This window comes from Budorcas taxicolor, chromosome 5 (genome assembly GCF_023091745.1).
Source record: "Budorcas taxicolor isolate Tak-1 chromosome 5, Takin1.1, whole genome shotgun sequence".
Taxonomy (NCBI): Eukaryota; Metazoa; Chordata; class Mammalia; order Artiodactyla; family Bovidae; genus Budorcas; species Budorcas taxicolor.
The window spans coordinates 120,704,484-120,836,597 of NC_068914.1; the positions used below are offsets into that span (position 1 = coordinate 120,704,484).

General features: G+C 38.4%; 3 protein-coding genes, 1 non-coding gene and 1 pseudogene across 7 annotated transcripts; 3 read left to right on the plus strand and 2 right to left on the minus strand.

Moving 5' to 3' along the window:
- The first annotated feature begins 9,225 nt into the window (after positions 1 to 9,225).
- LOC128048207 (protein SET-like) lies at positions 9,226 to 10,239 on the plus strand (annotated as a pseudogene).
- Positions 10,240 to 31,987: 21,748 nt separating this feature from the next.
- On the plus strand, positions 31,988 to 42,449 carry YARS2 (tyrosyl-tRNA synthetase 2). Its single transcript, XM_052640970.1, has 5 exons — positions 31,988 to 32,769; positions 33,762 to 33,929; positions 40,899 to 41,054; positions 41,368 to 41,538; positions 42,135 to 42,449. The coding sequence occupies exons 1-5, from the start codon at positions 31,988 to 31,990 to the stop codon at positions 42,292 to 42,294; spliced, it is 1,437 nt and encodes a 478-aa protein (XP_052496930.1). The 3' UTR covers positions 42,295 to 42,449.
- Positions 42,450 to 44,132: 1,683 nt separating this feature from the next.
- DNM1L (dynamin 1 like) lies at positions 44,133 to 106,923 on the minus strand. 4 transcript variants are annotated; one of them, XM_052641187.1, is made up of 20 exons: positions 106,660 to 106,761; positions 79,236 to 79,383; positions 73,897 to 73,943; positions 73,408 to 73,479; positions 72,085 to 72,171; positions 63,670 to 63,832; positions 63,157 to 63,277; positions 60,501 to 60,632; positions 59,099 to 59,305; positions 55,659 to 55,779; positions 55,281 to 55,436; positions 54,961 to 55,050; positions 51,732 to 51,824; positions 49,311 to 49,367; positions 48,589 to 48,666; positions 48,240 to 48,272; positions 46,104 to 46,280; positions 45,840 to 45,949; positions 45,551 to 45,710; positions 44,133 to 45,282 (listed from the first exon to the last, which is right to left on the minus strand). In XM_052641187.1, exons 1-20 carry the CDS (start codon positions 106,759 to 106,761, stop codon positions 45,226 to 45,228), a joined length of 2,211 nt encoding a protein of 736 aa, XP_052497147.1. In that variant the 3' UTR covers positions 44,133 to 45,225. The 4 variants fall into 4 exon arrangements, with proteins under 4 accessions (XP_052497147.1, XP_052497146.1, XP_052497148.1 ...); XM_052641186.1 differs by lacking the exon at positions 48,589 to 48,666 and having other exon boundaries at positions 106,660 to 106,923; XM_052641188.1 differs by lacking the exon at positions 48,240 to 48,272.
- On the plus strand, positions 87,211 to 87,543 carry LOC128048764 (ADP-ribosylation factor 3-like). Its single transcript, XM_052641191.1, has one exon. It carries the CDS (start codon positions 87,211 to 87,213, stop codon positions 87,541 to 87,543), a length of 333 nt encoding a protein of 110 aa, XP_052497151.1.
- Positions 106,924 to 115,393: 8,470 nt separating the features above from the next.
- On the minus strand, positions 115,394 to 115,499 carry LOC128049089 (U6 spliceosomal RNA). Its single transcript, XR_008199461.1, has one exon. It is a non-coding gene; the product is annotated as a U6 spliceosomal RNA (small nuclear RNA).
- Between the last annotated feature and the right edge of the window lie 16,615 nt (positions 115,500 to 132,114).

The following is a 132,114-nucleotide window of genomic DNA, read 5'->3' on the forward strand; positions in this document are numbered from 1 at the left end:
TTATACAAAGACTGAAAAGATCTAAATTATAAGATTTCTCAGTCCCTAATATGCAGCATGCACTGTGAAATCTCTAAGAAGGAATAGAATATGCTGCATGTCACCAATCTTTTTGAATCAATAAACCCCTTTTTTCCTAGATGATTCTTGAAGCTGTGCCTCTGTTGTAAACACTGTGACATCAGTGATCTGAGCTATAGTCAAGAGGGGAAAAGGCATTTATCTTATTCACAGTCTAGCCCAGGCTTCCCTGGTGGCTCAGTGGTAAAGAATCTGCCTGCAATGCAGGAGACACAGGTTCAATCCTTGGGCAGGGAAAATCCCCTGGAGAAGGGCATGGCAACCCACTCCAGTATTCTTGCCTGGAGAATCCCATGGACAGAGGAGCCTGGCGGACTATAGTCCATAGGGTCACAAAAGAGTCAGACACAACTTAGTCACTAAACAACACAACAGTCTAGCCCAGTTCATCCAGCTAAAGCCTGGACTACTGGTAAATCAGACCTGGGCCTAATCATGATTTAGTAAAACCTGAAAATCAGTGATTTCAATAGATTTAGGATTAGTTCCTAAACATTTTGTCTTACTCCCACCTGGAATGCTGCATCTGTGGATGGAAAGACAACTCAGAAGGTATAGATTAGTCCAGAGAAGCAGGTTGAGGCAGCCACAGACATTCCTTCATCTTGACTGATCAGACCTTCAAAGATCCCACTTCAAGAGGCAATTAATTCTCTCAGAAGCCTGAATTTTGCTTGTAAGCTGCTAACATACATCTGGCATTTTTATTTTGAAGAAAAAGGAAGTCCAAACTGTTGCAGATTTTCTTTGTATCACTGAAGGGTATTTTCTTATGTCTAAAAGAAGTTAGGGATTTCCATTTTCATTTAGAGTACTTTTCAACATACATACACTGGACACTTATTCCTAGAGCTGTGGACCAGTGAGATGTACCTTTCTAAGGAAGCACTCACAGCTCTTGATGGAACTGACTTCACTGTGACACTGTCACAGTTTATAGTGCCCTTTGTTCCACCTGGGACATGAGGAGTCATCAACTGTGTGGTGAGAGTAAAGGCACTCTAGACCTATACAAGTCTTCTGGAAAAGATCTCTCTCATAAAACAAGAAATGATTAGAGTGAGAAGCAGAGAATTATTGAGAAAATACTTTTGTTTTCAGCTAAAATGGGTGAAGTCAGAATTGACAGCCTCTATAATAAGAGTGCGTGAAAACTAGTATTTTGAAAATTGACACTATTTTCCTCAGGAACTTGTTTCTTTTATTCCTTGCTCAAATTGGAGATTTTTGCAGTCATAAATTTAAAAGAGAGAAGTAATCTGCTTTAGTGGTATTGTCAAAACAGATTTTTAAAAGAATTAGGTGTGAACGTATTAATAGCATAGTAACATATTCCCACTCTTGGTGGCTCATATCTAAAGTGACCCAACTCTACCTCTCAGGTTGTGTTTCTCCTGTTTGAGTTTATCATTTAAAATGCTTCATTTTGCAGTTGAGTAACAAGAAAGTTCAACTCAAAATGGTTTACGCAGTAAATGTTTTTTGCTTAAGAAACAGAAATGTCAGGTTTAGGCTCAGATTTGGTTATTTAGCGATTCATTGCAGTCATCAAGAACTCCGATTCCTTCCATCTGCCTGCTGAGTCATGTCACTGTATTAGATTTTGTCTCTAGGTTGATTTCTTCATTTTGACAAAATGGTTACAGCAATTCCAAACACCTCATCTTCACAGAGCGATGTTTAAAGGCCAGAAAAGTAAACATTCCTTTCTTGCATTCTTTTTTTTAAATAAAAAATTTCCCTGAAGTTTCCATCAGACATCACTCATACTGTCCAGTGTTAGATCACACATCCATTCCTAACTCAATTCATGGTAAGAAAAATGAAACTACAATTCGTTTACTAAACCAATCATACTTCACCAAAGGCAGGGGCTACCTTCCCTAGGACTCATGAATGGTGACTACTTGAACAAAATCAGTGTTTTATTGAGCAAAGAAAAAGGGGGCTGCAGAATAGTCAACCAATATTGCCTGCCTTATATAGAGACACTCAAAAAGAATTCAACAATTTTAGCAAACTGATTTCTTCTAACTTTCAAGATAACTTTTTTCAAATGCTACAGATTATCAACTATGGCTGTTTCATTGTATTCAGGACAAAGTTGATGAAAATTTATGGTTAAAGAATGATAGGTGAGCTAAGAACTGAAGTTAAACCAGTAATCATGATTTCAAGGAGAACAAGAAAAGATGATGCGCAATTAAACTACAGGGATGGAATAAAGTCATTTCAGAAACTACTGTGCCTCTTTTTTCATTCCTTACTTTTCTTGACAGTTGCCATTCCTCACCTTTAACTGCTAATTATGGAACACAAGTTGTACCTTCATTGAGCAGATTACCTTGGAAGAAAGTTGGCTTGAGCATCAGCTGTTTGGGTAATCTCCAGTTACTTCAATGAGACATTAGTTAAGCTGAGTAGAGAATTGGGTTTTGATTCTGACTTTACTTCTTGATGACTGTGTGACTCTGGAGAGTTACTTTAACTTTCTGAATGTCAATTTTACCTCATTGATAAAATGGAGTTGAAACTTCCTGATTATAAGATTGTTGAGGAAATAAACTAACATGATGTTTCCAAATGTCTGGCTCCTACTTAATAAAACATAGTGATTGTTGTTGTTCAGTTACTAAGTTATGTCTAACTCTTTGCAACCCCATGGACTGTAGCACACCAGGCTCCTCTGTCCTCCATGATCTCCCAGAGTTTGCTTAAATTCATGTCCATTGAATCAGTGATACTGTCTAAACATCCCATCCTCTGTCACCCTCTTCTCCTGCCTTTAGTCTTTCGCAGCATAAAGGTCTTTTCCAGTGAGTTGGCTCTTTGCATCTGGTGGCCAAAGTATTGGAGCTTCAGCTTCAGCATCAGTCCTTGCAATGAATATTCAGGGTTGATTTCCTTTAGGATTGACTGGTTTGATCTCCTTGGAGTCCAAGCAACTCTCAAGAGTCTTCTCCAGCACCACAATTCCAAAGCATCAGTTCTTCAGCACACAACCTTCTTTATGGTCCAGCTCTCACTTTCTTACAGGACTACTGGAAAAAAACATAGTTTTGACTATATGGATCTTTGATGGCAAAGTGATGTCTCTGCTTTTTAATATGCTGTCTAGGTTTGTCATAGCTTTCCTTCCAAGGAGCAAGCGACTTTTAATTTCATGGCTGCATTCACTATCCAAAGTGATTTTGGAGTGCAAGAAATAAAATCTGTCACTGCTTCTACTTTTTCCCCTTTCTATCCATGCCACGAAGTGATGGGACCAGATGCCATGATCTTAGTTTTTTGAATGTTGAGTTTTAAGCCAGCTTTTTCACTCTCTTTCATCCTCATCAAGAGGCTCTTTAGTTCCTCTTCACTTTCTGCCATTAGAATGGTATCATCTGCATGTCTGAGGTTGTTAATGTTTCTCTCAGCAGTCCTTTGATTCCAGCTTGTGATTCATCCAGCCCAGCATTCCGCATGATGTACTCTGCATAGAACTTAAATAAGCAGGGTGACTGTATACAGCCTTGTTGTTCTCCTATCCCAATTTGGAACCAGTTTGTTGTTCCATGTCCTTCTAACTGTTGCTTCTTGATTCGCATACAAGTTTCTCAGGAGACGTATAAGATGGTCTAGTATTCCTATCTCTTTAAGAATTTTCCAGTTTGTTGTGATCCACACAGTCAAATACTTTAGCAAAATCAATAAGCAGAAGTAGATGTTTTTCTGAAATTCCCTTGCTTTCTCCATGTATGATTCAACAAATGTTGGCAGTTTGATCTATGGTTCCTCTGCCTTTTGTAAACCCATCTTGTACACACGGAAGTTTTCAGTGCACGTACTGTTGAAGCCTAAGTTGAAGGATTTTGAGCATTACCTTACTAGCATGTGAAATGAGCACAACTGTGCAGTAGTTTGAATATTTTTTCTCATTGCCCTTCTTTGAGATTGGAGTGAAAACTGACCTTTTCTAGTTCTGTACAGTATTTATTTTTTTGGGAATACCAGACCACCTTACATGTCTCCTGAGAAACTTGTATTTATATTTATATGTCTGCTTAGTGGCTCAGTTGTGTCGGACTCTTTACAACCCCATGGACTGTAGCCCACCAGGCTCCTTTGACCATGGGATTCTCCAGGCAAGAATACGGCAGTGGGTTGCCATGCCCTCCTCCAGGGGATCTTCCCAACCCAGGGATTGAACCTAGGTCTCCAGCATTGCAGGCAGATTCTTTACCCTCTGAGCCACTAGGGAAGCCCATATTTAAATATATTTATCTATAAATAATTTATAATAATAATATAAATTTTATATTATAAAATATATAAATATTACTGTAAATAATTATTATAAAATTTTTGTAATAAATTTTATTATTTAAATAATGAATAATTTTTAAAATAAGAGGTACAAACTTCCAGTTTTAAAGGAAATAAGGCATGGGCATAAAATGCAGTGTGGAAAATATTGGCAATAACTAATATCTTTAGTGACACTGTAACTAGACTTATTTTGGTGATCACTTTGAAATGTACAGAAATACTGAATCATTATATTTTATATTAAGAACTAACATAATGTTGTAAGTCAATTATACTTCAAAAACAAACATAGAAAAAGAAATAAGATTTGTGGTTAACCAGAGGCAGGGGTGGGAGAAAGGGGAATTGAATGAAGGCAGTCAAAGGTACAAACTTCCAGATACAAGATAAGTAAGTACTAAGGTTATAATTTATAACATGATAAATAGAGTTAACATTGCCAAATGTCATATATGAAAATTGCTAAGAGAATAAATCCTAGTTATCACAATAAAATTTTTTTCTATTTTTCTATTTTATTCTATTTTGTACCTCTATGGGATGATGGGTGTTCACTAAACTTATTATAATATCACTTCATGATATACATAAATCAAATTAGTATTTTGTACACCTTAACTTATCCTGTATGTCAGTTATATTTCAATAAAACTGGAAAAATAAGAAACCACTATGCAATGTCACCTCATGGCTGTTAGAATGGCTGTGAGTGCTAAGTCACTTCAGTCGTCTCTGACTCTGTGCAACCTCTGGACTGTAGCCCACCAGGCTTCTCTGTCCATGGGATTCTCCAGGCAAGAATACTGGAGTGGGTTGCCATGCCCTTCTCCAGTTAAAATGGCCATCATCAAAAGAAAGAGATAACAATTTCTTGTGTGAATGTGGAGAAAAGGGAACCCTGTACACGGTCGATGAGAATGTAAATTGATACAGCTCATATATTAAAGAGTATTGAGGATCCTCAAGACATTAAAAATAGAACTACTATATGCCAGCAATTCTACTTATGAGAATATATCCAAAGAAAATGAAAATACTAGCTCAAAGAGTTATCTGCTGCCCCATATTCATGGCAGCATTATTTCCAATAACCAAGACAGATAAACAACCTAATTCATCATTGGATGAACTGATAAAGAAGCCATGATACACATAGATACTATACACGTATACTATGAAATATTATTCATCCATGAAAATGAGGAAATCCTATCATTTGCAACAACATGGATAGATGGTAAAGGTATTATGCTGAGTGAAATAAGTCAGACAAAGAAAAATAGTGCATGAACTCATTTGTGGGTGGAATCTTTTTTAAAAAGAACAAGCAAACTCATAGAAAAAGAAACCAGAACTATGGTTACCTTAGGTAGAGGTTCAAGGGAGAGAAAGTGCAGGAAGGTGGTAGAACGGTATAAACTTCCAGTTATAAATAAATATTGTGGATATAATAGACAACATGATGACTATAGTTAACACTTCTGTGTGATATATAGAAAAGTTAATAGTATATCTTATGAGTTTGCATCAAAAAAATAAATTTTTTCCTCTTTTTTCTTTTCTTTGTATGTTTACGAGAAAATGGATATTTGCTGAATATATTTCACAATATATGTAAATCAAACCATGATTCTGTATGTCTAAAACTTAAACAGTGATCAATTATTTCTCAATAAAACTGGAAAAAAGTAGAATCATTATAAGAAATGGCAGCAGGTAGCCTTAATAATGGTCCTCAGACTTGAAAGGTTTTTGCCAAAAACAGTAACAAACAATCTAGTATTTTTCTTGGGTTCAGAAAAAGAAAACTCCCTTTTGAATGCTCAGTGTTAGCAAATAAACCTGTTACATTTCCTTATGACCCTTTGTACAACATATTCTGATGCCATCGGTAGTTTTCTTGGTCTGTACATTAACTGATGTTTATTGGCCTTCTCAATGTAAGAATTTCACAATGAAAGATGATTTATAATTTGCTTGCCTCTTCATACTGTATTATGAAATACAAAGATAATGATAAGGAACATGCATATGTGAGCTCCATGCTGAAAGTTTGCATTTTCTTAGCCAGGAAGACCCCTGTTAAAGTCCATTTCTAGGACTAAAAAGAGAATTCAGGCTGAGACCTCCCCTAGGATATCTCTGTCTAGTTCTAACAGAGCTAATGTAACCATAACAGAGATGAAATTTATAATAATCTTCACCATTTGGGTAAAGGTACAAATAGTGCAAACCCCATTGTAAGAGCACCAACTTTCTTGCCCCATAATTGAAACTACAATCTATTCCTTCAGTTCAGTTCAGTTCAGTTCAGTCGCTCAGTCATGTCCAACTCTTTGCGACCCCATGAATCGTAGCACGCCAGGCCTCCCTGTCCATCACCAACTCCCGGAGTTTACTCAGACTCACATCCGTCGAGTCAGTGATGCCATCCAGCCATCTCATTCTCTGTCATCCCCTTCTCCTCCTGCCCCCAATCCCTCCCAGCATCAGAGTCTTTTCCAATGAGTCAACTGTTTGCATGAGGTGGCCAAAGTACTGGAGTTTCAGCTTTAGCATCACTCCTTCCAAAGAAATCCCAGGACTGATCTTCTTCAGAATGGACTGGATGGATCTCCTTGCAGTCCAAGGGACTATTTCTTAGTCTTCCTATATTTTCAGTTTAGAGCTCTGGACATATTGTTGCCATCTTCTCTGCCCATAGGACTTCATTTACACCCTAAATGTTTTCAACTTGAGAGAATGCTGAACTGTATCTTTGCTAAGTACATTGACTTCATTTGAGGCATTAACAAGTATATGTTTTTATCCAAAGATGCACACCTGGAAGAACAAAAGTTTGTTTCTCATCTGAACAAACAAGTCCAGTGAAAATGATTTATTTTCGCTGTTTGGGTTGTAAAACCTAACGTTACCCTTCTATCTTAAAGTGAATGTTACTTTGAAGCCAGAGCCATTGCAGTTTAGGGTGGAGTTTAGATGGATAGCTTACCTCTGTTATCTCACTGTGCCCACATCAGAACTAGGAAGCAATAAACCCAGAAACTTATTTGTCAAACATGAGCTGATTGAATTTATTATTGAAAATAATCATAATGCTTTAGTCTTAAAGATTGTATATTTCACATTTCCATCACATATACTGCTTTATGTGATTTTACAAAGGTAAACTGGATCAACAAATGAATATATGAGTTCTCAAACAACTATAAAGCACCGTACCCAGTATTGTAAAAGACACATTATTCACTCTCACATTCCTGGGAAAAATTGCCAATACCTATAAAACTTAAAATTACATATCCCCTGATCAGCAATTGAATTTCTAGGAATTCATACTACAGATGCATTTGTGCATATGTAAAATAGCATGTGTAAGATGATTCATGCAGCAGAATTTGTACTGGCTAAAGATTAATGCTATTGATCATCAGCAAGTATTGGTTAAACAAATTAAACAACAGACAAGCCATGGAAGCAACCTAATTATCCATCAATAGATGAATGGACAAAGAAAACATGGTGTATATATATATATATATATATATATATATATATATATATATATATACACGATAGGATATTATTCAGCCATTTTAAAAAAAGGGACTTCCCTAATGGTCCAGTAGTTAAGACTCTGAGCTTCCACTTCAAGGGGCACAGGTTTGATCCCTGGTTGGGAAACTAAGATCCTACATGCTGTGTGGCATGGTCAAATAAATTAATAAAATTATGCTAAAAAAATGAATGAAATCTTGACATTTGTGGCAACAGCAACATGGGTGAACCTAGAGGGCGTTACACTAAGTAAAGTAAGTCAGAGAAAGATGAATTCCATATCATCTCACTTATATGTTGAATTAAAAACAAAACCAAGCTCATAGATACAGAGAGCAGGTTGGTAGTTGCCAGAGGCACAGTTGAGGGTGGGCAAAATGGATGAAGTGGGTTAAAAAGTACAAACTTCCAGTTATAAAATAAATGTCAGGACTTCCCTGGATGTCAAGTGGTTAAGACCCCATGCTTTCACTGAAGGGGCCGCAGGTTCAGTCCCTGGTCAGGGAGCTAAGATCCGGCATGACACACAGCACAGCAAAATAAAAAATAATAATAAAATAAATAAGTCATGAGAATGTAATGTTCCTCATGTGGCTACAGTTAGTAATACTGTAATGGATGTGTTACAGTTGCTAAGATAGATCATAAGAGCTCTCATCACAAAAAAAACCTTTGTAACTATGGTGTGTGCTTAGTCACTCAGTCATGTCCAACTCTTTGCGACTCCATGGGCTGTAGCCTGCAAGGCTCCTCTGTCCATGGGGATTCTCCAGGCAAGAATACCAGCATGGGTTGCCATGGCCTCCTCCAGGGTTCTTCCCAACTCAGGGATTAAACCCAGGCCTCCCGCATTGCAGGATTCTTTACCATCTGAACCACCAGGGAAGCCCTGTAACTATGATGATGGATGCTAACTTATTGTGGTTATCATTTCACAAATTATACAAATATCAAAACATGTTGTACACCTGAAACTAATATAAAGTTATATATCAATTATATTTCAACTAAAAAAGAAAACTAATTAGGTTACAGCTTTTCCTTAGACTATAAAAGAATAAGGATGTTGCTCTTTCTGTACTGACTAGCAACTTTGCCAAGATACAATGTTAAATGAAAAAAGAAAGATGAAGAACAGTCATTATCAGTGTTATATATGGTATATTTAAAAAGATGTGAAAGAAACTGATAGCAATAGTTGTCTTTTGGAAGAAAACTGGACCTATCTAAATGCCTCAAATTTGACTATTTAGGTTTTTACATTGATCCTAAGATATGGTGGCCATGTGGCTGAGATCACAGGCGTCATTATGCAGTGAAGAGTTACCCTTCTACTTCTTAGAGCTCCTCATATGTGTCTCTTCCCTTGGGTGGATTCTTGGCTTTTCTTGTAGCACAGACCCCAAACATCATTCTTCACTTCCACCCCAAGTGAAAAAACTGAAGAAACTGAGACTGACTCCTGCCTCCAAGCCAAAGGAAAGATCTGCTTTTCTGAACTTGCCTAAGGAAGGAAAAGAACAGCAAGGAGCAATTGAACATACTGATGAAGAAAATAAAACAGACCTGATGAACAAGCCAGTGCGGAGATTTTGAAAGCAGAACAGCAATACAACAAATTCTGCCAAACATTTTTTAAGAAGAAGTCAAAATTGATTGCCAAAATACAAAATTTTACGGTGACAACATTTGTTAACCATCCACAAGTGTCTGCACTGCTTGGGGAGGAGGACAAAGAGACAGTGCATTATTTGACAAGAGCTGAAGTGACAGAATTTGAAGATATTAAATCAGGTTATGGAATAGATTTTTATTTTGATGAAAACCCTTTCCTTGAAAATAAAGTTCTATTCAAAGAATTTCATCTGAATGAGAGTGGTGATCCATCTTCAAAGTCCACTGAAATCAAACAGCAATCCAGAAAGAATCTGATGAAATGTTCAAGTCAAATGCAGAATAAAGCCAGCAGGAAGAGACAGCATGAGAAACCAGAGAGTTTCTTCACCTGGTTTACTGTTCATTCTGATGTAGGTGCAGGTGAGTTACGAGAGGTCACCAAAGATGATATTTGGCTAATCTCCATTACAGTAATACTTGATTCCTGACAAGGATGATGAACAGGGGAAAGGAGAAGAAGGAGAAGAAAAAGGAGATGATAACGAAGAGGAAGAATTGGAAGATATTGTTGAAGTGGATGAGGATAAACATGAAGATGAAGATGATGGTGAGTGGGAGTAATGAAAGGAAGATTAAGGAGAAGACAAATGGAACACTAATGGATTCCAGTAGTAGTAGTCACTCAGTCGTGTCCAACTTCTTGTGACCCCACAGATTGTAGCCCACCAGGTTCCTCTGTCCATGGAATTCTCCAGGCAAGAATACTAGAGTGGGTTGCCATTCCCTTCTTCAGGGGATCTTCCTGACCCAGATATCAAACCCAGGTCTCCTACACTGCAAGCAGATTCTTTAATGTCTGAGCTGCAGGGAAGCCCTTCTTTTTTTAATTTTCTTCAGTCTGTGGAAGCAAGTTGCAGCCCTTTTTTTTCCTCCTCTTGTGCTTGGTTGCTCTGTTTTTGAGGTCTCTTTCCTTCTTTATACCATAGTTTGCAACTTATTTTGGGGAATAGATACCTTGAGCAGAACTCAGTTGAAAAAAACTTTTTACCCTCTTTCTGTTCCAAATTCGTTTTAATCCCTTCCAGCCTCAATAAAAACTTTATGTGATCAACACCACCATGTTCTGTGAGAAAACAGAAAAATCTTCTGCTCCCTCAGTTCTGTTGGAAGCTGGAGGGTGCTAGCTCCTATGTAGTAGTGTACAGAATTCTAGCTTTTTCACTCCTTTCTCTGAATATTGGACTCAGAGATTACACTGTGTATCTGTGTGAATATGGACAGTTAGCATTTACCAACACGTATCTGTATATTTTTCTCTAGTTTAAAACAAAAGACATTTTTTAAATGGGGTCATATACATCAGCAAAGTATGGTTTTGAAATGATTGGGTGAGTTAAGCGGACATTTTAATTACATGGCTTCTTCTCTGGCATATTTAGTTATACCGTTTAATGGACATCTTTGCAGATTAAGATAACACTTTTAAATAAAATTTTATCTTAATGAAAAAAATATAAAAATAGCTACCTTTCTAGGGAAAAGTAATAAATATCTTATTTCTATTCATCTCTCTTTTATATAAATATTTTACATGTGGGAAATGCCAAGTTATTTTCCAATATTCCAGCCAATTAGCAATTATCCAAGGCTTTGAGTGGCTGCCAGGTCCTTTCCATCTTGGGCTGAATCCAGGTGATATCTAAAAGAAATCATTCTTTCTTGCTTGCATGTATATCTTGTCAATTTTTCCAGGAAAAATATTTTGTAAAATCAATGTAAGTGTGGGAATTCCCTGACTGTCCAGTGGTTAAGACTCTGTGCTTTTACTGCTGAGAGTCCAGGTTCAATCCCTGGTTGGGGAACAAAGATCCTGTAAGCCATGTAGCATAGCCAAAAAAAAAAAAAAGAAAAAATCAATGTAAATGCATGTCTTTAAATATTAAAATGTGATGGAAAATAGATTCCCTGAGAGAAAACAAGACAGAATAAGAAGAATGAGCAAAAGAACAAAAGTCAAAGAAAAAAAAAAGAAAGAGAAATCAAGGTTTAAGTTAGTTAAGGCTTGAAGTAAGAAGGGTTACATGTATGCAGTGAGAAACTAAAAAGTCATTATTTTTTTAATCTTAAGAAACTTAGTGTCATTCTGAGGGTGATTTGAGATCCAGCAGCTGCAGAGAAAAGATCAAAAGGAAAAGAATCTCTTAACATTTTATCCCCAAAGGAAGAGCCATCTTCAATACCTGAGAGACCACAAAAGACATTAGGTAGAAAATCAGAGATTATATTCTAATAGTTCCTCTCAAATTACATGATTCGTTCAATCAAGAATATTTATGGCAGCATTTCTAATCCTACCAAGATGAAATAACTGTTAGCAGACTTGTCCTTTCACTGTAAACAACTGGAAAATTAAACAAAAATATGTGAAACACCTGGTTTTAGACCTGAGACAATAGACATTCCAGAACTTTGGTCACTGAGAGAAAGAATAGAATGAGTGATCCCTATGATCGCTTCAACTTTCTGCCTGGAGGCATTTTCCAACCCATAGCATGGGGAGGAAGGATCCAACAAGAGAAGAGCAGTTGCCAACAAGTAAAGGGAGAAAATTATTCAGGAAAGTTTGAAAATTTCATCATCAGTCAAGCAGTGAGACTAAGGTCCGTCTAGTCAAGGCTATGGTTTTCCCAGTGGTCATGTATGGATGTGAGGGTTGGACTGTGAAGAAGGCTGAGCGCTGAAGAATTGATGCTTTTGAACTGTGGTGTTGGAGAAGACTCTTGAGAGTCCCTTGGACTGCAAGGAGATCCAACCAGTCCATTCTGAAGGAGATCAGCCCTGGGATTTCTTTGGAAAGAATGATGCTAAAGCTGAAACTCCAGTACTTTGGCCACCTCATGTGAAGAGTTGACTCATTGGAAAAGACTCTGATGCTGGGAGGGATTGAGGGCAGGAGGAGAAGGGGATGACAGAGGATGAGATGGCTGGATGGCATCACTGCCTCGATGGATGTGAGTCTGAGTGAACTCCGGGAGTTGGTGATGGACAGGGAGGCCTGGCGTGCTGCAATTCATGGGGTCGCAAAGAGTCGGACACAATTGAGCGACTGAACTGAACTGAACTGAGAAAATAGAAATATATAAAATTTTGTGAATCATTTTGCTCTTATTTAACAAATTATAGCATAAACAAATACATATATACATAGATGTATTGCAATAACAATATCATTTTCGCTCATGTGAATTCTAATATGCTTTCTGGAATGCGAGGTAAAAGCATAGATTATACCCTCAGGTCATGTGGTTTTCATGCATGCAAATGTCAATCATTATGCATGTTGTGAAAAATTGTTCTAAAAGATTATTTTAATGAATACAGAATATATCATCTTATGATATATAGTAACAGTGATGTCCAAGAACAGGGCTTTGATTAGGTCATGAGGACCTGTCTTCTGCTTTGAGAATCCAAAGAATGAGTGTGAAAGTCAGACACACAGTAGTAATAGCAACAATGATAACAATAGGAATAACATAACTGTTGTTTATCAACTTTCATTATGTATACAGAACTTACACAAGGTGGCATTTAATCTCCATGACAGTCCTATGAGGTATATTATCATCACTATTAATATTTTACAGTAAGGAAACTGAGACTCCTAAAAGTTAAATGAATTTCCTATGGTAATTGAAGAAAATTTGATGCCAAACCTGATTCCAGAGATTATATTCTTATCCATTACACAAACTGTCTATCAAATCATAATAGGATGGCTGCCTAGGGAGCATGAAACTAGAACCAGGAGAGTGAAATAAATCAAATGAGAATTGAGTTGTCAGTCAAGATTCAGTACAGGAAACAAATAACTCCAGAAAATTTATGGGCAAGGGATTCAATAAGGAATCATTACTGTTGGAAGGAACAAAGGAGTAGGAGTGAAGGGGCTGCCACTGGAATTTCTGTGGTCTAGTAATAAGGAAGATCAGAAAGCTAGAACCAGAAAACCATAGCTGCTTCTACTACTTCTATAATTGCCTCACAACACCCATGAAGCTGGACACTAGATGCCAGAACACAGTCTGGCTCCTTATAGTCACCCTTTCAAACTCTTGATACATTTCTATGACTTGCTGGCCAGGAGAAACAGCATCAGAAAGACAGTTTCAAAGACTATGCAGTAGGGGAAGGACAATCTCTTTAAAAAATGGTATTGGGAAAACCAGACAGCCACATGTAAGAGCTAAAATGGAGGGGGTGAAGTCAAAATGGTGGAGTGGTAAGATGTGAAGTTCATGTCTCCTCACAACTAGGGCACCTACTTGACGTTGGTGGGGGATAGATAGGGACACCTAAGAGAGTGAGAGGAATGCCCAAGCTACTATGTAGGATGTGGGGGTGGGGGTGAGCAGGGAGTGGGGAGAGATGGAGGCAGGAAGGGACAGGTACCCTTGAGGGGCAACTAGGAGAGAGAAGGGGGATCCCACTACTGGAGGGGTCCACTCACGACGAGGAGAGAAACAGGGACAGGAAGGAACCCTCAGGGGATTGTGGGATGGGAGGGGAATGTGGCCAACATTTCTCCTGTCCACTTGAGCCCCAGAGAGCCTACTCGGTCCCAAGCCTGGTCCTCCACCCTCTGATGCTCCCTCCAATGCCCCCTTCAGGTCCTGGGAGCATGGGAGGGAAGAGGAGGAGAGGAAGAGTAGAGGTAAATGGGGTGACAGGGAGGGACCCTTAGGGACAGGAGGATCAAAGGGGAACACAGCCAGTGTTTGCCCAATCCACTTGGGCCCCAACAAGCCTGCAGCGGTCCTGGTCCTGATCCTCCACACTTGGAGATGCAAGGCTGCACCCTGCCCCCGACCCTTAGGGCCCTTTCCAGACCCCTGGGTCCTGAACCTAGGCCCCGCCCCCACCAAACATGAGCCCCACCTAATCCATACCCACACCTAAGCTCCAGCCCTACCACCACCAAGGCTTTTTCCAGAGTTTTGGGGGGTTTTATTTTTTGCCATTGTGCTTCTGTTTTATCTTGTTGATGTTATTTTGTTTCATTTCTATTTTTATTTTTTCTAATATATCTGTTATTTTTCTAATTCTATTTTTTATTCTTTGTTATTATTCTCCTTTTTTTTTTCCTTTGTGGTGTCATGCAGTTTGCAGGATCTTGGTTCAAAGGCCAAGGGTCAGGCCTGAGCTCCTGTGGTGGGAGCATCAACCTGAAACCACTAGACTAACAGAGAACCTCAGAACCCCAAAAATGTTTATCAGAGTGAGGTCTCCCAGAGATCCTCATCTCTGCACCAAGACCTGGCTCTACCCAACTGTCTGCAAAGTCCAGTGCTGAAAGCCTCAGGCCATACAACCAGTAAGACAGGAACATGGTCCCACCCATCAAAAGAATGAAACAACAACAACAAAAATATGTTACAGATGAAGAAGGAAGGTAAAAATGTACAAGACTAAATAAATGAAAAGGAAATACACAATCTACCTGAAAATGAATTCAGGATAATTATAGTAAAGATGATCTAAAATCTCAGAAATAGAATGGAGGAATAGATAAAAAAAAAAAATGAAATATTTAACAAAGACTTAGAAGAACTAAAGAACAAACAGATGAACAACACAAAAATTGAAATAAAAATGAAAAATAAACTAGAAGGAATCAATAACAGAACAGCTGAGGCAAAAGAATGAATAAATGAGCTGGAAGATAGAATGATGGAAATAACTGCCAAGGAGCAGAATAAGGGGGAAAAAGTCAAAAAGAATTGAGGACAGTCTCAGATACTCTGGGACAACATTAAATGCACCAATATTTGAATTATAGGGGTCCCAGAAGAAGAAGAGAAAGAAAAAGGGTGTAATAAAATATTTAAGAGATTATAGGTGAAAACTTCCCTAACATGGGAAAGGAATATCCACGCAAGTTCAGGAAGGACAGAGAGTTCCATACAAGATAAACCCTAGGAGAAAAACATACATATTAATCAAACAAACAAAACTTAAATTCAAAGAAAAAATATTAAGAGCAGCAAGGGAAAGCAATAAATAGCATACAAGGGAATCCCCATCAAGTTATCAATTGATTTTTCAGCAGAAACTCTGCAGGCCAGAAGGCAGTGGCATGATATATTTAAAGTGATGAAAGGGGGAAAAAAAAAAACCTACAACCAAGATTATTCTATAAAGCAAGGATCTCTTCCATATTTGACAGAGAAATCAAAAGTTTTACAGAATAAGTGAGCTGGAAACTAAGAGAATTCAGCACCACCAAAACAGCTTAGCAACAATGCTAGGGACACTTACAGACTGAAAGTGAGGATAGGGAAAAAGAAACTACAACAGTCTCCTGAAATCTCACCTCAGGAAACAAGAAAAATCTCAAATAAACTGTCTAGCCTTACACATAAAGCAACTAGAGAAACAAGACTAAAGACAACTTAAAATCAGTAGAACTAAAGAAGTCATAAAGATCTGAAGAGAAAGAAATGAAGAAAACAATAGCAAAGACCAATAAAATTAAAAGTTGGTTCTTTGAGAAGATAAAATTGATAAGTCTCATCAATTTTGATGAACCAGACTCATCAAGAAAAAAAAGGGAGAACTCAAATAAATAAAATTGATTTGGAGAAATTACAACTGATGCTGCAGAAATACAAAGGGTCATAAAAAACTACTACAAACAACTATGAGTATTACCCTGGTGGCTCAGATGGTAAAGAAGCTGCCTGCAATGCAGGAGACCCAGGTTCGATCCCTGGGTCAGGAAGATCTCCTGGAGAAGGAAATGGCAACCCACTCCAGTATTCTTGCCTGGAAAATTCCATGGACAGAGGAGCCTGGTGGGCTACAGTCCACAGGGTTGCAAAGAGAAGGACACGACTGAACAACTGTCACTTTCATTTTCACAAGCAACTATATGCTAACAAAATGGACAACTTGGAGGGAATGGAAAAATTCTCGGAAACGTACAACTTTCCAAGACTGAATGAAGAAGATTTAGAAAATATAAACAGGCCAGTCACAAGTAATGAAGTTGAAATTGCAATTAAAAATTGAATTGTAATTAAAAATCTTTCAACAAGCAAAAGTCCAGGACTATACAGATTCACAGGCAAATTCTATCAAGTATTTAGAAAACAGCTAACATCCATCCTTCTCAAACTCTTATAAAAAATTGCAGAGGGAAAAACACTCCCAAATTCATTCTACAAGGCTACCTGATACGAAAACCAGACAAAGATCACACACACACACACACACACACACAAAAGACAACTACAGGCCAATATCACTCAAACACAGATGCAACAATTCTTAACAAAGTACAAAGAAACAGAATCCAACAACACATTAGAAGGATCATATACCACGATCAAGTGGGATTTATCTCAAGGATGCAAGGATTCTTCAAAACATGAAAATCAACCAATGTGATACACCATATTAACAAACTGAAGAATAAAAACCATATGATCATCTCCATAGATGCTGAAAAAACTTTTGACAAAATTCAACACCGATTTACGATTAAAAACTCACAAGAAATTGGGCATAGAGGGAACCTATCTCAACATAATAAAGGACAAATATGACAAACCCACAACATCATTATCAATAGTGAAAAACTATAAGCTTTTCCTCTAAGATCAGGAATAAGACAAGGGTGTCCACTCTTGCCACTGTTACTCAACATAGTTTTGGAAGTCCTAGCATGGCAATCAGGAAAGAAAAAGCAGTAAAAAGAATGCAAATTGGCAAAGAAGTAAAACTGTCTGTGTGCATTTATGATACTATACATAGAAAATCCTAAAGATGACATGAGAAAACTACTAGAGTTAATCAAAGAATTTGGTAAAGTTGCAGGATACAATATTAATGCATAGAAGGCTCTTGCATTCCTATACACTAACAATGAAAAATCAGAAAGAGAAATTAAGAAAACAACCCCATATACCATCACAACTAAAAGAATGAAATATCTAGGAATAAACCTACCTAAGAAGGCGAAAGACCTGTACTCAGAAAATTACAAAACATTGATGAAAGAAATCAATGATGACACAAATAGATGGAGAAATATACCATATTCTTGGATTGGAAGAACCAATACTGTGAAAATGACTATGCCACCCAAAACAATCCACAAATTCAGTGCAATCTTTATCAAATTGCCAATGGCATGCTTCACAGAATTAAAACAAAAAATTTTACAACTTGTATGGAAACAAAAGACCCTGAATAGCCAAAGCAATCTCGAGAAAGAAAAATTGAGCTGGAGGAATCACGCTCCCCAGTTTCAGCCTATACTACAATGCTACAGTAATCATGACAGAATGGCATTGCCACAAAAAACAGAAATATCGATCAATGGTACAGGATAGAAAGCCTGAAGGTAGACCCACGCACCTATGGTCACCTAATCTATAACAAAGGAGGCAAGAATATACCATGGAGAAAAGACAGTTTCTTCAGTAAGTGGTGCTGGGAAAACTACACAACTACATGTAAAATAATGAAATTAGAACACATCCTAACACCATACAGAAAAATAAATTCAAAATGGATTAAAGATCTAAATGTAAGATTGAACACTATAGTACTCTTAGAGAAAACACACAGAACACTCTTTGACATAAATCATAGCAAGATTCTTTTTAGATCCACCTCCTAAAGAAAATAAAAATAAACAAGTGGGGCCTAATTAAAAGAATTTACACAGCAAAGGAAACCATAAAGAAGATGAAAAAACAATCCTCAGAATGGAAGAAAATATTTGCAAACAAAGCAACTGACAAAAGAATAAAATATACAAACAGCACAAGAGGCTCAATGTCAAAAAACCAAAAAACCCAATCAAAAAATGGGTGAAAGCCCTAAATAGACACCTCTCCAAAGAAGATATACAGATGGCCAAAAGACACATGAAGAGATATTGATCATTAGTTATTAGAGAAATGCAAATCTAAACTACAATGAGTTATCACCCCACATCAATTAGAATGGCCATAAGTGAAAAATCTATGAACAATGAATGCTGGAGAGGATGTGGAGAAAAAGGAACATTCTTGCACTGCTGCTGGGAATGTAAATTGATACAGCCACTGGAGAGAACAGTATGGAAGTTCCTTAAAAAACTAAAAATTATCATATAACCTAGCAATCCCATTTCTAGCCAAATCCCCTGAGAAAACCATAATTCAAAATGACACATGTACCCCAATGTTCATTGCAGTACTGTTGACAGTAGTCAGGACATGGAAACAATCTAAACATCCAACGATAGATGTATGGATAAAGAAAATGTGGTACGTATATACAACGGAGTATTACTCAGCCACATAAAGGAATGAACTTGAGTCACTTGTAGAGATGTGGCAGGACCTAGAGCCTGTCATACAAAGTGAAGTAAGTCAGACAGAGAAAAACAAATGTTAACGCACATGAGGAATTTAGAAAAACAGTACAGATGAACCTATTTCCAGGACACAAATAAAGATTCAGATGTCAAAAATGGACATGTGGACACAGGGCAGAAGAGGAGGGTGGGACAAACTGGGAGATTAGGATTGATCTATATACACTACCATGTGTAAAGGAGATGGCTAATGGGAGCCTGCTCTAAAGCATAGGGAGCTCAGCTTGGTGCTGTGGTGACCTAGAGGAGTCTGATGAGGGGGTGGGGTGAGAGGGAGGTCCAAGAGGAAGATATATACATACAGCTGATTCACTTCGTTGTACAGCAGAAACACAACATTATAAAGCTATTATGTCCCATTTTTTCTAAAAAAGAACTAAAGTAGACCACTCTCTTATACCATACAGAAAATCAACTTTAAATGGATTAAAACGCTATAAGAGTCATGTGTCCTCCTATCTGTTAAATTCTCAGAACCTATTACAGGGTTTAATACATATTTCTTGAAGGAAAAACTACTTAAAAATTTTTTGTTGTTGTCAGAAAAATCTGCATTCAAGTACTGGTGTCTCATCGTCGCTCAGCTAAAAACAAAAATGAAATTTCTCTCAAAAATGTTGGTGAGAATTAAATAATATATGTAAGGCACTTACCACAAGACCTAACACACAGCATTCAATAATGTTTGAATGGAATTCTCCAGGCCAGAATACTGAAGGAGAGTGGGTAGCCACTCCCTTTTCCAGAAGATCTTCCTGACCCTGTGGCTAAGTGAGAATTACTAAAGTTCTCTGCTTTTTTTGTTTTTGTTTTTAGATGCTAAGTCATGTCTGACTCTTTGCAACCCCATGGACTGTAGCCCACCAGTCTCCTCTGTCCATGGGATTTTCCAGGCAAGAATACTGGAGTGGGTTGCCATTTCCTCCTCCAGGGGAGGAGCTATCTCCTTTTTGTTGGAAAGGAGTGTTTTCTATGACCAGGGTATTCTCTCGACAAAACTCTGTTAGCTTCATTTTGTATTGCAGGGCCAAACTTGCCTGTTATCCTGGGTATCTATTGACTTCCTACTTTTGCATCCCAATCCCCTACAAATGAAAAGGACATCTCTTTTTTTTTCTTTCTTCTTTTTTTTGGTGTTAGTTCTAGAACTTGTTTTAAGTCTTCATAGAACGGGTCAATTTCAGCTTCTTCAACATCAGTAGTTGGACAATAGACTTGAACTACTGTGATGCTGAATCGTTGTTTGGAAACAAACTGAGACCACTCTGTCATTTTTGAGATTGCACCCAAGTACTGCATTGTGGACTCTTTTGCTGACTATGAGGGATTCTTGCCCACAGTAGTAGATATGACAGATTCCATAAATATACACACATTTATACACTCACACACAGACACACTCTTAGAAGAATGATGTTTCCCACACAATACTAATTCATTTTTTGGAAGAGTAGCATCTGATTCCTCTATCTTGTTTTTAGTTGCAGGGTGTTAACAGGGTGTTAATGTCTGTTAAACACATTATATAAAGAGCAATCTAGCACCAATCATTGGAAAGCTGTCTGATTTTCATTTTTGAATGATTTAACTGAGACATGAAGGAAGCCCTTAACATTTAGTTAGAATTTCTTAATATATATTGTGGAGGATTCTTAGATATTACTTTATTCTCTTTATCCTTTTCATGGATCACAGCCTTGTTGTAGTGAAAGGGCTTCCATAACTCAATGAAGCTATGAGCCATGTTCTGCAAAATCACTCAAGACAAATGGGTCATAGTGAAGAGTTCTGACAAAACATGGTACACTGCAGGGGGAAATTGCAACCCAATCCAGTATTCTTGCCTGGAGAACCTCATGAATAGCAGGAAAAAACAAAAAGATATGACATTAGAAGATGGGCTCCCTGGGTCAGAAGGTATCCAATACGCTACAGGAAAGAGCAGAGGGCAATTACTAACAGCTCCATAAGAATGAGCACTAGGCCAAAGTGGGAACAAACGCTCAGCTGTGGGTGTGCCTGGGGATGAAAGTAAAGTCCAACACTGTAAAGAAAACTATTGTATCAGTTCAGTTCACTTCAGTTGCTCAGTCGTGTTCGACTCTTTGCGACCCCATGAATCGCAGCACGCCAGGCCTCCCTGTCCATCACCAACTCCTGGAGTTCACTCAGACTCGCGTTCATCGAGTCAGTGATGCCATCCAGCCATCTCATCCTCTGTCGTCCCCTACTCCTCCTGCCCCCAATCCCTCCCAGCATCAGAGTCTTTTCCAATGAGTCAACTCTTCGCATGAGGTGGCCAAAGTACTGGAGTTTCAGCTTTAGCATCATTCCTTCCAAAGAAATCCCAGGGCTGATCTCCTTCAGAATGGACTGGTTGGATCTCCTTGCAGTCCAAGGGACTCTCAAGAGTCTTCTCCAATACCACAGTTCAAAAGCATCAATTCTTTGGTGCTCAGCCTTCTTCACAGTCCAACTCTCACATCCATACATGACTACTGGAAAAACCATAGCCTTGACTAGACGGACCTTAGTCAGCAAAGTATAGGAACCTGGAATATTAGGTCCATGAATAAAGGTACATTGAACATGGTCAAGCAGAAGATAGCAAAAGTGAACATCGACATCTTATGAATGAGTGAACTCAAATGGACGGGAATTGGAGATTTTAAAAATCACAGACATTACTTTGCCAACAAAGGTCCATCTAATCAAAGCTATGGTTTTTCCAGTAGCCATGTATGGATGTGAAATTTGGACTATAAAGAAAGCTGAGAGCCAAAGAATTGATGCTTTTGTGGTGTTGAAGAAGACTCTTGAGAATCCCTCGGACTGCAAGGAGATCCAACCAGTCCATCCTAAAGGAAATTAGTCCTGAATATTCATTGGAAGGACTGATGCTGAAGCTGAAACTCCAATACTTAGGCCACTGATGAGAAGAACTAACTCATTGGAAATGACCCTGATGCTGGGAAAGATTGAAGGCGGGAGGAGAAGGGGACAACAGAGGATGAGATGATTGGATGGCATCACTGACTCAATGGACATGAGTTTGAGCAAGCTCGGGGAGTTGGTGATGGACAGGGAAGCCTGGCATGCTGCAGACCATGGGGTCACAAAGAGCCGGACACAACTGAGTGACTGAACTGAACTGCAAATTACACATTGAAAAATGAGTGGATAAAGAAACTGTGGTGTATATATATATATGTATGGAATTTTTCTCAATCATAAAAAAGAATAAAATCTTGCTATTTACAACAACATAGATGGACCTAGAAGTTATTATGCTTAGTGCAATAAATAAGACAGAGAAAGATTTCACCTTATGTGGAATCTAAAAAGAAGAGAACAAATATAACAAACAGAAACAGACTCATAAATACAGAGAACAAACAGGTAGTTAGCAGAGGAGAGGGGAGTGGAGGATGAGTGAAATAAGGTGGGGAGGATTAAGAGGAGCAAAATTCCAGTTACAAAATAAATGAGTCACAGGGATGAAATGTACAGTTTGGGAATTATACTCAATAATGTTGTAATAACTTTGTTGGTGATCATTTTGAATGTATAGACATATTGAATAACTATGCTGTGCACCAGGAACTAACATAATGTTGTAGGTCAGTTCAGTTCAGTCACTCAGTCATGTCTGATTCTTTGCGACCTCATGAACTGCAGAACACCAGGACTCTATGTCCATCACCAACTCCCGGAGTTTACCCAAACTCATGTCCATTGAGTCAGTGATGCCATCCAACCATCTCATCCTCTGTTGTCCCATTCTCCTCCTGCCTTCAATCCTTCCCAGCATCAGGGTCATTTCCAATGAGTTAGTTCTTCCCATCAGGTGGCCGAAGTTTGGAGTTTCAGCTTCAGCATCAGTCCTTCCAATAAACACCCAGGACTGATCTCCTTTAGAATGGACTGGTTGGATCTCCTTGCAGTCCAAGGGACTCTCAAGAGTCTTCTCCAACACCACAGTTCAAAAGCATCAGTTCTTCGGTGCTCAGCTTTCTTTATAGTCCAACTTTCACATCCATACATGACTACTGGAAAAACCATAGCCTTGACTAGATGGTCCTTTGTTGGCAAAGTAACATCTCTGCTTTTTAATATGCTGTCTAGGTTGGTCATAACTTTCCTCCCAAGGAGCAAGCATCTTTTAATTTCATGGCTACAGTCACCACCTGCAATGATTTTGGAGCCCAGAAAAATAAAGTCAGCCACTGTTTCCCCATCTATTTGCCATGAAGTGACAGGACCAGATGCCATGATCTTTGTTTTATGAATGTTGAGCTTTAAGCCAACTTTTTCACTCTCCTCTTTCACTTTCATCAAGAGGCTCTTTAGCTCTTCTTCACTTTCTGCCATAAGGGTGGTGTCGTCTGCATATCTGAGGTTACTCCTTTTCCTATTTGGAACCAGTCTGTTGTTCCATGTCCAGTTCTAACTGTTGTTTCCTGACCTGCATACAGGTTTCTCAAGAGGCAGTTCAGGTGGTCTGGTATTCCCATCTCTTTCAGAATTTTCCACAGTTTATTGTGATCCACACAGTCAAAGGCTTTGGCATAGTCAAGAAAGCAGAAATAGATGTTTTTCTGGAACTCTCTTGCTTTTTCGATGATCCAGCAGATGTTCGCAATTTGATTTCTGGTTCCTCTGCCTTTTCTAAAACCAGCTTGAACACCTGGAATTTCACAGTTCACATATTGCTGAAGCCTGGCTTGAAGAATTTTGAGCATCACTTTACTAGCATGTGAGATGAGTGCAACTGTGTGGTAGTTTGAGCATTCTTTGGCATTGCCTTTCTTTGGGATTGAATGAGAGCAACCGTGCAGTAGTTTGAGCATTCTTTGGCATTGCCTTTCTTTGGGATTGGAATGAAAATTGACCTTTTCCGGTTCTGTGGCCACTGCTGAGTTTTCCAAATTTGCTGGCATATTGAGTGCAGCACTTTCACAGCATCATCTTTCAGGATTTGAAATAGCTCAGCTGAAATTCCATCACCTCCACTAGCTTTGTTCATAGTGATGCTTCCTAAGGCCCACTTGACTTCACATTCCAGGATGTCTGGCTCTAGGTGAATGATCACACCATCGTGATTATCTGGGTTGTGAAGATCTTTTTTTCACAGTTCTTCTGTGTATTCTTGCCACCTCTTCATAATATCTTCTGCTTCTGTTAGGTCCATACCATTTCTGTCCTTTATTGAGCCCATCTTTGCATGAAGTGTTCCCTTGGTATCTCTAATTTTCTTGAAGAGATCTCTAGTCTTTCCCATTCTATTGTTTTCCTCTATTTCTTTTCACTGATCTCTGAGGAAGGCTTTCTTATCTCTCCTTGCTATTCTTTGGAACTCTGCATTCAAATGGGTATATCTTTCATTTTCTCTTTTGTTTTTCGCTTCTCTTTTCACAGCTATTTGTAAGACCTCCTCAATTGTTTGTCAAAAAAAAAAAAATGTTGGAAGGAAAGAGAGAAAGAATTAAGCTGAGACAAAACATCTCTAAACTGAGGCTTATGGTCACCTACTTATAAGATGCATCCTCAAGTACATAGTATAAAATAACTATAGAGTTCACAGTGTAGGTGTCTTAATGTATATGTATTTGGTCACAATCTGATACCAACAAAAGTGTCCCTGATTCCCACTACCTTAAATCTTCCTTAAACTCCATGCTTGGAGTAAAGTTTCATAAAATGCATAATGGGAAGAGAGGCCTGGGTACCTAACATTTCCTCTACTTTCAGGGAAAACAGCTCTGACCATATAGAGGAGTCATTCTCATTTGCTCATTGTCTGTTAGTAAGACCCTTCCAGTTTGGTCTGTCAGTCATGGACAGCTCTGAATGAGATCACTGGATACTAAAACTAAACATTTCTGCAAATGTGATTCATGTTTCATTGGTTAACTGTCCCTTCATAAATGTTCATTTTTCAAATGTTATCATAAAACAGCTAGACTCTGATTACAGCCATGTAGGGGGTTTCCCAGGTGGCTCATTGCTAAAGAATCCACCTGCAATGCAGGAGATACGAATTTGATCCTCTAGGTCAGAAGATCCCCTGGAGAAAGAAATGGCCATGCACTCCAGTATTCTTGCCTGGGAAAACCCATGGACAGAGGAGACTGGTGGGCTATAGTCCATGCCATCATAAAGAGTCAGACATGATTTAGCAACTAAGCATGCATGCACTCACACTGACTTCTATCAGAAGTGATAGAAGTCAGTGATTGGCTTCTATCACTGAAGTAAACCAGTAAAGAAGAAGACAGATGAATCTCCTTTTTAGTGAAACAGCTTAAATAATGAAGATAAAATTTAGAAATAGTAAATGAGAACTTTGACTAATCTAATAAAAAAAAAGCCCTCTCAGAATTTTAGAGCTGAATGGGATTTTAGTGATAACCTAACCCAGTCCCTTTATCTGTAAAATGATGACACTATGGCATATAGTGCTAAGTGGTTTACCTAAGGAATACAACTAGCGGAGACTGGGTAGTGAGACTACTACCCAAGTCTATGACTCCTAGTCCCTGTGCCGCAAATCAGAACCACATTTAGTTGTAGCTGTGAGCATGAGAGAAATGATGTTTATCTTTTCTGTTTGAGGCAAGTAAATGTAAAGTATTTGCCCTCATTATAGAGTAGTTAGAAAATGTTTCCAGTCTTGCTTCTCATTAGGTAATTGACCATAATGCTTACAATAGAAGCAATAAAGCCTATACCATACTGAAGACTCTGAAAAGAAAACAAACAAACAAACAAACAATAGATTGAATCACAATGCAAATGCTCTACAAAATGTAGACTGATTGCTTATTGTTTTACTTCTCCAATGGAGACAAAAAATCAGTTGACCATGATGGAAAGACAATGATGAGTTGATTTGCTCATTTGTACTCTAGTCAGAGAGACCAGAAAATTACTAAGGTAAACTGAGAAATAGAAAAATTCTAAAATTATCTTGCCTGAATACTTTCTTTTTTGCATAAGCTCATCAAAATGCAATCATAACTGGTATCTCCAACATTCCGTTTCTAGGAGCCAAACTCTTTGCTCACCACATTGTCAAACAAATAAGCAGCTCTTATGGCTTGCTACTCAAGCCTGAAGAAGCAAAATGTTGATGTGAACATTTGGTGATAGCACCAGCTACCACCAAACTCACAGCAGAAAAGAAGGGTGGTGGGGAAAGAGTTTCCTGGGGGAAAAAATTTAGTGCAGTAATTGTGAAGGAAGACATCATTGCAGATCGAAAGCGGAAGAAAAGTTTGAATTCATCAGCCCCAAGTCCCTTTAACTCTATACCTTTTATCACCAATCTTCCACTAGGGATGTCCTTCTCTTGTCATATTATCCATAATGCTTTTCTCTTGCAGCCCCATCCTAACCCAAATGCTCCTGAAACAACCTGGAAGTCATTCCCTCTCCTTAGTGGAGGACAAAGGAGCCTGGCATGCTCTCGTCCATGGGGTCGCAAAGAGTTGGACACAATGAACAACAATGACAACATTTTCTATCTCTCTCTGCTCAAAGATTCATGGCTGGAAAAGGATTCTGGGTCAGATAAAGGGTGTTGTTGAAGAACAGCACTGGTCAGAGAAACCTAACTCCATAAGCAATTGTATCTCCATTAGAGATACGAATGGAGGTTTATGAATGTGTCTTAGCCATTAGAACAGAGAATACTTTCAATAAAAATTTAAGTGAATGAACTAACTTCTTAGTCCTTAACCCACTAAAATAGTGGGACATTGCTTCTCCATCATCACTGGGCTCCTTTCTTCCTCCTTACAGGTTTTCATCAAAATTTGATCATCCTTCATGATTTCCAGGAGATAATAATTTATTACCTATTCTGATCACACTAGCCAACCTTGTTGGCCAAGCCCACAGTGGCTCTCTGAGGCTTCCAGTCAGTGCTGAGGCACTACCCTGCCAGGAACCTCAGGCCTAAAGGTACATCAAGACCATCTCTTTGAGGTCAAGAAGAAATGCACAGTTCCTCTTGCAAACAGGACCAACCAGCTGGGCTCTCCCACCCAGGATGGAGGCCCTCCTTAATATGGAGATTCCTATCTGTTTCTCTAAGCTTAGCCTGCCTTTAGATTTCTGACTTTTCCAAATAAAAGCCACAAAAATTCCAGATTTATTTTGCATCCCTCCCTGCCTTCCCCAGGTACTGATACACACAAACTTCTATCAGGTTAAATGGATAAAATGGAAAGTGGAAAATGAAGGATTAAAAAACAACAACATAAATATCTCAAAATATTATCCAGACACATCGGTATGGGACCGGGTGCATATACTTAGAGCAACTGTAAGTCCTACAGGTTAATCCACTGACTACAAAAGTAGCATAAAACAAAGAATGAACGGTTGTTTGTGTCCTTCTTTAAACTCCAGCACAGAAAGAATTCACATTCAGTAACAGGTTCTTCAGTTTTGTTTTTTGGTCTAATATCCTTCTGCAATGAAAAACTTAAAGAAACTAATCTCTTCCAGAAAATGTTTGGATGTTAAGACAACCACCAACTCAAAAAGCATCAGAGCTACTTCAATAAAAGGATAGAGACTAGCTTTCAAGACACTTGGCCTACATAAATTTGTACTTTTAATTAAATTTAATGGCCTTTTTGTGAGGACAATGAGCATTATTAATTTCACATTTTAATATATTTTAAGAGACATGAAAACTTGGATAGTAAAAACATCTTTTTCTTATCCCACTAATGCAAAGGAAACTTTCTGGAAGGAATTTGTTTGGAATGAAAGGGGAAGGATTGGTGTGTAGGTAAGGCTGGGCAGAGTGGGAAGGTTCTTTAGGATTTATGGTGTTTCAAGATTAGCCACAGTGAAGCCATGAGAAAGGATGAAATTATGAGGCAGATTGATTAATTAGAAATACCATGGAAATAATTTATTTGGAAGGAAGGCCATCACCAAATACCTTACAATTTCTATTCCTTATTCTTAATCACTGCTTTACATCCTATGTTACCATGTATGTGCCAGAACAAACCTATACTTCTAGTCTCCAGGAGAAAAAAGGAAACACAAATAAGAACAACATTTTATAGCCATTTTAATGACCAGAACTCTCAGACTCCTTTCTGCCATCGTTTTCCTGTCACCTCTGGATTAGTTCCTATTGCAGCCCTAAGCAGGTCTCTGCTGTAGCTTGCACCGTGCTGCAGATAGACGCTTCAGAATTATGTGGGAGCGCCTAACTCTAAGGGCCTCCCCAGTGCACTGGTGGTAGTGCACCTGCCAATGCAGGAGATCCAAGAGACATGGGTTCAACCCCTAAGTCAGAAAGAGCCTCAGGAGGAGGGCATGGCAGCCCATTCCAGTATTCTTGCCTGGAGAATCCCTTGGACAGAGGTGCCTGGTGGGCTATAGTCCACAGGGTAGCAAAGAGTCGAACACAACTGAAGTGACTTAGCACGCATGCATGACTAACTTTAAACTGTGGGCATAACTTGTGAGAGACTAGTTAAAACACTATTAATCTGTATTACTGTTGTGTTTTTTAAATGCTCTTATATTTATAATTGTTCACATTTTAAAAATCAAATCATATAAAACAAAGATTCTTTCAAAATGAATATTTATGTGGCATTTTGTTTCAGGAAAGAGTAATTGTGAAATAGATGTCCCACTAATCCAAAGTCAGCTAACCTAAAGTTACAACAGTTGAGATAAACCATATTTTCTAAAATATTTTTTAACACCGTTTGTTCACTTTCAAAACTAATAAAAACAGCAAAAAATAACTTGTGCACCTTTACTTACCCCAAGCTCAAGTTCCAGTTTCATAGAACTTTAGTCATGTATATAATTCCAAAGACTAAAATGTCCCACCTTCTTCAAATGCTTCATCTTTGGACAAAGTTACACTTTTCCTATTAAACCAAGACAAATTATAAAAGGAAATAACTTGCTGTCATTGAGCCACTGTCAAGTCTCACATAGGACCTGTTCTGATACTACCTTCTGTACCAGATTTCACTACATGTTCATAAAATACAACTAAATTTAAAAAGACAGAACTCAAATCTATAAAGGCCCAATAATAAATTAGATAATAAATTCTAACCTCCAATAAGATTTTTCTGTTTCTCACCATCTACCTTTAAGCATGTCATCAAGTAAGGTGAAACAGGAACACAGTTCTCTAAGAAGTATGATTTCTTGAAGTGACTAATTACACCACAACATGAAGGCATAATTCCTCATATAAAATTACTAACATACCTGTAAAAGTCACCTGTCATATTAACCAGAAACCTCAAGAATGAAAGATACTCCTTTGAAAATGCTCAAATCTTCCTGTGTGTTAGGTACTAAAAATACTAAAAATATACCATGACATGTGCTCAGGAAAATTTCTTGCTACACATACTGAAATATATATCCCTGATCAAAGTGGTATGAAATAAGAATGCAGCTAAATTGGTTATGATGGCAAATATTAAGATATGTTGAATAACAACATGAAAGCTAGAACACACCCTGATTATTTTCTTCAGCACCAAATGGAACTGCAAATATTTTTTGAACCTGGTATCTTTTAAACTGAGGCAGAAAGATAATGATAGACATTCAATGATTCAATGCACTTTAAAATATCACTGTAATTGACAGAATGAATGTATACATACAAAACCTTATTCAAGAGGCTGTCTTTTCCAAATAAACTTTTTTTAAAGAAATGTTTCTCTCTTCAAATGTTCATTTTCTTGAGGAAAATATTGCTGTGTCTTCATTTTAATTATCAAGATTCAATCTGGCCCTTGCTAATATTAAATAGAAACATTCAGTTTATGTGCTTTGGGGAAGAAAATTATGGGATTTGGGGTTATGTTACATAGCCTGATGAAACCCTATCAAAATTACTCTTTAAAATTTCTCATGAAACTCACTTCACTGATAATTACATACATAAATAAACAAATTTTTAAAAATAAGATATCATTTTGTTAAATGACTTTATAATGTTAAGAACTGGAAAAGTTCCTCTAAGAACGGTTTGGAGCATGGCCACATGCCTGCATCAGGAGCAAGGCACTTCATCTCCCAGCTGCTGAGAGTATTGGTTGCTGATGGCTCATATCTGAGTCCTCTTCTGCATCTCACTCTCTGCCAAAGCTTTGCCCAGGGGCATCTCACCTTTAAGGAATGGTCAAAAACAGGGTACAAAAACACGCCCCCTTGCCTATATTCAGGTTGACATTGAATGGAAACTCCAGATCCAGAGCCCCTATGCGGGTTGCCTGTGGCCTCCACTGCAATGTGTTCACAAATCAACTTCTTCCTCTGCTTCCATCTTTCCAGTACAGATGTTGTTCCCAGTAATTATGCACATAAATCTCCCATTGGAGTCTCTTTCCCAGGTAACTCGATTTAAGACAGTTGACATTGAAAGTCGTCCCAGAAATAAGATGCTAAAATGGGGTTTTGGAATTTCCCGTTGGCCCAGTGTTTAAGAGTCCACCTGACAGAGCAGGGGACACAGGTTCAAAACCACATGCCACAGAGCAGCTAACGCCACACGCCACAGACACTTTAGAGACCAAGTACTGCAACTACCGCACCCCCCTCCTGCAACTAATGAAGCCTGGCACGCTCTAGAGCTCTGCAACAAGAGAAGCTGCCAAAATGAGAAACTCACACCACAACGAAGTGTAGTGCCTACTTGCAGCAACTAGAGAAAGCCCCTGTGCTCTGTGTTCAGTTGCTTAGTCATGTCCCACTCTACAACCCCATGGACTTCAGCCCATCAGGCTCCTCTGTCCGTGGGGTTTTCCAGGCAAGAAAGCTGGAGTGGGATGCCATTTCTTCTTCCAGGGAATCTTCCTGACCCAGGAGTCGAACTGGCATTTCCTGCATCAGCAGGCAGACTCTTTACCACTAAGCCACCTGGGAACCCCCAGAGAAACACCATACACAGCAACAAAGACTCAATGCAGCCAAAAATAATAAATAAATAAAAATTTTAAAAAAATAAGTGGCAGTTTTGGACTTGGATCCCTGCCAGCCAGCTGCCAGTGAGAGGCCCATTCCTAGCCCAGAGAGGACTGATAGCACCTGGTTATTACTGTGGCAATGTGATTACTAATTTGAATTTCATATGGCTCAGTGGTAAAGAATCTGCCTGCAATGCAGCATAAGTGGGTTCCATCCCTGGGTCTGGAGGATCCCCTGGAGGAGAAAATGGCAACCCATTCCAATCCCACGGACAGAGGACATTGGCGGGCTACAGTTCATGGGGGTTGTAACGAGTCTGACACGACTGAGCACTCAGATGCCAAAGCTGTGCCCCACTTGGTTACCTGAAATTGAAGTAAATGAATTAAACAAGAGCCTTTTGCATTTAATTCATTAGATTCTATCTGGTTATAGTTTAGGCAAGACTGCCACCTCCTGGAGAAGCTAATAAATACTGGTGACTGAGGCGTTCCCATCTATTTGGGAATCAGCATTAGGAAACTGATTGCATCTCCAAGCCACCTCAGTATTTCTCCATGAGGTTAAACCAATTCCTAACTTCTCACAACCTCTGTGAAAAAATTTTTCCATAGGACCAAGAATTCAAAGAATTTGTGCATCACGACTTTTCTTAGGTGACAAGAAAACGGTAATTTAAGTTTAAACAAAAAATAATATTTTAGAACTCCCAGGTCTTAATTCTTAATCCTCACATCAGCTCTGTGAAGTAGGAACTATTATAAACACATCCACGTTACCAAGGAGGAAAATAAGGTCTACGGAATTTACGGTTCCCCGACTTTTAGCCGAAACCCCACCCAGGAAGTCAGAACTCCAAGGCTGAGGACATCAGTAACTAAGTAACAGCCTCGCCTCAGTTGGGCATGCGCAGAAACACACTAACCAATTCTGTAGGAATTTCAAGAGGCGGGAACTGAGGGGCGTGGTGGGCCTCTAAGGTCCCAGCATTCCCTTCGTGCCGCCGCCAAGATGGCGGCGCCCATGTTGCGGTGCATTTCCCGGAGTCCGTGGCTTGGTACCCAAGGCCTGTCAGGAGTCTTGCCCTTGGGGCTGCGTGAGGCCCACTCGGCCGCTCAGGGGTTGCTGGCGGTGCAGAAGGCTCGGGGTCTGTTCAAGGAATTCTTCCCCGACAGGGGTACAAAGACAGAGCTCCCAGAGCTCTTCGACCGCGGCACGGGAGGGAAATTTCCCCAGACCATCTACTGCGGCTTCGACCCCACGGCCGACTCGCTTCATGTCGGGCATCTGCTGGCGCTTTTGGGCCTTTTTCATTTCCAGCGAGCGGGCCACAACGTGATCGCGCTGGTGGGAGGCGCCACGGCGCGCCTGGGAGACCCAAGCGGTCGTACCAAGGAGCGCGAGGCGCTGGATGCGGAGCGCGTGCAAAGCAACGCCCGTGCCCTGGGTCAAGGGCTAAAGGCCCTGGCGGCTAATCACCAGCAGCTCTTTGCAAATGGGCGGACCTGGGGCAGTTTCACCGTGCTGGACAATTCGGCGTGGTACCAGAAGCAGGACCTGGTGGACTTCCTAGCGGCAGTGGGTGGCCACTTCCGCATGGGAACGCTGCTGAGCAGGCTGAGTGTGCAGGCTCGGCTCAAGAGCTCCGAAGGCATGAGTTTGGCCGAGTTTTTATACCAGGTGCTCCAGGCCTATGATTTCTACTACCTGTTCCAGCATTATGGATGCCGGGTCCAGCTGGGTGGATCAGATCAGCTGGGCAATATCATGTCTGGATACGAGTTCATCCACAAGTAAGCGCCTGTAGGCCGGGAGAAATCTCAGGTCAAATAAGTTACACACAAATAGCCTGTAATGCACTGTTAATATTGTGGAGTGACGCCCTTTGTTTCAGCCCTTTTATTTCCCCTGAGAGTCTAATGGGGTCAATTTTATATCACTGGCTAATGAGAACTAAAGTGCTGAATTAATGATATTAGGTATGAGATATATTCTAGAGCTCTGAAGGAAATAGACACCACTAGTCAGACACGACTGAGCAACTTCACTTTCACTTTCATGCATTGGAGAAGCAAATGGCAACCCACTCCAGTGTTCTTGCCTGGAGAATCCCAGGGACTGGTGGGCTGCCGTCTATGGGGTCACACAGAGTCGGACACGACTGAAGCGACTTAGCAGCAGCAGCCAGGATTCAGATTGTATCTGTTTGCTACTTCTAAGAAGCTTTTTCTGTGTTTCTAATTTGAAAGACTGTTTATAACCTGACCGTGACTGGGACACCTTGAGTAGTTTCTGCTTTTGCTCTGCACCTTCCTTGAAGCTAAGTGTTAGTCATTGGTTGGCATTTCGAAAAAAATGTTTTCAACACCAAATATTTGTGAATAATGTATCTTTAATGGCATTTTCTAGAGGGAGATGAAATACAGGGCTAGCTCATATGCTACTCATTTTAAAAATCCTCTAAAATACCTCTTTTAGTGTCTCTACCTGACCACACCTTTACCTAGTTTTCTCTCCTCTTCCCACCCAACCTTTAAAAATTTCTAGGCCCCAATTATGTGGCATTTCCCTTTGGCTTGCCCAGAGTCACTGGTTCAGTTGCAGTTCAGAATGACAAATGTCAAAATAGGGTGCTGTGAAAGCAGAAAGATGGACAAGAATCCTGGTTTAGAAGGTTAAGGAAGGTTTCTTGGAGCAAAAAACCACACTGAAATCTGAGAATGATTAGCAGAACCTGCCACCACTTGAGCTTGAAGCACATAATAAAGTTCTTCTTTATGCATAGGTTGACTGGAGAAGATGTGTTTGGAATCTCTGTTCCTCTAATTACAAGTACAACTGGAGCGAAACTGGGCAAGTCTGCTGGCAATGCTGTTTGGCTAAACAGAGATAAGACATCTCCATTTGAATTGTATCAGTTTTTTCTCAGGCAACCAGATGATTTGGTAGAAAGGTGAGTTCTTAATGTGTGCTGAGAAAAATTAAGTTCATTAAGCTCATGATACAATTTTAGTCATTGACTCTCTTTGCACCCTTCATCCCTTCATAGTTTCTTGGGGGTTTTTTTTTGTTTATTTTAACATAGATTCTATTTAAGGCAGTACATCACTGTAACATTGTAGTTAAACACTGTTGGTTAAAGCAGAAAACTACTGTGGCTGCTAAAAAAGTTAGAGCCAAGTTTGTGATCTACATCTAGCAGGTACTCAGGACATTATTCCTTGCATATTCTAGTTTTTTACTCCTTTCATCATAAACTTGACTTTTATTATACCATTGTCTCTAAAGCTCCTTTTCTTTAACATAAAAGAAGATCCTTTTTTTTTAAGTGATTTTTCTCATTGTTTCATAATATGTCAAACTCTTGGAGGAATATAAATTAATGAGAAATACACCTGCAACAAAAAAAAAGTGAATTTTTCCCAAAAAATGCCATCTGACATAATGATCATCAAAAATAATTTAGGAATAATTCTTAAAGTTTTTAAATATCTAAGACTTTACTACAGAACATGAAAAACCACTATTGAGTAGGAAAACAAAGTTCTCTCAGAGCATATCTTAAGGATTGCCAGAGGGGACCAACAGTGGGATTTGGGTGAGTGTATAATAGTTGGTATATAGGATATGAAGGCCCAAGAGGTGAGAATTAAGCAAGATGAGGGTCTGGAGCAAGAGTTCGGTCCATTTTGGGGACCAATTGCCTGAGAGTAATTTCAGGAGTGTCTCTTTAAGGAAGTTGATGATGCTCAGTGAGGCCAGGTGCCTGGGGCTATAACCTAGATGGAAATTCCAACAAATACTATGTTGGAAAGCCCATTGTTTAGTCTCTGGAGAGAGAAAGTGGGTCAGAGTCAGTAATGCCTGGCAATCCAAAGGGCACAAAAATAAATTTACTGAGGCAAGAGATTTCCATCATCCAGACAAGTCCTGTGACTGTGAAGGCGTATCTGGAGGCCCCAGGAGAAAAGGGAAGTGGCCAGTGAAATTGAATGCCAATGGGAACATGGTTGGTCTCCCCAGGGAATATGTCCCCATCTGAATATCCTCCATTGGTTTGGGAACAGAGACTACAGTCATCTGTTACAACTTTGGCTGTTGCTAAGATGATGGTGAGTCTGCTCACTAAAGCCCAAGCTGTCAAGGCCTGAATTCCTTAGTGACCCAAGGAATTGTGAGCCCATTTTTTTGAGCTGGTAGGGTGTGTGCTGGGTAGAGTGTGGTGGGCTTAGTACTGCAACAGTCTGCAGTACTGTTGAAATGGCTTCCAGCATAGCGCAGGTGGTGCTAGTATTCTTGCCAAGAGAATCCCTTAGACAGAGGAGTGGTGGGCTACAGTCCATAGGGTCGCAAAGAGTCAGACATGACTGAAACGACTTAGCACGCACACACAGAGCAGGTATTCTGAACAGAAACATGAGTAGCAATGATAGGAACTAGGGACTCCTTCCAGGTTTGGGCCAAATGGGCTTGTCTTATATGAGAAAATTGTCCCTTAGCCATTGGCCAGACCAAACCACGAGGTCATTAGCAGTAGCCCAGGAGTCTATGAAAATGTAGATCTGCCAACATTCTCTTTTTTTGGCTTACTAAGGGCTTCCCTGGCGGCTCAGCTGGTAAAGAATCCGCCTGCAGTGCAGGAGACCTGGGTTCGATCACTGGGTTGGGAAGATCCCCTGGAGAAGGGAACAGCTTCAGTCTTCAGGCTTGGAGAATTCCATGGACTGCATAGTCCATGGGGTTTGCAAAGAGCTGGACATGACTGAGTGACTTACACTTTCAAGGGCTAAGTGAACAGCTACAAGTTCTGCCAGTTGGGCTGAGTCAGGACTGCCTTCTTCAGCTAGAGAGGCTCCTGAGACCAGGGGGAATGCTGCAGTCCTCCAGCTAGCTGCAGTGCATACATACAGTGGTGGTGCTGCCATTGGTTAAGAATATGGACTCCCTGTCCATCTCAGACAGTTGGTCCCATGGGGCTCTCCAAGCAGCAGGAGCACCACTACCAACTCCAGAAGGCTCTTAGGTAAGGAGCTGATCATGAGGGAAGCTCCATTCTCCTGTCATTTTTAAAGGCTTTGATATCCAGGTTAGCCCTCTCCTGAAGGTACCATTTTCATTTTACCAAGGAGGCATCTCTAACCCAGGGCATTAGGTGGTTGTATTGGTTGGGGGCTGTTTAGGGCCTCAGTTTCTAAAAGATCCTGGTAGAATCCTTTGGGGTTAGCCATCTAATCCAAAATCCATAGGAAATCAAGTAGACTTATATTTGGTCCAGAGAATCCAAGGAGACATAATCAGATATGGTCAAGTACTGACTTTGGAATGTGGAGCCAGATGGAACTAAAGGTAGGGCTCATTGGCCTGCCTGCTGGGCAGCTTCCCAAATGTATTGTTGGGCTTGCCCCAGTGAAAGGCGGCGCCTTGCATGTGATTGTGGCAAAGAATTGGTAAGAGGTGAGGGATGTGTTGCCTCCAGAACATGAAAAGGCCTAGTACACGTTGTACCTGAGTGCACTGGTGGTTTAATGATGAGTGATTTCCTCCATGTCTAGGAACCCTGTCATTGCTCTCCAGTGCCCTTTGAATGGTTTTGACAGACCCAGTACAATGCACAAGCATTACCCCATGACTAGACAGAACACCTTGTAAGAAGAATTCTCTGGACTTAGGGTCAAAGAGACTCAAGGTTAGAATGAAGAGGGGGTCATTTAAGTCACTCTGGTCATAGACATGATAAACCAATTGGACCATGCCAGTTTTGCAGAGCAGGAGACAGGCCTCTAACAGTAATCACTGTGGTGGAAGGATGGGCCCAGAGTCAGGCAGTAAATGTCCAAATGAGGCAAGGGAGGGCCCTGGTACGAATACTGGTGGGTCTAGGATCATCTGCCTTCCTTTCTTCTCCCTCTTCATCCTCACTGGAGGCCTATAACCCTGTCAGCCTTTCCAGTGGTGGCAGGGGTATCTTATGAGGCATGTTGCTTTATTCTGTCCCATTCAGGGGAAATCTGAGGGGACTCAAAATCTTCGTTTTCTTAGAGGAAGGAAACATATATCCTGGACAGATAGATCTCTGAGAAGGTTGTAGATTCTAGGATCTTTAGATACCAGCCAGCTGATGCATTTCAGCAGCCATGAGTAACAATTTAGGTTCTAAAAACCTGCAATTGCCAATCAACTTCTTCCTTTTCTTCCTTATGCACAGAATTTCAGTTAAGGTGTAATGTTTGATCTGTTTTTACTTCCTGTTTCTCATAATCTTACATGTCGTCACCAGAAAGTTTGTGGAAGACATCCCCATGAGCCTTCTTCATAGGTGGCTGCCTCCCTTTTCAGGGTGTTGCAGTCATCCTCCCCAGTACTGGGCTCTCCCTCCAATGGCAGGTTACCATAGGGTCTTTGGGAAAGCCCTCGGCCTCTAGAGCATAACACTAGCGCCTTGGCATATTGGTACCCAGCAGCAGTAAGCAACACCCAGGAAGCCTCCATAGGGGTTCTGATTTATCAAGGAGCTGCTGTACCTCCTCAGGGGTCTTACAAGGCATTGGCACAAGACGTTCTGAGCGTTTGTATTTATCCGTTGTTCAACAACATCACACCTGATACTGAACCCATGGTATCCCATTGGGTTTGGGGGACAGAGGAACAGCACACCTCAGCTGTATTTCTCTTTCTTTGCTCTGCTATTATCCTGTTGCAAGGTTGTTCCATTCGTCCAGGTTAGGAAGTATAGTCCCAGTATGACTCACTCACAGGGCAGGTCTCTTTCCTCCGTACGTATGTGAGTATCCTTTCCTTTGCCTTGCACTCAGAGCCTCAGTTTGGGCAGTGATAATAGCCTTGGGATCCCTTCCACCCTCCTGAGCTCTCCTTACCCTGAGATGTAAAGGATCTTCATGTACATTAGTAGTCAATCAAGGCTTTTCTAATTAGTGATCTGATCATCTCATTAGAGGATACGACTTTGACTGTTGATCCCAATACTGCAGATATTGTTGAATTGTGGCAGCAGTGACATTTTGGGATGAATACTGAGGTAACATGAGGTAATATGCAAACGACATAGCATTATGGACCTCCAGCATACATTGCTACCCTTGCAAACGTTTTATCCATCTGGGTTAGCCACTTAGTAAACTAGTCAAAGCTAAATGGCAGTCATGCAGTCCTGCCAACTATTCTTTTGCCAGTTATGTGGGCCTCAACCTGTTGGTAGTGTTACCATCAGCTAGAAATGCCTGGTTGGGGCAGGGGGCGGCCCTCACCTGGGCCCATACTACTTGTGGGACATTTCCTTGGCCAGAGCCAAACTTGTGACTAGACTAGACTTGTGGTCCTTATTAAAATGACTATAAGAAATGCCTCAGCAACAATCATCAGGGAACCTTAAAAAATAAAATGTATTACTTAGTTTCTGAAGGGCACAGGCACACAGTGAGTCAACGATAGAAAGGGAGGGAGGACTGACCCAGGGGTCTGCCTTTATTGGGGTGCCTAGGAGAAGGCAATGGCAACCCACTCCAGTACTCTTGCCTCAAAAATCCCATGGATGGAGAAGCCTGGTAGGCTGTAGTCCATGGGGTCACGAAGAGTCGGACACTTACTGAGCGACTTCACTTTCACTTTTCACTTTTCATGCATTGGAGAAGGAAATGGCAACCCACTCCAGTGTTCTTGCCTAGAGAATCCCAGGGACTGCAGAGCCTGGTGGGCTGCCATCTGTGGGGTCTCACAGAGTCGGACACGACTGAAGAGACTTAGCAGCAGCAGCAGCAGGATTCTGCAGGTTCACTCTTCACTGGCTAATTTAAAACAGGGAAAACTAGGGAGTGGGAAGGCTGGAGAGGGGTCATTCAGGCAGTCAGTTATCTCAGTTCCCCAGGGTTTTCTAAAAGGGGATTTTCATCAGTGGGGGTAGCCTGGCTCCTTACCTAGTTGGTGGGTGAACTCTGGGAGTTGGTGATGGACAGGGAGGCCTGGCGTGCTGTGGTTCATGGGGTCGCAGAGTCGGACACGACTGAGCGACTGAACTGAACTGTTGTTTATTTGAGAACAGTGTCTTTGAAATGGATACTTTAGCAGGAAGCAGTCAGAAGCTTAATGTCAAGCACTTACATTATACATATAGAACCACTTGGGAAAATGTGTGGCTGTACCTACTCAGTAGAATATATTTATGACTTGTGTTAATACCAGCAGTCCCTCCCCTGGGCACATCCCTGACAGATTTATGCACCAAGAGAAATACATGGGAATAGTCGTAGCAGTACTATTAACTACTGTCCAGGAGTAGGAACAACACAAAATATCCACACCAAAATAAATATATTGTGAACTATTTTTAATGTGGAATGCTGTATTCAGCAGCTGTACACACAGCAACATGGGTGCATTGCCAACATCACGATGTGCCAGTGAGTAAAGTCACTCAGTTGTGTCCAACTTTTTGCAACCCCATGAATTGTAGCCTACCAGGCTCCTCCGTCCATGGGATTTTCCAAAGTACTGGAGTGAGTTGCCATTTCTTTCTCCAGAGGATCTTTCTGACCCAGGGATCAATCCCAAGTCTCCTGCATTGTAGGCAAACACTTTACCATCTGAGCCACCAAGGAAATCTGATGTGCCAGAGTAGTCAAAAAAAAATATGTTCTGTATGATTCTGTTTATATAAAGTCTAAAAAGAGGCAAAACTAAGTGACGCTGCTTAGGGAGGCATACTGAGATGGTAAAAATATAAACAAGGTCGTGACTACCATCAAAGTCGGGGGAGTGGTCACCTTGAAGTGTGAGGGGACGTGATGCAATTGTGCTTCCTTGGGTAGGAGCACTGTTGTATATGTGTTATTGTTGTTCAGTTGCAAAGTCGTGTCTGACTCTTTGCAGCCCTGTGAATGTAGCACGCCAGGCTTTCCTGCCCTTCACCATCTCCTGGAGTTTGCTCAGACTTACGTCCATTGAGTCAGTGATGCCATCTAACCACCTCATCCTGTGTTGCCTCCTTCTCCTCCTTCCCTCAATCTTTCCCAACATCAGGGTCTTTTGCAAAGAGTTTGCTCTTTGCATCAGGTATTGGAGCTTCAGCATCAGTCCTTCCAATGAATATTCAGGGTTTTCCTTTAGGATTGACTGGTTTGATCTCCTTTCTGTCCAAGGGACTCTCAAGAGTCTTCTCCAGCACAATTTCAAAGTATCTATTCTTCTGTGCTTAGCCTTTATGGTCCAACTCTCAACAGCCTACATGACTACTGGGAAAACCACAGCTTTGACTATACAGATTTTTGTAGGCAAGTGATGTCTTTGCTTTTAATATGCTATCTAGGTTTAATACGCTGTCATAGCTTTTCTTCCAAGGAGCAAGTGTCTTTTAAACTTCATGACTGCAGTCACCATCTGCAGTGATTTTGGAGCCCAAGAAAATAGTTTGTCACTGTTTCCATTGTTTCCACATCTATCTGCCATGAAGATGGGACCGGTTGCCATGATCTTCGTTTTTTGAAAGCTGAGTTTTAAGCCAGCTTTTTCACTCTTTTTTCACCCTCGTCAAGAAGCTCTTCAGTTCCTCTTCACTTTCTGCCATTAGGGTGGTATCATCTGCATATCTGAGGTTGTTATTTCTCCCAGCAATCTTGATTCCGGCTGGTGAGTCATCCAGCTGAGCATTTTTAATGATGTCTCTGAAGCAAGAAGAATATATATATGATGGGGATGGGGTCATCTGTATCTGGACTGTTACTTTTAAAAAGAAAGTATCTGAAACAAAGATGGCAAAATTAAATCTTCAGTTGGGGTGATGTTGTATTATTGTCATATTTTTGGTACATTTCTGCATGTTATATTCCGTAATCTAAAACAGAGGGGGGAGATAAAAACTAGGTATGTTATATAACTCTAACAGGCTTTTTTTTTTTTTTTCACCCCAAAGATACCTGAAGCTCTTCACTTTTCTGCCTCTTCCAGAGATTGACCACATCATGCAGCTGCATGTCACAGAGCCAGAAAAGCGGGGTCCTCAGAAGCGACTTGCTGCGGAAGTAACAAAGCTTGTTCATGGACAAGAAGGGCTGGCCTCTGCTAAAAGGTGACCTTGTAGAATAAAGATCACTTGATTAATTAGTTAAGAGACTGCAGAACATTTGGAGCCACTGTTTTAAGAGCTACCTTTTACCACTAACGAGGACTGTCAGTGTTAACCAGTTTAAAATACTAGCCTTCGTTTACTAGGAAAAAAGATTGTCCTGAATTAAGCTTATAAATTATATAAGATAAATGTTGCTATTTGAAAAACTTCCCATCTGGAATATAATGGGTACTTCATAACTGGTTATCAGGTAGTAGAACACGTATCTGTATAAGCTGTCAATGTGATGTGGTTCTCAAAACGTGTTTTCCAGGTGTACACAAGCCCTTTATCACAGCAGCATAGATGTGCTGGAAGTCATGTCTGATCAAGAGTTAAAAGAATTGTTTAAAGAAGCTTCATTTTCTGAATTAGTTCTTGACCCTGGAACAAGCGTCCTAGATACGTGCCGCAAAGCAAATGCCATTCCAGATGGTCCCCGAGGGTAAGGTTATTTAACTTTTAGGTTCCCAGTTATATCTCATAGCATGTGTTTCCAGAGATGGTGTTTCCCTGATAATGGCAATCTCATTCCTTATAGATGTTAGGTTAGTCTGAGAATAAAGTGAAAACTGAGAGTACTTACTGCTGAAAATAACTTAAATTTTCTGTACAGTATTACTGCACTCTTATTAAGTCTAACCTGGTAAGTTTTCTCCCCAGCATTAGAGAATTGGTTTAAGGAACCACAATTGCTGGGATCACTTGGCTCAGGGAGAGTCAGTTGAGAAGATCACAAGATCAGAGGCCCTAAGTACACAGATTCACACAGGCCCTCTCATACTCAGTCTGTGTCATCTTTACTTGAGGGGCGTAGTGGGGTTGCTCAGCTTGTTGTAAAATTTTAGTTGAATTTCTTCCATCTGTTCCTTTAAAAGAACTAAAGGGGAGGCAGAATCTAGCAAATATGAAGATAACAATTCAGTGCTAAATGGTTTCAATTAGCCTTTGAAATTTAGGTGAAATAATGATATATGTGTATTGTTGAGAGTGGTCAACAATAATCAGATTTATCTAGTTACTAAACATTTCTATTTTTAGGTATCGGATGATTACAGAAGGTGGAGTCAGTATAAATCACAGACAAGTAACAAATCCTGAGAGTGTTCTAGTTGTTGGACAACATATTCTTAAGAATGGACTTTCATTACTTAAAATAGGAAAAAGGAACTTCTACATTATAAAATGGCTTCGGCTATGATGAAAACTCCTTCTGGTGTTGAAACATCCATCATTCATTATCAAGATATACAAATTTATATCTTCACTTACGCAACTCAAAACAAATACTCGAGTATATTCTAGGCCTCAGTGTGAGTAATTTCATTGTTCATACAGGTTGGTTAAGTTTGTGGAATATTTTATTTCCTGATCCTTAAATATTAAAGACTAACACAGAAAAGCATGATTTCTAGGTTTAATCTCTTTTAATAATTATGCTTCATGAAAAACTAAATACTAAGTTTCCTATCCTGTCCTTGCTCTTGTATCAGGTAAATATATCATTGGATTTTTCTGATTGTTGTTCAAGAAGCAAATTCTATAAAAAAAGAGAAATGTTAGAGGAAGCCATAAACAGCATTAGAAATTACAGTAGAAATCGTTTCTTTTTGAAGAAAAATCAGCACATGACTTTTCAGAAAGTTTATAATTCAGTGTTCCAGTCGCCTGTGTTTCCATGAAATTACATTTACTCATTAGCCTTGTTTTAACTCAGTAAAAAAGGTGAGAATGTCTTATAAATTTGTCAACTTCTAAATTAGTCTTTAAGTTTCAACTTCTGTCCCCAAGCAGATTGCAGCTTGAGATGAACCAAAAAGTTAAGTAAACAACATGATAAAATAGAGGCAACAAGATAAAACAGTGGATACACTATTATCATACACTATTATATGAGTGGAATCACTCATATCCAAACATATGAGAATATCAAGATATTCCACGAAGGGAAGTTTTCAGGTCAAATTTAAAGGATCTGGAATCAAGATTTAGTCAAATTAAGCTCTACATTCTTTAGGCAAGTTGATTCTTTAGAACTGTTTGCAATATCTAAAAAATCAGATCATTGATTTTTCTTGATTTCCTTAATTTCACTTGATCACTTGAGGATCAAGTAAAACACACACATACACACAAAATGGTTAACAATCAGGTTTGTTCTAAAAAATCTTACAAGCAGCAAAGCATGGCTTTAGAATTCAAATTCTAACTATTTACTACCTGGATTATTTGGAGCAAGTCATCTTCATATGCAAAAAAATGGAGATGTATTATAATTAAACCTCAGTCAATTATAAAAAGAAAAAAGTCATTAAACTTTTATATAGAATAAGCTATATTGCTATGTTCCAGAGTAGATTTGCATGTACTCTTCTGGGAGTAGTTAGGAAGAATTCACTTATTGACAAGCTTTTAATGTCACTTCATACTAGCAACTTTATTTACAAAGTAAGAACATACAGGTATCCATTGTAAGTCAGAGATCATCTCTACATTTCAGAACTTCACTCGGTTTAAGGGCCAACAAAAGGAGGTTTCCTCTTTCTGTACCTATCTTGCCTGTTTTTCTTTGCACATGGTGTGTAGTACTAACAAGTGCATTACCATAGCAGGTAATGTTTTCAATTTGAAGTTTGCTGGAAAAAGGTGCATTATAAGGTTCAGTCCCCCTTTACAAATTAAAAGTTAGACTAGAATGGTAATCATCTGATCTATCTCAAATACATGAATCGTGGATGGCTATAATTTCAAACTAATATTTAATAATGGCACAGTGATTTTAAAGTATGCTAATAAACATTTTGGAAGCATGTATTCTATGAAGATGGTACTGCAAACAGATTCATAGTCCTGTATCATCAGACTGAATCTGTTATGTTTGAGATCAGTTGCTGATCTTGTTTCTCAGTACAGTGAGTATCATTCATATGTTCCTGCCAGTATTTCTTCATAAATGTCATAACATAAAAATAATATCTGAAATATATAATTCATCTTAAAATTTATTATGTAATTCATATCAAGAATAATCTGGGGAATTCTGGTAAAATGTGTTCTAAACCTCACTCCCAACCCTCTGAGAGCATTTAGGAGTATGTGTGTGTCAGGATGTTTTTCTGTGAATAATAAAGCCCCATCATTATTTTCGTACCTTTATTCTAATCTACTTTGTTGGTGTGAAGCAAAAGTAATAACTATTACCAACTAATCCTTAGAGAAACTTAGAGAAAGAAGATACACTTAAAATCAGTACAGTATTTGGTTCTAAGACCCTCCTCCAGGTGAATCTTGAAGTGTGGTCTGTGGGATCCAATTTATAGATGGATTACTGGATTACTACTACTATATTTGAAAGCCAAGGAGAATTTACTAGTTCTAAAAACTAAGAGGAAATGGTCATGACCAAGTCTTACTAGATAATCAAGGCTAGATGGCTGTTCTTAATGCAGTAAAACATAATTCATGCTTCCAAGTTGAAGTAAGATCAAAGGAATTTTAATTTTTAATGCACCAGGGGAAAGTGGACCCAGAAGTGGAAGGACAGTAGCTACACATTATGCACATCACATCACTGTCAGTGTTACAGATCCTCTCATGTGTTCAGCTTTCTTACAGACACATCAAAGGTTGCAGAGAAGCTCAATAAAACTAAATCAAAAGATAATTGGAACTGTGACTACGTGAGTAACTTGTCAACTCATCTCTTTCCAAAGCCAGGTCGGTTTATATAGTGCATGCATCATAGTCGTATGAAATGGTGTCTTGGTGCATTCTTCTCGAAGGGCTGTGGCAGCAGCTTTAGGACTACTAGCAGATCACACAGGTCATCTTATTCACAGACAAACTGCTTGTACAACTAGAACTATTAATGGTTCCTTTTAAGTTCAAATGAAACTGTCACAAGACAGACTTGATGTATTTTATATATACTAGGAAATTTTAGAAATAGCCATTTATTATTTGGATTAAATGTGTGATTTGTTCTGGAATACAGAGTACAATTTTCAGTTTATAGCCAGTCTTCACATGAGCAGATTCCTATCACTGCAAGACACAGGAGTTCATAAATAAAATTCTACTCAAGTAGGCAGGACTAACAAGTCAACAAAATTTCAGGATTACATAGTTCTCTTCACCAAAGATGAGTCTCTCGGATTTCAGCAATAATTTGACTGGCTCCTTGTAATGCCTGCATTAAAGAAGATGATAAAAATTGTAAATGTTTAAATTATACTACCAAAGAATCTGAATTAATATAGGATAATCTCTCCACCTTATATGTGGTTGATTCATATCTTCTCTGAAATTTGAATCGAATAAAGTGCCAACAGAGTAATATTTAGGCATCATACAAAGACTATATATATATATATATATATATATCTGCAAGCATTTTAAATAATAAATGTTTATACCTACAACCCAAATAAGAAAATTTTTTTTAATTCCCAGTTTACCTTTAGCATATCAGCTGCTTCTTTCCTACGCTGTGCCATGTCCTCGGATTCAGTCAGAAGATCATCCAGTAAGGATGATTTATACAGCTGTCCTACTAACTCACTCTGAAGAGTATCTTTCACATGATTAACCAAAAAATGCATTACTGCCTTTGGCACACTGCAAAACAATCAAATAATCCATTTCTTTGAGAATAAAAACCTAAATTTTTAAAAATACATATATTTTCAAAATGATTAAGAAATTATCCAGCAGTATTCTAGTCTGATTTATATACATAATACTAACCTGTCTTGAATATTCTTTCTGACAATAAGAAAATATGATTTGATGAGTCGCTCAATAACTTCACAGTCTCGCTGTTCACGGGCAGATAGTTTTCGTGCAACAGGAACTGGCTAAATTGGGTGAGGGGGAGAACAAATTCACTGCTGTGCCATTTTGAAATGACAACACGTAACAGTACGTCTTTGAGATACCAGTTCCTTCTGTCTTTTAAAATGCTTTCTTGGTAATTTGGTTCTTTGTCCTCAACCAAACTCTACAGCTTACCACATCCAGCAAATTCACAGCGTGGCCTTTTTGTGGACTGGCTGGCATAATTGGAATTGGTTTTGATTTTTCCTCAGCTAGTAACTCCTCAGCTTTTGAAGTTTTCAGCATCCCTCTCCAGTTGCCTGTTGTTGGTTCTTGAACAGCATCTCCAACCCCACCACCTCCAGATGCAACCTGAAAAAAACGTTCCAAGACCTGTACCAACCATATCAAACTGGCATTATCTAAACAAAGTTAATTTTTTTTTTATAAGAGTCAAGGAGAATACCCATCTAGTACCCATCTGGAGTTTAATCTATTCAGAGATAGCAGGGTCTGAAAGAGATGGTGACTGGCATGGGCGACTGGAACCCTGAGCTGTCTAAGTAACAGGTTCTGTTCTAAACTGCTGGCAAGGCCTCAGCCAGGATATCTTAAATTCCTTTTTTATTACTTGTTAACTTTTCGAAGTTTTTCCTCCTCTCCAACCTCTAACACTAGAGATTGTGGAGAAAATATGAGCTAGCCTTTACAACAAGACTGCCATTAAAAGCACAAGGAAAGCCAAAACTGCTATTCACATTATTTCTTCAAAGTAACTTTAAACACTGTTGAACTGTGATCTGTCTGAAAGTTCAATGAACTCATGTCTCCAAAAGTTAAGACTTTATATATTTCTCAAGTCAGTTTATGTTCCTTATGGTCACAGGATAAAAGTAGGAATCCTTTAATTAATAGAAACAAGAACACACTCATGATTTTATGAGCTTGCATGCATGCTTGTGTGTGTGTGTGTGTGAAGTTGTGTCCAGCTCTTTGTGACGCCATGGACGATTGCCCACCAGGCTCCTCTGTCCATGGGATTCTCTAGGCAAGAAGACTGGAGTGGGTTGCCATTTCCTCCGCCAGGGGATCTTACCGACCCAGGGATCAAACCCGCGTATCCTACATTGGCAGGTGGATTCTTTACCACGGAGCCACCTGGAAGGCCCAATAATGACATTAAGCTGCCTAAAATGTGCAATATGACAAACCCATGAGAAAGGATCTGCTAAAAGAAATCTAGTGTTGTCATTAATCACAAGTGCTTTCGCACCTTCTTTTTTAGGATATCTGTTAGTCTTGATTTATAAAAGAGAAATGACTGTTTAAGGTAACAGGGAGCACTAATTTACCAATATTTAAGACATGTTTTTAGATATTCTTTAAGATTTTATAATCTAAAATGAAGATAAAATGGCATTCAGAATTATAGAAATAAAAATGACTATATAAATTTAACAATGTTATAGCAATTGTTAAATGTTTTTTGTATCATACTAATTCAAAACACTACCCAAAATTTGTCTCTAAAATATGTATTAAAGATGATGTTTATCAATATATAGGTGGAATATTTATATACTACTTTTTAAATGAGTAATTGTATTTCTAAATGCCCGTTAACTACACATTAGTGATAGATCTACATATGAAATCTTAAGGAGAGAGTGAGCAAATTCAAGGTGAAGCCATGAGTAAAATAAAAAGCAGTGATTTAAATGGTTCTCTTAAAATCTTAGTATAGTGGGCTGAGAGAAGATAAGACATTTAATTATAAGGTTTTATCTGAGGTTCAGAATCTTAAACCTGGACAATAAATAAGGAAAGGAGCTGAATGGCAAAAATAAAAATAAGAATGGGTCTGAATAACTTAAAGATTATTTTATCAAGAACTGGCAACAGTCTCAAACTCTCACAGTCCCCCTGTATGCTCTGAATTTGCTTAAGCTGTTGAGGCACATGTGAAGCTACATATTTAGGGTGACAAGTGCATAAGAAAGAAGTGACAAGTGCATAAGAAAGCATAAGAAGCCTAAGAGGACTATCAGCACTGGACAGATCTCAGAACCTTTAAAGAGGAAAAGTCCAAAAGTACAATTTTCATCTCCAGAATTTTAATTTCCTACCAAAATATTAAATTCAACACTATTCTTGAAGGTAATAGAAAATGGTGGGAAAGGCTGTTATTATTTAAAACAATGTTAAAACTAGAATTAATACCATCTTAGAAGTTAGTTGAATAAGAGAAACAATAAACATAACAAAGACAATGAAGACAAGTGTTTCTGAAAACCAGGGGTACCAACATTTTCATTGTGAAGCAAGACTCACATTTTTAGTTTCTCTTCTGCTGTCCTGAATTAACTGTTAAAAGATATGTTAAAACATGCAGTTTAACAACCAAAATTTAAATACCAATGGCTTGAAATTCAAAAAGTGCAGGATAATTTCCTCTTTAAATTCTTTTCTGTGTGCATCTTCTGTATTGCAAGCAAAAGCATAGTAACAAATTTATGTTGTGAAGTGTACACTGTTAAACGACTTAAAAATCTCTATCAGACTAAAATTTGATCTTAGCATAATATCCCATATTAATATTCTGCTAGTCAGTGTATTGTTTCCAGATGATTATGTTGCACCAAATTAGGCATGCAGGCTTAGATTAAGAATCAGAACAGACCTTGCCATCAGCCTCAGCAGAAGCAGCAGGGGAGGGCTCCTGGGAGGCAGGTGCCAAAGCACTTGGAACTTTAGAAGACTAAAGGCAAAAAATTCAGGGAAAAAAAAAAAAATCAAGGATGCCAAAAATGCATTTAGAAACAGTCTATAAATACGAATTTTCCCCATGAAAAACAAAAATGGGACATATTGTTTATTTTGCCTTCTTTCCTGTACTATTGTCACTGTTGTCACCTTTGTTTAAGGCTTTCTTCAGATGAATTCCTAAGAAAAGTTCAAATCCAAAAGCTTCATTTTGATTTTTACAAGCTGATCTTTTCTGGTAAAGAATTCAAGGTAACAGATTTTTACACAAAAACTGTAATATATGCAACTATTACAGGCAGCTAAAACCTGGTATGCACATATTGTCATCTTCCCTCTCCAAAAAAACCTCTTTGTTATAATAAAGTCATTAGTCATTTCAACTAATTTTACAAAGTTGACAGTCACTGAATTCTTCAAAAAGTCTTGATACTTAAAATCCATCTTTAAGCATTTATTCCAATGTATTAAAAATATTTTATCTTTAAATTACTCAAAGCCTGTTCTGAAACTTGCATACCTTTACTCAAAAATGCCAATGGAATATTAAAGTGAGAAGAAAAAATTACTCCTAGAGCTGAGGCTCACCAGTCCATCTCTGCATATTGGTTGGGAATATGCTTTAAAAACGTTTTTTACCTTGTCTCGTGATACAGCTGAAGGCAATTCTCTTGCTAGCCTGTTTCTCCTTTGTTCCTATGAAACACAAGCAAGCATAAGATTCATAATTATCAGAACATAAGAGATGTAAACTACTAAAAAAAATGTTCAGCTTAGTTGAAAAGTATAGAATAACTAACAGTATATCCTCCCACTGTTGAGACTCATGCCATAATTATATTTTAAAACAAACAAGAAATCATTTAACCCAATGCTTCTTAATTTTTTTTCTGCCCCAACATACCTGAAGGATAAATACAACATCAGTAATAGTGGCTTCCTGTACCAAGAATTCTCAAGGGAGGGGCAGTGGACCAGCATCATCTCTGACTTTCCCACTAAGTTAAGAATCACTGATTTAAACTATTCCCACATAAAAGTGTACATAAGCCTTCAACATACCATATAGAATCTGAAGTACACAGATCACAGAAAACTTAAGCAAAGCCTTTAAAAATCTCTCTAACCTGCTGACATTTCTGTTACTTTCACACAATTCTCACAAAACAATAAGAAATATCTATAAGAATGTTCTGCTTTCTTAGTGTTAGAAACTGACAGTCTGTTCTACAACCTGGGTAACTTAACAGACTGATCACCTGCCACTCTTCTAATTTGTTGCCATCATCAATGTATTTCTGGTACCAAACTAAAGAAACTGTAAATTCAAACCAATAGTACCTACTGTATGTCAAGCACCATAATAGGTGCAAGACTATGAAAATATAGAAGGACGAAGGTGTTAATACTGGCTCACAAGCAGCATCAAATACAGCAGAAAAACATTTAAGTTAAATGCGGTCAAAACGCTCCTGAGTAGAAAGCATTTAGTGAACACTCAGACTTGCAAAAAAGGTGTAAGTTAACAAAGTTTCACAATGATGTTTTTGGGTAAGAAAATTTTGTAACAAATTATACTAACTGTTCACTATAAAAAACAGCAAATGATAAAAATACATGGATTTTTAGCAATTTTCAGAATTACAAGTTAGCTTTAAATGTACATTTTGAAGAAGGACACAAAGCAAAAGGCAGAGGAATCAAGAGACCAGAAATTTTCATGCTAGTCTATTACCAACCATTACCAACCAATTATGACCTTAGCCGGCCCCTCAGCCCCGGTTTCCTAGTCTATTAACATTACCTTTATAAGGTTGCTCTAAAGATTAAATGAGAGTATCTATGTGTTCGTTCTGACACATAGTCATTAAAATCAGAGACATTCACTTGTAAGAAAAATACTGATCTGAAATCATATCATAAATGACCTTGTCAGTATTAGAAAAACTGTTTCAGACACAAATTTTCCTTGAAGGTTTCCATGTTACAAGAACTTAACTATCTTAAGTAACTCCTATCTTAAAGAGAGTGCCTACATGCCAATTTTTAACATGATAACTGTTATATAATCCACTTAAGTGTTTTAAAGTGCCTTACTTATATATGTTTTGGAATTTTTTCTGGCCATGCTACCCAGCTTGCAAGATCTTAGTTCTTCAATCAGAGATTGAAGCTGGGCCACAGCAATTCTCTGGAATTTTTTCTGACAATAGAAGTTACCTCAACTATGCAGCTAAAAAACAGTTCCCTGTACCTGTTAAAGAGAAGGTGCTTTTCCCCTCTAACAGTGTCCAGCAAAATAAGCAGTAAAGTAATAGCTGTTATCAGCTGTGGGTCTTGGGTTCTTCATCTTTTTAACTAAAAGATCCCTTGCAGTTCCCAAATTCCATGTTTACGATTTTCTCTCCACCCATGTGCATAAGAGAAAATTTGATACAGAAGAGAGACAGGTCTTCCTGGACTACGAAACAACAGAAAATTTTACTGTTTTGTATAAAAATGGCAGAGAAAAAAATGCATCCAGATAAATCATTCTATCCATCAGCCTTGGCTCCTTCTGAGTTCTTATGCAACCTACAACATTAACCTCAAACGGAAAAAAGAAAGGATCCATGAAACGCAGCAACCACAGGAGTGGCGAAACAGTACTGTTTTTCCAAATACACTATAATTTAGGTAATTCTTGGATTGTTTCCTTCAAAGCTTTCAGAATCAAGTAAAAACAAGTTTAAACATCCACTGTTTACATACTTCAGTCTAATAAACTGCAACAACAGTTAACTGAAATGGAACCAGGCAGTCCTTCAAATACAAATACCAGATCAATGAGCCCCAGATCCTCTCTGAGTTAGTTTCATAGGCAGAAAATAAGAACGATGCCTCCAGGTGGTTTTGAGGATTAAATTTAAGAAAGCAATGTAATGCCCTCAGCATAATTCTTGGAATGTGACAATAATAAATTACATAAATGTCTTATAGTTATTCCTTGCTCAGTAAATTTGATATAATTGATCTAAAACAGATTTTCTCTCTCAAAAAACAAATTCAAATTGTATTTACCTCTATATTGTTGTTCATTAACCCACAAGCATCAGCAAAGTCTGGATGTTTTGTGTTGATATAAGCCAATTCAATTGCCACTAAGTTATGGACCTAGAAAAAAATAAAATTAGGTTATATACAATATTATGCCAACCTAATTTTAATTCAGGAAGCATATAAACTTATTTAACAGATAAATTCTGAAAGACCGTACAGGAAACATGCCTAAATAAATATTTGATAATTATACTCCAACTGATAAATCTTATACCAAATAATAATTTGCTCTCTCTTTTAAATTATTTATATTTCAGCATCTAAGACTGCATTTCTGACATTGAAGTAGATGGAATTATACTGTTAGGGGGAAAAAAGTTATCTACTTGATGCATGTGTAACTTCAAGCAACTTTCCTATATAAAAACCTTAGATCATCCACTATTCCATGTCAAAAGTTCAGGTTCAATAATAAAACATTACAGAATCAGATATAAGGTAAAGATGTTAACTTTACTTGGGTAAAGGATACATTTAAAGCCCTGAGCTAACCTAATTGATTAGCCCTAATTATGAAGCACCTAGTTTAAATATATGTAGTTCAAAATCCTAATTGGGACAATAATCAAAAAGGAAAGTTGAAATTAATTACTCTAGCATTATAGAGAGATTAAACTAACTCCTTCATTTCACTGTCCTGACAAATCTCAGGTATCAGAACAGCACTAAAAGATCAAAACCAGTGAAAATGATTTATTTCACTGAAATTCTGATGACTCTGGTATCAGTGGGTAGAGTCCAAGATCAGGCTAATCATGTTCTCACTCATCTCAATTCGTGCTTATGCTTGCCAGGGAAACAACTAAGCAGCAGCACTTACATCCTATACTCCAAGGGTGGTTTTGTACTTGTAACGTAAATGTAAGTAAATATCCATTGGGGCTCACCACCCTGAGCCAAGGACCCAAATGCACTTTTAGAGACCAGAAAGGAAAAAAAGGAACAGTCAACAATTAGAGGCAATATGGACAATTTCAAATGCTTATCTCATATTTACGCCAATTTCAGGATTTTAATTTTAAGGATAGCAGCCATGATATTATGACATTAGGTCATCAAACAAGCAAGCTGTACAAACAGCCACATTATCCTGACATATATCAAAGTTGAAAAATAACTTGCTATAAAAAGGCTCAGTTTACCAGGGCTGAAGATAAAACCAACTTTCCATTAGACCAGTGCTGCTATATGTATCTGTGCTCAGTCGTATCTGACTCTGCCAATGTGCAGTAAGTCGAGCTACAAAATGGAAAAAATTAAATGGCTAGGCTTAAAAAAAATCCTTATCTATTATGTTATGTATGATGAGCGCACTGTATTAGAAAAAAAGTATTATTTAGTTTAAATCCAGTCAAGAAAGAGTTTTTTAAGGAGGCAGTATTTTAATAGATCGATGGAACCCCTAGCATTAGTGATTCTATGCAATTGCCAGGATGTGACTTGAAGACATTTTATCAAAGGTATCCTAATAATACCTAAAGGTAGCTGAAATTAAAAATTATGGACAGGAAACTAATTACTATTGAGTGTCTACTTATGTTTTGGACACTCTCCTGTGAGAAATTTGCAAATGGTATCTCTTTGAACCTTCCCAACATACCTGAGAGCTATTATATTAGTCTCTTTTACAATCAGGAAACTTACTAAGTGATACATTTACCAAAGTCACATGGCTGGTGAAAGCAGAGCCAGATTCAAATGAAGATCTTAGTCCAAAACCTTTATAAAATAGGAAGCACTGAAACTGCCATGACGTCTGGGTTCTCTACTCCCAGTTCATCCACAAACCAGGTGTAATGTGGGTTTAAATGATTCCTAACAACTTTGGTCTCAAACCTTTTAAAATGAAAATGTTACTAATTGATGTCTTTATACTTGTCTGCTTCTAATCACACGTCTTTCTCCCTCACCCCTACTGTTGTGTTTTGTTTTTTAAATTCCCATTATCTCTTTTCAAGGCAAGCAAGTGTTATAAAAGTGTTGTATTTGTAGATGGCTACTCTCCAATTTAGTTTCTTGTCCATGGATAGAATACACAGTTGATTAAGACATATGTATTTTGACCTGTTAACTTAAGAGTACTGCTTTTGAGTGTGGTTAATGGTAATAACGTGGCCTACGTTATTCAAACATTGCTTACTTAAAGGTCACACAGTTTGAATCTTGGCTGAATTACTTAATATGTGACCTTGGGTAAATTAATCTCTCTGGGCCTTCCTTACTGTGTTATAAAATGAGACAATACCTATTACATGGAATTGTTTTGAGAATTAAATAAAACAAATCACATCAAGCATTACAGACAGTTCCTGGTGCCATCATCATCAATTTTAGGCTATCATTGTCATCCTCCTCACCATCCAAAGTACTTAGTACCACAGATTACTTTAGTTGAAACAGTTTTGTTAATTTTTTCAACCTTAGGAGCCAGCTAGATATTAACAATAAGAAGAATGTATCTGATTCATTCAGTGATGAATATGCTTTCCTTCAAAAGAAACACCCCTCTCTGGCTAATAGAAATGGAACAAAATATCTTGTCCAGACTTTAAACAGGTAACATTTTTTACCTTTTGGAAAATGAGATGTTTTTGGTTTGCCAATAGCTATCTGAGACCTTTGATTACATTTTTAATGCTTACATTTTTATAATGTGCTTGTCTATAAAATTTCACTTTTTGTTTCTTGTACAGTAGGTTCTTATATTTATTTTTATTGAGTTGTGCCCAGTCATGTCTGACTCATTGCAGCCCCATGGACTGTAGCCTGCCAGGCTTCTCTGTCCATAGGATTTCCAGGCAAGAATATTGCAGTGGGTTGCTATTCCTACTCCAGGGGATCTTCCCAACCCAGGGATCAAACCTGTGTCTCTTGGGTCTACCTACATTGGCAGGCATATTTTTTACCATTGCACTACCTGGGAAGTCCATATATATAATAAAGCAAACCTGAATACAATCCTCAACAATAAACTTCTGCTGGCTGTTTTTAGGAAAATGTGGCTGTAGGCTAACAGTAACTAAAATATGAGGAAAAATGCTTTTTATACCAGAACTACTGAAGTATCCTTATAAAACCGAAATTCACCTTTTTCTTTTAAATACGCTGGGAAACATTGTGCCTAAATTCATGAAGTATACAAAATGATTTATTAACAGTGACTACAATGATTTATGAAATAATAGCTCACCATTTCATTTGTAACAGGCAACCGTTTACGAAGAAGACAAGTCACTACTTCAACTATGGCATCATGAAGTTTAGGGAACCGCAACAACTCCTATATATGATGGAAGTAAGAAACAGTGTTTGGTTTGAAGGAAAATTAATCACTGAAATACTAAACCAGATTTGGAAGCTATATTTAACTATACTATGTCAAATGTCACTTTTAGATAAGAAACTAAAATTTTAACTTTTAGCCCATCTTCTATATTTCCTCCTGCCCCTTGAAACCATCACCTCATGTCTTTTACTACCTAATCAGAAACCTGTTACATTTCTCGATACCTGTGTACTGTAATTGCTACAGTGCTGAATGATCCTTTGCATTTCTTCATGAACCAGTTCCACACAACGGAGGCTGGGCTCTTCCAGACGTTTGATTTGCCGTTTGACCAGTAACTCAAATGAAACTTCAGGCACAAATAAAGCAGGACGAGGACCCTAAAAAGAGAAAATTATGAGCTCTTATAGCTACATATAATTTTGGTTCTTTCCTAAGGTTAAAATAAATCACATTTTTGGGTATTTTTTCATGAAAAGTACTTCCTAATTTCAAGAATAAGAGCAAAATAACAAACCGTACCATTCGTTAAAAAATATATATGGATTAAAAAATAATCTTTAACCTCATTTCAAAAAATTCTAAAAGTTAAGCATACTCACAGTTGCATTTCTAATGGCAGTCAAAATGTCAATAGTGTTAAGGCCACCGAGAGGGTCAACAGATTCTAAGGTTCGCCCAAAAGTCTCATGGAAAATATAACATATTCGAGCACCACCACATCTGAAAGGCAATGAAATATATGATTTCTAGTATTACTAAAAGGGAAAGACACTACAAACTAGAAGTCTTTCTGTAAGCAGTAAGATTATAGAAAATTACATTTAGACCATTTCCATGTATTCTCAACTGTATTATGAACCAATTAATCTTTTTAATGGGGAAAGGAGTCATTTCACAAACGGCATTCATATATGCATGTGCACGTGCACACACAGAGTAAACTGTACTGTCAGAAAACATCAGTTAACTAAGAACGACTAAACGTTTTTCTCTGCTCTAGTTTTCAACTAAACCACGCACTCCTTAAGGATATTTTCCAGTGGTCATGTATGGATGTGAGAGTTGGACTATAAGGAAAGCTGAGCACAGAAGAATTGATGCTTTTGAACTGTGGTGCTGCAGAAGACTCTTGAGAGTCCCTTGAACTGCAAGGAGATCCAACCACTCCATCCTACAGGAGATCAGTCCTGGGTGTTCATTGGAAGGACTGATGTTGAAGCTGAAACTCCAATACTTTGGCCACCTCATGCGAAGAGCTGACTCATTTGAAAAGACCCTGATGCTGAGAAAGATTGAGGGCAGGAGGAGAAGGGGACAACAGAGGATGAGATGGTTGGATGGCATCACCAACACAATGGACATGGGTTTGGGTGAACTCTGGGAGCTGGTGATGGACAGGGATGCCTGGCATGCTGCGGTTCATGGGGTCGCAAAGAGTTGGACACGACTGAGCAACTGAACTAACTAATTTCTATTTATTCACAATCTAGAGTAGAGATCAGCGATCTTTTTCTATGAAAGGCCAGTTAAATACTTTTAGACTTTTCAGGCCTTTGTCACAACTCGCCAATTCTGCCATTGAGCACAAAAGCAACCACAGACTGTATGTAAACAAATAAGCATAGCTATGTTCCTGTAAACTTACACACACTAAAATTTGAATTTTACATTTACACTACATAAAAAATTCTTTGAATTTTTTTTCAACCATTTAAAAAATGTAAAAATGATTCTTAGTCAATGGGCTTATCCTTGCTTTAAATAAATTAAATCTCTAGGCCTACATACTGGATACCTTGCGTTTCCTGTCTTAATGATTAGAAATCCTGGTATTATCTTTTATTTTTTTCATTCAAGTCCAGTTGAAACTTTACAAATATGGTATATCCCCCCAAATCATTCGTTCTTCTCTATCTTTACCATCCCTTTTCACTTCTTTCTTACAGTAGTCTAGGCAGAAGGTACCAGCCTAACATTATACTAAGTGAAATAACCCAGACAGAAAAGGACAAATATTGTATGATTCTCCTTATATGAAATATCTAGAATAGGGAAATTCACATCAACAGAAACTAAGTCAGAGGTTACCATGGGCTAAGAGAAGAGAGGAAGACAGGTATCACTGTTTATTTGATACAGAGTTTCTGTTGGGATGATGAAAAGTCTTGGAAATAGACACTATTTGATGGCTGTACAATATTGTGAATATACCTAGTAGTATGTATTATACTTTAAAATAGTTAAAATTACCAGTAACTAGTCTCTCTGCCTCCAAACTTTACCTTCTCCAAATAGTTTCCATAATGACCAGAATTACCTTTCTAAAGTGGGGAACTCCTGTGACCAAAAATGTTATCATTTTTTTATAGTAGGAAGCTCTTCAAACTCTGACATATTACACTTTCCACAGTCTTGTTCTTATTAGACACCTTTCCTGCCTTACTTCCTGTTACAACCCATCACTGTACCTGCCATTCTCCAAATTCACCCTGAACTATTCTTTGCTATTCCAAAGCCTAAAATACCCTTCTACTTACTGCTTACGGCCTTCCCCATATTCTATTCACAGCCCAACCCAAATGCATTCCTAACTATGGAGCTCTCCCAATCTGGAGCTCTCCCAATCCTTGAAAGAGATATAAATGGTCTCTCTTCAATGTTCTAATGAGGCTTGATTAGATAATTACAAAGATATAAATATTCTATGGAGTTAACTCACACAGAAGGCTACCAGGGTCACATGAAAGTACACAGAACTGTACACCCACACACACACATGAAGTGTAACTGGTGAAATCTGAATAAACTTTGTGGATTGTACCAGTGTCCATTTTCTTGCTTTGTTATTGTACTACAGATATGCAGGATGTCAGTGCTGGGGGGTGAAGGGTGAATGGACCTCTCTGTACATTTATCTGCAACTTGCTAGAAATCTATAGTTATTTTTCAAAATTAAAAGGCTTTTTAAAGGTGAGAGTTCAGAGAAATATATTCTTATATATTGCTACTAGTAAAACAATACAATTTACTACTAATATCCCAGGTGGCACTAGTGGTCAAGAACCTGCCTGCCAATGCAGGAGGATGTTAGAGACCTCCGAACACGTTGGAAGACGTTAGAGATCTAGGTTTGATCCCTGGGTCAGGATGATCTCCTAGAGGTAGGCATGGCAACCCACTCCAGCATCGTCGCCTGGAGAATCCCCTGGACAGAGGAGCCTGGAGGACTACAGTCCATGGATTTGCAAAAGCAAGACACGACTGAAGCAACTTAGCACTCACTACTAATACAGCAATGATAAAAGACGTTGAGAATGTAATATACCTTTTGATCTAGTAATTCTACTTCTAGAAATTTACCCTAAGAATTTACTTGGATACATGCTCCAAAGATAGTCCATCACAACACTGTATATATTTGTGTATAACTGAAAGCAAACTATCAAGAGTAGGGGACTCACTGAACAAATCTAAAAAGTAAAATACTATGTAAATCTTAAGGCTGAAAATACAAATATGCAGTTTCTACTAGTTGTTTGTGACAAGTTGATTTAAAGAAATGATTCTGTAGCATCTGATTTTTAAAGATGTGTATTATAGGCATTTTTATGTTTTATAAATACATAGAAAAATGTCTAGATTAATGCCAAATAATAGGGATTATGGAAATAAAAGGAATTTTATCCTTATACTTTACTCTTTTTACTTATCTGCACTTTTTTATTTTTTCATGAACAATGTTGTTGTCCATATTAAAGAAACAAACTTTTTTAAATTAGAGAATGTTATACTTAGCAATTAAAGTCTTTTTTAAAAAAAAGAAATTTTACCATGTTTTACATATTTTTCCATATTTTATAAAGCATTTTACATACCTATCAGATATCATTCATAATTTCTACAAAATGATATTCCTGTTTTACAGATAAAATCATAATCAGATAATCTCAAAGTCACTGTAACAAAAGATCTTTATCTTTCTTCTTTATCTAACCTAGCAATCCAGGTAGCCAAATCCATAGAGAAATTTCTTACTTACAGCTCTGAAGTTTCAATATATTTTGCAGTTCCTTCAATAGTATTACAATATTCTGTGGCAAATTTGGTAATAAGCTGGAGTAAAGTAGCACTTTTATCATCCACAGGTTCACCATAGCTATTTAGAAGAGACTGATATTGAGCAGCTAGAACATTTATTCTCGTTTTCAACTCTGGTAAGCAATCTCTGATGTGATGCATCAGTAACCTAACAAAGGTTAGAAAGGAAGAATTTTAAAGTAAAATTGTGTATTTTGAAGATCCAAGCAGCTCAAATTTTTAAAATGCAAATAATGGAGAAACCTGTCAAACACCTTGTCTTGGCAGGAAATAATGCAATTTTAGACTAGACGTAAATATTTAGTCTGAAAAAAAAAATGACATGAAGGAAACTGCCTTGTTAAAATACCTTTAAAATTTGCCTTCAATCCAATAAATGGTAACAACTGATAGAGGATTAAATATAAATTAAAAATATTTTTTCTCTATTACTACAATTACCTTAAAGAAAGTAAGCTACACAATCTAATTATATCTACATTATTTTGGTTTCTGACTTATCTTTTACAATTGGTACTTAACACAGTGAAAATCAATCTTGTTAAGATCCATGTCCATCCACCTTTAATTTATTTAGGGAATAAGCAAAGACACGGACACGATTTAGCAACTGAATGACAACAATAGAAGGAAATAGCTTTCACTTAAGTTGTTTATAAATCATCTAGAAAGCTCTTCTAATCCCTTGAATGATCTAATACCATTAGTGGGTATTAAGAATTCAAGGTATATAGCTTACATCCTTTTTATGAACAGGACTAGAAGACATCCTAATTAGGACAAGATTATGTGAAAATTATAAAGTTTAATTCAGTTCCTGAAATACAAAATGGAAGTGAAGTCAACTGCCATCTATTTCTATCATCAAAGTACAATGACTGTAAATACATTCATGATTAATGTATTTTAAAATTCATTTGCACTTTCCTAGATTACATGATGATTTAATGCCAACTACCTCAATAAAAGGGTTTCCCAGGTGGCACGCTAGTGGTAAAGAAACCACCTGCCAATGCAGGAGATGGAAGAGACACAAGTTTGATCCCTGGGTTGGGAAGATCACCTGGAATAAGGAATGGCAACCCACTCCAACATTCCTGCCTGGATAATTCCAGGACAGAGGAGCCCGACAGCCTACAGTCTATGGGGCTGCAATGAGTCAGACATACCTGAGCACACCCCAATAAAAATAAATACACTATAAGAACCTACTATACAGGAAACAAAATTGAAATTTTATAGACAAGCACATTATAAAAATGTAAGGAATTGATAATCAAAGGTCTCAGATAATACTGGCAAACCAAAAACATCTCATTTTCCAAAAGGTAAAAAAATGTTACCTGTTTAAAGTCCGGGCAAGATACTTTGTTCCATTTCTATTAGCCAGAGATGGGTATTTCTTTTGAAGGAAAGCATATTCATCACGGATTGAATCAGTTACACTCTTCTTATTGTTAATATCTAGCTGACTCCTAAGGTTGAAAAAATAACAAAACTGTTTCAACTAAAGTAAACTGTGGTACTAAATACTTTGGCAACATCCACTGGATCATGCAAAAAGCAAAAGAGTTCCAGAAAAACATCTGCTTTATTGACTATGCCAAAGCCTTTGACTGTGTGGATCACCACAAACTGTGGAAAATTCTTCAAGAGATGGGAATACCAGACCACCTGACCTGTCTCTTGAGAAATCTATATGCAGGTCAGGAAGCAACCATCAGAACTGGACGTGGAACAACAAACTGGTTCCAAATAGGGAAAGGAGTATGTCAAGGCTGTATCTTGTCACCCTGCTTATTTAACTTATATGCAGAGTACATCATGAGAAATGGGCTAGATGAAGCACAAACTGGAATCAACCTTGCCGGGAAAAATATCAATAACCTCAGATATGCAGATGACACCACCCCTATGGCAGAAAGTGAAGAATTAAAGAGCCTCTTAATGAATGTGAAAGAAGAGAGTAAAAAAGTTGGCTTAAAACTCAACATTCAGAAAACTAATATCATGGCATCCAGTCCCATCACTTCATGCGAAATAGACGGGGAAACAGTGGAAACAATGGCTGACTTTGTTTTTCTGAACTCTGAAATCACTGCAGATGGTGACTGTAGCCATGAAATTAAAAGACACTTACTCCTTGGAAGTAAAGTTATGACCAGCCTGGATAGCATATTAAAAAGCAAAGACATTACTTTGCCAACAAAGGTCCATCTAGTCAACGCTATGGTTTTTCCAGTAGTCATGTATGGATATGAGAGTTGGACTATAAAGAAAGCTGAGCGCTGAAGAATTGATGCTTTTGAGCTGTAATATTGGAGAAGACTCTTGAGAGTCCCTTGGACTGCAAGGAGATCCAACCTGTCCATCCTAAAGGAGATCAGTCCTGAGTGTTCATTGGAAGGACTGATGCAGAAGCTGAAACTTCAATGCTTTGGCCACCTGATGCAAACAGCTGACTCATTTGTAAAGACCCTGATGCTGGGAAAGATTGCAGGCAGGAGGAGAAGGGGACAACAGAGGATGAGATGGTTGGATGGCATCACTGATTCAATGGACATGAGTTTGGGTAAACTCTGGGAGTTGGTGATGGACAGGAAGGCTTGGTGTGCTGTGGTCTGAGGGGTCGCAAAGAGTCGGAAACGACTGAGCAACTGAACTGGACTGAAGTAGTTCGAAGAGGATGTCAATGATGGCCTAAAATTGATGATGATGGCACCAGGAACTGTCTGTAATGCTTGATGTGATTTGTTTTATTTAATTCTCAAAACAATTCCATGTAATAGGTATTATCTCATTTTATAACACAGTAAGGAAGGCCCAGAGAGATTAATTTACCCGAGGTCACATATTAAGTAATTCAGCCAAGATTCAAACTGTGTGACTTTTAAGTAAGCAATGTTTGAATAACGTAGGCCACATTATTACCATTAACCACACTCAAAAGCAGTACTCTTAAGTAACAGGTTAAAATACATATGTCTTAATCAACTGTGTATTTTATCCATAGACAAGAAACTAAGTTGGAGAGTAGCCATCTACAAATACAACACTTTTATAACACTTGCTTGCCTTGAAAAGAGATAATGGGAATTAAAAAAAAAAACAAAAAACAGTAGGGGTAAGGGAGAAAGACGTGTGATTAGAAGCAGACAAGTGTAAAGACATCAATTAGTAACATTTTCATTTTAAAAGGTTTGAGACCAAAGATGTTAGGAATCATTTAAACCCACATTACATCTAGTTTGTGGATGAACTGGGAGTAGAACTCAGACCTCATGGCAGTTTTAGTGCTTCCTATTTTATAAAGGTTTTGGACTAAGATATTCATTGAATCTGGCTCTGCTTTCACCAGCCATGTGACTTTGGTAAATGTATCACTTAGTAAGTTTCCTGACTGTAAAACAGACTAATATAATAGCTCTCAGGTATGTTGGGAAGGTTCAAAGAGATACCATTTGCAAATTTCTCACAGGAGAGTGTCCAAAACATAAGTAGACACTCAACAGTAATCAGTTTCCTGTCCATAATTTTTAATTTCAGCTACCTTTAGGTATTATTAGGATACCTTTGATAAAATGTCTCCCAAGTCACATCCCGGCAATTGTATAGAATCACTAATGCTAGGGGTTCCATCGATCTATTAAAATACTACCACCTTAAAAAACTCTTTCTTGACTGGATGTAAACTAAATAATACTTTTTTCTAATACAGTGCCCTCATCATACATAACATAACAGACAGGGATTTTTTTTAAGCCTAGCCATTTAATTTTTTCCATTTTGTGGCACTGCTTACTTCATAAATATTTTCTGTTTAAAAATATCTACAGGAGGTTTTAGTGAATCTCTTTTCTTCCTTTAGAGCAATGAATTCTTTAACAATACCAAGATTATAGTAAAAGGGGAAAATATAGGGATAGTATCACATTTCAGACTCAATCAAGAAGTTTACGTTTGCTTTGAAACAAAAACGCTGCAATCTTGATTGCTCACCTGTTAACTACTCCAATTATTCCCAGTTTGACCGGTATAACCCTTCCCATCAATACATCCATGGCATCAGTACCTGCATCCATGAGATCAAGTTTAGTGATTACAGCTAGGGTTCTGCGACCTGGTAAATGCAAAAATGAAAAGAAATGACCCATTAAATTAAGCTTTTAAGTATTAATAAAGGAAAATCCTAATTTATAATCCCACCTAACATTACCTCTGCCATCATTTTGGTAATGTTTCTCTAACCTTTGCTTACAAATAATTTTTTAAACTAATTTTAATCATGTTTAATTTTAAAACTTTTTCACATATAATTTTTATTAGCTATTTTTGCCTAGCCTGTATAGCAATTTATCCATTTCCATCAAAATTTCCATTTGATACTATAAGTAAAATAGAAAAGCATTATTAGATAGAGATACTCCTTTTAAAAATTAGAAACGCCTCTCTTGAGGGCAGATTCACCTCTGTTAACCAAGCATCTCATTAAAAATAAATATCTATCCTTACCATCTGGATCTACCTCTCTTGAAATTTTAAGTGCCTCTGATGTTGCCATATCTGTATTAGCAGCAGTGACAGCGAGGATAATGGAATTTGGATTACTGATGAACCGAAGAATGAGCTCTCTGATTTGAAGCTCAATATCTTTAGGTTGATCACCTACAGGCACCTGAACAAAACAGAGATGATCAAGGAACAGGTAATAAAAATAAACTCAGCTTTTTTCCCCTCATTTAATGCACAGAATATAGGTGTTACTCCATTTACAGATAATTAAAATGAATTTATATACTTCAATGTACATATGAATTTGGCAATATGTATGTCTCAAAATGTAACTCCTGCAAATATTAAACATCTGCCATGTTAAGGATTGGTCAGTGTTAACTGTGACAAATTCATTCATTCACTCAATTAGCAAATATTTATTGACAACCTACTATATTTCAGGTACTATTCCATATATCAGATTATATCACAGCAGTGAATAAGACAAAGACCAAATTTCCTGCCTTCACTGAGTTTTAGTGATAAGAAGGAGGTAATAAACATTTATATACATAGTATCTAGGTGATGGTAAGACTATGGAAAAATAAAGAACAAGAGGCTAAGGAATACTTAGGCTAAAGCTTATACTTTAAGCTGTTATTTTAAATTGGATTATGCTTTTAAGCTGAGTAATCAGGAGACCTCACCCAGACAATGACAGTTAAGAGAATGACTGCAAACTAGAAGAGCTAAGGGAGAGGCACAGGCAGCCATCTGGGGTGAACATTTGAGCACAACGGCAGAAGACTGGAGCAAAAGGAATTAGAAGAGTAATACGAGAGAGATCAAGGAGATGCTTTAGATCTCTTTAAGAACATAAGCTTTTACCCTGAGTGAAATGGGAAGCCTCTAGAAAGAGTCTGAGCCAAAGAATGACAGAATCTTATTTTCACTTTAACAGTATCACTCTGGCTGCTTAGTTAATAAATTATGAGGAAGATGTTTTAGGAGACTATGGTGGTAATCCAGCTGAGAGGACAGTGGCTCGCTCAGGATGGTAGCTATAGATTTGTAAGACGTGACAGAGTTCCTGATATACAGGCACACTTTGTTTTATTGCATTTTTCAGATTTTGCATTTTTTACATATTGAAGGTTTGTGTCAACAAGAAAGTCTATTGGAGCCAATTTTTCCAATAGCATTTGCTCACTCTGCCTCTGTTTCACATTTTAGTAGTTCTTGAAATATTTCAAACCCTCCACCAGCAGAAAGATGACATCCAACTCACTGAAGGTTCAGATGGTTAGCATTTTTTTAGAAGTATTTTTTAATTAAGCTATGTACACTGCTTTATTAGACATAATGCTGTACACACCTAACAGACTATAATACAGTTGATCCCTGAATAACACAGGGTTAAGGAGCACTGACCCCTTCACGTACTTGAAAATCTGCTTTTGACTCCCCAAAAACTTAACTACAAATATCCTCCTGTTGACTAGAAGCTTTATACCAACAATAGGCAATAACATATATTTTATATGTATTATATACTGTATTCTTACAATAAAGAAAACGTTGGTAAGAAAATTGTAAGGAAAATACATTTACAGTACTGTATTCTGTCAATGCTTAAGTTTATGTCATCTGTTTACAAGATATCTCATCTATCAGTACCTACATCAATACTATCTTATGATACAAAACACTGTTAGTTGTTATACATTACTGACACTAAATACAAAAAAATAAAAAGATAATGTGAAAGAGAAATTGACATTTATTTAAAGATATAACAATTCATGCATTGATAATGAAGTAGCAATAAGATTGTTTTATGATAGCCTAGTATAATTGAAATCATTGCTTCACAGTAGCCTAGAATATGCAGCATTATAAAATGTTTATAGATTCCAGTGTTGAAGTCATATTCATAATACCACAGAGAAACCAATTACCTGTGATGATAGGCTGATATGTAGTTTCTCCAATTATAAGTGAAGGTATACTGTACAGTAATATAATTCTTTGAAAGCAAAGTTACAAAACAGTAAAAAACTAACACAGTATTTTATATTAAAATATCACTCCTTTATGCTTATGTAGGGCTTTCCTGGTGGTTCAGACAGTAAAGAATCCACCTGCAATGCAGGAGACCTGGTTTGATCCCTGGGTTCAGACAATCCCCTGGAGAAGGGCATGGCAACCCAGTCTAGCATTCTTGCCTGCAGAATCCCCATGGACAGAGGAGCCTGGCGGGCTACAGTCCATGGGGTTGCAAAGAGTCAGATGCGACTGAGCGACTAAGCACATGCCTTTGTAAGGAGAGGCTATTCACTTCAATACAAGTCTTGTACATGATGTTCTACATAATAATACTTAGGCAATGATGACACAGATGACATAAAAACACACAGTTCTTCCCATACAGTTACTAGATTTCACAAGAAGACACATAAAACAGAACTCATGATTATTTGCTACTTGTTAAGTGGAAGTGGATTACCCTCGTCTTCACATTAAGTAGATAAAAGAAGAAGAGAAAGAGCTGGTCTTGCTGTCTCAGGAGTAGCAGAGGCAGAAGTGGAGGAGGCCGAAAGGGAGGCAGGAGAGGTAGGCACACTCAGTGTAACTTGATGGAAATACATCATAATTTGTTTGATACTTTTTTTTTTCCACTCCAAAAATGTTTCTGTATGGTTCCATTTCTTCTTCAACCAAATCAAAAGTAGTCTTGAATAACTGTAACTTCTCTCACAAAGTGCCTATATGTTGTTATGTTTTCCAGTACAGTTTCTTTTAAATCTTCTTTCCCATCATCCGAGCTTCTCAGGTGGCTTAACGTTAAAGAATCTCCTTGCAATGCTGAAGACACTGGTTCGATCCCTGAGTCAGGAAGATGCACTGGAGGAGGGAATGGAAACCCACTCCAGTATCCTTGCCTGAAGTATCCGGTGGACAAAGGAGCCTGGTAGGCTACAGTCTATACGGTCAAAAAGAGTTGGACACCTGAAGTGCCATGCACACCCCTCATCTGGCACTGTTTCAGAAGCACTCATCTCCATCAAGTTGTCCTCTGTTAATTCCTCTCACGTAGTGTCTACTTTAGCTCTTGGATTTCTATGAGATCCATATCTTGAAAGCCTTCACTGATCTAACCCACTTTTTCTTTTTTGGTCATGTCCACAATCGCTTTTATGATTTCCTTGATTGGCTCTGTTGTAAATGCTGAAGTCATATATAGCATCTGGACAGAGTTTTCTCCAGTGGGAATTTATTATTTCAGGCTTCACGGCTTTCATGGCTTTTTCAATAACATCTTCAATACTGTAATCCTTTCCAGACTTTCATGTTCTATCAGGGTTCTCTTCCATAGGAATGACAATCCTTTCCATACAGTTCCGTATGTAATGAGCCTTAAAGGTCCATATGACCCCCTGATTTAGAGGGTGAATAAAGGACACTGTGTTAAGGGGAAGTAGACCACTTCAACACCTGTGCCCTGGAGCAGTGTCTATACGGAAAGAACTTTAAGTCAGTCCATTACTAGAAAGGTATTTCCTAACTTCATGGACAAAGCACTGATGGAACCAATCCAGAAAAAGGCTTATCTGTGTCCAGGCCTTCTTGTTGAGCAACCGAAAGACTGGCAGCTGGTGTTTAATCTTTTGCCTTCAAGGATCAAGAGTTAGCAGCTTTATAGATAAGGGCAGTGCCAATCATAAACCCCCTGCATTGCACAGAATAGTAGAGCTGGCCTATCCCTTCCTTCCTTGAATTCTGGTGTTTATTTCTCTTCCTTACTAATAAATGTCCTTTGTGGCATTTGTTTTCAAGAATAGGGCACTTTCATCTGCATTAACATTAAAAACCTATTCAGGCAGATAACCTTTCACCTTAATGATTTTCTTAATGACAACTGAGACCTCATCTGCTGCCTCCTATTAACTTGACTTTTTTTAAGCAAAACTTTCTAAGATTATCAAACTATCCTTTGCTGGCAATATAATAATAAAATAATAATAAAATATTATATTATATTTATATTATAATAAAAAATAATAATCCAGCTTTAGATCATTCACCTTCCTGTTGCTTTAAGTTTTCATATATCGAATATGTTTTTTCTCAAATCATGTTAGTCTACAGATATGCCTTTCCTATAGAAATCCTATACCCAGATAAAAGCTCAAATTTCAATAAAAAGGCATTTAACATAAAGTGCAAGGTTTTCATGCCTCCTGGCATAGCTGCAGCATTGCCTTCATGAATTTCCTTTTTTACAATACTTCTTAAGCTGGATTCATTCATCTTGAAATGGTGGGCAACCAAAGCTGCAGGCCTCAATCTACAGACAGAGTACATCAAGCATTTTAACTTCTTGTAATGTCATGACTTTTCCCTGCTTGTTGGGAGCTCTTCCAACATCACTAGTGGCACTTTATATGGGTCTCATGGTGTTATTCAGGGTTTACAGTATTACACTAAACACGATGAAAAAATGCAAGAACCTCAGTTCAGTTCAGTTCAGTCACTCAGTCGTGTCCGACTTGTTGCGACCTCACGGACTGCAGCACCCCAGGCTCCCCTGTCCATCACCAACTCCCAGAGCTTGCTCAAACTTATGTCCTTCGAGTCAGTGATAGTATCCAATGGTTGTACCCTCTGTTGTCCCCTTCTCCTCCAGCCTTCAATCGTTCCCAGGATCAGGGTCTTTTCCAAGGAGTCAGTTATTTGCATCAGGTAGCCAATGTACTGGAGTTTCAGCTTCAGCATCAGTACTTCCAATGCATATTCAAGACTGATTTCCTTCAGGATTGACTGATTTGATCTCCCTGCAGTCCAAGGGATTCTCAAGAGTCCTCTACAACACCACAGTTCAAAAGAATCAACTCTTCAGTGCTCAGCTTTCTTTAGAGTCCAGCTCTCACATCCATACATGACTACTGGAAAAATCATAGCTTTGACTAAACAGACCTTTGTCGGCATAGTAATGTCTCTGCTTTTTATATGCTGTCTAGGTTGGTCATAGCTTTTCTTCCAAGGAACAAGCATTTTTTAATTTCATAGCTGCAGTCACCATCTTCAGTGATTTTGGAGACCAAGAAAATAAAGTCTGACACTGTTTCCATTGTTTCCTCATCTATCTGCAATGAAGTGATGGGACTGGAAGCCATGATCTTAGTTTTTTTAATGTTGAGTTTTAAGCCAGTGTTTTCACTCCCTTCTCACTTTCATCAAGAGGCTCTTCAGTTCCTCTTCGCTTTCTGCCATAAGGGTGGTGTCATCTGCATATCTGAGGTTATTGATATTTCTCCTGGCAATCTTGATTCCAGCTTGTGCTTCCTCCAGCCCAGCGTTTCGCACGATATACTCTGCATATAAGTTAAATAAGCACGGTGACAATATACAGCCTTGACGTACTCCTTTTCCTATTTGGAACCAGTCCATTGTTCCATGTCTGGTTCTCACTGCTTCTTGACCTACACAAAAATCTCAGGTGGTCTGCTATTCCCATCTCTTTCAGAATTTTCCAGTTTATCATGATCCACATAGTCAAAAGCTTTGGCATAGTCAATAAAGCAGAGGTAGATGTTTTTTTGGAACTCTTGCTTTTTTCTATTATCCAGTGGATGTTGGCAATTTGATCTCTGGTTCCTCTGCCTTTTCTAAATACAGCTTGATCATCTCGAAGTTCACTGTTTACGTATGGTTGAAGCCTGGCTTGGAGAATTTTGAGCATTACTTTACTAGCAAGTGAGATGACTGCAATTGTGCGGTAGTTTGAGCTTTCTTTGACACTGCCTTTCTTTGGGATTGGAATAGAAACTAACTTTTTCCAGTCCTGTGGCCACTGCTGAGTTTTCCAAATTTGCTGGCATATTTAGTGTAGCACAATATCACAGCATCACAGAATTATCTTTTACAATTTGTAATAGCTCAACTGGAATTCCATCACCTCCACTAGCTTTGTTCTTAGTGATGCTTCTTCCTAAGGACCACTTGACTTCAGACTCCAGGATATCTGGCTCCAGGTGAGCATTTTACAGTATTATACTAAACATGATGAAAAAAATGCAAGAACCTCAAGAGATCACATTTTACTGTGATATGCAATTTACTGGAGTGACTACTCAGAAATGATTTGTGTCACACAACATTTTGGGATACTCAAAAACACTTGAGCTCAGTGCAGCAGGAATAGCAGGTGGCTGTGAAATTATTACACTAGTACAGTATGTACTACAGCCAATCTTATGCAGTTATGAGTAAATACTGCATCTTCACATTTACTTACATTCCTTCCTACTTAAAGCACCATGTACAGTCTATGTCTGTGTGTGTAGGTTTTGATAAATTTTAACTTTTTACACTAGATTTATTAATTTTTATTAATCTTTTTCAGTTGTTCTAGGCTATGCAGTTGTCTGCAAGTTTTTTAAAATTGTTACAAATCTTCAAAAATTTTTCCAATATATTTATTAAAAAAAATTCACATATCACATCTAAGTAGACCCATGTAGTTCAAACCCTCGTTCAAGGGTCAATTGTATAGTATAAACATAACTTTTATATGCACTGGATAAACAAAAAAATTTGTATATTTGTTTTACTGTGATACTTACTTCACTGCAATATTCACTTACTGGGATGGTCGGGAACCAAATTTGAAATTTCACAACGTATGCCCATATTTTAAGTTAAGGAAAGCTAACAGGATTTGCTAACACGTATTGAGTATGTCAAAACCTTTGTGTGAATCACCATGAACTGTGGAAAATTCTGAAAGAGATGGGAATACCAGACCACCTGACCTGCCTACTGAGAAACCTATATACAGGTCAGGAGGCAACAGTTAGAACTGGACATGGAACAACAGACTGGGTTCAGATAGGAAAAGGAGTACCTCAAGGCTGTATATTGTCACCCTGCTTATTTAACTTATATGCTGAGTACATCATGAGAAACGCTGGGCTGGAAGAAGCACAAGCTGGAATCAAGATTGCCAGGAGAAATATCAATAACCTCAGATATGCAGATGACACCACCCTTATGGCGGAAAGTGAAGAGGAACTAAAAAGCCTCTTGATGAAAGTGAAAGAGGAGAGTGAAAAACTTGGCTTAAAGCTCAACATTCAGAAAACGAAGATCATGGCATCTGGTCCCATCACTTCATGGGAAATAGATGGGGAAACAGTGGAAATAGTGTCAGATTTTATTTTGGGGGGCTCCAAAATCACTGCAGATGGTGACTGCAGCCATGAAATTAAAAGACGCTTACTCCTTGGAAGGAAACTTATGACCAACCTAGATAGCATATTCAAAAGCAGAGAGATAACTTTGCCAACAAAGGTCCATTTGTCAAGGCTATGGTTTTTCCAGTAGTCATGTATGGATGTGAGAGTTGGACTGTGAAGAAAGCTGAGCGCTGAAGAACTGATGCTTTTGAAATGTGTGTTGGAGAAGACTCTTGAGAGTCCCTTGGACTGCAAGGAGATCCAACCAGTCCATTCTAAAGGAGATCAGTCCTGGGTGTTCTTTGGAAGGAATGATGCTAAAGCTGAAACTCCAGTGCTTTGGCCACCTCATGCAAAGAGTTGACTCATTGGAAAAGACTTTGATGCTGGGAGGGATTGGGGGCAGGAGGAGAAGGAGACGAGAGAGGATGAGATGGCTGGATGGCATCACGGACTCGATGGACATGAGTTTGAGTGAACTCTGGGAGTTGGTGATGGACAGGGAGGCCTGGCGTGCTTCAATTCATGGGGTTTCAAAGAGTCGGACACAACTGAGTGGCTGAATTGACCTGAACGGAAAGTAGGGTGTAGGATAAGAAATGTCAAAGATGACTGCAAACTTTTTGGCTAAGCAACTGGTACAACAGAGTTGCCATTTATTGAGATGGGGAGACTATAGAAAGACCAAGTCAGGTTGAGGGACAGATCAGGCATTTGGTATTAGACACATCATGTTTTAAGGTTGGACGTGTATATGTCAAGTAGACATACAAGATGAATATATAAGTCTGGAAATATCTGAATGTTGTCAGCATACAGATACTCATATTTAAAGTCATAAGACTGGTTGAGATCATCAAGAGGTTAAGTATACCCGCTTGACAATAGGTCCAAAAATTGAGCTATGGGATACTCACCGTTTAGACATTGAGAAGATAAGTAATCAACAAGAGAGACTGAGAAGGAGTGGTTGGTAAGATCAGAAATAATCCTCTAGAGTGTGGTGTCCCGGAAGCTGAGTAAAGAAAAGTGTTTCAAGGAGAAAGGGGGGTTCTACTCTGTCAAATGTTGCTGAAAGATCAAGATAATTGCAAAAAAAAAGGCTGATCAATCCATATGAGGTTAAGGAAAAACGATGTCGTTCAAGTAAAAACAAACATGACCACATCCACAATGAGTAACAACTAGTTTTACCTTGGTCATTCCTGGCAAGTCCACAAGTGTCAGATTGACAACATTGGGTGAAAAAATCTTAAGATGAATTGGTTCAGGGCTTACTCCCTAAAAATAAATTTTATAACATTATATTAAAATCACATTAAAATGTCAATGAAATAAAAATGCTAAAGCAAAACCTCATTTCAAGTATTATATATTAGATGCTTTTAAATGTTAAACCATAATCTCTAAAACATGTCAATAATCAAAACCTAATGAAACATATAGAAAATAAGGCAGCCTGCCATAGGTTATACTCCTATCCAACCTTATACTATTAATATACACAATTTATTACCTGTTATTTCACATTCTTTTCTCCTGATTCTCAGCAGATAACATTTCTTAAATATGTTTAATAGACTGAATGCTGAACAAAAGAACAATGTATCAGTATCCAAATTTATGAGGTTCTTGAATTCAGAATGAGACATAAGTAACAAGTAATCCAAATCAGGGAAATAGGGCAGCAGTAACTAAAAGGTAACCTACCCAGAGTTCAATAATAAATCTTGTCAATCACTCTAACAGAGACAAATATTTTGAATAGGCATAAAGAAATTAACATGGCTCCAAAAATGCCTTTGAGTCAGGAAAACCTTTCCAACACAGTATCCAGGAGATAAAAGGACTCAATAAATACATTTTTTTAATATTAGTACTCAACTCAGGCTGGTTGTGCAATTAAATGTATCCATTCAAGAATGGAGGTAAAAACACAAAGGGAAGGAAACAGAAAGGTAGTAAGAATAAAGAAAGACAGAGAAAATAGTAGCATTTAAAGAAGGCAGTAACAGTACCTCCTTTAAATGTGCCTCATTTACCATATAATGGTATCTGAGACCTCTAATTTAAATTCTCAGAATCTTAGAAAACAATTCAGTTGTTAACATTACTTTTCATTTTCACTGGGAAAAAAAAAACACCTTGCTTTGCCTCTCTTTGCTTTCATAAGTAAATCTCGATTTACTCAGGTAAGAAAAAGAGCTCTTCAAAATAAATGTATCTTGTAAGTTATATATTGCTTCTTGAGTTAGAGTACGATCAATCCAGCAGAAAAAAATAACACTGTAGAAAGTATTAAATAGAAAAGCTATATAATAAAGTGATATATACAAGATCAAGAATAAACATCTAAATGAAATACAGGTTTATATATGAAAGCTCTAAGAAACAAAAGTGATTTTATATGAAGTTTTTATATATTTGAGAAAATACTCCATTAGTTTAAACGACCAGAATACTCTTAATGATAAATTTACTGACAGTTATACTTTCCAGCTCTATAAAGATGCCTACCTTATTATTTCCTGAAATCCTTTCTGTTTCATTTTCAATTTCTTGTCGAATTTCATCAAAATCTGTGTAAAGCTAAAAATTATTGACACAAAAAAAGTATTCAAAATAAGATATAAAAAATTCCTAAGAGGGCTTTGATAAATTTCAAGGATGTCTATGGATCTGCTTCAGAGAATTAATAAACAAATTCTAATATACACAAACATCATTCTGAGCCAAAGAGTCAGAGTTTATATGAGTTTTCAAAGCTCCTTGAGCCTACAACAGTTAACAGTCTACAAATTAGACAGAATAAGGCTCAATTTAAAATGTTTTCCAAATAAACTACTATGGTTAGAAATGTTACTAAGATAAGATTTATTTTATAGGAACTGCTTCAAGATAACAGTGCTACATTGCCAATCATAAGAAAACTAAATTATCAGTTACCTGTACCAAAAAAAAATGTTTTCAACATGTTACTTCTTCAACATATTTTTGTATGATTACCTTATTTTTGGTGTGAAGAAATTTACCCCATTCTTCTGCTTCAACTCCTGGAAAAAGAGAAATTTCACTTATTAAAAACTATGGAAATTAGTTAGGAATTCAAAAAGACAGTACAATATTATTTGTTCCTACTTTGCCACTAACTATAAGCTAACATATTTGAAATCTGGTTTTTAACTAATAAAACTGTTCACCTCTCCTCATATTATAATAAAATATGTATACTTTATTTTTTTTGGTATCTAAAACTTTTTATTTGCACAAGTAGATATAAAGTTATTTTAAAAAGACCTTAACCCATATATTAAATGATTCACTACAATTCTACAAAATGAATAACTCCTTCTAATCCATTATGTGTTCAGTTAAAATTGTTTCTTCCAAGAATCCTCCATATGTAGTTCAATAGTCCCACGTTCTGTATTTAGTATAATTTAGAGCAATGGCCAATTAAGTATTAGATTATATTTAACTGTTCATTTTCATCCAATCTGGGACCTGTCTTTTTTGAACTTTTTATTTTGTATTAGGGTACAGCCAATTAACAATGTTGTGATATCTTCAGGTGAACAGAAAAGGGACTCAGCCATACATATACTGTATACTTTATTTTTAAATATCTTACATATAAAAGCAATTTTATCTGATGAAAATACTCAAGCTAATGGCCAAAAGAACACTTATGAATCATACTGAATAATAATGCAAAAAAGCACATATTGTAGACTTACACACATAACTCAAGGTAAAAATTTGCATTATGTCAACAAAATAGCTAACTTTTTGTTCTGTTTTCTCGTTTTTCATTTTAATTCAGTTTACTGTTGGCAACCCATAAAGTCACAATTTGCTGTTACTTTAAAGAGCTCTCAGTATCATGAAGGTATTCTGTATGCATTTTCAACGTGACTTTCTTCCCCCAGGAACAAGATTATGTTTTCCTTTGGAACTGAAGGTAGGAAAGAAGTGAAATGGCAAGGGGTGGGAGGTTGGGGGAACCTGACATGTACACTGTATGGAATTGCTACTCGCCAGTAGTTTCCAAAAATAGGTCTGTTCCTCTTGCACTTGCTGAAAAAAGGAAAAAATTATTCATTTTAGGTACTGTTTTGAGTGGCCTAAGACTTAGAGAGCAAATTTTGCTCTAATTTTTCCAGACAAGCTAGAATGTAGAAAAATTAACTTCGCCTTCTCCAAGCACAGCTATTCTGCTTTTGTCAAATTCACAGTTTTAAATGTCTTAATGATTAACATATATCAGCCACCTGATATCAAAATAAAAATGACTCTAAGATATTCAAGTAAATATTTACAGAGGAAAAGGTGGAGCAGTTTCTTTGATGGGTAAAGGTAACAAAACTGGATCCTTTTTGCAAATAAAATGCTCACCCACTTGAAGCTTAGTACCTTCTTCCAAGAAGTCTCATTGGAGGATTGGAATAATCTAAGTGAACAGAACTCAGAGGCAAGTACTATATTTAATTTACCTTATCATATAGAAGAGGTCTGGCTTCACAAGCATGTTTTTTAAAATAAAAATAAAATAAATTACATTCACCAAAAAAAGCCTGCATTGTGATGCAATGCCAAAAGGTAACAAGAACCACTAACACCTGCAATCAATCAATGTGGATAAGCAAATAAAAATGGAAGAAAAAAAACGCACACAGCCTGTAAGAGTACAAAAGCACACATGCAGGCATAATAGGAAAAGAAGGGCCAAAAACACATGGATAAAGGAAACCTTTAGAAAGGTGTCTTGAGTTTTTCCATGTAGCAGGGTCTGTAGTCAAAGAGAAATAGCACAGAGTGAGAAGTTTAGTGCTTATCCCTAATATTTCAAACCTTTCTAAAAAGTCAAATGTGCAAGAACCTGAACACATTTCAAATGCACATTTCAAATGCATTCAGTTATTCCAAATTTACAACTGTAAACTTTCCATTACAATTAGTTATAATTAGAGGGATGTATATAATGTTTAAATGGCATAAATGAAGTATATTGAGTGTCATAATTTATTTTTATTTTCCATTACATTAATTTTATCACCTCTGGTTTCTAATTCTAATATAAGTGGATTGAAACTAATTTACTATTCAGAAATTTGCTATCTGTTAACTACAGGAAAAGATAAATTACTTAATAAAAAAAATCTACAAAACATATCAAATACATCTTGAAAGTAATAAAACCTTGTAAGTAAATATGAAAGCACTACCCTAACTGCTAAGACTGAACTTAATAGGGGTTTATTTTCTTTGAAATATATAATAAATTTAACAAAAACAGTTTTGCTATTCAGTCAGCATGCCACTTTTGGATTTAGTCTAAAAGGAGATCTGAGGACATAAATGAAAGGTAATCATGAAGTTCAAAGTTCAAACTAAACCACTTGAAAACAGTTTTTGTTTTTAATAAGATTTTATCAGAAAATTCTTTTACATTGGCAGAAGTGGGGAGCAAGATGAGAAATACTATAAATCTATATATTGACACCTAAATTATATTATGTAGTTGACAGAATGATCTCATGTTAAATTTTTCTGATAATTAAATTATACATGGTTAATATGTAAATATTTTATAAGAGTTTAACCAGTTTTGATGGACCTATCCATGTTATGTTAGAATCCACTGCTTTTAAACTTACCTATTAATGGTAACTTAGGTCTTTGTTACATAATAAAGTCATTTATGTATAGATTACAAGTCCCTATACAGAATGGTTAGAGACTAATTTTTTCTTTTTTGCAATTCTCCTGTTTTCCTCCCCTTTCTCTTCTATGGTTGCCAGGCTGCCAAGTCGTTCATACTTTCTGGCTGTCTCTTGCTTCATTGTTTCTAATTTCCTCTAGAATAGAGTGATTTGTGATAAGGTAGAATTGTTAATCCTGAGGATAAGCAGGCTTTAATGATAAGGTAAAGAACTATCCTAATTATTAATAAGATACATGATATTTAGTACTCAAAAGTTATAAAACCTATTTTGTGTTCTGGGTGGCTAAGTTGTCATTTTAAGTATTATGTTTTTTAATATAAAAAATAAGCACTAAGCTTGGGGGAAAAAAAATTATATAGGTAAAGATATGCAGATTTACTGACCTACCACCACCAATAAGAGACATCAACAAAACAAAGTGAACAATACAAACAGATAACAAGAACTGACACCTCTACAGTTGTGAAATGTACACCCTTTCTAAAAATACTGCCCACGTACTCTGAGAGAAAAGATATCATCTGCCCTTTCCAAGGTGACTGAAGAAAATTAAGAGTTAAGAGAAACAGACATCATCACACAGTTTCTTGAAGTTTTAGTTTAAGGTATTTGGTAAATTTGATGATATTAGCAAGATTGAAATTTTTGAATAATTATTCTATACATTTGAAATTGGACCACAAATTAGCCCAAAATGATTTAATTCAAGGTTCAGAATTTCAATAATAAAGAATTATTACAGAAATGCAAAGTGATAAATAACATACCTACCTAATATAATCAAATGACTTTTACATATCCTCTGGCATCCTATCCAAAAACATTACTTGTAACATCTACAACTTCATTAATCTGCTTTAGTGATTAACTTTCTCTAGTCCTTGCAGATGCTCATGACATGTCTTTTTTAAAATCCCTTTAAAATAAAAATCAAGCTATCACCACCCAGTACGTGAAGGAAAAGATAAGATACATAAATTAAAGTAACTTCACTGCATCAAACTAATGAAACTGCTGGAGAAGGCAATGGCACCCAACTCCAGTACTCTTGCCTGGAAAATCCCATGGACAAAGGGGCCTGGTAGCCTACAGTCCATGGGGTCGCAAAGAGTCGGACATGACTGAGCGACTTCATTTTCACTTTTCACTTTCATGCACTGGAGAAGGAAATGGCAACCCACTCCAGTATTCTTGCCTGGAGAACCCCAGGGACAGAGGAGCCTGGTGGGCTGCCGTCTATGGGGTCTCACAGTCAAACACGGCTGAAGTGACTTAGCAGCAGCAGCAGCAGCAATGAAATTGCATTTAAAACAGATCTCTTGCAGAATGAGAAACAATCGTAGTACTCTGCTGCAAATGTAATTTAATAACTAGAACATTTTACAGACTTTTATAAGTAAGACAGATGGCTTCCCTGATGGCTCAGATGGTAAAAGAAGCTGCCCCCAATATGAGAGACCAGGGTTCAACCCCTGGGTTGGGAAGATTCCCTGGAGAAGGGAATGGCAACTCACTTCCATATTCTTGCCTGGAGAATCCCACAGACAGAGGAGCCTGGTGGGCTACAGTCCATGGGGTCACAAAGAGTTGGACATGACACAACTAACGCACAAATAAGACAGAGCCTGAGCCAAACACTGAAGATCAAATATATTACTCTCATCAAACATTCCAAACTTCACTAATGTAAATGTACAGTATATAATAGGGCATATATTTAATAAGCAAACTTAAATATGTTGATAAAGAGAGCATTTCTTAAAATATTTCCAGTGTAACCAAAGAAGAAAGGATGATGCATGTCTTCTTATCCTGATACTCCACATTTACTATTTGGGTGAGGGAGGAATCTAAAGAATCAAAGTAATACGTGCTCTACGTAAGTCTTAGCAAAATAAGCATAGTAACAATAATAATAATAATTAGGGACTTTCCTGGCAGTCCAGTAGTTAAAAAGACTCTATGCTTCCACTGCAGGGGATACAGGTTGGATCCCTGGTCAGGGAACTAAATAAGATTGCACATGCTGTGCAGTGTGGCAAAAATAATAATAATTTTTTTTCAAAAAACTCTTTCTACAAATAATATTTATCTTGGATCGAAGGGCCAAAGATTCAAAATTCACAGGCCCATGGCAAGACAGAAAAGTGAAGGTGAGATAACACTGTTATGCTGAAAAGCTGAATCATTTTACTTTTATTTAAAATAAAATCTTTTAAACTAGAATCTAAAATATTTAAATTCTAAAACAAAGTGAAAAAAACACTGCTTTAAACACTAGGAAAAAAGTTTAAAACATTCCAAAAGACACAAAAGCTTTTAAAAATAACTGATTCTTGTTTACTAGGTATCTCACTAGATCCTCCACTAAATAGTGTTAACAGGTTTACTGAACTACATTACCAAAAAGATTCTTTCAAAAAAGTTGACTCACAGTCCTCAAAAAAAAATAAATAAATAAAATTACTCCCTTTTTACATGAGAAAAGATATGTATCACTTTCTTTACAGGACTTCTGACTTCACTACAGCCACTAATTTCTAATTAACTCATATCTTTTTAAGACTGACCAAAAATGAAGGAATTTTAAATAATTTTTACTCCAATTCTAAAATTTACCATTTTCTTCTCCTGTCGTTTTTCGTTTATCTTCAGGCGAAACATGGACTAGCTGCAGAATGAGAGGTCTCCGGGTGACAATACCAGTGCCTCTGGGAAGCAGGTCCCTCCCCACTAGGCTTTCTAGCACTGAGCTCTTTCCACTGCTCTGAAAATGGAATACACAAGAGCAAAATGAGTTTCTTAACAGATTTTTTTGCAACTCAGTAACACTATACTATATAATTTTTAAAAATTATTGCAAAGTCTTTTATAATGAAATAAAATTAGTTGTATTTTCAATTATATGATCTTTATTTCTTTAAAACAGAAAGGTACAAAAGGAATATAAATGCTAGTACAGAATAAAATCTGTAATTAAAAAAACAGAATACAAAAGTTCTACTTGCCCATAATTTTCCTACCTTTTCTGATACTCTCCCAACCATACAATATTGGTATGTATATATGTGTGTGTGTGTGTATAAGGTATTTTCAAAACCCATATAATATTGATATACATAAATTATGCCCATAACATGGAGATATTTTACTCTAAATGAGGTAGTATTATGTCTGTTTTTCTCTAACCCACTTTTTATTGTAACAATCAGGGATATCATTCCATACCAATATATTAACTTCTGTGCTTAATAGTTAAATAATATTCTGCATGTAAAACCAAACCCTAACTGACGGACATGTAAGTGGGCCTTGCTACAATGCTGCAATGAACATGATTTGTGCATACAACCATACTCACTTATTCTTTCATTAGACTTCTTTAATAGGAGGCACCACGCTGCGCTTTATTTTCAATCTGCTACATCCACATCAGCACTGGGCATTACTTTTTTGAATCTTAACTACTTTTTTTGGATTAACACTGACAGTTCATTTATATTTGCATTTCTTTATTATTCAGTCAAGGATCACTTTCTTTAAGGACCTTTTGTATATCTCCTTTGGTGATCTGCTTGTTCAAATGTTGGTATAGTATGTTTCTCATTACTTTAAAGGTCTTTATCCATATAAGTATTTATCTTTTGTTATGTTGAATATTTTCCCTTAACTTTTTATTTTGAAAATTTTAAAGCCACAAGAGTTGTAAGAACAGTGAATACTCATATATCTTAACAAAGATACCCTATATCTTAACCAATTATTAACATTTTGACATATTTGCTTTGTCTCTTCTTACACATGCACATACCTTTTTCTTTTGCTATCTGTTTTGTGTTAGTTAATATGTCATGACATTTCATCCCTAAATACTGTGCCATAGCTCTAAGAAAACAGCATTCTATATAATCACAATGATCTCACTGAGGAAATTTAACCAACACAATACTAATGAACAGTATATTTTTAAATATTTAAACTCATTGTCTCTATTATACATTTTTATATAATACATAAATTTGAAAATTTTGCTATTTTTTCAACTTGGTAATTCATATGTTTTCCTGTAACAGTATTTTTTCTGTGCTGTATTTTTTCTTAATCAAAACCAGTACATCTTCTAATTTCTTACTCTCTACAAAGGCAAAAACCCTAAGCTCATCTACTGTATCAGAAAGGGTTTTTAGGAAACAGATGGCCCACTCAAGTTAGATTAATTTAAGGAGTTTATTTACAAGCAGACTATTTACAAAGTTTTGGATGAGGGGGATCATAAGAGATAGTGGAATAACCCAGGCTAGTGGCAACACAGCAGCTCCTATCACCCACCAGCTCGGATTTTCAGGGAAAGCCAGCACCTACACATAGGAAGTCGAGTCAGGGGAGAATATACCCAGACTTTAGTCCCCTCCTTTTCCCAAGTCCTGTCAAGGATCCCCATTTCCAAATCCAATCAGAAGGAAAAAAACGTTAAGGGCCCATTCCTGTTGTCCAGAAAGGTCCCCTATGATGGAGAACAGTAATGTTGAGTATATAAAGTGGGTCAAATTTAAAATTTGGTGGTTTTCGATGGCTAAGTCAAAAATTTCTCTTGGTAAATGTCACATTGCACTTGAAAATGTGTGTGTCCTTTTCAACTATCTTTTGATATTGATCTCTAACATAATTTCACAATGATAAGGGAACAGACTCTGTATGATTTCAATACCTTCGTTGTTCAGTCGCTAAGTCATTTCTGACTCTGTGACCTCATGGACTGCAGCACGCCAGGCTTCCCTGTCCTTCACTATCTCTATTCAGTGCCTTTAGACCACAAAATTTTTGCACCTTGTTTTATGTTCCTGGATATGTTTCAGTGTCTCCTAGTTTACAGTCTATGGGAACTTGAATAGGAATTTGCGTTGTGACAAAACTGTATAAATCTTTACTATGTTGCATTGGTTCACCATGATTTTCAGGTCTACTATATCCTTCTACTTCTCTGTATATTCATTCTATTAATTTTTGAGAGTCTGACATTGAAACTCCAACTAAAAATCTTAATGTAGCTACTTAAACTGTTCACTTCTAATATTTTACCTTTATGTTCTTTTTACTGACCAAATTTCCCAGTTGACTATGATAATGATTTTTTGCATCAAATCTGCATTTTATTGATTTCACTTTGTAATTATTTATTTATTATTAAAATAAAAATAATTAATAATTATTTATTTTTAATACTGTTAATTTCTTCTATCAGTATGCACAAAACACCTCCCAGTTTCAGCTGGTATTCTTAAATGGTCCTCCAGACTTTCCAGTGATTGGCTATTTTTTGATTCTCACATTCATTTGAAATTCCATGGCTTCCTTCTTCTTAAGTAGAAATTAATACACAGGTCTTGGAACTCTTAGTGGTCTATTCCCAAACCACTGGTATGTGAGGGTTTGTAGAAAGAAACAAGGTCAACTAATTTTCTCGTCAATGTTCATAGATCTGGGGTTTTCCTATATGTTCTGTTCTTATGGGAAAGTCATACAAGATTAAGAAACTATTCTACCATTGCTGCCATCCTCCCAGAATCCCCAAAAACAAAAAATTGGTTATGTCTCTGTGGGAAAAATGAACATTCATCTGGGTAGCCAATATTTTTTTAACTGGGAGGTAGACACAATGGTGTCCTAATATTCTTTGTATCTTTTTGATGTTTTCAGTATTTCAAAACAATTTTTTAATCCTTCAAATGTGGCACATGATTTTATACTGATGAGGAAATTGAAGAAGTTACACTTCCACCTCCCTCCCATACCTTAAGCAGATATTTGGTACAGCCACACACAGCTTGGATATAGGTCACAGACTACTCCTTCTGTACACTCTGTCCTTCTGTGCAAGTGATATAATAGCTTAAGTGCCCAACTCTGCTAGAAAGTTCAAAGTATTAGTCAAGCTACAACAGGTATCTGGAAACAATTCAGGTAATATTCCAATTTTATTTCACAATATCATAAATGGGAAATAAAAGAATTAAAAATTTTTTTCTGTTCTTATTATCCAGTTATTTATGCTTCACTGCATTTAATGAATGGTTATAGTAGAAATGGATACAGAATTTTATAATCAATTAATTCCCCCAGGAACTCTAAATTTTAAACATTTCTCCATGTCATCTAATATTATTTACTGATGCAGATTAAAAGTATGATGCCAATCTGAGTCTTTTTCCCTTTCAGGAAATCTTTTTTTCCTCCTTTCTTCTATTTTGATACTTGGGAGAATTCTGGGGTTTTGTAAAAGTTTAGATTTCAGAAATTTACCCAGGTTATGTCAATCCTTTCAATATTTGTGCCCAGCAACTGAAATATGAAGATGTGGGGAATTTTGGCTTATTGTTTGATTATTCTTTGTCCTTCTGTTCCAAGTGTTCTTTCTCAATTAACTATGACAAGGATTTTGGCTCTCTTAGCTCTCACCAACAAGTCTCTTATCTCTAATTAATTTTATAATACATGATTTTGATTTGTCTTTTAATAGAATTTCTAAAGTTATTTTTCTATTTCATAAATTAGGTTCTCAACAATATCAATGTGACTGTTGTTCCCCATCACCTACTATGCCATTTTATTCTTCCTTCTTAAATACGTCACAAAAAATACTTCTTAAATTCCTCTCCTAAATTCTGTATCAAATTCATTTTGTTACTCTGATTATCTACCTTAGTCTCCTCCTTTGCGGCTACTGCTTTTCAATGTTTAAATCTACCAAATTTTAAACATTGCCAACTTTTTTTTTTTTTCCAGTTCAGTTCAGTACATCAGTCGTGTCCGACTCTTTGCGACCCCATGGACTGCCGCACGCCAGGCCTCCCTGTCCATCACCAACTTCTGGAGCTTACTCAAACTCATGTCCATTGAGTTGGTGATACCATCCAACCATCTCATCCTCCACTGTCCCTTTCTCCTCCTGCCTTCAATTTTTCACAGCATCAGGGTCTTTTCCAAAGAGTCAGTTCTTCACATCAGGTGGCCAAAGCATTGGAGTTTCAGATTCAGCATCAGTCCTTCCAATGAATATTCAGGACTGATTTCCATTAGGGTAGACTGGTTGTATCTCCTTGAAGTCCAAGGGACTCTCAAGAGTCTTCTCCAACACCATAGTTCAAAAGCATCAATTCTTCAGCACTCAGCTTTCTTTATAGTCCAACTCTCACATCCATACATGACTACTAGAAAAACCAAAGCTTTGACTAGACGAGCCTTTATTGGCAAAGTAATGTCTATGCTTTTTAATATGCTGTCTAGCTTGGCCATAACTTTCCTTCCAAGGAGCAAGCATCTTTTATTTCATGGCTGAAATCACCATCTACAGTGATTTTGGAGCCCAAGATAATAAAGTCTATCACAGTTTCCCCATCTATTTCCCATAAAGTGATGGGACCAGATGCCATAATCTTAGTTTTCTGAATGTTCGTTTTAAGCCAACTTTTTCACTCTCCTCTTTCACTTTCATCAAGAGGCTCTTTAGTTCTTCTCTTCTTTCTGTATGTTGTATATATCAATTCAAGACAGCAATATGGGAGGATCCTGAACTCACCTCCTATCATGGGCACACTGAATTTACAGCCACAGGTAGAACAATTCCCTCTGAAAGAAACTAAAAAATTAGATGAGCAACTCCTACATATCAGGCAAATGACAAAACCCCACACTGAAACAGGCTGGAGAAGCTGAGACAGTCTCACCATAAACCTCACCCATAAATTGTGAGGGAACTTATAACATTCAGCTTCTCTGTGAGGAGCAAAGGGTTTGGGCCCTGCTTCTGGCAGCCCCAACTCCTAAGACCAGCACCTGCAAGACAGGCCACCAAAACTAGCTTTGAAAGCAAGCATGAGAACAAGGCAGAGTGAACTAAGAGTTCTCGGATGGATTGTACAGGTTCACTGTGGCTAACCTCCCAGGTTACAGTGCAGAGCGAGCAGAAAGAAATACCCATGTCCCAGTTTCCCCCTGAAAAAGGTATTTTTGCATGTACTTCAAAAGCTGCTCCCTGAGCCTCCAGCTTCCAACTGGGCTGAACCTAGATACTAAGAACCTCCTCTAGGGATACTGATAGAGCTTAGACAACCTAAACTAATAGGACCCACTAAGAATAAGGTAGGCTATTTGGACAATCACTAAGGTTCGAGAGACAACCAAAATCTAGGGCAAGGTTGAACAATAAGATTCATCTCCTACACAAGGCCACTCTTCAAGACTTGGAGAGGCTGCTGTTTATTCTAATGCACCCAAACCACCACAGAGACTCAAGGAAAACAAAGAAACAGAGGAGTATGTTCCAAACAAAAGAACAAGATAAAACTTCAGAAAAATAGCCTTAATGAGATGGAGATCAATGATATAACTGATAAAGTTCAAATTAACAGTCATAAAAATGCTAAAATAGCTAGGATGAACAAAGAGAGATTTTCAACAGAAAGAAAATACAAGAAAGTACCAGAGTTCAACAACAGACTACATGAAGCAGAAGAATCAGTAAACATGAACAAAGCACTGGAACTCATCTAATCAGCAGCAAAAAGACAATTTAAAGGACTTATAGGGCAACATTAAGTGGACCAACATTCACATTATAGGAGATTCAGAAGAAAAACAGAGAAAAGGGCAAAAAACTTAAAAAAATAATGGCTGATAATCACTGCCCTAAACTGGGGAAGATAAGAGACATTCAGATCCAAGAAGTTCAGAGAGTTTGTATAAGATGAACCGAAAGAGACCCAAACTATTTATGATTAAAATGTCAAAAGTTAAAGACAAGGAGAGAATTTTTAAAAATAGCAGTACAAAACAACTTATTATGTACAAGGAAAATCTCCCACAAAATCAGTAGATTTTTGAACAGAAACACTGCAGGTCAGAAGGGAGTGAGTGGCACAACATATTCAAAGTGCTGAAAGAAAATAACTGCCAACCAAGAAATCTCTACCTAGCAAAGCTGTCTTTCATTATGGAAGAAGAGGTAAGAGTTTCCAGACAAGGAAAAGTTGAAGGAGTTCATCACCACTAGACTGGCCTTAAATGTTAAAGGGATTCCTGCAAGTTGAAACAAAAGGGAGTGAATTAGTAACAGGGAAACAAAGTATGAATTTCACTGATAAAAATAAATATATAGTAAAATTCAGAATAATCTAATGTAAAGATGGTAGGTCAATCACTTGTAAATCTAGTGTAAAAGGCGAAAGTAATAAAAATAATTAGCAAGGGAGGGGAGTAAAAGCTTTATATAGGAGTTTTAGAATAGAATACACTATACTGATATTATCAATTTAAAATAGACTATATTATCAATTTAAAACAGACTATATTATCAATTTAAAACAGACTTATAAATAAGTTTTAAATAAGCTTCTTGGTAACCACAAATCAAAAACTTATAGTAGAAATGTAAAAGATAAAGAAAAGGAATCTAAACATACCACTATAGAAAAATCATCAAATCACATAGGATGAGAATACAAAAAGAAAAAAAAAAAAAAAAAGGAATTATAAAAGTCAGAAAACATCATGTCAATAAGTACATATCTATCAAAAATTACTTTAAATGAAGAAAAATTACTTAAAATGTTAAATGGGTTAAATTCTCCAAATAAAAGATAAAGTGCCTAAAAGCATTAAATAAAAAGGACCCATTTATACACAGCCTATAAGAGACTCACTTCAGATGTAAGATAATACACACACTGAAAGTGAAAGGATGGAAAGAGATATTCACATTCAAATGGAAACCAAAGAAAGCTGGGGTGGCCATACTTATATCAGACAAAATAGACTTTAACACATGATTCGCTGGGGGATTTTTGTAGAAACTAAAGTCCGTGGCCCATGATTTGTTATGTAAGAGAATATTGAAACATCTCCATTTGAGTAAATATCACCAACTTTTATTGTACTTCATGTACTTATTTGAAGCCTTGTACATGCCCCACTAAAGCATTTTAGTATTTCATTAGAGTGTGATAGGCAGTATAGCAGGCACCTCTGTGCAGGGGAACAGAACCCCCAGTACAAATACACCATGGTTCACTGCATCTTGCCCTGGAAGAGCAGACTCTACACTTTCTGGCGGCACTTTTCCCCCAGTCCTACAGGTATTATTTCCTCTAGAATATATTATTTTACCTGGTAGTTGACAAGGTGGATCTTTGCAGGAAGCTCTTTTAGAAATGCCACAACAGGCTTCCCTGGTGGCACAGTGGGTAAGAATCCGTCTGCCAATGCAGGGGACATGATTCTATCCCTCGTCTGGGAAGATCCCACATGCTGAGACCAGCTAAGCCCCTGCACCACAACTACTCAGCCCGTGCTCTAGAGCCCATGAGCCACAACTACTAAGCCTGTGTGCCACACCTACTGATGCCCATGCACTGGAGCCTGTGTTGAGCAACAAGAAAAGGCAGCACAAAGAGAAGCCCGTGTGAGTGAAACCAACACCTCTGAGCAGCAGCTGCCCTGTGGCCAAGGAGGGTTTCTCTGGCCAGTGTTCCTCCCACCAGTCTACAGCACAGGGAATATCTTTGCAAACCTATTCAAGGGCATTTTTGGCAAAAAAGAAATGTGCATTCTCATGGTGGGCCTAGATGCTGCTGCAAAGACCACCATCCTGTACAAACTAAAGCTAGGTGAAATGGTGACCACCATTCCCACTAAAGGCTTCAATGTGGAGACCGTGGAATACAAGAACATCAGCTTCACTGTGTGGGACACAGGGGGCCAGGACAAGACCTGGCCTCTGTGGTACCACTACTTCCAAATCAGACAAGGTCTCACCTTTGCAGTTGACAGCAGTGACACAGAGCATGAGAATGAGGTCCAAAAGGAGCTCATGAGGATGCTAGCAGAAGACAAGCTTAGGGACACTGTTCTGCTCATGTTTGCTAACAAATAGGACCTTCCCAGTGCCATGAATGCAGCCAGGATCACAGACACGCTAGGTCTACACACTCTACACCACAGGAATTGGTACATTCAGGCCACCTGTGCCTCCAGTGGGGATGGGTCTATGAGGGACTGGACTGGCTGTCCAATCAGCTCCAGAACCAGAAATGAGCTGTACTCTTCTCTCCTCCCCTCTCACTCCCTCCTTCTACCCTCGTTTTACTCTCATGTGGCAAATGTGCCCCTATGGTGTGAGTGCCAGAAGCTGTCTCCAGGGTTGGTCACAGTGTGCTTCACCATGCTGTAAATGTGCAGATGCAGCCTGCAACTGGGTTTTTATTTAATGTAAATAGTTCTTGTTACCAATGAGGCAGTTTCTAGTACTCGTATTCAATACTGTGTGGTAGTCACTTAAGTCCTGTCTGACTCTTTGCAACCCCATGGACTGTATAGCCCACCAGGCTCCTCTGTCCATGGAATTCTCCAGGCAAGAATACTGGAGTGGGTTGCCACTTCCTTTTTCAGGGATCTTCCTGACCCAGGGATCAAACCCAGGTCTCCTGCATTGAAGGCAGATTCTCTACCATCTGAACTACAGGGAAGTTCCCCTATACAATATTACTCAGCTTTTTTTTTTTTGTAAAAGGAAAATCAACCCACTGTTTAATACAGAGAAGGGATTTTAAGCACACAGGTCATCCAAGAGTTGCTGTGTCAGACAAGTCTGATGTGCCTCCTCTGGGCTTTAGATCTGTGTTAAGATGCATTTTGGTGGTTGATTTTTAACCCGAAGTCAGTGCATTTTTTTAAAAAATAGTTACAAATACAAGACAAGGAGAACACTTGAACACACAGAAGGTAGAAATATGCCTAGTGTAGGTTCTGCAGTAATGGCCTGAATCCAGTCTACTGGCAGTCTCTTTCCCACTGGGAATGTGGAACAGGGCAGAACCAGCCATGATTCATTCTGCATAGTCACAATAGGGTCCCTGTGATTTGCTCTGTCTTGGGTTATCCCACACCCCACAGCTTTTGTGCTTGCATTTGGGCTTACATGGCCACCCAGGAAATGGGGTGAAGGCTGTAGCCACCACTCTCAGAATCCTTGGAAGAACCCCGGTCTTTTCTTGGGTCAGCATGGGCACTTTGGTTGGAACACCCTAGCTGGAGCAGGAGTCCTTGAAGTCCCCTTGCTTGCCTGATCTAGAGGCTTCTGTCTATATATGCTTTCACTCCTTCAGCCTAAGAGTCAGATCTGCCATCAAAAATGATAACCTCTACTGTCTTCCTTTATATTTTCATAAAACACTGAAGAAGCTAGAGCTATTAAACTTTATCTTGGGGAAAAACCCAGAACTGGCTTATTTGGTGTCATCGAACTTCTTACTGCTTTCAATACACAATTAATAATCAAAACAAAAAACTTAAAAAAAAAAAAAAGAAAAAAAAAAGGCAGGGACTTCCCTGATGGTTCTGTGGTTAAGACTCTGAGCTCCCAGTACACGGGGCCCAGGTTCAATCCCTGGTCATGGAACTAGACACCGCATGCCACAACAGAGCATTCACATAGAGCAATTCAAGATCCCGGGTGCCGCAGCTAGAAACCGGAGCTGTCAAATAAATAAAATATATATATATATTTTTAAAAAAAGCAGCAGAGCCCAGGCACCCCAACAAACAGCAGTCCCTGCTCACCACAACTAGAGAAAGCCCACAAGAGCAAAAAGATCTGGTACACACAAAAATAAATAAATAACAAATTAAAGAAAATAAAATTACATTAAAAAAAAAATGCCACAAGAAGGACCAAGTGTAAGACTACCACTATATTCAACAGAATGGTCAGTTACCCACTCTCTAGCTATTACTCACAAAAATTGCCTGCAAGTCATTTCACCCTATAGCATTGCTGTTAAGTCGCTTCAGTCATGTCTGACTCTGTGCGACCCCATAGACGGCAGCCCACCAGGCTCCCCCATCCCTGGGATTCTCCAGGCAAGAATACTGGAGTGGGTTGCCATTTCCTTCTCCAATGCATGAAAGTGGAAAGTCAAAGTGAAGTCGCTCAGTCGTATCCAACTCCTCGCGACCCCATGGACTGCAGCCCATCAGGCTCCTCCGTCCATGGGATTTTCCAGGCAAGAGTACTGGAGTCGGGTGCCATTGCCTTCTATAGCATTAAGTCTACAATAAATTTTAAACACATTGAATAAACTGCAATTACTCAAATAAAAACCCACTTGTTATACCATTTTCAAGTTTTTTGGAGGATATTGAAGTTTACCAGATATTGAGCAGAACAATCAACTCCTTTCATATATTTATTATACTCTAACCTTGATGCTGGGAGAGGAGAAAGGGACAACAGAGGATGAGATGGCTGGATGGCATCACCAACTCGATGGACATGAGTTTGAGTAAACTCTGGGAGTTGGTGACGGACAGGGAGGCCTGGCATGCTGCGATTCATGGGGTCACAAAGAGTCGGACACGACTGAGCGACTGAACTGAACTGAACTGAACTTACAGTGGGCTTAGTTATCTGATAGCCAGTTCTTCTTTCCCTGTAGATGTTATGGAGGTGTCATGAATAGTCATCACCATGTGGACTAGCCTTCTGTCTTTCTATATAAGAATCACTTCTCCCTTCCATAAGAATGTCTTTCCTCCCCTCTGTAGATTTTTAGATCTCTTCTTTAATTTGCTTGGTAGATTCTCTCTTGTAAGTCCCATAAACTCTGTCTTTATTTTTCAACAATATTCCAGATGTGGACACACTACTGTAATAATTGTCTTGGTAAATACAGTGCCATGAACCAAGATAACACTGTAGGGCCAGTAATATTGTTTCTTGCAGATTCTTTCTTTCACCTGTGTAAATCTCAAGGTTACATATATATCCAGTTTTACTTTTGCTAATCATCCTGACCAAAATTCCGTATTTTGTAAGTTTTCTGGGATTACAGGCTTTTGAATCTGAGTTGTCCTCTCGACTTTATCATTGCCTCATTAAGTGGTAGCTCTTGTTCCGATATATAGATCTAATAAAATTTTGGAAGAAAATAATCCAAGAAAGGTTTAACTTTTGAAATTCTGTCTGCAGGAAGTGGAGTTTCTGAGTTATTCTTAAAGTGAAGAATGTCATTATTTGTTCAAACCTTCTTCTCATCAAAATCTTTGGAAAGATAGGTGCCTCAAGTAAGGCATCAGCTGATCAATATTCTTTGCAGTGTGACTTATTTGTCCCATCAAAATTATTAATTCAAGTAACTTCTTTGTGTTACTATTGGTTACATCAGTCCATTTTATATGATTTTTCAATCTGTTGGTGATACAAGTTTGTTTGAGAAACCACCAACTTGAAAGTCATTACCAAAAATTAATTGTTATTACACTAACACTTTGCAGGTTATGACATTCCATAGCTACACCTAACACACCTATAAAGTCTAATTTTTGTGAAATGTTGTCTTCGATCCACTCTTCTGTAGAAGCAAAGGAGCATTCCCCAGCACCATGAGTTTCATTTTCACTTTCTGTATCAGAATCAATCACTGAGGTTTTCTGTTTTGTTGTTGTTGGTCTAATATTCACACTGGTGATGCCATTCAACTATCTCATCCTATGTCACCCTCTTCTGCCTTCAATCTTTCCCAGTATCAGTATTTTCCAACGAGTCAGCATTACCAATTCAACGGACACTAACTTGGGCCAATTCCAGGAGATGGTGAGAGACAGGAAAGCATGGTGTGCTGCAGTCCAGGGGGTTGCATAGAGTCAGACACGACTTGGCAAGTGAACAACACCAATAACAAAGATTCACATCATCTGAATCAGAACTATATTCTGAAGAACTATCATCTTCTGAGACACCAGTATATATGTCACTCAGACTATCAGGGAGCACCTGCACAAAATTCACTGAAAAATTCTTCACTCAAAATTTCATGACACGTCATTTTAGAAAATTTTATGGTAATAAACCTGCATGTATAATATACACAAGGTTGGGACAAAAACCTAATGGAGCAAAATGTGAATGATAATAATCATACATTGCATAATGATGCCGTAATCAATTTTAAACTCCAACAGCTTCCCAAGGTGATATTAATTATATCACTCTCTAAAAAACATATGATACATCTCTGCTCAATAATGTTCAGGAAACAAAAGACATATTAACACATCTCCAGTCAATAATGTGCTAAGACAAAGACTACATTAAGAAAAAAAAGGAATTATGTTATGATAAAGGGGTCAATCCAAAAGAGGATATAACATTTGCAAATATTTGTGCTTGCAATATAACAGCACAAAATACATAAAGTAAGTATTAACAGGCATATAAGGAGAAAGACAGCAATACAGTAAGAGTAGAGCATAGTAATTAAAATCAAATATCAATCAACACTGGTTTGAAATGACATGTTAGACCACATGGACGATACACATATAGAAAACAACAGAATACACATTCTTCTCAAGCACATAAGGAATATCCTTCAGGATAGGCCACAGGACAAGTCGTAAAAATAAATTTAAGAAAACTGAAATTATATAAAGAGTCTTTCCCAATGATCATGGTATAAAACTAGAAATCAACTGTAAGAAGTAAATTGGGAAATTCACAAATTGAGGAGATTAAACAATATGCTACTGAACAACTGTACTGGGCTTCCCTTATGGCTCAGCTGGTAAAGAATTCACCTGCAATGTGGGAGACCTGGGTTGGGAAGATTCCTGGAGAAGGGAAAGGCTACCCACTCCAATATTCTGGCCTGGAGAATTCCATGGACACAGTCCATGGAGTCGCAAAGAGTTGGACATAACTAAGCTACTTTTACTTCACTTCACTACTGAACAGCTAATGGATGAAAGAAGTCAAGAGAAATCAAAGAATATGTTGAGACAAATGAAAATAGAAATATGCATACCAGACCTCTTAGAATGCAGCAAAAGCAGTTTCTAGAGGGTAGTTCACAGCAATAAATGTCTATTATTTAGAAATAATAAGGATCTCTAAAAAAAAAAAAATCTCATTTTACACCTCAAGGAACTATTAAAAAACAAAGCCCGAAGTTAGTAGTAAAGGGAAGGATTTATCAAAGACCAAATCAGATAATAAAATAGGGACTAACAATAAAAAAGAAAAACTTACAGCTAGCTCTTTAAAATGATAAACAAAATGGACAGACATTTAGCTAGCCTCACCAATGAAAACACAGAGAGGACTCAAATAAATGAGAAATGAAAGAGAAGTCACAATGAATATCACAGAGATATAAAAGATCATGAGAGACTAGTACAAACAATTACACATCAAAAAGTTGAACATTCCAGAAGAAACAGACAAATTCCTATCAAAAAAATCTAACAAGATTGATTCATAAAGAAAAAGAAAACCTAAACATATCAATTACTAGTAAGGAGACTGAATCAATAATTAAAACCACCCAACTGGTGAGAGCTTCACCAGTGAATCCAAACAATCAAAGAATTAACACTCCTCCTTCTCAAACTACAGCCAGATATCCTGGAATGTGAAGTCAAGTGGGCCTTAGGAAGCATCACTACAAACAAAGCTAGTGGAGGAGATGGAATTCCAGTTGAGCTATTTCAAATCCTAAAAGATGATGCTGTTAAAGTGCTGCACTCAATATGTTAGCTAATTTGGAAAACTCAGCAGTGGACACAGGACTGGAAAAGATCAGTTTCATTCCAATCCCAAAGAAAGGTAATGCCAAAGAATGCTCAAATTACCACACAATTGCACTCATCTCACACGCTAGTAAGGTAATGCTCAAAATTCTCCAAGCCAGGCTTCAGCAATATGTGAACCGTGAACTCCCAGATATTCAGGCTGGTTTTAGAAAAGGCAGAGGAACCAGAGATCAAATTGCCAACATCTGCTGATCATCAAAAAAGCAAAAGAGTTCCAGAAAAACATCTATTTCTGCTTTATTGACTATGCCAAAGCTGTATTTGACTGTGTGGATCACAATAAACTGTGGAAAATTCTTAAAGAGATGGGAATACCAGACCACCTGACCTGCCTCTTGAGAAACCTGAATGCAGGTCAGGAAGCAACAGTTAGAACTGGACATGGAACAACAGACTGGTTCCAAATAGGAAAAGGAGTACGTCAAGGCTGTATATTGTCACCCTGATTATTTAACTTATATGCAGAGTGCATCATGAGAAACGCTAGGCTGGAAGAAGCACAAGCTGGAATCAAGATTGCTGGGAGAAATATCAATAACCTCAGATATACAGATGACACCATCCTTATGGCAGAGAGTGAAGAACTAAAGAGCCTCTTGACTATTGTTGGAAGGAAAGTTATGACCAACCTAGAGAGCATATTAAAAAACAGAGACATTACTTTGTCAACAAAGGTCTGTCTAGTCAAGGCTATGGTTTTTCCAGTGGTCATATATGGATGTGAGAGTTGGACTGTGAAGAAAGCTGAGCGCCAAAGAATTGATGCTTTTGAACTGTGGTGTTGGAGAAGACTCTTGAGAGTCCCTTGGACTGCAAGCAGATCCAACCAGTCCATCCTGAGGGAGATCAGTCCTGGGTGTTCATTGGAAGGACTGATGCAGAAGCTGAAACTCCAATACTTTGGCCACCTGATGCAAACAGCTGACTCATCTGAAAAATCCTGATGCTGGGAAAGATTGAAGGCAGGAGGAGAAGGGGACGACAGAGGATGAGATGGTTGGATGGCATCACTGACTCAATGGACATGGGTTTGGGTAAACTCCGGGAGTTGGTGATGGACAGGGAGGCCTGGCATGCTGCAGTTCATGGGGCTGCAAAGAGTTGGACACGACTGAGCAACTGAACTGAATTTCCCAAACTCTTCCAAGAAAGAAGAGGCAGGAATAATTCAAAATTCATTTTACAAGGCCAGCATTACCTGATACCAAAACCCAGGCCGGACCACCGTAAGAGAAGAAAACTGCAGGCCTATATCCCACAAAAACATAGATGCAAAAATCCTCAATAAAATTATAGCAAATTGAATTCTGTAATTCATTAAAAGGATCATACACCATGATCAAATGGGATTTATTCCAGGGATGCAAGGATGGCTCTGTTACACAATGCATTAACAAAATGAAGGATAAAAATCAGATAACTATCTCAATACATGCAAGAAATACATTTGACCAAATTCAGTATCCATTCATGATTAAAAAAAAAAAAACTCAACAAAGTGAATAAAAGAGGGAGCATACCTCAACTTAATAAAGGTCATATATGATAAGCTCACAACTAACATACTCAATGGTAAAATGCTAAAAGCTTTCCCTCTAAGATTAGAAACAAGACAAGGGTGCCTACTCCTGACACTTCTAGTCAACAAAGTATTGGAAGTTCCAGCCAGACCATTAGGTAAGAAAAAGGCATCTAAGTCAGAAAGTAAAGTAAAACTGTTACTATTTGCCATGATATTATACGTAGAAAACCCTAAAGATTCCACAAAGAACTGTTAGAACTAATCAATGAATTCAGTAAAGTTGTAGGATACAAAGTCAATATGCAAAATAGGTTTTGTTTCTGTACCATAATGAACTATCAGAAAGAGAAATTAAGAAAACAATCCCATTACAATTGCTTCAAAAGAATAAAATACCTAAGAATAAACTTAACCAAGAAGTTTATTTAAAAGACCTGTACATTAAAAACTATAGAACACTGATGAAATAACTGAAGATACAAATAGAAAGATATTCTATGCTTATGGATTAAAAGAATCAAGATTGCTAAAATATCCATACTACCCAAAGTAATCTACAAATTCAATACAATCCCTATCAAAATTCCAATAACATTTTTCAAAGAAACAGAGTAAATAATCCTAAAACTTATAAATAGGATAGCCAAAGCAATTGTGACAAAGAACAAAACTAGAGGAGAGGCATCATAACACGCTTCCTGATTTCCAACTATGTTTAAAAGTTGTAATAATCTGGGAGTTCCCAGGCAGCCTAGTGATTAGGATTCTGAGCTTTCACTACCATGGCCCTGGTTCAATCCCCCTGGTCAAGGAGCAACTGAGATCCCTCAGGTCACAATATGATGATACCATAAGAGATACCACCTCACACCCGTTAGAATGGCTATTACCAAAAAGGGAAGGAATAAATGTTGTGCAGGATATGGAGGAAAGGAAACCCTCATATGCTGTTGGTGGGAATGTAAATTGGTGCAGCCACAGTTTTAAAAACAGATACACAGACCAATAGAACGGAGAGCTCAGAAATAAACCTACGCATACATGAACAATTAATTTACAACAAAGACAACAAGAATATATAATAGGGAAAGGATAGTCTCTTCAATAAATGGTATTGGGAAACACGACAGCAACATGCAAAAGCATGAAACTGGACTACTATCTTACACTAAACAAACAAAAATCAGCTGAAAAATGGGTTAAAGACTTGAATACAAGCCCTGAAAATGTTAAACTCCTAGAAGAAAAAACATATGCTGTAAGCTCCTTGACACGGGTATGAGTGATGATTTTTTTGGATCTGACACCAAATCAAAGCCAACTACAACAAAAATAAACAAAGAGGAGTACAAAAAAACTAAAAAGCTTCTACACTGCAAAGGAAACCATCAATAAAGTGAAAAAGGAACCTATGGAATGGGAAAATATATTTTCAAACCACTTATCCAATAAGAGGCTAACATACAAAATATACAAAGAACTCAGACAACTCAATAACAAACAACAAAAGACAACACACACACACACACACACACACACACAAATAACCTGATTTAAAAATGAACTTTGGGAGATTCCCTGGCAGTCAAATGATTAAGACTCCAGGCTTACACTGCCAAGGGCCAGGTCCCATTCCTGGTGGGGGAACTAAGATCCCACAAGCCACATGACATGAACAAAAAGAAATAAATAAAAATGAACTTAGAAGCCAAGTAGACATTTTTCCAAAGAAGACATACAAATAGACAAATAAGGACATAAAAAAAGGCTCAACATCACTAATCAGTGTGTTGTTGTGTGTGCTTAGTAGTGTCTGACTCTCTACGACCTCATGGGCAGGAACACTGGCTGCTGCTGCTGCTGCTAAGTCGCTTCAGTCGTGTCTGACTCTGTGTGACCCCATAGACGGCAGCCCACCAGACTCCCCCGTCCCTGGGATTCTCCAGGCAAGAACTCTGGAGTGGGTTGCCATTTCCTTCTCCAATGCATGAAAGTGAAAAGTCAAAGTGAAGTCGCTCAGTCATGTTCGACTCCTAGCGACCCCATGGACTGCAGTCCACCAGGCTCCTAGGCCCACGCGATTTTCCAGGCAAGAGTACTGGAGTGGGGTGCCATCGCCTTCTCCGTAAATTGGTGCAGCCACTATTTTAAAAAACAGTATGGAAATTCCTCTAGAAATTAAAAATAGAGCTATGATCCAGCAATTCTACTTCTGGGTATTTATCTAAAGGAAACAAAAACACTGAACTGAGAAGATATATGCATCACATGTTCACTGCAGCATTATTTCAAATAGCCAAGAAATGGAAATAGCCTAAATGCCCACAAGTGTATGAACAGATAAAATAAATGTGTGTATGTATACACACGTACACACACACAGAAATATCATTTAGCCATTAAAAAAAAGAAGGAAATCCTGCTATTTGCAACAACATGAATGAACTTTGCTAAGTAAAATAAGTCAGAGAAAAAGCAAATAGCACATGATGTCATTTGTATGTGGCATCTAAAACAAAAACAAACAAGTCATAGAAAACAGACCAGTGGTTGCCAGAGGTGGGGGCTGGGTGAAATGGGTAAATGTGATCAAAAGGTACAAACTTCCAGTTAAAAATAAGTCACAGGGATGTTAAGTACAACACAGTGGTTATAGGTAATAATATACTATAGTATATTTACAAAGTGTGAAAGTTACTAAGTGAAAGAAAGTGTTAGCCGCTCTGTTGTGTTGACTCTTTGCAATCCCCTGGACTGTAGCTTGCCAGGCTTCTCTGACCATGGGATTCTCCAGGCAAGAATACTGGAGTGGGTTGCCATTCCCTTCTCCAGGGAATGGAGGAAATCTTAATAGTTCTCATCATAAAAAAGAATTATAACTGTGTGGTGACAGATGTTAACTATATTTATGGGAATGATTGTTTCCCAATGTATACACATGTCAGATCATTATGTTACACAACTGAAATATAATGTTTACATGTCAATCATATCACAATTTTTAAAAATTTATGTGTCAACACACATACACCAAACAAAACATGTCTGTGCACTCCCAATTTTTACCTCAGTATTCTAAATGCCATCAGTTTCTTCAACAATTGGTTAGATCAGGGCTAGTTTCCCCCTGGTGATATAAACACTCCCATGTCTGCACTCTTTCCTCCACAAAGGTAAGCAGCTACAGGAGCTTCAAAGTGGCAAAAGTCACAGCCAACTTGCTGTGAAAACAGGGCTCACTTGGCACTGCAATGTCTTCTGCTCTTTACATCTCTGATACTCCCAAAACTGACTTAATATCGTGTATACTTATTGTGTATATGGTCTCAGTGTAATTTTTTAGTTTCTTCCAAACTGCCCTGTATTGAGATTTATAATGTCCTGGATTTACATTTTGAGATGGACCCTTAACGTTTTGTCACAGCTTTAGCTCTTTCTGATAACTATCATCAACTGGGAGCAGGAAGTTGTATTCTTTTCATGCAACAGAAAATAGGATTGTTGTAAATATTCATTCATGCCACATTAACCAAAGCTGATTTAGTTTTTAACTTCTAAGTTTTTACTTTTCATTGCATAAAGCAGACCTCTCAATTGTTTATTTTGATAATAATATAACAGATAAAAATGTACATTCACTAAGTCTTTAACTTTTTATTTTGAAGTAATTTTAGTTTTATAGAAGGCTTCCTTAATATTTTTCATGTTTATTTTTAAAGAGTTCTTTTTTAAATTTTTTATTTTGGGCTGCATTGGGTCTTGGTTGCTGCATGCAAGCTGTCTCTAGCTGCAGCCAGCAGAGGCTACTCTCCAGCTGCAGTGTGCAGGCTTCTTATCGCAGTGGCTTCTCTTGTTGCAGACCACAGACTCCAAGGCACAGGCTTCAGTAGTTGCAGCTTGCAGGCTCAGTTGCGGCACATGGGCTTATTAGCTGCCCCAAGGCATTATGGAATCTTCCCAGCCCAGGGATCAAACTAATGTTCTTTGATTGGCAGGCGGATTGCTAAGCACTGGATCACCAGGGAAGTCCTGTCTCATTTATTTTAAATAAAATATTTCTGAGTATCCTTAGAAATATTAACTTTTGGGGTATTTAAATAAATAAACTAACATGTTTTTACCACAAGGTTCAAACACTCCACCTATTGACAAAATGTGCATCCCCAGTGTACTTCAGACAGTAAAGAATTCACCTACAATGTAGAAGACCCAGGTTCAATTCCTAGGTCAGGAAGATCCCCTGGAGAAGGGAATGACTACCACTTCAGTATTCTTGTCTGGAGAATTCCATGGACAGAAGAGCCTGGCGGGCTACAGTCCATGACATCGCAAAGAGTCAGACACAACTGAGTGACTAAGCTCGCAGCACACACACACACTGGCAAAATATAAATCTAAAACTTAAACCACTTCAATTATCCCAGGTCCAAACTTGCTACAAAGCTAAAGACCTTAAGGAGCAGTTTTTTTCCTGGTTATAAAATACAGACCCAGTGCTGTCTGGAACACAAATGGTAAGAGTGAAATATACATATCTGAAAAGCAAAAGTAATATTCAGAAAAATCCCTACTTTTTTCATAAAAACAGAAAAACTTGGGGAATGTGGCATGAATCTACATATTAAAGAACTCAGTGAAACTCTACCATGTAGGATAAACAAAGAGATCCACATGGGGACAAATTATAGTCAAACCGGTGAAAGACAAATATTGAAAGCACCAAGAGAGAAGCAGAGAATCAACTCAAATACAGGGGATCCTCAATAAGATTAATAATAATAATACAATAAATTTATCACTAGATATCTTGGATGCCAGAGGTAATAGTATGACATTTAAAGATGTGAGACAAAAAAATCTATCAACCAAGAATTCTAGATCTAATTTAATACTTCGAGGGCAATACTCCCCAAAGCAATGCAGATTCAACACAACCCCTATCAAAATCGAAACAATATTGTCTGCAGAAATGGAAATACCAGTTCTAAAACTTCTATGGAATGAATGGCAAGGGACTCCTCACTGCAAAACAATCTTGAAAAAAAAAAAAAAGAACAAAGTTGGGAGGCTCATACTTTTTGTTTTCAAAATATACTACAAAGTTACAGTAATCAAAACTGTGTGTGATACTGACTTAAGAGGAGACCTAAAGACCAACAGAAAATAATTGAGAGTCCAGAAATAAGCCTGTACATCTATAGTCAATTGGTTTTCAACAACAGTGCCAAGCCCTAATGTGGGAAAGGATAGTCTCCAACAAATAGTCCTGGATCAACTGGACAGGCACATGGAAAGGAATGAAGGTGAACCCATACTTCATACAAAACACAAAAATTTACTCAAAATGGATCAAAACCTAAATATAAGAACTGAAACTATAAAACACTGAAAAGAAAATAAAAATAGTAATAAAATAATAAATTTTCATTACTCTGGACTTGGCAATGTGTTATATATGACACCAAAATCACACACAACAAAAGAAAAAATAGATGTTAGACTTTATCAAAATTGAAAACTTTTGTGCATCAAAAGAATGATCATGAAAGTAAAAAGATAACCTTCAGAATGGGAGAAAATATGTGCAAATCATATACTGATAATGATCTTCTATCCAAAATACATAAAGAATTCTGGCAACTCAACAATAAGAAGACAAATAATCCCAATAAGCACCTAAAAAGATATAGATTTCATTAGTCACTAGGGAAATACAAGTTGAAACCTCAATGAGATACCACTTCACATTCTCATCAGAATAGCTATACTAAAAAAACCCAACAACAAGTTTTGACAAGGATGTAAACAAATTGGGACCCTGGTTGTTTGCTACCATAAATAATCTGGGGCTTCCCTGGTGGCTCAGATGGTTAAGACTCCGCCTGCAACGCAGGAGACCCAGGTTCAATCCCTGGATTGGGAACATCGACTAGAGAATGGAATGGCAACCCACTGCAGTATTCTTGCCTGGAGAATTCCATGGACAGAGGAGCCTGGTGGGCTAAGAGTCAGACACGACGAGTGACTAACACACACAGAGACAGTGTAGAAACAGTTTGGTGGCTCCTCAGAAACTTAAAATATAGAATTACCATACAACTTCATTTTATTTGTAGATATATACCAAAAAGAACTAAAAACAGGCATTCAAATATTTGTACACAAATATTCATAGCAGCACCATTCACAACAACCAAAAGTTGGAAACAATCCAAATATCCACCAACAGACCAATGATAACAAATATGGTAAATACACACAATAGAAGATTAGTTATCAATTAAAAGGAAGCACTGGTACATGCTACAATGTGAATGAATCATGTTATACTAAGTGAAAAAAGCCAAACTTAAATGGCCACATATTATATGATTCTCTTTCTATAAAACTTCCAGAAAAGGTAACTCTATTAATAGGAAAAAAAAAAAAAATGGTGGTTGCCAGGGACTCAGGGGAAAGAGAATTACAAAATGACTGCTTAACGGATATGGAGTTTTCTTTTGGGGTGATGAAAATATTCTGGACATAGACAGAGGTGGTAGTTGCACAACATTATGAATGTACTAAATGCCACTGAATTGTACACTTTAAAACAGCTGATTTTTATGTTATATACACTTCACCTCAATGATTTAAAAAACTTTTTTTTTTTTAAGTAATCAGCAGAGATCTGATCTTTTAAGGTCTACACAGAGAACCTAGGGAAAAAGAAAAGGAAAGGGAAAAACATGAGTTTACTTAATACTGAAGGAATGAAACTAAGATCAATATTTGGCACCAAATTACTAAACTTAGTGAAGCTATCACCTTTACAGTTCAGTTCAGTTCAGTTGCTCAGTCATGTCCAACACTTTGTGACCCCATGAACCGCAGCACACCAGGCCTCCCTGTCCATCACCAACTACTGGAGTTCACCCAAACCCATGTCCATTGAGTCAGTGATGCCATCCAACCACCTCATCCTCTGTCATCCCCTTCTCCTCCTGCCTTCAATCTTTCTCAGCATCAGGGTCTTTTCCAATGGGTCAGCTCTTTGCATCAGGTGGCCAAAGTATTGGAGTTTCAGCTTCAACATCAGTCCTTCCAATGAATACCCAGGACTGATCTCCTTCAGGACGGACTGGTTGGATCTCCTTGCAGTCCAAAGAACTCTCAAGAGTCTTCTCCAAAACCACAGTTCAAAAGCAACCATTCTTCGGCGCTCAAGCTTTCTTTACAGTCCAACTCTCACATCCATACATGACCACTGGAAAAACCATAGCCTCGACTAGACGGACCTTTGTTGACAAAGTAATGTCTCTGCTTTTTAATATGCTCTCTAGGTTGGTCATAACTTTCCTTCCAAGGAGTAAGTGTCTTTTAATTTCATGGCTGCAATCACTATCTGCAGTGATTCTGGAGAATCCCATGGACAGAGGAGCTTGGTGGGCTACAGTCCACAGGTCGCAGAGTCGGACACCACTGAGCGAGCAAGAATACTGGAGTGGGTTGCCATTTCCTTCTCCAGGGGATCTTCCCAACCCAGGGATCAAACCCAGGTCTCCCACATGGCAGGCAGACGCTTTAACCTCTGCACCACCAGGGAAGCCCATATATAGCTTACTCTTGAGCAATATGTGTTTGAACTGTACAGGTCCACTTATATTCAGATTGTTTTCAGTAAATATTTCAGTACTGCCTACTTGAATTTTTTTTCCAGTAAATACTGCAGTACTATATAATGTGTGGATGGTTGAATCTGTGGATGTGGAACTGCAGCTATAGAGGGCCAACTGTATAGTTATATGCAGATTTTTTTTTTACTGTACGGTTAGTGCCTCTAACCTCTTGTGCTGTTCTGGGGTTACTTGTATGTAGGAGTAGAATTACTGGTTCATTTGGTAACTCTTGGGCTTCCCTCATAGCTCAGCTAGTAAAGAATCCGCCTGCAATGTGGGAGACCTGCGTTTGAACCTGGATTGGGAAGATCCCCTGGAGAAGGGAACGGCTACCCACTCCAGTATTCTGGCTTGGAGAATTCTATGGACTGTATCGTCTATGGAATCGCAAAGAGTCAGACACAACTGAGTGACTTTCACTTTGGTAACTCTTGTTTAACTTTTTAAGGAACTGCCATAGTTCCTTAGGAACTGTTTTCCACAGTAGTGTACCATTTTACAAAACTTTCTCTGGTATATCAGGGTTTCAGGTTCTGTACACCTTTATGAACTCTTGCTGTTGTCTTTTTTTAGAAATCGCTAAATCATTTATACATCCAAGAGAACTGAAAACATATTTTCACACAAAAACTTCTAAACAAAAGCTCATGGCAGCATGATTCAATATAGACAAAAAGTGGAAATAACCCAAATATCAATCAACTAATGAACAGATAAACAAACTGTGGCATGTCTAGACATGGAATATTATTCAGCCATAAAAAGTAATGAAGTATTAACATCAATAGATGCTACAACATGGATGAACATAAAAACCATTATGTGGAGCAAAAGAAGCCAGACACAAAAGGCCACATATTGTATGATTACATTTATTTAAGAAATGCCCAGAAGAGGCAAATCCAGAGAGGCAGAAATTTGGTTGCCAGGCCATGGGAGAGGGCAAAATGAGGACTGACTGCTAACGGACATGGAGTTTCTTTCTGGGGTTATGTAAATGTTCTGGAACTAGATAGTGGTGATGGCTGCATAACCTAGTGAATACACCAAAAACCACTAACTGAGTGGTTGGAATGTATGTTACATGAATTATACCTTAATTTTTTAAATGTTAAACAGTTGGTTTGCAGATTGGTCATTTAAAACCCAAGATTCCTTTTCCTTCAGTATTTGTCTGAACTGCTGAAAGTAGAGTGCTGAAATTACTGAAATAACAGGCAAAGTGAAAAGCACAATACTAGCAGCACTAATGTCACCTCTATTGGGATTCCTCTACTAGGTTGTGGTTTACATAGTTTATGTGGACTACATACCTGGAGGGCTCCCCCTTCCGATTCTCAACTTAAACAGTGATTAAATTTCCCAAGTGGAGTCACCAATGTCACTGAAACCTTATCTCCTCCTCTACCTGCAAAGTACACCAAGGTTTAAAAGTATCAACCTTCTCTCTTCTCATTTTCTATTCTTTCCACATGGGGGTTCTCAGCAAAAGAAAAAGGAAAGCAACTCATTTAGCTAAATCATAAAATCTGTGAATGATCAAATAAAACATCTCTCTCCTCAACCTCTCCAACTCTCTCGGCCTCATATAAATATTATTTGAAATTTAAGAAATAAAATATTCAGGGGTCAGCAAAGGTTGCCTGGAAGTTGATACTTTGGAGCAAGAATGCCACCAAAATCAAAAGGCTACTGAAGAGTGCCATGCCCTTAGACTAAGCTTCCCGGCTTTTTCCAGTTTTAAAATCAAAGACTCACTGTTACACTTTTCAAATCAGGTTCTATGAACCATCTACATCAGAATCATCTATGTTGCCTGGACCACCCCAGACTTGTAAAATTAAAATCTCTGGGGATGGGGTCCAGGAAATTTAGTTTCAAAGTAATTCTTATACATTCAAGTTTGAGAAAAAATTCCCCAAAATGAGATCTGTAGCCATTTAAAGTATAGGTAGAGTGTAAGACAGAGACATTACTGCCACTGAGAAGTTTACCACTCCAACTAACTACAGAGCATTTACTACATCTGTAACTCACTCACTGTGCACTACTCCATTAAATGTGAGGTGCTGTATATATGCTATACAGCATTAAATGGCTTAGATGACAAACTAAGGGTGTACTTATATTCAAATCAACAAAAGTTTTTTTCCAACATATTGAGGAAAATATGAGAAAAAAATACATTGCTTCTGTTCTTATGTATTTCTTCTGCACCTGATTAATAAAGGATTGAATTTCAATTAGGGCATAAATGGAGATAACCCCCATTAAATCAAGTCTAAAAACTGAATAGTTTTTTAGACTTCTGCGTTAATCCTAAACATTAACATGCAAATATGGCATACACCTATATAGCATGTAACTATCACTATTAGGATGGTTTTTGCTGACTTTCACAATGCTGAGATCTTTACTTTTCTACCCTGTTCCCTCCCTAATTTTGCCAACAGATTTCCTCACTGAAATAAACTCTATTTCATGTAAGGAAAATCTTTCTTGATTTTAAACTATTTATGCTAACACCGTATAGCTCTGATTCTTTTACTGCTTCATACTTAAAAAGCATTGAGACCCTATTAAAAGTATATGGAAAGTTTCTGATCTACAGCTAGGAAACACAAATTACTATCAAAGAAGATTTAATTTCTTCTCCTCTATTTTTATTTACAAAAACAGACTGGTTTTGATGATAAAAGCCCAAGTGTTTAAAAAATATTATCCAGTAACTCATTCAAAGTATTTATCTTTGAAGCATCTACTACATACACAGAGACTGTACCAAGAGCTAGGAATAGGAACACAGCAGTAAACAAAATAAACTCAAAAAAAAATTCTCATAATTTACTATGTTAATGAACCAGAGTATCTAGTCATTACAAACATTAAGTTACAAGTACCATAATATGTGAAGGCAGAATTGAGCACATATTGGTATAGGATCTATGCCAATCCTATAATCAACCAAGGAAATATGTTTCTGAAATAATTTCTAAAAAGCCCCTCTCGCCCACCCTAGAGAGGGTGTCTATGGTTTCCAGGGTTACTAGTGTCTGGAAATACTCTATTTTGAGTTCCCTCTCAAAATATTTATACCCTATACTCTATATTCTGAGAAGGCAATGGCAGCCCACTCCAGTACTCTTGCCTCGAGAATCCCATGGACGCAGGAGCCTGGTAGGCTGCAGTCCATGGGGTCGCTAAGAGTCGGACACGACTGAGCTACTTCACTTTGACTTTTCACTTTCATGCATTGGAGAAGGAAATGGCAATCCACTCCAGTAGTCTTGCCTGGAGAATCCCAGGGACAGAGGTGCCTGGTGAGCTTCCGTCTATGGGGTCGCACAGAGTCGGACACGACTGAAACGACTTAGCAGCAGCAGAACCTGATGGAAAATGAGGAAACCGTCCCATTTCCAACAGAAAACATCATTTTAAAAAGCCTGTGGTTGATTCTCTTCAACCAAGAAAAGCAGCAGGCAGAGAAAATGAAATGTATACTTCTCTGTCATACTAAGTTATTTCAACATTTCCACATGTAAAAATGTATTATCTACAAGAGATGCCAACATGAAAAGATCAGAGAACCTTGATGCCCAATTTAGATGGAAGTCAAAAACCACAGCCTACGCAGAAAAATTGACCATCTCTTCCTTATATCCACAAACTCCAAGTACAAGTTGGTCTGGGTTTTTTTGTTTGTTTTTAACTGCTTCGGTGTTTTCGAAACGGGAATCACATGGCAGGAAAACACTCAGGTGCACCCAAGTAGGGGCCCTCCTGGGCCCCGACACCGAAGTTCCAATACTGATTCCGAAGCCCCTGAGCAAGGCAAGGAGGGAAACAAACATCCCTCCACCCTGAAACCAACCTAGAAGGGGCTACCCGGCCCCGAGTGCCCCATGCGTCCCCCAGGTGCCCTTGGAAGCAGCGGCCCGCGGGGGAAGCCGCGCCCGGTCCCCGCGGACTCCAGTTCCGCTCGCCCGTCCCTCCCCCACCCCGCCCCCGGCACCCGCGGGACTGCCGCGCCGGCTCCGCCCCTCGCCTCCCCGCCAGGCCCCGGACAACCAGCCCGGGTGCAACGCAGCCCCAGGCGCCCAGGCGCGGCAGCGCCCTCCTCCCACAGGCCGCGAAGGCCGGTCGGGGAGCAAGAGCTGCCGCAGCCTCTTCCAGGCCTGCGCCCCAGGCTCCGGCCTGGACGGAAGCCGCCCTCCTCTCTCACCTGCGTTCCCACCACCACGATCTGAGGCAGCTGGATGATGTCGGCGCCCACCGTGTTGAAGACGTCCTGGAGTTTGTTAATAACAGGAATTAGCGCCTCCATAACTCGTAACACACAAGACCCCAGCCGGGCCGGCCGCGGCAATGAATGGGGCCGGGGCCCAGAGTCCGCCTCCTTCCTCTTCTCCCCCGCCCTCTCCTCGGGAGCCGGCACCCATTGGACCCCGCCCGGCCGCCCGCTACCTGCCCCCTCCCGACGGGCCATGCGCCAAGACGGAGGCGCAGGAAAACAGACGCTGCCGGGAGTTGTAGTTCTGGCGAGGCGGACCGCCGGGGCCTACAGCTTCCGGAAGGCTGCGCAGCGCAGACGGGTCGCCAACTTGGGGGGAAGGATGCTTGGGATTGGGCTGCTGTCAAAAGAATAGGGAGCGAGGCCCAGAGAGTCAGAAGGAAGAGATACATTTTCACTTGTCCGCGAGGCAAAATAAGTGTGAAAATTTCGGATAGGAATATGTGTTAAATATAGCGGAGTCTGTTAATTATCCAGGACGTCATTTCCTGAAAAGGACACTGTCAAGTAGGGCTGGTTGGAAAGGCTTAAAGAATCGTAGCCTCAGACACCCCAGTCACATACAAATGGTATGCAGGCTGATACTAGAAGACGCGAGGTGCTATTCTGCAACAAAAAATGCAGAATCAGCTCAGGTTAAATGTTAAAATGTATTCAGAAAGAATATGAAAGTGCCAGATTTTCAAGAGAAGAGCTAGGGCTGGGCCCTTATTCTCTATAGTCTGTATAAATATGTATTCACTGTGACCTGATTTCCGGCAAAGTGGAGAGCTGATAACTGCCTTACTAGCTGTTTGCTAAGTGTGCCTACTGTTTTATTCCTAAATGTTTTTTCTTTTTTAGACGGAGAGTATCTCTCCTCTACTGTGAACCTCCAAAGGTTTCCTCTCTCAAAATAAAAAAAGGTGACATCTGAGCGAAGAGCCAAAGTAGGGGAGGAAAAAGGCCCCTCCCCTACTTGACTTTTTTCCATGGTGTATCTCCATGTAACATGGTACCTACTGAACTTGTTGACTATCTCTCTCTTCTAGATTACCAGCTTGTAGAGGCCAGGGATTTTTGATCGTTTAATTCACTGATGCATCCCTAACCCCTGGAAAGGGACAAACAAGATAGTCCCAAACTCATTATCCTCTTAGTTTGCAATCTAGCAGAGGATGACACCGTAATAGACAAATGGGTAAAGTGCTATGACTGGGTTTATTATGGAGTCCTTAGGAGTGAAAGTTTAAGCAAGACTTCCTAGAAATTACTAGGTATAATCTCCTTGAGAGTAAGGACCACCCCCTTGAGAGTAAGGACCACTGCCCAACTTTACTGAGTACCATTCACCCACACAGCCATACATATCATGTGCTAAGTCGTTTCAGTTGTGTCCAGCCCTGCGACCCCATGGACTGTAGCCCACGAGGCTTCTCTGTCCATGGGATTTTTCAAGCAAGAACACTGTAGTGGGTTGCCATGCCCTCCTCCAGGGGACCTTCCTGACCCAGGGATCGAACCCACATTTCTTATGCCTCCTGCATTGGCTTCACTGCTACTTCCTTACTACTAGCACCACCTGGGAAGCCCCCCATACACGTTGGCTGTGGGGAATATGCTTGATTTGTTCAGCAAGACACATGAGAGATACTCAATAAATACTTCTGAACAAATGAATTAAATTTCGACTAAGCTAAGACTGGGGTGTTTTGGCATCAAGTTTTATGAACATTTCCTTCTAATTCTATTTTTTTTTAATTTCAGAGTCAAAATGAGACAAACAACTTGAGAATTCCAAAAACAGAAGGCAGACCAAAGACAGTATTTATTTTCTACCAAAGATAGTATTATATAACAGTCAGATGTTACCCACTTTGTTTCTCAGCACTCTGTTGATGGAGCTGTTGGTCTCTTCTTTATCTCTGAGCAGTCTATATTTTGTCTGAGATGAAAAGACAGACAAAAGGAGAAGGTTAGGCTCACAGTGAAGCTCCATGGGTAACTGCTTCATAGGGGCAAGGTGCCCTGGGCAACAACTATGCAACTGCTTTTCCTTTATTTGTGGCCTCAAAGGACTTAGTCTTTTTTATTTGTTAATGGCAAAATTTAAAGAGCAGGCATATATATATATATAATATAATATGGGGTAATATTATAATATATCCATGGGGTCTCAAAGAGTTGGACACGACTGAGCGACTGAACTGAACGGGGAAATTGTCTGCAGATGGTAAAGTCAGTCAGGTGGCTCAGAAGCTAACAATTGAATCTGCTAAATAGTGAAATACTGACAGACCATTAGAGGGCAGCGTGACAATACAATGAAGAATTAAGAGTAGTAGAGTCTTATTTCTTCACCCTAGACTGTTTACTTCCCTTTGCTCCATGCCCATATACCAGTGGAACTTATCACCTCCTTTAATGCTCCCACCTTCAAAACATTTGTCATATTTTATTAACTGTTTGAGGCTGATTTTACCTCACAACAATGCCAACAACAAAATGTTACATGTTTGGCATCCCTGTTCTTAAACACCTACCCTATCTCTGGAAATTTCTCATTAGCCTCTTTATATGTGTACTTCAGGTTCCCAAAATGTTTGGCATTCGTAGAAACTTCCTCAAACCTCCTATCTCCTCTGTTTTTCAGGACTCTTTTTCATCTTTCCTGCTACTGCTGCTGCTAAGTCGCTTCAGTCACGTCTGACTCTGTGCGACCCCATAGATGGCAGCCCACCAGGCTCCTCCATCCCTGGGATTCTCCAGGCAAGGATACTGGAGCGTGTTGCCATTTCCTTCTCCAATGCATGCATGCACGCTGTCACTTCAGTCGTGTCTGATTCTATGTGACCCTATGTACAGCAGCCCACCAGGCTTCTCTGTCCACAAGATTCGTTAGGCAAGAATATTGGAGTGGGTTGCCGTTTCCTTCTCCATTCATTTTTCCTACACCAACTCAAAGCCCACACTTTACAGTGAAGACAAATTTAGCTTTTCAGGCCTTGGTTACCTGCCTTTGCATATCCAAGGGCTCACTGGTACACTGTAGTTAAAAAAAAAAGGGACAAAATCCAGGATTTCTTCTGTCACCAGCCCAGTCTAGGAGAGACTTTGAACAGCTCTCCTTTCTAATTCCCAACCAGTCCATCTAACCAGTAATGGGCAGCATGAGCCAGTTTGAATTTTAAGAACTAGTTTTCTGGAACTTCCCTGGGTTTGGTTAAAAAACCACCTTCCAGTGCAGGAGACATGGGTTTGATCCCTGGTCAGGGAACGAAGATCCCACATGCTGCAGGGCAACTAAGCCTGTGAACCACAACTACTGAGCATGTGTGCCGCAACTAAGACTTGACGCAGCCAATACATAAATAAAATTTTTTTTAAAAAAAGAACCAGTTTTCTAGAAATGCTGTATAACTGGGATGGATGTATCACATAAGTGACACAGCAAAATTAGTGAATAACATAGTATATCATAAAGTTCTAAGTATATTATATATAATATGCATAAAGTTTTATCCATTAAGTGACTTTTTGTTTCTTTTTGATGGCTTTTATTTATTCTCTTTCCTCTTCAATTACTAAATAGTTGACTAAAAGAATAAATAGATATATGTCTGTATGAATGAATGAATATATGTTTTCCATATTAAATTTACTTTATTTGGGCTAGTCAAGAATTAGAACTTGTTGTTTTAGACCTAGTACAGCATGAGGGAAGAAGTTCTGAATTAATCATTCTGTTTAAGAACGATGTGACCTTACTCCCAATCCCAATCTATGAAATAGGAATAATAACATAACTACTACCAAAGATGTGACCTACTTCCAAAATGAAAGTAAGTTTTTAAGCAGCTTTGGCAGTACTAGGAAGCTAATGCAAAGGTAGAAAATGATATACCTCAAAATCCCGACAGCAGTCTTTAATGTGTGCCACTATTTACACCACTGGCAAAACCAAAAGCAAACAAACCTAAATTAAAATAGAGAATTAATATAAACAATTAAATTAAAACTATATTAAAAATTAAAGCTACAGAGGTGAATAAAATACATTCTGCAAAATTGCTCAAATCTCTCTTCTCATTCTCTCCTCTGAGGAAGAAAATCAGCAAGTAGCTAGAGTTAATATGGAAGTCAGCACTAGATGAAAGGATTAATAGGAATTGACCTGACAAAAGTGAAGGGAAACAACTTCCAAACCAGACAGAGGGAACAACTTGTGCAAAAGTGAAGAGAAAGGAAAGACATGAGGCATTCTGGATGGTTTAAACAGCTTAGTGTGGCTTAGTATAGGGTGAGGCCTGTGAGGGAATAGTGAGTGGCAAGGCTAATAGCTGGTCAGATCAAGGTGAACTCATGAGAGTGAGGAGTGACAGATGTCTCCTGAAGGTAATGAAGAACATCAGAAGGGTGACCAAAAAAAGACATGATGTCATGAATTTTACAAAGATGACCTCCATCCCACTGAATTGGGATGGGGGAAGGGAGAACAGGAAACCTGATAGGGAGTGGATTGCCATGCAGTAAACATACCAGTAATCCTAGGAGTCCCAGTGATTCTGGGAGTATTTCCTAGATGTCTAGCCTAGAGCCTGTTTTTTCAGGCATCCTAACAGAGTAAATATTAAGCATCTAATTGCATGTACTAAATCCCTTTCTGCTTAAATTTGATAGAGGATTGGATTTGTTTTCTAGGGCTATTGTGGCAAAGTACACGAACTGGTCTCTTTAAAACACAGAAGTTTATTGTGTCATAGTTCTACAAGCTGAAAGTTCAAAGTCAAGACCTCAGCAGGATTGGCTTCCTTTAAGGACTGTGAAGGAGAATCTGTTCCATGCCTCTCCCCTAACTTTTAGTGACCACAAACATTTCTTTCTTGTGACAGTGTAACTCCAATCTCTGCCTCCTTCTTCACGCGACAGTCTGCTCCCTGCATGTGTTCACATCAACTCGCTTCTGTGCATGTCTGTCTCTGGGTCCAAATGTCCTCCTTTTATAAAAGCACTAGTCTTATTGAATTAGGGCTCACTCTAAAGACCTCATTTTACTAGAGACAGAAGAAGGATTTTTTTAGTTTGGTGGGTTTTTTTTTTTTTTAATGTAGACCATTTTAAAAGTCTTTACTGAGTTTGTTACACTACTTTTTCTTTGTTAAGTTTTGGTTTCTTGGCCGCAAGGTATGTGGGATCTTAGCTCTCCCACCAGGGATCGAACCTGCACCTCCCTGCACTGGAAGACAAAGTCTTAAGCACTGGACCACCAGAGAAGTCCCAGGAGAAAGATTTTTACTTGAAGGCATTTTTAAACTTGATTACTTCTGTAAATACACTATTTCCATATAAAATCATATTCTGAGGCCCTGGTGGAATATATTTAAATCCATAACAAGGAGTATGAGGGGAACATTTGATATTCTTTATATGTTCAAAATGGGTCTCTGAGAAGGCCTTGCAAATAGCTAAGAAGAGAAGCTAAAGGCAAAAGAAAGAAGGAAAGATACACCCATTGAAATGCAGATTTCCAAAGAATGGCAAAGAGAGATAAAAAGGCATTCCTAAGTGAACAATGCAAAGAAATAGAGGAAAACAATAGAATAGGAAAAACTAGAGATCTCTTCAAGAAAATTAGAGATACCAAGGAAATATTTCATGCAAGCATGGGCACAATAAAGGACAGAAATGGTATGGACCTAAGACAAGCAGAAGATATTAAGAAGATGTGGAAAAAATACACAGAACTGCACAAAAACGATTTTAATGACCAGCTAACCATGATGATGTGATCACTCACCTACAGCCAGACACCTTGGAGTGCAAAGTCAAGTGGGCCTTAGGAAGCATCACTACAAACAAAACTAGTGGAGGTGATAGAATTCCAGCTGAGCTATTTCGAATCCTAAAAGATGATGCCCTCAATATGCCAGCAAATTTGGAAAACTCAGCAGTGGACACAGGACTGGAAAAGGTCAGTTTTCATTCCAGTCCCAAAGAAAGGCAATGCAAAAGAATGCTCAAACTACCACGCAGTGCACTCATCTCATACGCTAGCAAAGTAATGCTCAAAATTCTACAAGCCAGGCTTCAACAGTACATGAACTGTGAACTTCCAGATGTTCAAGCTGGATTTAGAAAAGGCAGAGGAACCAGAGATCAAATTGCCAACATCTGTTGGATCATCAAAAATGCAAGAGAGTTCCAGAAAAACATCTACTTCTGCTTCATTGACTATGCCAAAGCCTTTGACTGTGTGGATCACAACAAACTGTGGAAAATTCTTCAAGAGATGGGAATACCAGACCACCTGACCTGCCTCTTGAGAAATCTGTATGCAGGTCAGGAAGCAACACTTAGAACTGGACATGGAACAACACGCTGGTTCCAAATTGGGAAAGGAGTATGTCAAGGCTGTATATTGTCACCCTGCTTATTTAACTTATATGCAGAGTGCATCAGGAGAAACGCTGGGCTGGATGAAGCACAAGTTGGGATCAGATTGCTGGGAGAAATATCAAGAACCTCAGATATGCAGATGACACCACTCTTACGGCAGAAAGAAAAGAGGAACTAAAGAGTCTAAAGATAAAGATGAAAGAGGAGAGTGAAAAAGCTGGTTTAAAACTCAACATTCAATAAACAATGATCATGGCATCCAGTCCCATTACTTCATGGAAAATAGATGGAGAAACAATGGAAACAAGGACAGACTTTATTTCCTTGGGCTCCAAAAGCTCTGCAGATGGTGACTGCAGCCATGAAATTAAAAGACACTTGCTCCTTGGAAGAAAAGCTATGACAAACCTAGACAGTGTATTAAAAAGCAGAGACATTACTTTGCTGTCAAAGGTCGGCCTATTCAAAGCTACGGTTTTTCCAGTAGTCATGTATGGATGTGAGAGTTTCACCGTAAAGAGGACTGAGGACCGAAGAATTGATGCTTGTGACTGTGGTTTTGGAGAAGACTCTTGAGAGTCCCTTGGACTGCAAGGAGATCAAATCAGTTAATCCTAAAGGAAATCAACCCTGAATATTCATTGGAAAGACTGATGCTGAAGGTGAAGCTTCAATTCTTTGGCCAGCTGATGCAAAGAGCTGACTCTTTAAAAAGACCCCGATGCTGCGTAAGATTGAAGGCAGGAGGAGCAGGGGACAACAGAGGACAAGATGGTTGGATGGCATCACTGAGTCAATGGACGTGAGTTTGAGCAAGTTCCAGGAGATGGTGAAGGACAGGGAAGCCTGGCGTGCTGCCATCCATGGGGCTACAAAGAGTTGGACACACTGAGCGACTGAACAACAGCAACAGTGTTCATGTAGTGGCACTTCCTTGGTGGTCCTGTAGTTAATAATCCACCTTTCAATGCAGGAAAGTGGGTTTGATCCCTGATCAGGGAACTAAGATCCAAATGAAACAACGTAACTAAGTGCGCACACGCTGCAGCTACTGAGAATTCTAGAGCCCATGTGATGCAAATAGAGAGCCCGCACACCACAACAAAAGACTCAGCATGACTGAACGAATAAATCCTGTGTGTGCTGCAACTAAGACACAACACAGCCAAGTAAATGTTTTCAAATAAAAATAAATAAATATTCATGTAGTTCTCATATTTCCCAGCTTCCTTTGCAGGTTTGTTGGGGTCATGTGACTAGTTCTATGAGCAGAGTCAGTGTGTTTCTCCTGAGCAGGGTTAGTGAAAAGCCTTGTTTGACACTCTGGCTTGCTTTCCATGCTTTGTCAAACTCTGAAACCATATGTTGAAAGAGTAATGTAGCAATATGGTCAACCCTGTCAGCCTGGGTCCCTGCCTGTCTACATAGAATAGAGCTCCCTTCAAAGCCTATTAGACATGCAACATGAACAAGAAATAAATCTTTGTGGTGTAGAAACACTAAGATTTAGAGGCCAGTTGCAGTAGTTGGTGTTAATTATCTTCATTAATACAGTCTAACACTGATGGTGTTGGAGAAGACTCTTGAGAGTCCCTTGGACTGAAAGTAGATTAAACCAGTCCATCTTAAAAGGAAATCAACCCTGAATATGCATTGGAAGGACTGATGTTGAAGCTGAAACTCCAATACTTTATTTAGCCACCTGATGCGAAGAACTGACTCATTTGAAAAGACCCTGATGCTGGGAAAGATTGAAGGCGGGAGGAGAAGGGGACGACAGAGGATGAGATGGTTGGATGGCATCACCGACTCCATGGACATGAGTCTGAGTAAGCCCTGGGAGTTGACAATGGACAGGGAAGCCTGGCGTGCTGCAGCCCATGGGGCTACAAAGAGTTGGACATGACTGAGCGACTGAACTGAACTGAACTGAACCCTAATGGACATATTATTGAAAAAGTTCCTGTGATGGGAATTCAGCTTCTGTCCTGAAGTAGGCCTTTTAAAGAATCTGCTTAAGAAAAAAAAAAAAAAAGGTGTCTCTCCCAACAAAGACTATCCAATAAGAACAATATAAAAATTTCTACGTATCTGTATTAATCTCCTCAAGTTGCTATATAGAATGGGTGGCTTGAGCAACAGACATTTATTTTCTCAAAGTTCTGGAGGCAAAAATTCCATAATCAAGGTGCCAGCAAGTTTGGTTTCTGGTAAGATCATTCTTATTACCTTGCAGATAGCTGCCTCCTCCTCCTCCTCCTTCTTCTTTTAAAGTGTTGATCTTGTTTTTAAAAATATGGAACATTTCATGAATTTGTGTGTCATCCTCATGCAGGGGCTATGCTCATCATTTCTGTACAGTTCCAATTTTAATATATACTGCCAAAATGAGCACTGTAGCTGCCTTCTTGATATCTTCTCACATAGCCTTTCCTCTATACACACATGGAAAGAGGGAGCTCTCTGGTGTCCTTCTTATAAGGGCTCCACAAGTATGGCCATTATCAGACCCTATTTCCAATTACAGTCACATTGGGTGTTAAGATTTCAACATATGAATTTAGAGGGGACACGGTTCAGTCCATAACAATATTACTAAATGAATGCTATAAAAAATAAAAAAGCTCACTGCATATCATACTGTCCAGATGAGAATCACTGTTAGTAGTTTCTTTCTGTTCATACTTTCCACCGTCCAGACACAAATGTACAATATAAATTAGACTGTTGTTGTTGAGTCACCTAGTCATGTCCAACTCTTTGTGACCCTATGGAGTGTAGCCTGCCAAGTGCCCCTGTCCATGGGATTCTCCAGGCAAAAATACTGGAGTGGATTGCTATGCCCTCTGCCAGGGGATTTTCAGAACCCAGGGATCAAACCCACATTTCTTATGTCTTCTGCATTGGCAGGAGGGTTCTTTACCACTAGTGCCACCTGAGCAGCAGTTCACACTACACGTATTGTTGTTCATTTGCTCGGTTGTGTCTGAATCTTTGTGACCCCATGGACTACAGCACGCCATCTTCCCTGTCTTTCACCAACTCCTGGAGCTTGCTCAAACTCATGTCCATTGAGTCGGTGATGCCATCCAACCATCTCAACCTCTTTCATCCCCTTCTCCTCTTGCCTTCAATCTTTCCCATCATCAAGGTCTTTTCTAATGAAATGGCCCTTCGCATCAGGTGGCCAAAGTATTGATTCAGCATCAGTCATTCCAATGATATTCAGGGTTGATTTCCTTTAGGATTAACTGATTTGATCTCCTTGCAGTCCAAGGGACTCTCAAGATTCTTCTCCAACACCACAATTCAAAAGCATCAATTCTTCGGTCCTCAGCCTTCTTTATGGTGAAACTCCCACATCCATACATGACTACTGGAAAAACCATAGCTTTGGATAGACAGACCTTTGACAGCAAAGTAATGTCTCTGCTTTTTAATACACTGTCTAGGTTTGTCATAGCTTTTCTTCCAAGGAGCAAGTGTCTTTTAATTTCATGGCTGCAGTCACCATCTGCAGAGCTTTTGGAGCCCAAGGAAATAAAGTCTGTCCTTGTTTCCATTGTTTCTCCATCTATTTTCCATGAAGTAATGGGACTGGATGCCATGATCATTGTTTATTGAATGTTGAGTTTTAAACCAGCTTTTTCACTCTCCTCTTTCATCTTTATCTTTAGACTCTTTAGTTCCTCTTTTCTTTCTGCCGTAAGAGTGGTGTCATCTGCATATCTGAGGTTCTTGATATTTCTCCCAGCAATCTGATCCCAACTTGTGCTTCATCCAGCCCAGCGTTTCTCCTGATGCACTCTGCATATAAGTTAAATAAGCAGGGTGACAATATACAGCCTTGACATACTCCTTTCCCAATTTGGAACCAGCGTGTTGTTCCATGTCCAGTTCTAAGTGTTGCTTCCTGACCTGCATACAGATTTCTCAAGAGGCAGGTCAGGTGGTCTGGTATTCCCATCTCTTGAAGAATTTTCCACAGTTTGTTGTGATCCACACAGTCAAAGGCTTTGGCATAGTCAATGAAGCAGAAGTAGATGTTTTTCTGGAACTCTCTTGCATTTTTGATGATCCAACAGATGTTGGCAATTTGATCTCTGGTTCCTCTGCCTTTTCTAAATCCAGCTTGAACATCTGGAAGTTCACAGTTCATGTACTGTTGAAGCCTGGCTTGTAGAATTTTGAGCATTACTTTGCTAGCGTATGAGATGAGTGCACTGCGTGGTAGGTTGAGCATTCTTTTGCATTGCCTTTCTTTGGGATTGGAATGAAAACTGACCTTTTCCAGTCCTGTGTCCACTGCTGAGTTTTCCAAATTTGCTGGCATATTGAGGGCAGCACTTTCACAGCATCATCTTTTAGGATCGAAATAGCTCAGCTGGAATTCTATCACCTCTACTAGTTTTGTTTGTAGTGATGCTTCCTAAGGCCCACTTGACTTTGCACTCCAAGGTGTCTGGCTGTAGGTGAGTGATCACATCATCATGGTTAGCTGGTCATTAAAATCGTTTTTGTATAGTTCTGTGTATTTTTTCCACATCTTCTTAATATCTTCTGCTTGTCTTAGGTCCATACCATTTCTGTCCTTTATTGTGTCCATGCTTGCATGAAATATTTCCTTGGTATCTCTAATTTTCTTGAAGAGATCTCTAGTTTTTCCTATTCTATTGTTTTCCTCTATTTCTTTGCATTGTTCACTTAGGAAGGCTTTCTTATCTCTCCTTGCTATTCTTTAGAACTCTGCATTCAGATGAGTATATCTCTCCTTTTCTCCTTTTTTTTAGCTTCTCTTCTTTTCTCAGCTATTTGTAAGAACTCCTCAGACAACCATATAGTTCTACACATATAATTGTATTTTTTCACTTATAGTAAATAAAGTTACATTTATTACAGTTTTTTTCACTTATTGCTATGTCTTCTATACCAGGACATAAAAATTTCAAAATATTCTTCCCAATGGCTTCACAGTAATTTCTTATAAGGATTATGATCATTTATTTAACAGTTTTTCCCTTGGTAGTTGATAGATCACTTGGGATTTCTTAATTTCTTATTATGGACAACGCTGCAGAAAATATCCTGATACATGTGTATATTCATAGTTTTGTTAATATTTCAGCAAAGTAGATTCCTAGAAGTGAAATTGCTAAGTCAAAGGTAATGCATGTTTAAATCTGAATAGATATTGTGTGCTAATTTATATTCTAATGAAGCTATATAGAAGTACCCATTTCCTCATGCCCACCTTTGAGTAGTATCAATAATTTTATTTTTGCTAATATAATAAGGTTAAAAGCAAACATTTTTATTTATATTAGTAAATTTTTGCATGTTTGTCCTTTTTCTTTTTTGTGAGTTACATATTCACAGTCTTTGCCCATTTTCCATTGCACTATTATTTTAAAATAGTTATTTTTAAGTGTCATTTATATTTATGATGGCAAATAAACTTTATTATATGTGTTTCAAATATTTTCTCTCAATATGTGCTTTGTCTTTTAATTTTGTTAATGGTATTCTTAACTCTATGGAAGTGAAGTTACAGGGTCAAATTTGGCCCATTTTCAGGTAGATGGTACAGAATATGTGTGTTGGGGGTTAGGAATTAGACTTCAGGCATGACAGGTGGGCAGGGCAAAAATAGCCACTACAAATACCTTTTCAGTGCCTAAGTGCAACACTTAGAATCCCTTATCTGACAATCAGCCAAACTTATTTGCTTGACTAAAATCTTTGAATCTTGAAGAGGAGATTTTATATGCTTATCAGCACTAATGCTGAGCCCACCAGCTACTTTATTGATTTTCACAGGATCAACTGATGCTCAGGGACTGTGGCTGAGAGACTGGAACCTTCTGAGTGAAAAGGAAGGGAGAGCAGACTGGTCTAAAGCACCAAACTGAGGAAGCATTTGAGTAACACTTGAAAAAATGGAACTGAAAAAAAAAAAGAAAGAAAAAATGGAACTGACTATGTGTATTCAAACATACAATACATTAAAATTGCATATGATATCAAATATAGGCTTTCAAAAAGGCAAGGAGATTCATGGGAACAATGAATAATAAAAATGTAAACAATGAGAATCTTACAACACTAAAACCCAAGGGAACACTAGCAATTTTCATGATTTTAAATTTTAGTCCTCTTCAGTATTTTACAAATAAGGAAACAAAGGTCAGAGAATATGATGAGCTCAGGTTTGCAGCTCTAGTTACTAGCAGAGACAGGATTAGAACTCAGTTCTCTTGACCCTCAGTTTGACAAAACCTCCTTAACTTAGGAGTTCCTTGTATCTCTGGATAAACAACAACCAAAAAGCCCATACATTTAAAATGTGACTTTTAGCAGAATTAAAATATGATAAGTTAATAATCAGGTTTTAAAATTATTTTATGTCTCGGTCTGAGACCCAATGCACTCTCTGGTAGAAAGTGTATCCTAGCCCAGAAGCCTGCTCAAAGCCCCAGGAAGCAACATCACTGAGTGATGCTGCCCACAGACTCTGACTGCATCCAGACAATCAGTTCCCAGGACCAGCAACTCAGAGCTACCCAAGACACAGCTCTGGCCTATGTACCTTGTCTGTAGGTTTTCTAAAAGCCACTTCCCATCCTCATCCCCACCCACCCACCTTGCCAACTGTGTGTCAGAGATCACACTTCACTGTCTAGATCCCTTTATGAACAATTAGCCTGTTGGCAATCTTTGGATTAACTTTTATGACATGCAAACTAGTGTATGTTCTCAAGCTAGGAGGTTCTCTGAGGCTGTGTTTAGATTGTTTCATCTGAAAGAAAGGGTAGAAAGTGAAGTTGCTCAGTCATGTCCAACTCTTTGCAATTCCATGGACGGTAGCCTACCAGGCTCCTCTGTCCATGGGATTTTCCACGCAAGAGTACTGGAGAGGGTTGTCATTTTAATGAAAGGTATAAGGGAAAGGCAGAAGTTGTCTGATGTCTGTTCAATCTTTTGCCCATGAGCTAACTGCTATTAAGAGTTTCTTGTGTGGGAAGGAAAGAGTGGGACGAATTGAGAAAGTAGCATTGACGTACATATACTACCATCTGTAAAATAGATACCCAGTGGGAAGCTGTTGTATAACACAGGGAGCTCAGCTTGGTGCTGCTCTGTGATGGTCTAGAGGGAGGGGAGGGTGGAAGGGAGACTGAAAAGGGAGGGTGTGTGTGTGTGTGTGTATATTATATATATACTTATAGTTGATTCATGGGGTGTACAGCAGAAACCAACACAACATTGTAAAGCAATTATCCTCCAATTAAATTTTTTAAAACTTTAAACATTTTTTTTTTTTGGTCTTTTTGTTTTGAGGTATAGCCGATTAACAATGTTGTGGTAGTTTCAGGTGAAGAACGAAGGGACTCAGCCATACTTATACTTGTGTCCATTCTCCCCCAAAACCCCCTCCCATCCAAGCTGACACATAACATTGAGCAGAGTTCTATGTGCTATACAATAGGTCATTGTTGATTATCAATTTTAAATATAGTAGCATGTACATGACCTTCCTAAAGTCCCTAACTATCCCTTTCTTCCCCCAGCTAAAATTTTTTGAATTTATTTAATTGGAAGATAAATACTTTACAATATTGTGATGGTTTTTGCCATATATCAACATGAATAAGCCAAGGGTGATTTCCACGTGTCTTTCCATCCTGAACCCCTCACACCTCCTTCCTGACCTTATCCCTCTGGATTGTCCCAGAGCACTGGCTTTGGGTGCCTTGCTTCATGATCAAATTTGTACTGGTCACCTATTTTACACATAGTAATATACATGTTTCAATGCTACTCTCTCAAATCATCCCATCCTTGCCTTCTCCCACTGAGTCCAAAAGTCTAATCTTTATGACTTTGTCTTCTTTGCTGCCCCGCATATAGGATCCTTGTTATTATCTTTCTAAATTCCATATATATGTGTTAAATACAGTATTTGTCTTTCTCTTTCTGACTTACTTCAGTCTATTATAATAGGCTACAGTTTCATCCACCTCATAACTGACTCAAATGCATTCCTTTTTATAGCTGAGTAATATTCCATCATGTATATATACCACAACTTCCTATCCATTCATCTTATGATGGACATCTAGGTTGCTCCCATGTCCTAGCTATTATAAATAGTGCTGCAATGAACACTGGGGTACATGTGTCTCTTTCAATTCTCATTTTCCCTGTGTATATGCCAGCAGTGGGATTGCTGGGTTGTATGGCAGTCCTAGTCCCAGTTTTTAAAGGAATCTCCACACTGTTCTCCATAGTGGCTGTACCAGTTTGCATTCCCATCAACAATGTGAGAGGATTCCCTTTTCTCTACACCAAGAGTTTCCTATGTGTGCTTTTAGAAAATTTCCATACATGCCTAGGTAGGAGTACCATCATATTGCTTTAGAATTTATTTCTTTAAATTTTCACATACTATCTTGTAGTTGCCTTTTAAAATTACCTCATTCTAAGCCGGGAAATGTATAATATGTATGTAGGACACAATTTGCTTATGATTTGGTTTGTTTTTAAAACAGTTTTTAAAACTGCCCTTCAAAAGGCACCTACACAGATTGAAGTTGAAAATTATTGTTGGAGTACTAATATAATATTTCCTACCTAATACAATCCATGTATATGGCTTAGATAGGTTACTTGCGCTATCTGAGCTTCAGTTTTTCCATCTGCAAAAAAAGGTACCATTTCTTGGCAGGAGGCTAGTCATAGAATCTGATGATATAATGCTGATAGCACAACCTGGTGAGGTGGAAATGATGTTTTGGGGAGACAAAACAAAATATACTGTATTCTCTAAAGCAGATGAAACGTGCTTGAATCCACAATCTGTTTACCAATTAAGTTGGCTTAAAGCTCAACATTCAGAAAAATAAGATCATGGCATCTGGTCCCATCAGTTCATGGGAAATAGATGGGGAAACAGTGGAAACAGTGTCAGACTTTATTTTTCTGGGTTCCAAAATCACTGCAGATGGTGATTGCAGCCATGAAATTTAAAGATGCTTACACCTTGGAAGGAAAGTTATGACCAACCTAGACAGCATATTAAAATGCAGAGACATTACCTTGCCAACAAAGGTCTGTCTAGTCAAGGCTATGGTTTTTCCTGTGGTCATGCATGGATGTGAGAGTTAGACTGTGAAGAAAGCTGAGCGCCGAAGAATTGATGCTTTTGAACTGTGGTTTTGGAGAAGACTCTTGAGAGTTCCTTGGACTGCAAGAAGATCCAGCCAGTCCATCTTAAAGGAGATCAGTCCTGGATGTTCATTGGAAGGACGGATGCTGAAACTGAAACTCCAATACTTTGGCCACCTCACACAAAGAGTTGACTCATTGGAAAAGATCCTGATGCTGGGAGGGATCGGGGGCCGGAGGAGAAGGGGACAACAGAGGATGAGATGGCTGGATGGCATCACTGACTCGATGAACATGAGTTTGGGTAAACTCTGGTAGTTGGTGATGGACAGGGAGGCCTGGCATGCTCCGATTCATGGGGTCGCAAAGAGTCGGACACGACTGAGCGACTGAACCGAACTAAACTGAACCCAGGATGAGTGAGGTAAGCTTCTGCTCCTCAGTTTACTCTCTATAAAGTACACAAAAAATAGTTGTGAGATTTAAAACAAAATAATGTGTATGAAGGTCTTACTAGGGTATCTTTTTCCCAAAATGTGCTTAGTAATAATAGTACCCATTTCTGTCAAGTGAGGCCCTTGATCTGGGCTTAAAACCTCCTTCTGCCATTCCTTAGATATATGTCTCTGAGGAGCTGTCTTGAAGTTTCTGGGCCTTAGTTTCCCCATCCCACCTTACTGGATTATGAGGATGAAACAGATGCTTAGTATCATCTCCAAAATATGGTAGATATAAGCACTTAGCACTGTGTCCAGGTCTTTGAATGGAAATACACATCAGCTGCTTTCCTCATCTGTTAACTTCTCTTTTTCCTTTCCAATTCTTCACTGCATAGATGACTGCCGGGGTCCAGCCCCAGTGGATCCAGGGAATTCGAAGGGGAGATGGAGTAGGCAAGGAAAAACTTTAGAAATATAAAAGAAATAAAGAAGAAATAGTATAGTAGGAAATTTTAGTTGAGAAAAGAGGCTGAATAACTTGGTTTACGTGGAAAGCTAATAAAGTTCCAGACAAGGAACCTGCACGTCTATGCTGGGCCACTGGCGCTCACTCGAATATTGAAGGGTGAACCGCCTTAGGCTCACTTTCCTGTGGATCTTAAAAGCCAGAGCAAGTTCCAGATGGGAATTCAGCCAGAAAAGGAGAGGGAGGGAGAGGGAGACAGAGAGAGAGAGAGAGAGAGACACGGGGGAAACCAGATTTCCAACAAACTAGTTCGAGAGGCTAGTCCAAGAAACTGGTCCATCCTTTATTGTTCAGAAGGCCTTTTATACTTTTGATTGTACATAGAGACCAATGAATAATACAAAATTATGCAGTGTCAACAGCCCTGACTCTTATCGAGGCCAGGCTTTCTCTCTGCATACCTGTCTTAGGTGATTTATATCATCTTCTGGCCAGAAAGCCAATTAACATTTTACAGCCTTTTTCTGATAAGGGTAATAGTGTTGTTCTTCCCAAAGTCTGGTGCCACTCTCAGAAAGCACTAAATAAAGTTACATTCTTACATAGCAAGGATACAACAATTTATAAGAATGAAAAAGGAGTACAGTGATTTATAACAAAGAGAAAAGTAATTAACTCAAAAGTCTAGTGTTGCTAACATCAAAACTACTATATTCCTATTTCTGCATCCCATTTACATTGATTAATATCCTCCCAGGTGCCTAAAAGATAAAGGATATGGAGGCCTGGCGGCAAACATTAACTCAACAAACTCTTCACCAAACTAATTCTTAACTCTAAAAGGCTCTATATCTTTAAGATGTTTTGAGCTTCATGCTTCTCACGGTTGGGGGCTGTAAACAATCCACAGATTGTAAAGTCCGGGCAGATAAGTTAGAAAGCCATCAAAGGGGTTAAGCCGAGACATTCTTTTTATATGCAGGAGACTGTTAACTGAAGCCCTAAGTTAACTCTTTCCAGAGAAAAGGTGGTAATGTCAGAAGAGTATAGTATAGCAGAGAGTAAACAGACAGATTTTGGTTTCGGGGTAGATGCCCAGACAGAGAACCCTTCGAGACCTGACGCCTTGCCCATCAGCCCTCTCTGCATGACCTTGTCATGGGTGGGATCTCCCGTGCTGGCTCCCAGCAGATGAGGTGTATTTAAACTAGCGCAGGAGTGTTGAAGATAGAATTTTAAAGTCAGAATCTCTGCTCCTTTTTTTCACTGTTAATTTTAAAGTCCTTTCTATGGGCTAGTTTTACCCTACAATTCACAAGAAATGTAATGATGTGTAAGGAATAGTGATAAAGCATATTCAGATCAGAATATTAATCATTTAAGCAAAACAAACCCATAGAGGACTTCTTTCTTCAAAGTATATATATTTTTCATCAAATTAATTTATCAAATAGCAATTAATACAAGTTCCAGTTCTCTGTTGAATTTACAAGTTCAATAGAAATATGAATCATAATGGCATATTGTGGGGATGGGCAGTGGTTACTGGAGACTCTGAATCATAGTCCAGAGGAAAGGCAACACTGAGAAATATCCTAAGAAGATGTTAAACTAGAGAAAAACAGTTTCTGAGAGAAAAAAAAGCTTTGCAATCACAGTCCAAGGCCATTTAAGGACAGTAATTCTCAAACTCTGAAGAACACAGATCATGTCCCAATCCAGGTGTTTAGGCTATTCTTATCTCTCCATGAGTTCCCAGATCTCATAAATGAGATAAGGAGTCACTTAACTCAAGAAAACTTATTGCTAAAGACTCACCAACTACAGATTGAGAACATAGGGAAATTGCTTGAGGCCCATGAAGCATTCTGGTTAGATGCAGTCATCTTTCCATTTGAATCTGAGAGAAGCAGTGCATTGGACAGGGGAACAAAAGAAAAAAGAGGGTTGTAGGAAAGGGTGGTAAGGCTTCAACTTTGGCACTACTGACATCGTGGTTTGAAGCATTCTTTGTTGTGAGGCACTGTCTTGTGCACTGTAGGATACAGAGCGGCACCCCTGGGCTCTGTGGTATACGCCAGTAGCACCATGTCCCTCCCAGCTGTGACACCAAAAATGTCTCCAGACTTTGCCAAATGTTCCTGGGGATGGAGGAGAAAGGACATAGAAAACCAGGTTGAGAACCACTGTTCTGGAGAATGTGGAGGCAAGGAATAGGAATATACCCTGGTCACCCCCCCCAGTTTCCTTTTTCCTTTACAAATATTTAGCTGCTTTAGAAAGGCTTTTTATGGATAGCTTAATTCTCTTCTCTCTTCCTGGATAGCTATTTCTGTTTTCATTCTAGTCACCCCAGGACAGGCTGAGACCTACCTCAGAGACCCTCAGTGAAGCCCTGGGCAGCTGGGAGGAGAGCAGGAGAGGATGAGGTCAAGGCAACAGGCCAGAGACCGAGGTCTCCTCTTCACAGGGCTTGTGGTATCCGGGCGCTGAGTGCAACGCTGAAGACGAATGTTATTCCCTCAGTTTTGATGGTTACAGTGGTTTGTAAAAGTAGGGTGGGTAGGTACGGGAAGAATGGGAAGAATCAGAATCATTGGGAGAAACTGACACATCTGTATCCATCTGCCCGCATAGGGCCCCAGGCGGGGGGCTACAATTGCAGCAAGGCGTGGCACAGGCATTCATGTTTCCAACTCCAGTGCAGCCAGTGTGAGCTGTTACTCTCTGTCTCTCTTCCAGTGGAACCACCTAAGAGGTTTTCTATGATATCTAACCTATTGAGGAGTAACTCTCAATAACAAGTTGGAGACGTGCCTTGAAGCATTATTTGAACTAGTAAAAAATGATGAAAACACTAATTTGAAAACATAGGCATTTTTATGTTCATTGCAGTATTATTTACGATAGCCAGACTAGGGAAGGCGCCTAAGTGCCCACTGATAGATGAGTGGGTAAAGAAGGTATTATAAAGATTACTCGGTCATAAAAAAGAATACAGCAAGCCCTTACATATGAATTAGTTCTATTCTGAGAGCACATTAGTGAGTCCAATTTGTTAAGTCCAACAAAGTAGCCTAGGTACCCAACTAACACAATCTGCTATATGGTATTGTACTGTAATAGCTTTATAATGCTTTTCACACAAATAATACATAAAAACAGACAAGAAAAGTATAGAAAACATTTCTAAGCTTACTGTACAGTACCTTGAAAAGTACAGGAGTACAGTACAACAGCTGTCATCCAGGGGCTGGCACTGAGTGAACAGGCAAGAAGTGTTGCTGACTGGAGGAGGGAGAGAAGGTGGGAGATGGGAGAGCAGAAGGATCACCAAAAACAGGAGACAAAGGGCCAGCTGCAACTTCACTCACATCTGACCCTGATGGAATGCACATTCACATCTTTCAAAGTCTTCAACTTGAAGGTTCATATGTAGGGGACTTACTGTAAAATCTTGCCATTTTCAACAACGTGGAAGGACCTAGAGGGTAATGTTGTTGTTCAGTTTCCCAGTCATGTCCAACTCTTTGTGATCCCATGGACTGCGACACGCCAGGCTTTCCTGGTGCTGCAGAGGGTAATATGCTAAGTGAAGTAAGTCCCACACAGTAAGAGGAATACAAACACAAACTGTATGATTTCACTTATATGTGGAATCTAAAAAAAAACAAATGAATAAACATAACTAAACAAAAATAGCCATAGATACAGGGACTAAACAGATGGTTGCCAGAGGGAGGGGTTGAGGGAAGAAAGAAGTAGGTGAGGGAGATTGAGAAGTACAAACTTTCAGTTACAAAATAAATGAAGTCACAGATATTAATTATACAATGTGGGGAATATAGTCAATAATTATGAATTAACAGTATCTTCATATGGTAACAATTGCAACTAGACTTATCATGATGATCATTTTGAAATATAAAGAAATATTGAATCACTATGCTTCCCTGGTGGCTCAGAAGGTAAAGCATCTGCCTGAAATCCAGGAGACCTGGGTTTGATCCCTGGGCCAGGAAGATACCCTGGAGAAGGAAATGGCAACCCACTCCAGTGCTCTTGCCTGGAAAATCCCATGGACAGAGAAGCCTGGTAGTCTACAGTCCATGGGATCGCAAAGAGCCAGACATGACTGAGCGACTTCACTTCACTTTCTCATGCATTGTACCAGGAACTAACATAGTTTTGAGGTTCAATTATATTTCAAATACAAAGAAACAAACTTATAGAAAGAGATCAGATTTGTGGTCGTCAACAAAGGTCCGTCTTGTCAAAGCTATGGTTTTTCCAGTGGTCATGTATGGATGTGAGAGTTGGACTATAAAGAAAGCTGAGCCCAGAAGAGTTGATGTTTTTGAACTGTGGTGTTGGAGAAGACTCTTGAGAGTCCCTTGGACTGCAAGGAGATCCAACCAGTTCATCCTAAAGGAGATCAGTCCTGGGTGTTCATTGGAAGGACTGATGTTGAAGCTGAAACTCCAATACTTTGGCCACCTCATGCGAAGAGCTGACTCATCTGAAAAGACCCCGATGTTGGGAAAGATTGAAGGCAGGAGGAGAAGGGGACGACAGAGGATGAGACGGTTGGATGGCATCACTGACTTAATGGACATGAGTTTGGGTAAACTCTGGTAGTTGGTGATGGACAGGGAAGCCTGGCATGCTGCGGTTCATGAGGTCGCAAAGAGTTGGAGCGACTGAACTGAACTGAAGTGGGGTTGGGGAGAAGGGGAATAGGAGGAAGGTAGTCAAAATGTACAAACTTTCAAATGCAAGATAAATAAGTACTAGGGATATAACATACAATATAAGTAACACTGCTCTGTGTCATATTGAAAGCTATTAAGAGAGTGAATCCTGAGATTTCTCACTGCAAGAAAAAAATGATTTTATACTTCTTTAATTTTGAGATGATGTTCAGTAAACTTATTGTGGTAATAGGTTCCTGACTCATATGAGTTAAATCATTATTCTGTACACCTTAAACTTATACAGTGCTGCATGTCAATCATTTCTCAATACAAGTAGAAGAAGAAAAGAACAATAGATAAAACCATTGAGATTTTTTAAACCTGTTAGAGATAAATGTAAACAACCTTTTATAATAATAAACTAGAAACTGAGAGGGAAAAGTCACTTCTACTAAATACAGGACACCAAAAGAAGAAAATAAAAGAAAAAATACGGGGTATCAAAAGTAAATTAAAAAGAATGAGAAACTGGAAAAAATGGGAAAAACAAACTATAAGTATTTGGAAGCATTAAAAAATAAACTAGTGCAAAATGGGAAATTTTCAAAATGGAAAAATCAGGGTAGATTTTCTAAATACATTTGTGGGGGAGAATAAATGAAATAATCCATGTAGATCCTAGAATAGTGTGTAGTAAGCCCTCAAATGTTGACTATAACTATTAAAAACTGTTTTTAAAGATCAAGTGCTTGGAGTATGATGTTAAATGAAACTAATAAGATCTAAGACTACAAACAGTAGATCCCTATTTCATGACAAGATACCCATAATTTGGGGATCAAGACTGAGCTGTGATAGTCTATCCCTTGGGCTCAGTGTAGACATATTTGAGAAATTATTCTGTTATTTTTAAGGGAAGGAGAATAAGGGGACAGGGTTGAGGAGACAAAGGTGACTGGGAGAACCGCAAGGCAGCTGCGCCGTCACCTGCTCTTCGCAGCAGAGCTGGGTTAAGGGGTGGACCAGCAGGGGAGCTGTTCATGCTGCCACTGTAGGGGCTGCCATTGAAGTGAGCACTGTTGCTCACTACAGAAAATAGTGATATGGAGAAAATCGTATTTACGAAAATTCTTCTTATGAACAGAATGTAGTTAAAGTCACTTGTCATAGCTTGAAACCCCCAGGGGCACACTTGAGCAGTGGTCTCTAAGTCACTTTTTAGTGAAACTGGGTCCGGTTGATTTCCATCTTTTTACTTTGTGAATAGTAAGTGTATACAACTCTCTTGCCCAAACTGAAGAACTGAAAATACAATAGAAGAGCTTCCCCCAAGTCTTAATACTTGGCTATTCCTTTTCTGAATAAATATTAAACAAGTATTTCAGTAGCAATAATTTTGGGGATTCCCTGGTGGCTCAGATGGTAAAGAAGCTGCCAGTGATGTGGGAGACCTGGGTTAGATCCCTGGGTCAGGAAGACCCCCTAGAGAAGGGAACGGCTACCCACTCCAGTATTCTTGCCTGGAGAATCCCATAGACAGAGGAGCCTGGTGGGCTACAGTCTACAGGGTTGCAAAGAGTCAAACACAATTTTCAGCACTAATTTTAAGAAGTACCAAATTATTACTGTACTAGGGAACCTGTGTATCCCATTGGACCCTCATCCTTGGCCTCCTTCAGGGCCATAAAAGGCAGATTATTGGCAGAAGTTGGAAGAAATTTCCCTTGTTATATGCTGGTTATAAGGAATCTTTTGAATACTAAGATCTGTAGCATACGTCATATAATTGGAGCTCAGGTGACAAACAGTAATGCAAGGTGCAGGAGCTGGGGATCCTCTCTTCTGGGTGGAGCCCAGTTTAACCACCAGATAATGCCCTGTGGGTGAGAGGAAGTTTGAGTCTGCCCTATTGCCACCACTATTGGTAAATGATGGTAGGTGGGCTGGTAGCACATTCTTTGGTGAATGTTGATAGTTCCTTGATAATGATACTTTTCATAACTTCTATTTTTAGACTTTAGAAAAACTGAAAAATACAGGGAAGGAGAGTTAAGAAAAAAAAAAAGCGCCCAGTATTTCACCATTTTTCAACTTCATCGAACTTGGCTTTGGCAGCTTGATTTTCTGCTCAGATGGTTTCATAGTTTCCTTGCCTTGGGTTCTGAATCCTGAAATGTATAACTTGTTCTACTGCACTTTTTCTACTGTTTTCTGAAACTCAGGTCCTCTGTGAAAGTTAGGATTTTTAAAATAAATGATGCAGCCATTTATATCTCTATAAGAACACCAAATTCATGAAGGAGCTCTGGAACTTGGAAAAGTCAGAGATATTCTCAGCTTGCTATCGCTTTTATTCTGACACAATTTTTTCCTACTCAAATTCCATTAGCCTTTCTTGGATTCCTTAAATAAACTAATGTTACTAAATGTTAAACAACCAGGAACATAGTCCCTTATTTGAAACAATGTGTAATTTTATAACATTTTAGATACTTATTTGTTCATGTTTCCACTTTGGTTAAAATAGGATGCTTCTGTTTTTACTTCATTTTATAAATCTTATATTAGGTTGAATCATAGATGACAAGTGTCAGAAATATATCTTGTGAACGTTGACATATATACATTTTGTGACAATATGACTAATATATTTTAAAATATTCAGAGTATTTTGTTTACAAAGAACATACTTTCTGATTTAGAGGCATGATAAAATATAAGGAGAGTTATTTGTATGCTAAGAGAAATTTTAAAATAAACCAACCGCCAGTATATTCAAAGTAATCCTAGACCTTAAATACTGATACAATAAGCAACTAGCATATAGGAAACACTCAGTATTTAAGTTCAGCTGTCCCAGATTTTGCTATTTGAAGCCTCTTCAAGCTGACTTCTGGGTCTTTTGACATGTTTACATCATTCTTTGAGTACTTTTTCACTTTTTTTGAGTGAGAGAGTCACTCAGTCATGTCCGACTCTTTGCGACTCCATGGCCTGGAGCCCACTGAGCCACCAGGGAAGCCCAAGAATACTGGGGTGCATATCCCTTCTCCAGCAGATCTTCCTGACCCAGGAACTGAATCAGGGTTGCCTGCATTGCAGGCAGATCCTTTACCAGCTGAGCCACCAGGGAAACCCCTTTGCTTTTTGTCACAGTATGATATTCCAGGCTTATCTTGAATTTTCTCTGCTATACCCCTAGAATCAATCAGTTTTTCAAGCAGCTCTGGTTCCTTTAGTGGAAATGATATTTAGAAGCCAACATAGGTATGCACGCTGCTACTGGGGTATTACTGCTTCTTGACCCTCACAGCATGAGTGCACATACAAATATACGTATGCATTATATCTATACCCAGTTAGCTAAATAACTATAAAATTATGTGTTCATATTGATACCTGTAATTCTAGTCCAACAACACAAAATTTAGCACATTCCCCCTTTCCCATATCGTAACTGCCTTCTCTTGTCAGTGAGAAATTTGGATCCCATTATATTCAACATGCTAATTTGCTCAGCTCTAGAACTCATAGACTTTTGAAATGTCATACCACTGGATAAAGCAAACCAATGGCCTAGAATTCATTACCTTTATAAGATTCTGTTTGCCTTTAGTCTAAGCATGTATTATCAACATACTGCATTCAAAAGTGTGCATTAGGGATTTCCCTGGTGGTCCAGTGAGAATCCGCCTGTCAAGGCAGGGTCATGGGTTCGATCCTTGGTCCGAGAAGATTCCACATGCTGCGGGGCAGGTCAGCCCATGCACCACAACTACTGAGCTTGAGTGCTGCAACTACTGAAGCCTGTGTGCTCCAGAGCCCATTCTCTGCAACAAGAGAATCCACTGCAGTGAGAAGCCTGCACAATCAAACTATAGAAAGTCTGTGAGCAGCAACAAACACCCTAGATAAATAAATTGCAGCCAAAAATACATAAATACTTACCTTTTTTAGAAATGTGCATTAATTCTTCTAATTTTTGTCTAGAGTGGTTGTTATTCACTTGGCATTTTTTTGACAACTGATATGTTCATTGGTATTTATGTTCCATTTCAGTTTTTTCATCATTTTTTATCATGGGTGCTTGTGTACATAAAACATCAAAAGAGTTCGAAAGTCAAAACTCAACAAAAAAGGTATACTCAGAAAAGCATCAAGACTTAAGAAAATAATTTTTTATTTCCTTCCCTTCTATTGAAACTGTGAGCCTGTGCCTCCCTGTAGTCTGTGCCTGCCTGCTTTC

Coding starts and splice junctions, on each gene's coding strand:
- LOC128048764 (XM_052641191.1), top strand. CDS start 87,211: ATGTGCATTCTCATGGTGGGCCTAGATGCTGCTGCAAAGACCACCATC.
- DNM1L (XM_052641186.1), bottom strand. CDS start 106,923: ATGGCCCGTCGGGAGGGGGCAGGTAGCGGGCGGCCGGGCGGGGTCCAA. Junction 72,172..73,407: donor GGATTTCAGGAAATAATAAG/GTAGGCATCTTT, acceptor ATTTATTTTTAG/GGAGTAAGCCCTGAACCAAT. Junction 55,780..59,098: donor TATATTGAAACTTCAGAGCT/GTAAGTAAGAAA, acceptor ATTGCCTTTCAG/ATGTGGTGGTGCTCGAATAT.
- YARS2 (XM_052640970.1), top strand. CDS start 31,988: ATGGCGGCGCCCATGTTGCGGTGCATTTCCCGGAGTCCGTGGCTTGGT. Junction 33,930..40,898: donor CCAGATGATTTGGTAGAAAG/GTGAGTTCTTAA, acceptor TTCACCCCAAAG/ATACCTGAAGCTCTTCACTT. Junction 41,539..42,134: donor ATTCCAGATGGTCCCCGAGG/GTAAGGTTATTT, acceptor TTCTATTTTTAG/GTATCGGATGATTACAGAAG.